The following is a 144,179-nucleotide window of genomic DNA, read 5'->3' on the forward strand; positions in this document are numbered from 1 at the left end:
CACACTGCACTTCTTTATCATAGTTTTCAAGGAAAATGCTTAATGTACAACTTCTTCTGCTTGCCTGTATATAGTATGCATCATCAATAAGTTGTATTCTGAATTTGGTCTTTTATTATTACTGGCTTATTACATTAGCACTTAGTGCAAACCTGGTAAAAAAAAAAAAGGAAAGTGAAGGAAAGACTCAGGTGTGCCGTGCCATAAACTTTAAACATGGCAGAGGAGAGAATGATTGCAGCTGTGAATTGTATTCGTATTCGTTTTTCCACAACAGCTACATCGCCTTGTCTTGGCGTTAAAGTTGTGCATACTTACTGAATAACCATTTGAAGCATATTGTATGTTTTATACACAGTGAAAATATAATAAAATATATTTATTATATAATAGCTAATAATATAATTTAATAAATAATATAACAACCCAGCTGTCAAGGGGTTGTGTGGTGCAAGACAAATGCACAAAGATGAAGCAAAACAGGCTTTAATAATCCACAAGGAAAGTTCCAACACAGCTTGGCAGTCTAACACAACTTACACACTGACGAGATCCGACAAAGAAACTTAAACAGAAGTGAACTTAAGTAGTGGAGATAACCACACACACACACACACACACATACCTGAATATGATGAAATCAAATGAATAACCATGACAACTAAGGCACGGTGCAAAACACAAACAGAGTCCATGCGGTGTGACAGAACTCCCCCTCCCGGAAGCCGCATCCTTGCGCCGTAGAGAGAAGGCCAGGAGGATGAGTAGATGGTGAAGGGGCTGGTGAAGGGTTTTCAAAATAGGTAGAGGATACAGTAGGTGGCTCTGGAGGGGGAAGGCTGATTGGGAGGAGGCGGAACAGAAAAGTCCAGGGTGGTGCTGAAGGTGGTGAGAGCCAGGGAGGAGCCTTGAGCAGAGGCGTGATGGTGGAAACCCAGGCCACAGTCCTGACGTCACCATGGGGACGGCCAGAGGCGATGACGATGGAGTTGGAGCCCACCGCATAGCCGAAGGGCCGAGGCAATGAAGCAACGTCGATGACTCAGGCGGCCGCGACGGTGCCACAGAGATGACCTCCTGCGATGAAAGTATGGATCCTGAGGCCAGAGGGCGAGCTGGAGTGACCGAGGGTGGAGGGGGAGCCTGAGGGTGGGCTGAGCGGGCCATAGTCGAAGGGGTGGAGGGCCGAAGAGCAGTGGAAGGTCCGCAAGTGAAGGCGTGGCAAGGTCTGACCCAGGTGGAGTTGACTGACCGAGGAAGCCCGGCGAGGCCGAATGGCCAATGATCGATGCTGAAATCAAGGGGGGGAGGAGCGTAGGCGCAGGAGCCAGGGCGACAAGTCGACGAGGAGAGAAATCCGCGGAGACAGTAGGAAAAGGCACTGGGTTGGGAGCGGGGCTGGTGACGTCATCCATGGTTAATGCATATCCATATCCTTTTAGGTCTTCAGTCATGTGCAAGATAAACGCACAACGAAGAAGATGAAGTTCAACAAGCTTGGTAACACTTTAGAATACTGTTCCTTCATTAATGAATAATTACACAGGAACAAACGAGTAACGCATTATTAACATTCTAGTAACTACTATTAACTAACAAGAAACTCTGATTAACAAATTAGTAAGTAATAGCGCTCAGATGAATGTAGTAGTTCATTATTAGCTAATCAATAACTACTATTTTTTTCATACCTCCCAGAGAACTACTATCTACAGGTTCATAATTAACATGAATAATGCATAATTTATAATAAAAGGTAATGGTAACCCACTAGTAATGACTCAAGTATTACTACATCATTCAAAAGGAACTACTAATTATTTGGATCATTTTGTAAGCTTTTGAATAGTAATTCCTTCCAGTGGATTTGGTAACACTTTAGTCATTACTAGTGTGTTCCCATGATCTTCACTTTAGAATACTGATCCAAATAATTAGTAGTACCTTTAGAAATATGTAGTAACAATTGAGTCATTACTGTCCAAAACCTTACAAAAGCCTTAAAACTTACAATGACTTCAGTCAATAGGTATTTATCATGTTTTTCACTTTAGAATACTGATCCAAATTATTAGGATGTAGTAACACTTGATTAATTACTAATGAGTTACCATTACATTATTATATATTATGCATTATTAATATCAATTATGAACCTGTATATAGTAGTTCTTAGTAGTCTTCAGTGAGGTATGAAAAATAGTAGTTACTGATTAGCTAATAGTGAACTACCACATTCGACTGAATGCTATGACTTACTAATTCATTAATCAGAGTTTCTTGTTAGTTAATAGTAGTAACTACAATGTTAATAGTGCGTTACTCATTTGTTCCTGTGTAGTTATTCATTAATGAAGGAACAGTATTCTAAAGTGTTACCACAAGCTTTAATAATACACAAGGCAAGTTCCAACACAGCTTGGCAATCCAACACAATGTACACACTGAGGAGACCCCACAAAGAAACTCAAACAGAACTGAACTTTAGTAATGGAGATAACGAGGTGTGACACCAGCGGAAAACATGTATTTGACCAAAATTCTAGATAGTGTGGTGAACGTTTTTATGGTTGTCAACAAATGAGACGCTACATTTTAATCAAAATTAAATATCTTCAATACATTTTGGCTTTAATAAGATTTCCCAAAGAAACAAGTGAGAATGAACCTAGTGTTCTCCATGATTTCTATTCTTTCTGACAACAAAGCACTTGAACTACACTTTGATTTAACCGATTAAGAGATTTCCAGTCTTAACTGAAAAGAATCAATTTAAAATAAATAAACTAAAGAAGTTACTGTCAGAAAAAATGGCTGAAATAATAGCTTAAAATATGAAATATTACATCATATGAGTACCTTCATAATGATTTATTATAATCTCTATTAGTTGTTAATTTTTTTTTTTTTGTACAGTTTTATGCCAAAATAAATTAGCACGTAATAATAAGAGCTTCTGATTAGCAGATTCTATTTTTAAGTATCCCTGAACTGCAGTCTCCATCTCAAATGAGAAATTCATCATTCCCAAATTGTAACTGAACGCCACACTGGGTGGGATCGTTACTGTTCTGTTGTTTCCAATGTGAAAGGTCTCATTTTTCCCCCCATTCTTGCATTGCTGAGTCTGCAGGGGCCTTTTGTTTGGAGCTCCAGTGAGCTTTAATGCCACTGAGTAATTCTCTGCCATTCCAGATAATGGGGTTTTAGTTGCTGCAGCCCTTTCCACAGTGTGTCAGTGGCATGGGGCTGCCCACACAAGAATGCCTTTCACTTAGATAGGCTGCAACAGACCACAGAAGGCTACAAGATGCTGGATAAACATGCAACATATTGTAGTTAGAATTGTATGCAAACCAGTTCACATTTAAACGATTATACAATCCACAAAATTTGTTCTGTATTCATTTACAGTCCGTTCTGAGACTCACACTTTAACACTTCACACTGAACCATAATGAGATCAACACTCATCCGACAAAAGCTTCTGAGTGGAATTTAGTAAGTAATGTCCTCATTAGTATTCTCAAGCAGTGTGTGAGTGCTCCCTTTTTTTGCGTCGGGCTTGTGTAGGTTTTGTGTGGAACAACCCGGCAGAAAACAAGATGAATGCACAGACAGTTCTGACCAATGAGTGACGAGGATAGCATGATGTCATAGCAGAAAACATTCCTCCCGATACAATAAGGGAGAGTATTATCTCTGAGAATGAAGCATTATGTGAGGAGGAAGATGATCCTCAAGATATGAAATTATCTAAATGTGGGATACTTATGGGGCAATGTGAAAACACTTCACTGAAAATACTGAAAATAGTTTCTTGAAGATCATTAAATTAATTATCTGGATTCACACTACCTATTATTGTTGCGTTGAAAAAGAATCGTTAGATCCACACACAAAAGCTCCCTCTCAACAGCCTTCCTGCAGTGATGTGAGTACTGACCTGGAAGTAGAACCTCTCTTTAGTTGCCACAGGGAAAAGGTCATGTTTGTTTAGCTTGCCACCTTCTGGCATGTGAGACTGGCTGCAGTGCAACAATAGCAGGACGGTGGAGAGGAGAACCTGCCTGAAAACAAAAGAAGACATCTGACATTAACCTGTCAACATTAACAGGCTTATTCCGTTCAGTAGTCGTCAATTCAGGGTGAACATACCGAGTCATTCTGATGAGTAGTTTCTTGAAATTACTTTCCTTATTTATCAATGAGTAGGCTACTAGTGTGTTTATTGGCATGAAGTCTAACATTATTTATTGTTATTAATAAAGAGTCGTCAGCAAGCCACCACCAGTCAATTAGGAAGACATTAAATATGTATTGATCGTCAAATGTTTAATTTTATTAACAAAATTGTCATACCCTAGTAAGTTTACAGATAAAAAGTGGATGTGTATGGAAGTAAAATAATGTCAAATGTTTTTGAAATAAAAAAGCCTGTTGAATTGCACTACTTGAAAAAAATAGGCATCACATTAACCATGCTTGCATTTTAATGCATTGTATTTTTAGGGCTTGCATTTTTATGGGCAGAAATTCAACATGGTTTAATATTTAAGCTGTGAATATTTCAATTGAAAACATTTCAAACACATTTTCATTATTAAAAATTCAATAATCCATATTCACCTTTCATATTTCACTTCCAAAATATTCAAACTGTTTAAAAATACAACCTATAATATTCTACAGGCAATTTTCTGTCCATTTTATTTCGCTTTGCAAATTCGCTTCCACAAATTCAGTGGTTCAAATTCGACAGTAAATTCAACATTGACATCCAGGAACTGCAGGAAAAGCAGTAGATTGCCGAGCATACTCTCCATCTGCTGTTAGTCGATCTCACCAGCAGGTGGTGCAAAAGCGCGTGTTGTTGACGAAGACCAGCAACAGTTAGAAGAGCAAGCCATTCATTCATAAAACTCATTTACAGCAATGTAAGTGTATTTGTGATTATTATGACGGCTGTTAAATTCAGTGTCTTCACGGTTACTTTTCTTGTATGCATCTTTCTCTACCGTGAACGAGATTATAATGTTATTCCCCGATGCGGATATACAGATCCAATGTTACATTTTTGAGGTTGACGTATATTTCTCTTGGTTGTTTAGTTGCCTTAACTTTATATTGTGGCGATGTGCTGCATGCAGGCTATAGGGTTTCCCTCAATACTTCAGGATTCCCCTGCTGGACATATAAAACGCTTAACGTAGCTTAATGGACTAATTACATTGATATAAAAGACCAAACTCGCAGGCAAGCAGATGGACTCAGAATAACACGCAAAGCTTAATGCTGAGCGTTTCCCAGTGATAGACTGACATAAAGTTGGCTTGACGTTGGACATTCGCACATTTAGGGACCGTCTCTAAAGTGTATAGCCTACGACTTTAAATTTAAGTTTGCTATTGAAGTTAGAAACGTGTTTGCCAATGTTGTATGCAACTTTAGAGACGGTCCCCAAATGTGCGAATGTCCAATGTCAAGCCAATTTTACATTTAGTCATTTAGCAGACGCTTTTATCCAAAGCGATTTACAGTTAAACTAACAATAGGAGGAGAACAATATGCAAGTGCTATGACTCTTCCCAGTTTAAGCTAATACACGTAGGCATACTATATATATATATAGAGAGAGAGAGAGAGAGAGAGAGAGAGAGAGAGAGAGAATAGAATAGAAGAGAAAGTGTTAGTATTAATTGATCAAGTGTTGATTTTATGCCAGTATATCACGAAACGCTCAGCATGAAACTTTGCGCGTTAAGTTCATATTCTGAGTCCATCTGCTTGCCATAGCCTATATAGTAGCCTACAGCCTACATCCCCAATAAGGTGCGAGTTTGGTCTTATATCACTGTATTAGTCCATTAAGATACGTTAAGCGTTTTGTCCCGACGGAAGGGGAATTCTTGAGTATGATGAGGTATTGAGGGAAACCGATTATAATCCCGTTCATAGAGAAAGCTGATAACATGTAGGCTACACAGGGAAAGTAACAATGAAGTTATTGAATGAAACATAAACACAGCTTTTGTGTGTTTATCATCTTTTCCGCATATATACTGACACAGATAATCATTTTCATTTTATGAATGAATGACTTGTTCTAACTGTTGCTGGTCTTCGTCAACAACACGCGCTTTTGCACCACCTGCTGGTGAGGTCGACTAACAGCAGATGGAGAGTATGCTCGGCAATCTACTGCTTTTCCTGCAGTTCCTGGATGTCAATGTTGAATTTACTGTCGAATTTGAACCACTGAATTTGTGGAAGCGAATTTGCAAAGCGAAATAAAATGGACCGAAAATTGCCTGTTGAATATTATAGGTTGTATTTTTAAACAGTTTGAATATTTTGGAAGTGAAATATGAAAGGTGAATATGGATTATTGAATTTTTAATAATGAAAATGTGTTTGAAATGTTTTTAATTGAAATATTCACAGCTTAAATATTCAACCATGTTGAATTTCATCCCATAAAAATTCAAGCCCTAAAAATACAATGCATTAAAATGCAAGCATGGTTAATGCAATGCTTTTTTTTTTTTCAAGTAGTGCAATTCAACAGGCTTTTTTATTTCAAAAACATTTGACATTATTTTACTTCCATAGATGTGCAAACAAATCAAATCAAGCTACCATACTGTATTAAATAATCGGGGGGACAAAGTGTAAATATGGCGACAACATAGTATTAGCATACAAATGGGGCAGACAAACTGTAGGTTAATGTTATGTCAATTAAACCAGCACAATGTAAGTTTAGTGGGATAAGTTTTAACGTTATTTACAATTATTATTAGGCCTAGTACTTGCAGACAGTGATACAAAAATATAGACCAAGTCTATATCCAGTGTGTCAGGGATCCACCAGATCTGCACACTCCACCCACTCGTTCACTCTCCCCGGAATACTGATTCACCACACCTGCACCTCATCATTCACTCCCTTTATATACTACCCTTCACCTTCTGTTCAGCGTCTGGTCTTGTCTTTACATGGACGCACAAGACTCGCTACCTGTTACTTACCTGATCTACCAACCTGAGATACTCATCTTCAGTCTTCATTCCGATCTGCCATCTGCCTTCTCCGTTGATCATCTTCATCATCCGTTCTCCACTCTGGTTTCCACTCCACCTGCAAAGACATTCATATTACTATTTAGCTAAGTTCTATCTTCATCTCAAGTTTGCATGACCTACTCACCATTACATCTGCTGGTTCTGTGCTTCTGTTCTCAATAAACATTGTTTATATTTACTCACCTGTTTGAGTCTTCTGTAAACCTGACATAGTGTAGTCTCATTATTAGTAACTTACTTTTTGCGCCATCACTCAATCTTGTTGTTCTCATCTAATTTTTGGTCAGTAGTTACCCATTAATAATTGAGTTGTTAACTGGAAAACAAAGTATAGCTGTCAAATTCGCAAATGAATATTTCAGCGTGATTTATGAACCGATTCAACAGGGTCATCGAAAAAGAATCTGTTCAAAAAGTGATTCCATCAAAGCACGTTTTGGAGCAATTTTGTATTCTTCAGTTCAAAATAACGAGGAACGATGTTAAATGTAGTGGATTAAAAAGACATAAAGGGGAAAAAAGTACTTAAATGCTGCTCACAACTGTATCATTTACATTTTGCATAAATTTATTAATTAGGACTGAAGAAACATATGAACATATGAAGAAAAATACATAATAGATAAACTGTAAAAACTGTACAATTTCACTGACAAAATCATACTGAAAATGTATTTTTTGGCTAAATGGATCTCACTCTTTGTAGAGCTTAGAATTCTCAGCTATTTGTATTTATGTAGGCCTTTTTATTCAATTAAAGTTCTGCATTCGTACAAGTACAGTTGCATTGTAGATGAAGGGTTAAATAAACATGAATAATGATAGGTTACTATAATTCAAACGTGTTAAAGGTGCTTAAAGCACAGTGAGTTCCCTTTTGATAACAGTTCACTCAACATTGCTTCATTTAGCTGATGCTATGGGGAAATCCCTATCTCTGAAAATACTGAAACCTGATTGAATTGTGTCTGTGCAACTGTACAGACCAATGGCGTCTCAGCGCACCCAAATGGACTGGCCCATTTGTCTATATAAGCCGCCGCTGAGTGCCATTTTATCAGAATCTTTCTCCTTCAGTGCGAAGATCATTTCTTCGCTGACTTCAGAAGAAGAGCAACGAAAACAAACACAAGCTTACCTGTTCACTTACCTGTTTCATTTGAAGAACCCAGCAGCGGATTTGGCAGCACTTGCAGCGATCTCTCCCCTGTGGCTATCCAGCGAGTTATCAAGCAAGTTAACTCGCACTTCAAAGATCAAGTTCCTGCAATATTTTTTACAAATTGTCACGGCATAAATGTGGTAATTCCAGGGCACCCCTGCACCCCTGGGACAAATACTCTGAGTGCATTGCTTGGCTGCGGCCATACTGAAGCTATGCTCTTTGAGACAGACTGCTCTATGCTCATCCTCGCTTCGCCTTGCTGTGCTCGCTGAATGCTTTCTTTAAAGAAAGCTTTCCCGCCCCTTGCGCTCCCCCATTTTCTTCCCCCTTCTCTCTCAAGAGTAGGAGAACTCGTGTGCTTTGGAGGCCACACCAAAAGGCTGCCCCATTGGATAGCGAATGCAATTGCGCTGGCCTACACATCGTTAGGCCTACAATGTCCTATTGAAGTGAAGCATCAGGGGAATGGCCTCCTCCTGGGACTGGTCGAGTGGGGTGTGTATTAATGACATCTGTGCAGCGGCCGGCTGGTCGTCACCCTCAATGTTTGCCAGGTTCTATAATGTGCTCGGACTTCATGCACGGATCCTGTCTGTTTGAGGGCTAGACTATGGTGTGCTGGACACCACCAAGTCTGTTTATGACCATCACACCCCCCTGATCGGTGGTGCTTATCTATGTCGGTTTTGGCTTCTGTTGGCCTGAGCCAAGATTTCCGGGCTGCTTCCCTTAAGGTTAAATGATGCAATGTTGAGTGAACCATTATCAAATGGGAGCGTTTTTTGTTACTCAAGACATTGCATAAGCTTGCTGTGTTATTATCCTTGCACTGTAAGCAGTCCCTTGCCCGATTCCTCAGTCGAAAGATTATGATAAAATGGCACTCAGCGGCAGCTTATATAGGCAAATGGGCCTGTCCATTTGGACGAGCTGAGACGCCATTGGTCTGTACAGTTGAACATGCACGACTCAGTCAGGCTTCAGTATTTTCGGAGAAAGGGATTTCTAGGGCTGTGCCGATTATGCCGATGAGCGTGACAACTTCTCTTGTTTTTCAGTCTTCATTCGTATTTGATTTTAACGCATTTTGTATTCATTAGGCAAGGTAAGGAACTCGAGTATATTTGTATATCCCCATATTTCACACACTAAATTCAGTTTAATTTTCCCGGGCAATGCATCATCAAATATAAATGCCTTGCTCTTGCAGAAGATAAGATTGCTCTTCCGAATTTGTTCTATCATTGTCAGTTGCTTTGGAATATCGGAAGAAATATGAAGACATTGAAGACAAGAGAGAGGGCTGCTCATTTTCCCAGAAAACAGATTTCGCAATTTGACTGAACAGTGTGGTGTCATGAAACAACCTGATGTGTTATTTTGGCAATTGATCTAACATTCTGCTCGCTTTAAATCAGACACAAAGATTAAGTAGTTTGGAAAAATAACATTTAGCCTACTTAAATGAATTAGCGATGGAAATAGAGAGATTGCGCATAAGTATTATCTGCATATGTGCAACATCTCTCTAATAATAATGAAGCTGCAAAGAAACTTTTTTTCTTTTGAAGCTATTTTATTAATAAATATCAGGTTGATAGCACTGACAAGAAGATTTTGGGAATGTTGTATGTGCGCAGCGTGATCAGTGTTGCCAGATTGGAAATGTCCAAGTATCGTACCAGAAACTCAAAATTATCGGATTTGGAAGGAAATTACGTACAGAATACAACTATTTATCTACACCAAAAAGTTTTTGACATGACCTGCAAATTACTTTATTGCTAAACTATCGACCTCAGCTTGGAAACAACTGTGCCGTGCCACGAACGTACACTTTTTTTTTTTGTCATGTTTATGATATACAACTTTGGATACAATATACAAAAGGAACTTTAACTTGTGCTCGTAAGAGAGTCATTCTCCACGATGATTGGCCGAGAAGACGTAACGTGAGATGAGATGGAAGACATACGTAACACCACGTTCACGTTCCCCTCACAATCATGACGGTAGATGTAGGATCCACAGCTAGATCAGTGAGTATAGAAGCCCTATGATTACAACAACCATCATTTGAAGTGTCACAAAGATCTGAAATTATCGTACATTATGGGATTGTTTTCATTATTGATCGTACATCGTACAGAGGTCAAAATTATCTTACAAATACAATAATTATCATATGTCTGGCTACACTGAGCGTGATATCCGATCTCTTTGTGCGTGTGTGTACTTTGCATGAACGGTATATTAATGAATGGTGCATTAATATTGATATTGAATGATAAGCATATCTGGATTGGTTGATTGACCCTTTACCACCGCATTGGCAATAAATCGGCCTAGGGATTTCCCTATAGTGTCAGCTAAATTACGCAATGTCTCTGACTTGTCTATTTCAGGAAGACAACCAAAGTTAGAAACCAAAACGTTTCACTCCTTTCACATCCACATCAAGCACAGCACCTGAACACAGATGAAAAGTGTGTTCTGATAGGACCATTTGACAAACGCTCAAGAGAAACATTTCAGAAACACCATGAAATGTGATGCACCTGCTGAACATGCTGAAGCTGACAGTCATGCCCTGCATTATATCTCTGGCCCAGTGGTGACTTTGATTTCCAGTCATACATTCCCCATGTCCCCTTTTTATCTTTGTCTGAGAAACTGGCTGGAAAATCCAAGTGAAAAGTCTGGAGCATCAGATTTAATGCTGATCAGAATCATGACTGCAATATATGATGTTTAAGAGCTTTTAAATAAGAGAGGATGGCATGATGGGATGTGGAAATCAGACAGAGACGGCAGATATGGGGGATGTGTACGATAAAACCAGGAAATGAGTCATAGTCGACTGAGAGTATGATGGCGGGGCAGAGTAGGAAAGACAGAGAGAAATAAAAAGTTAGGGAAGGGATGGAAATAAAAAGAGGAATCATTTCAACAATTTTTGAAGATATGAAGCAGCACAACTGTTTTCAACACTGATAATAAAAAGAAATGTTTCTTGAGCAGCAAATCATCCTATTAGAACGATTGTTTTAGGATCATGTGACACTGAACACTGGAGTAATGATGCTGAAAATTCTGCTTTGCCATTACAGGAATAAATAATATTTTAAAATATATTCAGACGGAAAGTATTTATTTAAATTGTAATAATATTTCACAATTACTGTTTTTACTGTATTTTTGATCAAATAAAACCATGAGGGCATGAGAGACTTCTTTCAAAAACAAAAAATCTTACCAACCCGAAACCTTTGAATGGTATATGATAATAATAATATAATATATAAATAGTCACAGGAACATATTATATATTTTTCTGAATGTACTGTGCAGTCTTGACACACACTGTTGATTGACTGACATCAATAACATCAAACGTCACTGGTTCATGTGTATCTCTGTGACTTAGCATCATGACACAGATACCAATGGTGTTACTATGTTACTGACACATTGCCATATTTGAGATTTGAGAGTGAATAACCATTTTGATTTTCCTCTTCTCATCATACAAAGTGATCAAATGTCTTCAGAAGATCACTGGAATTGTATGGATTACTTTTACATTACCGTTATATCCTTTTTTTGTAGCTAGAAACTTTTGGATACCATTGACTTTCATTGAATGGACAAAGCAGCTGAAATATTCTTCACACATATTCTACTCTACTATATCTTCTATTCTTTTAAAGAACTCAAAACAGATTTGTTTTTTACATTTCCATGTCTGTTGTTACCGTAAGTGTCTTTAATTTTGGGAGGAAGCAGTTGTCTGAAGAGGATTATGTTAGCGTTGGTCACTGTGAGTGTGTTAAGTTATTACTGATGTTACATTTATGGAGCGTTAAAATGATTCCTGCTCTCAGCTACGAGTGTGAGAAAGTATGCAGATATCATGGAGAAGATGAGCTCACTTCAGCGTGACATGTGAGGTCAGAAACAAGAGATTTGACCTCAAACACAGAGCCAGCGGCCTCCACCTGTTGAGCATCTATAATCTCACACCCAAAAAACTTACAACCACTGCAGCATTCTGCACCTTGTGTAACAGGAGATTGGATGGATGTGTTATGGTTATGTGTATTTCTTCAGCAACTATTAATCTCCCTCCTTCATGCTTCACATTCACCTTTCATAGAAGAACTATTGTCCACGTCTAGCAGGTCAGTTTACTGTCAGGTTGAATGTTCAATTACACGCAGCATGTCACTGCCTCTAGCAGCAGGGTTACCTGTTCATTCTGAGCTCTCACTTACATTCTTACTGTATGAATACAAAGAAAGTAGGTCAAGAATATTCACTGCCTCGTTGATGGATGCCATGTCTCTGTGGTCAAATAAATCTAAATATCATATGTAAGAAAAGCAAAGAACGTGCATAATTGGATAATTGTGACAATTTGCTGCACATTCTTATCGGGTCATTTATTACAATTCCAATGTCATGTTTTACGTTTCCCCATCATAGTAATATGAGTGTACCATCTTTGTATATCTAAAGATTTTAGGTGTGTTCGAAGCAGCGCTGCACAGGCCGGTTTGTGTATGACATTCAAGTACCTCATACCTAGTGTACATCTCAACATCCAATCAAAATCTGATGCATAGAACCAAGACCTGTCCTACATTTTTGCTTTTTGATAATCCGTTACACACGGATGTACGTCACAATTTGGAAAGATTTGTCACTACTTCCATATCATTGCAAATTTAAAGGTTGATTCCTGTTAATCCGTAAAGTGTGACTACGTGACCCACTATAAAAGTATTGTCTTAATGCCTGTTAAAGGTAGGGTAGGCAATTTTCAGATAGGCTAGCAATAGCGAGCTAGCTTTAAAAGCATAAGATCCCACCCTCCCTTCAGAGGGCCTCCAAAGCTGCGTCTCCTTCAAAACACATGAGTGCGTACAGCAGGGAGCAAACAAAAGCGTTAAGAGAGACGCCAGTAAACTACTTCATGTCTCAAAGCACATAACATTACAATATGCAGGGGTGTGGAGGTATGGAAATACATAAGTTGACAGGCAGGTAGGAATTATATCAATTCGGGTCTGAATTGTTTCATTCAGACCGAATTCAATAATTAGACTAACATTGTATTGTCTTACACCTTCCACAGATGATTTAGACATAAATACATTTAGATCCATTAACTTAGTGATTGCTATGAGGATGTGAAGAAACTTTCAACCTGGATCACAAAAAAAGTCTCTGGGACAAATCACCTACCCCGCTTTTAAATGAACATCTGCATCTTTTCTTTTTTTTAATCTTTTTTTTTGGGCAATAATGATTAAACTGCAATAAACTTAAAGGGATACTTAAAGGGGAAACTCATTATTTCCACAATACTGTAAAAAAAATAATAATAATAATAATAATTCCTACACATGCATTAGATTAAAATGCTTGGCCACTGCATCTTGCAAATATGTTTTTTTGAAGGTGATCATGGTTAGGCTTGTCTGGGTGGTCTCTCCAAGCTTGTCTGCAATGTTCACTTTCACTCCTAAGGGAGTCTGAGATGAGACTAGACAGCCCAACTTCTCTCTGCCTTTTTTTCTATAAATGTGCTGGTCAGTTTGCTCTGGCTCTCCATACTGTGGCTGGGGTGCAGATGCAGCAATCTACAAGTGGAGAAAACGGGAGTTTTTCCTGTGGAAAAGGATGACTGTCAAAGGGTCTTTCATTCAGTGCTGTACACCAGGCCCTGGCCAACAAACTATGAGGCCACTATCCTTTAGTCTGTGGGCCAGACACACTCCAAATGTCACGGCTTTACAGATAAGTTGCTCTGACTGACTGTGATTGACTCTATCACAGTCAGTCAGAGACTCTATCTTTCACTGTGCATCTGTGACTTTCAGTGCATTCTAAATGCAACATATATACGGTAACACCCCTAGTGATGAAGTACACTTTAGCATACTTTTAAAAAGAGTACTTAATATGATTTTTTTTAAAGTGTACTTAAGTGTGTAAACAAGTTAAAGTACACATAAGGGTAACACTTTACACTGTAAAGTGTTACCGATATATTTTTAATATTTGAAGTACACTACAAGTACACATTCAGAAGAATAAATACAAATGCACTTCTTTTTCACAAGGGACTGACAATGCAGATGTAAACTAGTAGCTAGTACTCTATAAGTAGCATTTCTGCAGACACATAATCAGTGCATGAAAATGAACCATAAATTGAGTTTTTAGAAGTTTTTTTCATGTTGTATCTCTGTTCTAAGCAGCCACTCACCTCCGCAGAGAAAGATAAAGGCTGTTATTCTAAGCAGTCTGTGGACACAATACGAGGGTGAAGACCTTTTCACAGAAACGGCACCCCTACGGTGTGTCATAAGACTGGACACATCACGTTCTCCACTGTATCCGCTCTGCTAGAGTGCTCTTTCTGCCCTAATGAGCAGACAAACATGAAAGGCAATCATTAGAACAATTCCTCCTGCACACATTTAGCAAAAGACTAAACCATCCTCTATATGTCTCACTCCCTCTCCTCGAGAGAAGTCAGTTGATGCGGCCGTCCTCTGGCCGATAGTGGCTGCTGGATACCTAGAGGAAAATTACCGGTGAGGTCAGAGTGGTTCAGATGGCCCAGCGCCACGGCTGAGTATAAGGGCGAGTTTTTGTTGGGCCAGTGAATTAAACTCCCCACGGATACATGTGTGTGTGTGTGTGTGTGTGTGTGTGTGTGTGTGTGTGTGTGTGTGTGTGTGTGTAAGCTTGACTCTGTGGAAGAAATTTTGCAGCAGCAAATAGAAAACTGTTGCATACATTAAAATTACATTTTGGTCATGCTGATCATTAGTTTTTCATGTTTGCAAGGCAAGAACCACTACTGATTGTTGTTGCTCATGTAGCCGGTCGATTTAGACAATTGAGTTTAATTTGATTTTTTTTTATATGTATGAGAAATGTTGTATAAACTGTTAACTTAAGCAAAACTTGTTTTCAATGTTCTATTTTCAATGGTTCCAATCGGGAGTTCCTATCAGTTGTTGAATGTGGGGCCTTAATTAGTGGGACACCAAAGGAAAATATATCGCTTCTCCTTTAAGTGTTCGCACTCAGACGCATGGTGTATGCAGACTGGAAGCAGAGGTAGTTTTTCTCTCTCATATTTGTCTTGCATTTACTGTTTGTTTTTGTTTTTGGGGGGGGGGGTTGTAATGTAATCACTATAATTATGATGTTAAAACACTGTTAAGTCATAATGTGTATCAGTGTGATTAGCTTATTTTCCTTGAAAGTGTCTCTTTTAACCGTGTTAAAGTTAGCACCTCATTTTCACGTGCATCTTTCAATGCAGGAATGAGAGAGTAGGCCTTGTGATGTCTATTTACTAATCTTGCGTCACTACTCTGTTTAAGGTATGTTGTTTCAATTTGACTGTTTACTATGTAATTTGTGAATTTAATTAGATAATTGTGTACCTCAGTATATATTAGAGCTATCATCATATTAATTGCCTTGTGGCATACTTCATGCAATGAGACTGTGCAAAAAAATAACTTTATTATACACACAGTAGTCCAACCAGTAGCGTTTTTTGGCACGGGCGAACCGGGCAATCGCCCGGGGCGGCATTTTTGGGGGGGCGGCGCCGCCGGCACGAGCAGAAAAAAATAAAATAAAATCTGCGCCGCGAAGCGGTTTTCTATTATCTATCATTTCACTGTGTGGGGAATTGGCAAATTTGCGCCCCCTGCAGCTGCAGGCGCCCCTGCTTGCTGAGAAAATGCCGTGCACAGAAGCTGTTTGTTTGAGAAGGGGAAAGGGGAGGAGGGGGCGCGGAGGCGCGGGCGCGGATGACAGTTGACCTCTGGGTCTCTCCCAAATGGAACGGACAAGGGGGGGGAACGGGGGATCCATATAGTTATCTAAGTCAGTCACACCTCGACTTTCTTCCAAATAACGCACATTTCATTCATAATATTATAAATACAGGCCTCTATATTTCCTGCACATTTTTGTTTTTCTGAATTGTCTGAATGGCTAATAAAGGGGGTCTCGCCCAGGGTGTAATTCAATGTAGAACCGCCACTGAGTCCAACAATCAGATCAAATCAGATCAATCAGATCAGATGCACTTAAGAGTTTACAGTACATTATATGTGCATCTCTGAATTTACAGCATAATTGTATGTTAAAGGCACACTATGCAAGAATTATACCTTAATTTAACAGCTTCAAAGTCATTTCGGTGGTAAACAAACTCATAGTAGGGCGAATCATCCTGGTAGTAAAGCTTGGGGGGGGACGCCGCTGGAAAAACCAGCAATGCAAGTTTGAGAGGAGCGCCCCCGACAAATCTTGCAAGAATCACGACTTGCTTTACGGCAACGACGTCACACACATCAACAACATATGAAGCACGAAGACACTTGCGCGCATTTCAGACGTGATTCTTGGAAGACTCGACGATGGAAAAAACAAAGAAAGCGCGGTCGGAAGAGTGTAAGAAAAGGAAAAGAGAATCTGACCGCGTGAGGAACAGGACAAGAGTCCCACTCGGTCAGGGTTTCAGTCGTTGGCGTGAGCTAAAAAGCAGCACTGGATGCAACAGCGATGCTGACCTGGCGATCTTGTTGATGGACTAGTAAGTAAATCTCTTATTTGTAAACTTGTTTGCGTTCTATGTTGTATGCTGTTGCGCTTGCTTGTAGTATGTCTTTTTTTTTACGATGCTGTTCATTCATCCATTGCTGATAATTAGACCAGTCCAATAATTTCCACATATGTCTAGCTAGCTTTCGATTATCAGAGCTGTTAGCAGACTTGCTAACAAACACTCGTTTCTCTTACGTGTTTTTGCGTTATGTTTTATTGCCTAGCTTGCCACACAAGCTAGTTTGCCAGCTGAACTCAGGTGTTGTGAGGTGTATTTATCACGTAGTCCTTTGTCTGGTTCCGATTTCTTATGGCGTGTGTACTGTGCTTATACAAACTTTAGCTGACGAACAGTGAACTTCCCGACTGTAACTTTACTTGAAATTGTGTTTTTTTTAGCTGCAATCATGTAAAAACGTTATAAGCCAGCAAACACGGTAGGCTACTTTATTATTATAAAGTAGTCTAACACTTGACATAAACTTATTATTATCCTATTACCATCATCAGTAGTTCAGTAGACTATGCAGTATGCAGTAGCCTAATATTTGTATGAAATCATGAAACATTACCTGGTCAATATCTTCGGAGTCTATCTGTGCCTGTTCCATGCCCGACGCTTCTATCCTACCGAACAGGTACCGGTGTACAGGGTGGGGGGTGGGTATTTACGACAGTGCAAGTATTCCACAGCGACTCTAGGTGTCGCTGTTTGACAAAAACACAATTTCTACATAGTGTGCCTTTAAACTTTACAATTATGTTATGCATTTTCCATTCATGTTTTCTATGTGTGCTATCCTGTTATGTGGGGAAATTCAGCGCCGACATTTACACGTTAAATGCTATATATTGCCTTTGTTAAAGCGGTCGCGCTCAGACGCATGGTGTATGCAGACTGGGAAGCAGAGGAATGAGAGAGTAGGCCTTGTGATGTCTATTTACTAACCTTGCCTCACTACTCTGTTTAAGGTAAATAAATAATACGTGTCCATCATCCCATTCATTGTGTGGTCGTGTTTCCTTGGTGTCGGGAGGGTACCACTTGAAGTCTGCTACACTCATATTATGGTTTGTGATCTAACAAATCCATAAGTAATTAACTTAAAGGGGCTACATGTAGAATTTACAAACATGATTGATAGCGACACCAGTGGCTGTTATGTAAACTCCAGCCAGCAACTTATTGCTCGAGCACACGTAACACACAAGATACTGAAAGTGATTCAATATCCCTTTACACTCATGGCAAAGTTATTTTTTTCGTTCTTTGCTTAGAAGTAATAAAAGTTGGGAATCGATATACTGTTAACAAACATCCAGACGCTGTCCATGCTACTGAGAGAGACGTTTAGAAGATACTGTATGTGCTGCACACTTTCCTCTCAATAACAAAATAAACAGGCTTTCAGACAACCTACTGAATGAAATTGGGAAATCTCATATTTTAAGTTTTGTTACAAGCTGTTCACACATTGGCTATAAAAAAGTGATTAATACATGAAAATTCATACATACAGCCCTTTATAAAAGCATAATTTGAGCAGCTCATCCATACTAAGACATTAATGATACATCAAGGAGATGAGTTTTCAATCAGATTTGACTGACTGACCATAGGTGAAACTTGGGCCAGTAAGGAACCACCTACCAAGAGTCCAGAATTTTTTTATTATTATTTTTTTTCAAACATCCAGCTGTGCCATTGCAACCATTTACACCCAATTTGTTATTCAATCAGATACTCTAGACGGCCGCCCTCTTCGTTGGGAGTCGAGAATATTCTGGAGCTCCTCATTAGCGACATCCAGAGGAGGTGGAGTTACCTCGTCAACACCAGATTCTGGGGAAGAAGAGAACAGTGGGTCAGAGTAGGGTTTGAGGAGTGATTTGTGAAAGGATTGTGAAATATGGTACTGAGAGGGAAGATTGAGCCTGTAAGTGACCTTGTTGATTTGCCCCTGCACCGTGAATGGACCTATGTAGCGGGGACTCAGCTTACGGCAGGGCAGGCAAAGACGGATGTCCTTGGTCGAGAGCCAGACCATCTGTCCTGGATAATACTGAGGAATCGCAGATCGTCGTGAGTCGGCCTGGATCTTGTGTCTTCGCACTGTGGTCCTCTATTTGATACTATGTCCTCAGGGAGTCCAAAGTGACGGAACACGTGGCAAAATAATAGTTCAGTGGCTTCTAGAGCCGTGGGTAAACCTTTCAATGTTATGAGTTTACAGGGTATGATCTACGGCCATGAAGACACAGGTGTTGAATTCTGTCATGAAGTTGATCCCTATGTGGGACCAGGGACACTGAGGTATCGGTAGAGGCACCAATTTTCCTTCTGGGAGCCTTCATATGGGGTGTAGGTGATGGCACAGACGGAGCAGCTCTTCGCGTATCGGGAGACATCCTGGTTCATCCTGGCCAATAGTAGTGATTGCGAAGGAGCGAGAGGGTTCACTGGCTGCCTGGGTGTCCAGAGCCCAGAGAGGTGTGTGCTGAGTCCATGAGGGACAGACGCAAGACATATGGTACATAGATCTGTCCCTCAGGACCTCCCAGTGCAGCTGGTTCAGAGCGTGTGGCTTTCGGTGATGCGATCATCGATGGACCATTGAATGGGACTCACGATCATGGTTGGAGGGAGAACTGGCTCAGGAAGAGATGAATCTGGTTCCAATTGACACAGACGGGAAAGAGCATCGGCTTTGAGGTTCTTATGGCCAGGATGATAGGTAACAATGAAATACAGAGGGTGAGTTGGACAGTCCATACAGCATCACAAGATATTCATAGTGGCCTGAAGGTGTTACGAAGGCAGTCTTCCATTTGTCACCCTCACGTATGCAAATGAGATTGTATGCGCTCCGCAGATCCAGTTTGATGAATATGCAAGCTCCACAGAGTTGCTCCAAAGGCGGCTGGGACCAGAGGAAGAGGATAGCTGTACTTCACCGTTTGAGTGTTGAGGGCTCGATAGTCGATGCATGGCTGCAAGCCTCCGTTCTTTTTTGCCACAAAGAAGAAGCTGGAAGTGGCAGGGGATGTAGATGGTTGGATGAATTGTTGACGAAGTGCTTCCTCGATGTAGTCCTCCATGGCCTTCTGCTCCAGGATGAACAGGGGATATACTCGACCCTTGGGTGGTGTAGCCCCAGGCTGCAGGTCAATAGCACAGTCCCATAGCCGGTGAGGTGGTAACTGGGTTGCCAGTTGTTTACTTAAGACATCCTGCAACACCTGGTAATCAGAAGGGATTTCGGCCTTGCACTCAGTCTCAGGACTTTCGATGGATGTGGAATTCAAAGAGAGACTGGAAGAAGATGCTGAAAGGCTCTGATTGGAGGGGATTGATGGTCGATTGAGAACTCGTGAAATGCAATCGTGGCATGACTCACCCCATAGAAGAATCTCTTCTGAATTCCAGTTGACTCGAGGTGTATGTTGTGACATCCACGGGCATCCCAGGATGATATCCACAATGGAACCTTCCAGCACCATGAACGAGATCTGTTCTTGATGGAGACTTCCAATACGGAGCATGACGGATGCGACCACAGCCCATCGTTTTTTCTAGGATAGTGTTCACCTTTAATTCCTGGAAGCAGAGCTTTCTCCTGAGGTTGAGGTTTGGAGTAGTTGGTGAGATATGAAGTTCCCCACGGAACCCGAGTTGATGAGGGCTTGCGCTGAAACGGAGAGTTTAGGGGATATTACTAGCACTGACATGAGTGAAAGGTGCAATCATGGGTGGAAGTTGAATACTACTTACCAGTGGTACTCACCGCATGAGTCAGGTGGTATGAGGCGACAGGTAGTGAGGTGAACGGAGGAATCGGAGTGGGTTGGTCCAAACAGCATGCAGTGAGGCACTGAGAGATGCGAACGGCTCGTTAAATGAAATTTTCCAGCCCGATGATGTCATCGTAGATGACGCACTTCAGTATTCAATCCTTGACGGAACGATGTGATCAGTGCAGTCTCTTCCAGCCGCTGGAGGCTGCTAGGGTATGAAATATTAATACATAATTGCTGACAGAAGTGTTACCCTGGTGTAATCAAAAGAGTTGATCGTGCACTGAAAGTGCAGATGCAGTTTGTCTGAAGACTTCCTTGAAGTGACTGATGAAAGCTGCTAACGTAGTGGTAGCTGGTCAACTGGTATTCCAAATCGACTGTGCACACTGCAAAGCTCGACCAGAGAGTAATGTGATCATGTAGGCTTTCTAGGCGTGATCTGTGGTGAACAGCTGAGGTTCCATCTCAAAATAGAGTGAGCACTGTAGAAGAAACCCTCTGCAATCCTCCGCCTCACCTGTATATGTTGCTGGATGGGCCATGGGACCGGCAGAGGCAGACGGTGAAGGAGAGGATATTGTGGGAAGCAGTGACTGACAAACAGCCTGAATGAATTTGGCGAACGAATCGGGTTTCCAAGTAGCGGAACACAGGTGTTTTATTTGCAGAAACTGGAAGCATAAGCAGGAGAGTGACAAGGGTGAGTATAACTGCAGTCAGATAGTTTGTAGGTAACTTAGCTGTATGATAACAGGACTCTTGATGTGTTTATAGATGGCTGAACTGGACTCAGATGAGCTGAAGGAGGCCAAAGACAGATGACTGGTACTGGAGACTGAAGACTGGAATTGGACTATAACAAACGCAGTTAAGTATAACAGGTAAGGAATCAGATATATAGTTCAGATCAGATCAGACAATGGGAGTGAGGATGGTGACTGCAGATATAGTGCAAGTTAGGATTGGATGCAGGTGCATCGGGTGATAGTGACTGGATGGGCAGAGCTGGGTGATCTGGTGTTGACGGTGTGGCTGTATGTGTAGCTGATCCTGTGACAGTATATATAAATATGTATGTACTTTTTTACGAAAATCTGCTTGTATGTGCAACCCACTATATGCTATGTATGAAATAAGTATATTTTGAAGGAAATCAGAAAATAGCATACAACAGTTTTTGGGACTCACACAATGTAAAAAAAAAAAAAAAAAATGCACATTATGGTTTTCACTAGGTGCATGTCCTCAGAATGTCTTCTATACTTTTTTTTTTCTCCCTCTGTCAGACTAAAATTATATCCATCCATCATAAAATAACATTGAGTCTTGCCATTATGTATCAGTAACATATACATATAAAACCAACCTGAGAAATATTACCTTACTTCTATAGTGTGATCAGTGTTCCATATATGTATTTGATAAACTTTCTGTTCATTACATTGTTTTTATGACAACCAAGGCATTTTTTCTTCATGTCGGAAAATGCATGCAGCGTAGCATATAGAAAACACACATTATATATGGCCATTGACTGTATATGTAAGAAAAAGGATGCAACCATAGTATTTCACAGCAATCTCAGACTCAAGACACAGATTGTTTACAGCCGGCAGTGGCCATTATTCTACAGGACATGAACAGCGTCAAAAAATCATAGTGTGCTGAGGAAACTTTTGAAACACGAGGAGCAGTTTCAGAACCAAGTGTATTTTTTTTTTCTCTTTTTTATTATGTGAGACAGTGAGATATGGCAAACAAAATGGCTGTAAAGTGTGCTGTCTACATTTGGGAGGTCTTACTGTATAGGAAAATATATTCTGTTTCTGGTTGTGTTATATTGCATGCAGCACCCTGGCATCATGGGAATATAATGATTGTCGTCCACATGCTGTAGTGGCTGAACTAAGTAACTATAAAGTGCCTAATTTCTACAGGATATTAATTAATATCTAGATATCTCTAATATCTATTTGTCTAAAACTATTGTGTAAAAAAAAATGTATCTCTATGTGCCCTAATTATACATTAAGCTGAATGTCAATCAAAAATGAATCCGGTTAAAAACCCAACTTCTATGGACTTTAAATAAACATGCACTAATATGCTTTGATTTCATGAGGAATCAAATTTTCCCTGAGTTCTTGATGTATTATAAAACTATACTGTGTTTTTCAGAACTCAAAACGTCCTAGGCGAAAATGAATAATTTAAGGAAGCATGAAAAATTACAGCAGGGTCAGACTGAGATCAATCAATGCCCAATCATCACCACCATCCACAGAGCATAATCCAGCAGAATACATAAACATATTCTGCACATATGCATATTACACACTTTTGCTCGCATCTTTATCTAAGTGAAATGCTGGATTTTCATTTTACCTTATCTGAAATACTGTAACAGTTTTTACATTGAAATGGCAGCAAAAATAAATAAAAAATTGCTCAATAGATGCTTTCTTTACAGCTGTTTTCACACCACTGTCATTTTTGTTGTTTATTTTTATTAAGGGGAAAGTGTGCAGCATGTATTTATATTCATTTGAACGTCACTCTCAGCAGTGTGGATGGCGACTGCATTTCCACTAACAGTATATCACTGCAAGTATTTCCAAATTCTTCTTACTTCTAAGCGAAGAGCAAAAAAGAACTGCCAAATCACATTTAGGTGCACGAGTGCAAGCATGAGCAATAAGTTGCTGGCTGCAGTTCACTTAATGGCCACCGGTGTCGCTAATAACAAGCGTTTCTGAATTCTACATATAGCCCCTTTAAAGGGATACTTCACCTCTGGGAAGATGAATGTGTATTTAAAATAGGTCATTTATGTAGAAGAAATGTGAAGAAATTTTTTAATTTGGAGCTTTCTAGACTGAGAAAAGCCAGAAAATGTATTTTTGGCTTATGTGGATGAAAGACAACAACTCCCAGAATGCACTTGCTTCACTGCCCTAGGAGGCCACGCCTACCGGTAAGACAGCGCAGTTGAAAACAATAGGTGTGTTCGACATCGGCTGCGGCTGGATGCAACTGATCGGCGAGAGTAGCCGCGTGCAGGCGGGGAGGAGCTGCAAACGGAGACGTGAAGTCGGACACTTTCTGGTTCCCGTAGTGACCGCTCACGTGGTGTTTGCATACTTTACCACAGCTGAAGTGAAATAAATGCAATATTTGCCAAATAATGTGTCAGAGACATTTTCATTAAATACTTTATGTACTGCTTCATACAGCGTCTGTTTGAACAAGAATAAAGTTCAACATAAGCTACTATCAATGAAGTGGAGTCTACGTTTTTTAATCAGTTTTATTTTGATAAACATGACACAATTTAACATCGCAACTACATAAAAAGAGTGTTTACTGTTATAAAAAAAACTGATTTGTGAGCTTTAGAGGAACTAAAGGTGTTTGAATAAACACGCAACACACGTGATCGTTGTCATGCGGTGAATCCGGCCAATGGTGGAACAGCTGTGTCGTCACCCGCCCTCGTGCAGCCCAGTGCAGCCGCTCTTGAGAAGCTGCGCTGGCTGAGTTCTCCGGCTACTCTCGAATCGCTCTCGCGGTACTTTGATGACACATGTCACAGTCACGTGGCGTCGGCGCTGGATCAAGTCGGACAAAATTTCTAACCGGCATGCACTGCTTCAAGTCAGCCGCCGATCGGTCTGCGCAGAGCTGCATGAAGTCGAACAAGCCTTGTGTGTACATTCTGTGAGTGAGATCCCACCCTCTATGGGCGGGCTGAAAACATGCAGAACAACGCCATCTACTGGCTGTAGTCTTTAGCCTCTGGCCAGAAAATCCTCCGATGACGCAAAATGACGATTTTTGCGTCATCGGAGGATTTTTTCCAGACAAAAAATACATAAATCTCTCCTCTCAGAGGGATATGAGGGTGGAAAGCATGGTAATTCGAAAATACTACAGGTTTTCTACTAATACAAAGCTTAATGCTAAATCCTGAAGTAACCCTTTAACATATATGGAACTTTTTTAATGCATAAAAGGCTCTTTATGGTGACTTTTTTTTTTCTTTTTTTTTTTTGATTATTAAAATGTTCTTCACACTAAGGAAAAAAATGGTTTTAAAAATTGTTTACTGAAAGATTCTTTGGGGAACTAAAAATGGTTCTCACTGCCAAAATATGGCATCACTGAAAAAAAAAGAAAGAAACCTTTTGGAATCTTTATTTTTAAGTGCGTAGCCTCTATGTAGCCTGTTTGACTCCATCAGTAATCTTAGAATGATCAAATTAAAATAAAAGGTATACAAATAATAAACATTGGCTCTAGATAATGTATCTGATCATCAGGAAATTGTCAAATGGAAGTTGCGATAGTCTTTTCTTTCCTATTGTGACATATAGCCCTGAAACGGCTTCTGGAACAATATAAAAAATGTAGGATGAGATTTGATTTTGTCCATGGGGAATTGATTGAATGGTTGAATGGTTCTGGTTTGCTATTGGTTGATTTCATGTGAGTGACAGGTTGTCCTGCTCTCATGCCAGTAAACGTGTCATCAGAGAAGAGAATAGATTTTGTTGCAAGTGGGAGGGGGAGATTGGCTTCTTTGGTTAAAGATTGTCAAATAAAAACATGAACTTTTAAATAATAATTATTATGATAATGTGCACGGATAAATCGTAATAAATACTGAAATATTACATTAAAAAAATAAGAATATCCCATTTTGAATTAGTGACTGCAAGCTTTACACCACCTTTCATTTGATTCAAAATGTAGGGCAGAAATTACTTTTAGTGGGTTTACTTTTTTACAGTGTAGATGTTTCGACTCTCCTCTCATCAGGGACCAGGGGCTCTTGCGCACAGGTGCGAGCTGCGATTGGCTGTTTGGAAGCGCGTGTGAATCACACCGGCGTTCGAGTCGCTCCAGACATTCACGCAAAGCGCACTGAGCGGAGAACATCTGCATTAAGAATGGCACACTTATCCTCAATCACACGCCACTAATGCGCAGGAAGAAAATAAACCTCTCCAAAATGCTGTTGGATCTGGAAATACTCTGGCAGGATACTGATCATGGATTCGGGATCGCGTTTGATTCGAAGGAACTTCACTGATGCTGTATGAATAGATTTTAAGTGCACAAGAGCGTGCAGTGTTTCAGCGGAGAGCGCGCATTTGGAGAGGCGCAGAGGCTGTTCGCTGCAGATTTTGGATAAGAGTCTGCAGGAGACATGGCTTGCCTGCGCCCTGTGCCATCAGTGAGGAATTATACCGCATCAATCTGTTCTGTGCTCTTCTTTCTGTTTTTCATACTCGGATGCCACCAGGTGAGCAAACACGCGCCTGTTTCTTCAAAGTGATTGCGTTTAATTGCAATGCAAATGATGCATGTTCACTGTTTATCATCCATGTAGAGAACTTCCTGTGCATCTGCAACCCTTCATGCTGGTTCTCGTGTAAAGCATAAACATCTGCTGGAAACACTGCGTTTACCTCACAACACAGGTGAGAGCAAACCTGTCCGATGTGATTGACAGCTGTCAGTCGCATTATTATTATTGTTTCATTTCATGGAGCGTGTGAACAATTTATCAATATTACATCATTAATTTAGACTTTTATGAGACTTTCGTTTAAAATTAAAAGAAAGAAACATGGTTTTGAAGGAAAATGACTAGATGGGATGTCGTCGCCAGGGGGCGCTAGATATCCTAATTGATCTGAGACAAATGCACTCTATAATAAAAGTAATAAACTGTTGTGTTGAGATGACAAGGCCATGTTAAAAATATAACATAATACAAAAATAATGTACTGTATAGGCGAAGGTTTGAATGTTCTTGTGGTGACATTTGGCGCAGACAGAACCTGACACACATGCACATACATTTAATTCGTTTTGTAATTAAGGATATACTAAAAACAATAGCACAATAGCAGTTTTTATATAAATATATATAATAATCCAAGGGTTTGGATACAGACTTCTCCTAAAAGAAAACCTCTTGAATTGAAAATAAAAACATGTTTATTTCATATATAAATAAATTAAAATTCCAAACAAGGGTGTCCCCGGATGTCCCCGAAAGTGAGTTTTGTGTGTCGATTCTGTGGACAATTTTGTGCGTGCACACACACACAGAGAAAGTGGGGGTGTGTGGCATAAAGATTGGCATGCACTGGGACTTAGTGAACAATGAACAAAGACAGACACTTGAAGAAGCTCTCCATCAATCAGCCAAGCTTTACAAACAGTCTCTGTGTGCACTTACTGCCTTTATCCTGTGAAGAGTCTCTGCACTGTTTGGCATGAGCTTAGAGACTGGAGAAGCCAGATATAATAGCGTGTGTGTGTGTGTGTGTGTGTGTGTGTGTGTGTGTGTGTGTGTGTGTGTGTGTATGTGAGTGTGCGTGCAAGTTTGTGTGAGAGAAACAGAATGAGAGACGATGAGTGCGTGTATCTCCATATCACAGCGGAGCGTTAGGAGTGTGTGTCATCAGTGTGTGTCTCTACGGTCAGAGATCATAAATCTGTCTGCTCATGTCTGTAAAAGCATTTATAACTCGAGCCACCAGACCACCGTGAGGATGAGAGGAGCGTGAGTGTGTGTAGAGGTCAGAATCACACAACATTAAAACACGACTTCTGACCTTCGCCCCATGAGCAGCATCTTGACGTGTTCTTCCTATAAATCACATTCGCTTGCATTTGTATAGATACAATCATTTATTTTTCTTTTTTTTTACAATAATCTTTTTTTCCCTGATGTGAATCATTAAATGATAAATGGCTTTTAAATGTTCTTAGTCCTTTCTAAGATCTGTATTTGGACTATAGAAACTGCAGCCAGACATTTATACTTTATCTGGCAAACCAAAATATTAATCTTAAAATTAGACTTAAAAAAGGTGTTTGTTTTTTTTTGTATTTGTATTATTTTTCATTATTAAATAGTTGTGTCCTTCCCAACTTAAGCAGCATTGAATCGTTTGCACAAAGGATTTACAAGAAAATACTTCAGTCTTTGTTCAATTCAATGCGTTACTTTGTGAAATTTACTAGCAGTTTGTGAACATTGTTTCTACTACACCATTTTTTTTTCAGTGTAATATGCGAATTTGCAGCATTATTGAAAGTTTTTAAAAAGATGAGACGCTACATGGATGTCATTCTTCTAGTTTACTTTTGTTCAGAAAAGTACTTAGCACTTCAAAGTATGTCATTATGCTCTGAAAAAAAATGGTGTAGAAAAAATGTTCACTCAGAAATTGCTAGTGAATTGTAAAATTAATTTCAAAGAAATGGCAAGTAACACATTGAATTAATCATACAATGTATAGTGTGGGTTGTACTCTTTCAAAATAAACATAATGCATAATAAAACTAGCAATGCATTATTCTTATTTGCATTTAACATCACATATAAATATGCTTCTATTCAGGAAAATGTTTTTAATAAATACACATCAAAACAAAAATTAGAACAGAGTGGGTCTGTCTGTTTACTGAACAACGAAAGACAAAAAGTGTTCAGGAAACTAGTGGTGTATAAATGACACTTTTGCAGATATTTCAGATTAATCTTTTTCATACCTGAACAGAAATAATGCATTGAACTCTAGCATGTAATAACCTAACTTCCTTCCTATGTAGAATATGAGATTGTGGCCCCATATGAGGTGGACCATCAAGGACGTTACATTTCCCATGCCGTGGCCCACCAGCTCCGAAGGAAACGCTCCACGGATGGTCAAGGTCACGACCCCACTGTTCACTTTAGGTTCCATGGATTAGGGCAGGACTTCCACCTGGACCTGCAGCCGTCACATGACCTGATGGCACCCAGCTTCACTGTACAAACCCTGGGCAGGAGCGGCACCAAGAGCCTGCAGACTTTTCCACAAGACGACCTCTGCTTCTACCAGGGGGTGCTGAGGTCAAAGGTCAACTCATATGTGGCCCTGTCTACATGCGCGGGGATGGTGAGTGGGTTATCCTGTTTCAGAGCTGAATGATTATGTAATGGTGGAAGGAGTCATTTTCAGACAGCAAATCAAGTCTTAAGAATTTATCTTTGCATAAAAAAAAGACTATATTAGGGTTTCTCTATTCTATTCCCTCTGAAATGTGGAAAATGAATACTAACCCGAACTGATTTATGATATGCCGTTCAAATAGTTGATAATGATGGTGATGAAAATAGACCAGAAAGAATTTATTTTCTCCTTGGAGAGAATAAGACCCACAACCTCAAACATTTTTGGCATGAACAGTACAGCGATGACTGTGTCATCATCAATGCATTGAATCATGTTGGCCTTTGAGTGCAAAACTGCTGTATTCATCAGACTAGTCTACCCATCATCCCATCTGCTTGTTTTCTCTGTGGATTAATGTTTGGTGTGCAGAGAAACCTCAAAGTGCTTTTGTTATTTTGGCTCCCAGGCCGCACAAGATTCGGCTCCCAGTGGACGCCGGAAGAGCAAAGTGACTGTGCCGCAGTTCTCATGACTTTACCCTGACTGGACTGACATAGACTGCCCTGTCCCATCAATAGAGCCCGTCTTAAATCACAGTATTCAAATCCCCTAAAACCAGTGACTCAATAACACATAAATTTGGGTCAGGGGAGGTTTTACTAGAGAACAGAGCCTCCTTTTATTAGTCATTTTGAGGATCTATACTCATCCTCAGTGGAAACAAACACATATTGTTGTCACATAAGCATTAATACATGAGGAAGTTTTGTTTGTACCTAGTTTGTTTTGGCAAGAAGGTCCACAGCAACACTGAAAAATTACAAGGAGCTCTTCAAGATTCCACAAATACTCACTTTTCCATTCAGTTGCATTGATATTTTAACAAAACACACAATACGTCCGTATCTGAATGTCGTTAAATTATTCATTTTTAATTAAATTTGAGAAATTGGATCAGTTGTAGTAACGTTTTTTGGCAACGAGCCACCTCTTGATATTTCAGCCAAACAAATTTTACATATTGCCACTCCTGCATAATATTTGGTCACGGTGAAGTGCATCCACACAGCTGACGTGTTTACCTGTTATCAACGTGTGCATGAAATAGACCCTGAAACAGTCAAAACGTGTCGTCGGAGAAGCCCTCGGTCAATGATTTTGGCCCTCCAAAACTATAATGGCCAAAACCGAAAATTTTAGCCAAATATTTTCAGTTGCCCAAATTTCGGTGTATCACTGCGTTACAGTACATGAACATACATTGTTGTGTTCATATTTCAGTCAAACCACACCAGAGTTTGTTTGAAAGCAAACCAAGACCCATCTTTTCAGTGGGTCTCGGTCCGCTTGTTTGGTGTGTGACAGGGTCCGGATGGCAGCGTTCACACTTATTCAAATTAACCACACTAACAGAGCATTCGGACCAGGGATCGTTTTAATTGAAACAAACATGGCATGACCATTAATCTATATTCATGCAGTTTACTGCATCAATCATTTTCATTGATTTTCACTAAGCGCTGGCTGTCTGGATGGGTTAAAGCCAAGGACGTCTATCAATTTGCTATCTATTTGCCATATTTGCTCACGTTGATCTTTTCACGAATTGCCTGAGCCATTGGTGCCAGCATTATGGTGTGGGACTGATGAAAAAAAAAAAAAAGTCCAAACCTTGATCCCATGGTTCGCACTGGCCCAAGTCACAAAATTATGTCAAATGGAGATTCATAGCATTAACAGAACTACATCATGACTGGTGTGAGTGATTTAAATCTAAGTACAGCAATTATTGTGAAAAAAAGTTTTAACAAGCGGTGAATGATGAAACTACTTGCTCTGAGTATGATCTGTGTCTGATTTTTCACTCTGAGATAATCTCTGTTTGTTCATTTCCTTATGACTTTTAACCTCTGTGTGATCGTCAGTATTTAAATGGAGGCAGATCAAATCTTACTGTCATTGAAAATGTACTAGGTCTACTGTTGAAATATGTTTTGGCAGTGTAATGGTGTAGACTATCACACTGTCCCCAGCTGGATGTGATTAGCAGTGGTGCAGAGTCATTAGTTAACTCTGCCTCTCCTTACTTGTCCTGTAAAGCCCATGTATAAATTCCCTTTGAGTAGCTGAGACCAGGTTGGCAGATCACCACAAGAGGTTGGAAGGGCTTTGATGACAGTCTGAGTTTGTCATAAAATGTCCTAACTGTAAGTTTAAAGGCCTGAGGACTAGGCGAATAGGCCTCAATGATTTCAAGCTGACGGCTTTATACAAAAGGGTACAATAGTTGACTTTAATGGTGGCACATGGGATGCCAATTAGGAGGGTCATTGGAAATGGCAGTCTGGGTTGAGATGAGTGCCGTGCCTTGGAAACTCCACACTGAAAGTCTTTCTGAAGTGTCGCCAGTCTACAATAACAGGCTAATTGTGAATGATGTCAGCCATAAACTGAAGCCATAAATCTTAAATCATTTGGACACCCAACCCCAACGCTGTACTGTGGATAACACAGAATTTAAACTGATTAGCATTATTACTTACTTGAGAGAAATAAAAAAAAAATGCTTAAAGTCACACATTATGTCATAATTTACCCATCCTCATGTTGTTCAATACTCTTTCTGCTTTCTTGTGCAGAACTCAAAACTTTCAAGCACAAAAAAAGACATGAAAGTTGTGTAAAAGTAATCCATACAACTCAACTCAAGCTGGGTATGGAATTTCCACTTTTCCAGTCAGTTTCTAATGCTAAAAATCCCTCCTTACTGTATATTCATTTTATTTTACATTATGTAATTTAAGTCTTCACCCGATGGAATTTTCCAACATTTATGAGACAACACTTCCCTGCCATTGACGGGAATTTACGGCTTTCCGTGTTTCCAGTGTTGTACGGTAGGGGGCGCTATGACACATCTTGTGAAAGAGTACTGAATCTCCCGATCAAAAGGCATGTGACGAAGAAGCAGAAACAAGTGATATAGGTAATATGTATAATAATGTAAAATATGTAAAATAACGTGAACATCAATATTAAATAGCATATAAATCAAAACTGCTTATAACGTTACTGAATGAAATGTCGACCCAGGACGAGGTATAGGATTGTGCAAGCTTTGGGGGTGTTGATGGACTCGATCTAACGTTACTCCATCTATGTTTTGATCATCATTCTGAATCTGATCCAGACCTAGTCTTTGACAAAAAAAACGTGATTTTCTCAGCTTTTTGCTCAAAATGTTCCTTTTTTTTTTTATTAAACTCACCCACATTCAAATGTTAAAAAAGAATGCATAAAGCTCTGTTCTTTCTTTCGATATATTGCATGTTCAGATATTTATACAACAAAATATTCTGCGGCCATGAAACTTTTATGAAAATGATAAAAAATGGCAACCTTTTTCAAAAATGCTGGTGGGGAAAGAGTTAAATATGTTGTGAATGCAGTTTACTTTAAGGCTTTAAAGAGGAAATACTTAAAGATATGAAATCTAAGAGTTGTGTCACAGGCACATTAAAGGTACGTTTACACAACAACCATGTACTAAAAATGGAAAAGATATTCCTTTGCATTATTTGCTTACAGACGACAGCATTTTCGAAACAATACCGGTCCACAGGGATCCGCGAAAACTATTAAAACCGCTGTATTATTCATGCCTGGCCAGTAGTTGGCCACTGCTAGAAAAACTACACGCCTATAGACTAAACGCATAATGCACATGACCTCACAAGCCGCGTTTCCATTACCCTTCAAATTGCGCAAATTGAAATTGCGAAACACGTCAATTTTTGCAAAAACTCCCATTTTACGCTTGCATGAGGTGCTTTTTCAGGCAATTCGAAAAAGAAATATTTCGCAAAACTGCAATGGAAACAGTTTAATGCACATTTACAGGTCACCTAACGTAGACGCGGTATGTTTGGACAGAATACGAGAGTTCTTTATTAAATTCATATAAGACAAAATAATTACAGGAATAATGGATTCTAAACCTCAAATAAATGCCACAATCAAGACCTCGAAGCAGATATGAGGGATAAACACCCAGAAACAGCTCATATGTGCCGCTCACAAGTATAATAAGGGTCGTTCCTTACCATTAATGCTTGGAAAACACACATACATCTCCTTCGATTAATAATAATGGCTAGTGCAGTGGCTGGGATATACATAAACCTACCAACATCCGTTGCCATGGTTTTTGGAATGATTTTACTTATCACGAGAGGAAAAAATAAAGTTTTAGTTGCATTACATCGGTTAATATAAACGCTGTCATTTCGCAATAGTTTTTTTGTTGAAATTTAGAAAAAAAACGCAAAGTTTTGCGCAAATCTGTAATGGAAATGCGCCTACAGTTTTTACAAATTCGCATTTTGTAGTTTACACGTTTTTGTAGTTTGTGCTTTCAGGCCCCCAAAACGCATTTTAAGTTGAAAGCGGTATCGTGTAAACGGCCCCTAAGACACTGACAGTCCGACACTGGTCTAAACTGAGAGTTTGTAGCATGTCACAGCTGCTTTTGTTGGTATGGGTCCTTTTATATCGAACTGATTTTGTTCACTCTTAATTAAAACCAAGAACAAACATTCAATCCCAAAGAAATTGTTTGATTTCTGATCCCAAGCTGTTTCAAAGCAGGACCTGGTGCATAGGTTCTTTCTCTTTCACCTAATTTCCCACAATGCTTATGATTCAGCATTCATCATTTGGCTAAACCAAACCATGCAACCCCCAGCAACTCTTCAGATCTCTTGTCCAAAATATATACATTTTTATCCCTCATAAAACAATCCCAAGTTTCACTCTCCAGGCTTTCAATGTAGCTTTGATGGACTGATAGAATTAAAGACTAACATATTTATTTATAATGAACAGAAATGGAGCGTAGCATAATTTGCCCTGTACAGAGCAGAAAGAGGCGCCATGGATGACTAATTGTTGGCGGGAGGTTGTTGGCAATGTGCAAGGATACATGCGATCCTGCTGGATATGGTGTTTCTGAGGAGCTCAAGTTGATTTAGTCTAGATATATATAGTCAGCATTCATGCAATGAAATGTCAAGGAAGGGGTTAAGACTCTGAATCTGCCTCTTCACAACAAGAACAGCAACAGTTAGTCACTGAGATGATGTAAGAGAATTTAAAAAACGAATCATCGACACCCTTCCCAAATAGTTTCAGCTGGCATATAAACTCTTATAGCAGCTCTGAAGAGGTCCGGTTTCAGCTTCTAAAATCAGCAAGGCAAGTACAAGCCTCTCTCTCATGGAAATAGGAACAGCGTCAGGTGCATCGCTCATATCCGCTCAGCTCCTTTGATTAGAGTTCCTGTAGGGTCGTGCCTGGATCTGCCCATTTCCCTGAGTGCGGGAGTGCAGCTGTTATTTTTCTCCCAGGTAGCGTCTCAGCCCGTCTTCTGGAGCTTTATGACTGCTATTTGCACCTTGTAGCTCTCAGTGTGTAATTTCATGAGAGGTATTTAAGGAGGCAGCGCAGACATTTGTTTTTAGTTAAGCTTGTCTTGGACCAGGGAGACTGAGACTCAGATTTGTGGCAGATGATTCTTACGTGTTACTTATGCAGGAATGTCAGCAGCACCACTCCCGATTGACAGCATGGATTTCCACTGTTTACTTATGCTAAACTGTGTGCTTGAGTGCAGAAATGGAAAGGTACAGATTTCCCTGGATAGATCAACAAATTTATGGTTTCCTTCATGACTCCCCTATTTCCTCTTTGGCAGTTGCTTTAGACCAAATTTGATATAAATTTAACTGAAATTTGATTTGTTTATCCATTACATCACCCAGCATTTCTTGAACAACATAATTCAAGCTCTTACGACAACAGCGATTTTCATTTTTGCAGTGCAAATCTTTGTTGACACATCTTCCAGCTTTCAGAATGGCAGAATTTATTTATTCTCCCAGCAGAGAATGGCAAAAAGAACAGCACCAAAGGGAATTGTATTGCTTATGAGTTGCTCATTTATAGATGTTTCTCTTAAAATTCCTTAAAAAATAAAAATAGAAATAAATCTCATTTGCGATTTTCTCTTCTCTGGATTAAAATTCAATTTCAAAGAAATGTCACTTGCCAGATTTGTTTGCTTTGTCAGATGGCAGACCTCTCTAGGTGATGGTGAAGAATATGTAAATATATGTTGCCTTTATTTAATCTGATCACATGAACTCTGAATACAGGTTAGCAGTTTCTCTGTCAAAGTGGCTCTGGAAACAATTTCCAGTGAGTCTTTAAAGCAAAGGTCATCAGCAAATTAAAGTGCTGCGATAGTCTGAGGTAAATAGGGCTCAGTAACTGGAAGTGATGTCACAGAGGATGAACACTAAGTGTAGTGCATAATATTAGAAAGATACCATGTGCATTTAATCACATGAAAAACACGACACAGGTCACTGCAAGGTCGCTGTCTGTCTGTCTGAATTATGTCAATGAGATCCCGAACTGTCTTCCTCAACTAACCAGAAGCCATAATTGCAATCCTGCGGGATTCTATTGACTAAACTTTGGATGAATAGGAATGACCGACTGGAAGACATGCAGTAAGCGTGTAGACAGCATGAAAGCGCAATCGCCATAAATTGAGTCGACTTTGGGAATTAGTCTTGACAACTGCTAAAACTCCCAACATGAGAACAGCAGGCCGGAGTCATGCGGAGTGACCAGTCATGCCTGAACTTCATCCTACATCTAGCCTGAAAGCTTTGGCACTGGCAGAGGTCGCTTCTGTTGACTAAACCCTGTGATCTGGTGACAGAAGACGAGCGTATCTCATGAGGATTGCTGCCTTGACACCAAAACAACTGGGTAATTTTGCTCTTTGAAGTCCTCAGCGTCCAATAAAGGATCAAATGCTTGACTGTAGGACCTTTGGTCTTGGGGTGAGATTAAGTCCCAGGTGTTGTTCTCCTGATAGAGTCTTGAATCACTGCTCTGGAAGCGCCTGGATTAAGCTGTTTACAGCTGCTAATGATATCAACTATCCTAACGAACTAAAATCTGATCCACAGCCAGTGTTTATTGACATGTGACTTTCTTCCCACACTGAAATCTAGCTGCGTTTCTTCTGATTGGTTATTTTTAGGCATCAACATTAATTTTATTGCTGTACTATAAAATATGGAGTGACATCAATTCTCATTCATGGTCATAAATTATCGGATATTTGGTTTCACTTTATTTTGATGGTCCCTTTAACACATTCTGTTGACTATAAGTAACGTTGCACCTACATGTCTACTAACTCTCATTAGAGTGTTAGTAGAGTATTAGTAAACTGGTAGGGTTAGGGTTAGAATAAGTTGACATGTAGTTGCAAAGTTACTTATAGTCAACAGAATGGTCAAAAGGGACCATCAAAATAAAGTGTTACAGGATATTTTTTTACAATCATCCACACTGTAAAAAGTTTTAACCTGTGTCGTAGATTTTTCCCTAAACCTAACTAAGTCCTATCTCATCTGGCCTAAGTCTACCTGGGCCTATAATATTTATACCCTAGCGCGTCTACACATTGACGTCGGCTGAGTATAACCCTATACCCTAGCGCGTCTACACATCAACGTCGGCCGAGTATAACCCTATACCCTAGCGCGTCTACACATCAACGTCGACTGGGTGCTAATCCTATACTCTAGCGCGTCTACACATCGACGTTGGCTGAGTATAACCCTATACCCTAGCGCGTCTACACATCGACGTCGGCCGAGTATAACCCTATACCCTAGCGCGTCTACACATCAACGTCGACTGGGTGCTAATCCTATACTCTAGCGCGTCTACACATCGACGTTGGCTGAGTATAACCCTATACCCTAGCGCGTCTACACATCGACGTCGACTGGGTGCTAATCCTATACTCTAGCGCGTCTACACATCGACGTCGGCTGAGTCTAATCCTATACCCTAGCGCGTCTACACATCGACATTGGCTGGGTGCTAATACCTGTTCCCCTAACTAGTTTACTTCCTGCGCAGGAATAATCGACAAACAGACTTCAGCAAAAGTCCTCTAAATGCTTTAATCACGGCCGGAGGATCTCTCGAGCAGTTCTCAGAGAATCTCCCCCAAGAAGAAGCAAGGCCGGAGGATCTCAGACAAATTCCATTGAGAATCCCGCCAGCTAACACGAATACAACAGTTTTTATAGAATAGGGAGGTATGGCAAAATGATATGAATTTGATTGGTTCTTCATATGCAAACCCTTCTGTTACTAGGTAAAGCAAACTTTTTTTAATGATTACTTCATTGTTAATCACAACGTTCAAATTTAGTCATCTGTCTAGTTTCATTTCCCATATTTGTTATTTATACACTCACACAACCAAAGTAAAAGGGATATGGCAACACAACATACAGCATTCAAAAACACAGGACAGAACGTTTTAGTACATTGTGTTTCAAAGTGTTAGTTTTGTTAGGCCTAAAAAGGGAAGTAAGGTTAGATGTTAGAGGCATGGTTAGTTTAATATACAGTTTACTATTTTATCTATTAAAAATCCACCACACCTGCAACTGTTCTCTTAAAGAGAGTTGTGTCTTTCATTTTAATACTTCGTTGTAAATACACAGTATGTGTGATGTGGTAATTAAAATGTCTAATTATCATTGCACGTCATGGCCAGTTCCAGAATCACTCAAGTGTTGTTTGAAAAGGCGCGTGTTGAAATCTATCAGCAGTTACCTCCCATACAGGCGTTAATTACGTGATGAGATGTGTATCCTCTACACACACTGTGATCTTGGATCGGGGTTGTTTAGTCTGGCGAGACCTGTATGGCTTTGCTCGTTGATTACTTAAGCGTGGAGTGAGGCAGCGTTCCTTGAGCCAGCGAGACCAGATCTCTGCTCAACTGTGTAGGCTAACAAAAGTGGGGAAAAATTAGCATCAAAACAGCAGTTAGATGTCTTAGTTGGGTAGATCAATTTGAAGCTTTGTAAACAGCACATGCACTCTTCAAAGTTACATTCCCACATTGATGACGATTGTGATCCATGTTTCAAGATCGATACATATGCAGGAAAACGAGTGAATTTTTACACCCCTGCTTCTGCTCAATTCACATGAATGGCTCTCTCAGTTATGGGCCATCATATTTTACCTCACAAACCCATTAGAAACCTCAGTCCTTTAATGTACTTGTGTCCTCCAGACAGTTTCTCTTATGTGCCTTCATGCACAAATCCTGAACTTAAATGCAACCCGCTTTGTCTTCTCTTTCCAGAGTTCAACATGTTTTACAGCCTATTGTCTGTACGATTGCCTTGCAATGAGCTTCAGTGTTTTTGGCAATGACGAATGATAATCAGATGCACATTGGGTTCAAACAGGTTCTCAGAAGGGCTTTTCTGTTTGTTTGGAGAGGAGCTTATCCTCTGAGCCCAATTGAAGGTAATTATCAGACCGCGCTGAAGCGCCTGCACAAATGAGTTCTCGCTCTGACCTGACGTGACATTTGGATGAGGGTTTGAAGAGTCCTTGGGATCTCCAGATTGTGAGGGACGTGAAGCTTGTTAGTGTTAATGACAGCACAGCTTTCCAAAGAAGTGTAATTTGGGCGTTTGTGTCATAAACGAGTCGGCTTGACATGCACGTTCTGCACCTCATCATATGTGATCGGTACTGATTCTTGAACAGTTTGGAAATCAGACTCAAAATACATCTTCAATACAGATGGTTTTTGCTTTTGAGAACATTAGCAAAGGGTCTGTTTTATGTTCCAAAGCACATTAACACATTAACATTATGACAGTGCTTGCAAAACACTGTACTGGTCTTCCTCATTCATTTTATTCATGGTTAATTCATCCTTAATGTATAAACTGCATTCAGACTTTGTAGATCATTTATTATAAATATATATATTTCAAATAGTATTTAATAAAAAATATTTTATTTTATAGTGCAGTGGTAAAATTACAATACAAATATTTACATATTAATGTCTACATTTTCAAATGTTAAACCATCAAGCTTTTGTTTTGGCGGTTTTAGAGTGAAGATTACTGTGTTTGTTTTACACATGTGCAACTCATGATATAATGTTTCAGCGTCTCAGCTGCTCGTTTCACAGTAAATGAACCAAGATGCTGAAACACTGTATCTCTGAAACCTGCAGTGCACATATATGTATTTGATTAAATTGCAGCCTTCGTGATTTGACATTAAGCCATCTAACAATTTTGACTTAATTTGGATATATTGTGCCGCTTTAGATGTAATTTCTCTGGATGAGCTGGCATTCCTGACTTCCTTTTGCTGCCTTGCAAGCACTGTTGTTTCCTTCAGGAAATGGACATCTAGTGTTAAGCAGCTATTGTGCGTTTTACATTTTCAACTTTCTTTAGTGTGTAATGTTGCTGTTTGAGCATGAAACAAGTCTGCAAAGTTAAAAAGCACAAAGTCACTCCAAAGGGAGTTATTCTCTATATCAGTGTCATTGTTTCTGAACTCCCTGAAACGCCTCCATTGTAGTCTTGAGTTTTCTTTACGGAACGTACAAGTCACAATATTCCTGTAATGTGGAGTCGACAGAGTTGGGATCCATGTGCAGCAAAAAAACTAAACAAAATGGTGAGGTCTGGTTGAGTTGCGTAAGTAATGTGATGTCGCGAATTCTGCATAAGTCGTGCTTGCAAAGATGGTTCGGGTTGATTAGCTTGTTCTTCTTGACTGAACCAATATGGCAAAACTGACTCCATAATTAGCGTAGTTACAGTAGTGTTTACAGCTCTGGCGGACCAGAACATAGTCAAAGGATAATTTCAGAAATTAATTGATGAAAAATGCAACTAGAATTGCCTGTGACAGACTGTTACAGTGTATTTTGTAACTGGTAGTGAGCTGTTACTCTGTGTTAAATCCTGTAGTAGGAGAGTCATGAACAAAAAGCCACATTTGTCCGGGTTTTACACTGGATAAATTAATAAAGCAGTAGTGACACGTAACCTGGCAAGTATCTTCATTTACCAACTTGCAACACAGATCGCCTTGCTAAAACACATATATGTGGGAGATGCTGAACTCAAAAAATAAAAGAGGACTTGAATAAGCCCATTAATGGCATTCTTGAGTCATGCTCTTAATGAACTATGTTTTATTTCCTCTTTCCATATTGTGAATAATAAATGTGTATCATTTTAATTTGCTTGTTACATAATGGAGCCTAACTTATTGTAATAATTATTTGACATAGCCTACTTTTACTCTCAGAATTATTCCTTGGCATCCTCACATACTAAACTGCATTTTTTTTATTGTTTGCGTGCTGGAGGTACGCTATTACGTCGTGTGCAGAGTGATGTTAACATTTAAGCTAGCTGGTGAGAGAAAATGGCACTATCAAAGAGCCAAAAGAGGAAAGTTGACAGCGAAAATAGGGCATAGCCTACAAAGAAGAATGGAAAGACAACTGTGTGTTCATCCTACCTAGTTTTGTGAATGCAAAGCTGGTGTGTCTTATCTGCAACGAAGCGATCCACAGACTCTTTTGAATGTCTTTCAGAACTTTTCAAATTAAAAGCTCTCAATTCATCTCAAAATAAAACATTGCTGCAAAAACGTTAACGTACTTTTATTTTGAAGGCAAAATGTGAGTATGACGGCATAATGTTTTGAAGACAAAATGATTGTGAGTAACTGTTGCTGTCATGACAGATCTATTTCAGAACCAACCGCTATCAAAATAATCTGTCTGCGGGCATGGGCCAGGCATTACCGCCTGTTGCCGACCCCTGCTCTTAGCGGTAGAGCAATCGTAACAGAGTGGGGCCAGCTGACCAATCAGAGCAGACTGCTCTTTTTAGAAGGCGAGTTTTAAAGAAACCAAAACTAAAACAGTGTTCAGATAGAGGTTTAAAACAGGTGCTGCAACAATGTAAATTATAAAAAATAAAAGAATAATGAGGGTTTTTTTATTACATGATGTAAACGTATTCTAGTGGACCCTAAACAAAATTATGAACTTGTAAATTAGAATACAGTAATAGAACCCCTTTAATGTTGTGGATATGAAGACTGCGAGGCATTGACCAGTGTGTTTTCCCTCTAGTCAGGTTTGATTAGAACTCAGGATATGGATTACTTCCTGAAGCCACTGCATCCACATCAGGCACTTCTGGAGAACTTCTCAGCACCATCTGACCACCATCCCCACATCCTCTACAAGAGATTCATGCCACCACAGACAAGCAAAGGCAGAACCAGGAGGTCTTCTGAGCTAAAGACGGTCAGCAGAAAAGATTCAGCAGTCCCATATCTGTGGAGAACCAGCAGACAAGATGAGAGAACCACACACACACAGACGGATCCAGAGGAGACCCAGCGTACCCAACACAGTCATGACAACTTCAACTACACTACACGGCAGAGACAGCACTTCTGTGGACGACGGAAGAAATGTATGTAAGGACATTCTCTCTCCAACCACACCTTCAAACAGAGCTGCTTTCCATTACATGGTTCAGGTCTAGTAGCTGGACTGTCAAAGACGTTCATTAGGAGAGGAGGGGGTGTATTTTAGACAACAGTCGTATGTAAAAAGGTCACAGATGTTCAAAGGGTCAGCTTGAACATGTTTTCGTGACATCATCTTGTATTGTGTTTGGTCTGGGATGAATTATCTTCACCTACTCTAAACAAACACCACATCCTCACACCGCATTTGAACCCTGAGTAATATTTTACAAACCGAGTAACCAAATCTTATGTGGGATGTGAGGTAACAGCTAATACATTTTGACACACATGGCGTGCATTAATGTCTCGTATGGGCCTGAGCTTTCCAGACACAGATTCAGCTTTTTTTCTGAACTAGTAATGCATTTTCTTTGGGGAACCAGCATTGACTCTGTGACCCAGTGTTGATATTGTCTTGGTCCTGTGTTTCAGATATGCCTAAACCTCCTGAGGAAGATATCTATATTTTCCCGGATGAATATAAGTTAATGCCCAGAGGGAAGCGAGCCATTACGTTTAAACCTCATCCACGCCAGAGGCTGAATGTGGAGACGCTGGTGGTGGTCGACGGCAACATGATGGACAATCATGGCCATGAGAATATAACAACATATGTCCTTACTGTTCTTAACATGGTAAGATGCATGTAATGAATCCGGGCATCTATTTGTCCATCCGTCCATTTATCCATCCATGCATGCATCCATCTATCCATCTGTCCATCCATCCATGCATCCATCCATCCAGCCATTTATTGCACACATGCAGGCATCCATCCATCATCCATGTATCCATCAGTCCGTCCCTCCATTCATCCATCCCTCCATGCATCCATCCCTCCATGCATCAGTCCCTCCATGCATCCATACCATGCATACATCCATCCCTCCTTCTATGCATCCATTTACCCATACATGTATCCACCCACTCACCCATCCATCCATACATCCATCTATCCATTACATTGATCCATGCATCCATCCATTCAGTTCCCTGTTTTCTGTGTTCATGTATGTTTTGATTGCATGGAAAATTATGTCTAGTTGAGGTCAAAGCATCTGGTTGACCAAACAGACTAGTTAATGATTGCTAAAAGTCAAAGTGAGTCTCTTTGGAGTGAGCACACTGAAAAAAAACTTGAGCACACATGAAAACATTTTTGTTGAGTAATCAAAATAGGATCATGTTACATGCTGTGAACATAACCATCAAACCCAGGCTTTTGAAGGTGTGTTAAAAGTACTGACACATGAAACCAAACTAGAAGCCTCTTGTGTTGGTGTCAACGAAAAGAAAGACAAAATAGCAGAACTAAAAGGCCTTGTATTGGGAACTAAGTGCTTGTATTTATGTTCCCTGAGCACTTTAAACCATCTCAGGGACTTTGTCTTCAGTTCTGTTTCAAAGGCCAGTAAAATGTGGGATTAGGGATTCCCTTAAGTACATGTGGTATGCCTCCAGAGACATGACACTTTGAAGAACAGCCACACGCTTCTCATTTTTCCAAACAGAAGCTTCTTATTGCTCTATTCAAGAAAGTCAAACTGAGTTTAGATACCTCCACATTTATGCACAATCCTGTAGCCTAATGCTGATTTTTCTGCATTGTTTCTCATCTCCAAAAAGGTCTCAACGCTTTTCAAAGATGGCACGATTGGAGGTGACATCAATGTTGTAATTGTTGGACTAATACTGCTGGATGAAGACCAGGTGAGTTTAAGGTGCTATGAATTTTATTGCAGTGGAGATTTTGAAAATAGAGTAAAAGATCTTGGCTCTATGGCATTGATAATGTGTGTTCAAGTGAATATCTTACACCAACACCAAGTGCATATTTGTAAAATGAATGAGAGTTAAAGCCCTCTGGAGGCAATTGACGTCATGGACCATGAGAGGTTTAGATAACACAGAGCTTTGAAGCCGAATGAAACATTGCTTCAAAAGGTGGATTTTATTGTCCTTGAGAGGCTTGTCTCTTTCACTCTTTTTGAGACGCTCCATCTGAACAGGTCTCGTTTTTATGATGACAGTTTAATTGGATACACAGCATTCCATTGGATTCCAGCCAGACGAGGGACATGTCTGTGGGAAAGTGGGCCAGCATACGGCTGAAGGGCTCTGTTACTGATACACCTGTGCTAATGTTAATGAAGTTCACGTTAGCCACCAGTCGAGGAATGCAGAAAATTACCCTCATCCCCCTTTTGATTGGAGTAATTAGCAACAGTCACTCAGGATCAGTGATGAGGGGCTAATTACCTACAGTATAGACTCATTTACTGAGGTGGGGTCAGCAGAGGCAGCCGGTAATTGTTCTGCCCAGAGCTTGATAAGCAGTTTGAGTTAGGCTACATATACACTAATTTGAACATTTGAAAACACATATTTTTCTCTTTATTTTGGCCTTCTGTCCACATTGAGACATTGTTTTTCCAAGTGGCTAAATTTGAAAATGCTGTTTTCGCGTTGTATAGTAGACTGTTGATTTTTTTTTGGGTCACTTTTGGTCAGAAAATTTACAGAAAATGAAGTACAATAGAAGTACAAACTAATATATCACGTAATTTATACTAATATATCACGTAATTTATATCACGCAATCTTTTCAATGATTGGTTGACATGCCAAGGGAGGCTAGACTCCTCTGCCATGTTACTTTTCTCAAAGTGAAATACTCGATAGTGATTGGCTAATTATTTTTACCAACGGAGGCACAATTCTCCGGCTATGGATTTGCCTCCCCGTCTCTATCCGCTTAGAGATTCGGCCCATTCGGGGAAGAGCGTGGTATTTCCACTTACAATAAATACACATTCAGAGACATTTTCACCTCAAAACTTTGGGAAGGCTGTGCCTCCCTTGCCTACACAATGCCTACACAATGCAAGAGTTTAGAAGCTTTAAGTCATTAGAAGCTTATGAACATTTCTGATGCAGCTGGGTGCAACTTACAAACCCACAAACCTGTTAACTGCGAGAGCTCAGTCATACTTGAGGTTTCAGGCGTCATTTATATGGGGAAATAAATCTGATATGAATCGGATGTGCATTTGGACCTGCCGTGTAAGCGGATAGATCATACATTCCCCTGTCAATGCGAGTCGTACGTCATTGAAAAAAGTGTCTTTTTTAAACAGTTTGCGGTACAGATATATCTATAATAAATTAAACAACTCTAGTTGACTAACAGAGTATTAATTTTGTTCATTTGTGTTAAATAAAAAGCGATCATCTGGCGCTGAAATACGTTGCTTTTGAAATCATGCTGAGTGCTCGTTTTTCGCTGCTGTCAGTTTAGTGACAAGCAGTTTCTCTAAATAACGCTGCCTAGCGTTGTTATTTTGTCTCTCTCGATAGAGCCTGTTTCCTTTCACTTCCTCCTTCTCCATATCTTCCCAAGAAATTGCGGCGTATCGCTAAAATGTAAACAAATACTAAGCTGGGCTCTCTCTCTTTCGCTATTTCTCTCAGTCTCACTGTTGAAGTAACCATGGCAACGGATAGCGTTACCACCTAATATGGCGGCGCCTTCCCGGAATGCAACGCTTCGTGAAAAGATTGTGACGTAACTCCTCATTCTCTATAGAGAGCCTAAGTCCCTCCCCTTCCGGTGGACCACCATGGGACCTTACTTCGTAAAAATATTGTATGGTAGTCAATGGCACGAGACAACAAATATTTTGATCTCGTTTGAATTGTGCCCTGAATTACACATATGATGTTTGTCAATTTAAAAGATACATTTTAAAGTCAAGAAAGTCACAGTTTGATGTAAAACTGTTGAGGTATAAGACTGTGAAAATACGTAATTACAGAGACTACAAACCCAAAAGGCGCACGTGTGATGTCATACCTTTTCTCTCAATGAATGAAGCTAACTTTACTGAAGCTAACGTCTGTCTGTTTCTATAGTCTTACGTTATAATCGTAACGTTACGCCGTCATGCCTGAGTGTTTTGTACCAGACTGCACACATACGAGGAACGGATCTTGTGACGTACATAGTGCGAGACGAGAGATGTAGTTCATTGAGCAATTTTCACATAAAACTAAATGTTACTCTTCTGTTTTATGACAAACTGCGACTTTCTTGACTTTCATAATTATCTTTTAAATTGACAAACATCATATGTGTAATTCAGGGCACAGTTCAGACGGAATAAAAAGATAAGTTGTCTCTCGCCATTGACTACCATACATATTTTTTCCGAAGTAAGGTCCCATGAGCCGGAAGCGGAGGGGAGGGACTTAGGCTCTCTATTGACCTTATGCGCCAGAGAAACGAGGGCACCGCCATCTTTAGAATATTGTCTTTGAACTTCCGTTTTTGCAGTCGCACTGTATATTTCTATGGCATTGCTGTCCAGGAGTAATTAGCTTTTGAAGTGGATTTACTTAATGTACAGTTAACGAAAGTTATCATGAGGATTGTAATGTTTAAAGCAGATGTCTTAACAAATGTCAGTAGACCGGGAAGATTTTAAAACGAGCCGTTCATTCATAAATACGCAAGATCGCTGTGAAAATACAGACCGGAAGTCAAAAGACAACGAGCGCAGCGCTGAAAAGGGGCGGGGCTACATAAGGTCTATAAAATTATCATGCCAGAAGAATAGCATGAAAACTTTATTATGTCTAGTCTATCTGTATCATCTCGTGAGCTTGCGCTGTAAGATGATTTTAGATGATTGAGTATGCACTGTAAGATGATTTTAGCGTTTCAGTGTGGAAGAGAAATTTTTGGAAAATACTTGAAACCGTGTGGATGGAGAGCATTTTGAAATGCATCTGGATTAATTTAGATGTAGTCTTAGTCTCCCAACACTAGTCAATTGCAGCTAGAGTTGAGTAAGTTACTAATTACATCTTCAACAGTGTAATTAGATTACTGAACTAATTACTCTCTCTAAAATGTATTGCATTACTATCCTCGAACAGTTCAACAATCCAAGAATAGGCATGAAACTGCTCTTTTAATTATTTTTCTCCCTATTTAAAGGAAGAAGCTTACATTAAAAAATTACATTTTATCAGTAGACGTTATAATTTGATGTTAAATCCACTATTAATTCATATAGAACTGTTCTAGTGTACACAGTATTTAATCCAATTACATCTACTCTTAACTCTTAACTCTTTACTTCCTCAGGATGGACTAGTGATTAACCATCATGCTGACCACACTCTGAACAGTTTCTGCCAGTGGCAGTCAGGTTTGGCCGGGCGAGGAGGTCGCCGTCATGATCATGCCATCCTGCTAACCGGTCTGGATATCTGCTCCTGGAAGAATGAACCATGTGACACTCTGGGTAAGGACAACATCTGCTGATTTGACATGTGCTTGAAGGACATCTTTGACAGCCATATCTTTTGTTTTTAAGACGCCATGTTAAAAGAAGTTCAAGTTTTAAACGCGTCTTAAGATACATATTCTAAGTGTTCACCTTTTTAAAATTTGTCAGTTCCTTCTTAAAGGATTAGTTCACTTCAAAATGATTTTTTTAATCATTTTTCACCCTCAAGTTGTTTCAAACCTGTATGAATTTTCTTTTTTCTGCTGAACACAAAAGAAGATATTTTGAAGAATGTCAGTAACTTCCATAGTTTTTCTTCCCTACAATGGGGTCACCCACATTCTTCAAAATATCTTCCTTTGTGTTCAGCAGAAGAAAGAAATTTCTAAAAGGTTTGAAACAACTTGAGGGTGAGTAAATGATGACAAAATTTTCATTTTGAAGTCAACCATTCCTTTAACGGATTGTAAACAGATAGGACAAAACATAATATGTTAAAACATAGCGTTCCTGTAGTTCAAATGGTAGTGCATGGTACTAGCAACGCCAGGGTCATAGGTTCGATTCCCAGGGTAAGTCACTGCCAAATGCTTAAATGTAAATGTGAAATTTAGGTCTGAAAGTCAGCGTAAATGCAACTCAAAGAGACTTGCACTGTTTATGATGCCATTACTAATAATCAAACTGCATTTATGTTGTGAAATAAAGAAACGCTGCTCACTGCTCATGTCTGACAAACTTTAGTGGCTTTAAAGCCCTCTGCAGTTACATGTTGAAAGCACTCTTTGTTTTATTACTTGTAATGTTTCTTAAGATTAGCTGAAAAATAGTTGACTACACATCATTGTTTTAATGATTTTTTATTTTATTTAATTTTTTATATATATATAATTAATTATTTAAAGTATTTAAACAGACATCAATATATTGGACATTGAGAACCAAAATGTGTAAAATGCTAAATGCATTAAAAAAATACATATTGAATTAGCAGCTAAATATTGTTGTAATATTGAACTGGGAGGTCAATGGCACCTCCCAGCCCTAACCAATACTAGTCTTGAGGGTATCTGGCCTATTATTGGACACTTTTGCCTAGTGTTTAAATTAATAATGGCTGATAGTGAATATCACATATATACATTAGGCATAAGTCACTGAAAGCCTTCACTTATGCTTTATTTACACCACTATGTGACAGTACAAGACAACAACTTTTAAGCTGATGTCAGGTTTTATTGTAAACCTATACAAAAGAGGAAGAAAACATAGGTGTGGTGTGACATTTAAGATTAATGACCTAAAATATACTGTTTGACTGGTGATGACTGCGCTTAGTCATCACTTAAGCTACTGCTAAATTGCCAAATTATTAGAGGTACAGTAACAACCTGTTTCCTATGAGAGCTCGAGCTGTGTTCTCCACCCTGTGCCACATAAAAGAATCTCTCCCTGCTAACCCCTAACCCCATTAGCAAAGCTAGCCATGCCCCTCAAATGCAAGGCCGCAGTTCAAAGGGTGCTGAGAACATAACATTTGTGGAGTGTCAATGATTAACACTTGAGCGCAGACTGCAGCTCGCACAGCTCACACTTGGAGGTGAAGGGGTCAGGGGGTCATGGGAGATTTCACGTCCCTCACAGGTCATGGACTGGATGATTAAAGAGCTACGCCGAACCTTTGATACAACCGTACACTCTTTACCGTACCGCTAGTCTGAGAAAACCACAGAATACAACATGAATTACCCTCATGCATCATTTCTGCATTATGACAGTTTCTTGAGAGCAAGAAATATTGAAAGATATAACATTACTTATGATGATTTTTTTTTTTTGTTGACCTTTTAAAAATAAATCAATTGTAATGGGCCCTGAAAGACATTTTTAGTAAAGTATGTGATTTTTTTTTTTTTTTTTTTCAAATACGATTTTCAATAAGGCTGGAAGACAAATAAATCACAACATAATCTGGTACAACACATTTGTGCAATACATGCAAGTATTTTATCACTTGGTGCGTATGTGTCAAAAAACAGCACATATTTTAAGCGATTAAATCTAAGGAAAATAAATCAGACTCCTTTGGTCCTTTTGGGGTTTGACTTTGTTCCAACGTACAGCCCAGCTTCATCTCCATAGGTTTTGTATTAAAGAGTTAGAAAGTCAGAATTTGTCATAAAATACAGTTCTCTTAGATCTCAGACCAGTATTGCAACACATATAGAATTGTTCAAAGCATTTTGTGAGGTTGCCTTTCTATTATTTTTTATGCCTTCTACAGTTAATATACTACTCCTAGTAGTAGAAGGCATAGCATATAATGTGTTTCAGATTCATAATGGTTGAAGTAACTCATATATCTGTTCAGATTTCCTGCGACTGACTCAAAACAACTGGATTTGATCTTTATCTTGAACTAGCAGTTGTGAAACAAATACTCTCGAAATCTTGATCTTATTACATCAGTCCATCACTTGCCATCTCACACTCTTATGTTTATTGCCGTCTCACTTTATTAGATGATGGACACTACTGTTCAAAAGTTTGCAGTTAGCAATCTTATGAAAGTCACATTAAAGACATTTATAACGTTTAAAAAGATTTCTATTTCAGATAAGTGCTGTTCTTTTCAAATTAATATTCATCAAAGAATGTTGATATAATAATAATAAGCAAATCAGCATATTAGAGTGATTTCTGAAGGATCATGTGACACTGAAGACTGGAGTAATTATGCTGAAAATTCAGTTTTGCCATCACAGGGATAAATTACATTTTAAAATATATTCACATAGAAACCAGTTCTTTTAAATTGTAATAATATTTCAGAATATTACTGTTTTACTGTATTTTTTGTCAAATAAATGCAGCCTTGGTGAGCATAAGAGACTTAAGAAACATTAAACTATCTTACCGACCCCAAACTTTTGAACTGCGGTGCACAGTTAGACGATATGAGATGATCAGGTATATATTTATTTTTGCAGGCTCTTTGGCCCCTTGTACAAGTTGTTGGCTTGACTTATATAGCCATCATCATTCATTCACTCATAAATTCATTCATCCTTCCATTTATTGTTTCAATTTCAGGTTTTGCTCCAATCAGTGGAATGTGCAGTAAGTACCGCAGCTGCACGATCAATGAAGACACGGGTCTTGGTCTGGCCTTCACAATTGCCCATGAATCTGGCCACAAGTAAGAGTCAAATTTATAATTAACCTCTATTAGATTCCCTCATATCCAGTTGCCTGCATTGGATCAATGAAAGCCTTGTTTTCCACAGCTTTGGAATGGTCCACGATGGCGAAGGCAATGTGTGTAAGAAGTCGGTTGGAAACATTATGTCTCCCACCTTGGCTGGACATAATGGTTTATTCTCATGGTCATCCTGTAGTCGACAATATCTAAACAGATTTCTAAGGTGAGTAAAGACTTGTTTTGACATCTAGGATCTGTTTCCCAAATAACACTTTCGAAAAGGCAGTATCATGAACTCTATTTTTATTTTCAATGCATCAATACAATTACAGTGTTGTGGAAACTGTAATAAACTTTCAGTCACGTGGAGAGACTATGCCAAAATCAAATGCTTTACCCATTGGCAGCACAAAGTGGCATTAGAAAAACAGCGCAAAGATTAACAACATGCCCTTTACTAAGCATCTCCTGTCCATTAGTCATCCATGCAGAATCACCCAGCGTGAGCCCAGTGAGAGTCTAGACACCAACCTCATCTTTTAAAAGTAATATTTGTAGAGCTGTTTTGGTTGTGATATGGAAAAACAAGCAGCTCCAGCAGGTTTTAAATGTCACTTTCTGTCTGAGAGCCGCGTCTGTGCTCGTGAAAGTGGATCAGCTTGACCTTTTGCCCTTAAATTAACCAAGGTGTCAAATGAACCGGCCTCGTGCTCCGTTATCGTGATGAGCTCATCTGGGTGAAGATCCTTGGCAGCGAGCTGGAATCAGTAGTTGTAGGCCTCAGCAGGAGAGAGTAGGGGTTTCCTTGCCAGGCATTGTGATTGTAGGTAAACCGCTTATAACAGCTGGTCTGATGTTGTATGCACCAGTACACTTGTTGCTTCCCTATGTTGTATGGACCAATATATCCGTTTCATTATTAACACTTCCTGTGATATATTATTCCCGCGTCGGCTCGACCATGTTTAGGGCGGTGCTGAAGGCGCCGGCGAAGTTTTGGCACTCTGCCAGCTAGATGCATGAGTGTTTCAACCAGGTCCGGTACCCGAACTGGGTGAGGTGGGGCTTTAGTTCTTTTCTGTCAACTCTGCATATATCCTTCGCGATCGATTTCGCACATTTGCCGATGGAGCGTGTTCAGATCATAATGTTCTGACCGCGTTTGTGCAGGACAAAGCTCTGGGGACATCAAGTTACAGGGACTGATGGAAGCTGTACAAAGTACACAGGCTACACCGTAGCCTAATTTCAATGAATTTTAATGGACAGTGAAACAAAGGCAGAACACCGTACAATTTGATAGGTATCATTATTTGATAAACACCGGCACAGTAACTTCATATTGATGCGCGGCTAAACAAAGGCAGAGTACCGTAACTCAATGTGAGCGTTCCAAAACAAAGCCAAAGAGCGGTAACTGGTGTTACAGTGTTCTGCCTTGGTTTCTCATGGGCTTTTGGAAGTTACTGTTAAGACAAGCCATTATTTTCTCGAAAAAACAACGGAATTGACTCAAGATACTTATCCACATTATAAAGGAGGTCTTGAATGTGCCTAATTTTCGACCAAAAGCAAAGTTACGGTCTTTTGCCTTTGCACGGCAGAGTTGCAGTTGGATTCCTGTCAGTCTTGAGATTTAGTAAATGTAAACATATAAAGTTCCATAAAGTATGCTTTCTGTAGCTCAAACCATAGAACATGGTGCTAGCAATGTCAACATTGTGGGTTAGATTCCTAGGGAATTTAACCACTGATCAAATGTATACCTTGAATGCAAAGCGTCTGACAAATGCATAAATGTAAATGTAAAGTGCTTAAGTTCAGTAGAGCATTCTCGGATGTCATTGCATGTTCTGAGTTCATGGAACTCGCAAACTCAGTAAAGGCCGCTAGCTTGTGCGGGAGCTGCAGTTGGACAAGGTCCATTTTCAGCTGAACTTTCGGAGAGAACTCCATTAGATTGCAAAGGCAAAAAATAAGCACTCTGCCATAGAGTGCTGCAGGGATGACACATTTTTATAGGCCAAACCCCGTAAATGAGTTTTAGCACTCACAGTTCCATTATCCATTATCCAAATGCCTAAAAAAGGTCTGTGGTTAAAAGAAGCTCAAGATATTTTCAAATTCCAAAACAAAATCAAATAACTAGCGACGATGAAAGACAGCTGTGTTGTTAAAAGTTATGCCTGAGCAAACCTCAAAGACTACATCCTTAAGAATCATGCACTTAATAGTGTGTGTCAATGGGGGGAAAACTTCCGGGTTGGCCTACAAAAATACAACATCACTGCAGCACTCTATTTCCCCAATAACATACGCTGACTGATACTCTGACTCTCTTGACGACACATTACCTGGCAGGAAACTAATCATATGAGCTCCACTTACTTCACTCGCATTGGTAGTTGCCCTTTATTTGCATAATATTAAAACTTTTCTCAACTTTCTCAAATTGGACATGCCTACATCTGGTCGATAATGGTCACTGTCTCTCATGTCACCAGAATGGAAGACTGCTCATAGAGCAGTCGTGGCCTAATGGATAGAGAGTCAGACTAATAACCCAAAGATCACAGGTTTGATTCTCAATACTGGCAGGAAATGCGGTTGCTCCAGGTGTGTGTGTCCACGCTTTGCAGTGTGTGTGTTCGCTACTCACTGCTCCTAATGTCTGTGCACTAATTTGGTTGGGTTAAAGGACAAGGACAAATTCTGAGTATGGGTTACCATACTTGGCCTTTACGTCGTGTCAGTTCAGTTCTCCATTTAAAAGTGATTGGGATCATGATGCTTTATTGCTGACTCCCCAAAGTTTGTGGTTTGAGTATCTCCATCTCATTTAGTTCCTCATTTAGCATCCTGAAGCCGTAAGTGTTGCAAATTGACGTAAGGAACCAACCAGTCAATCCAATCAGACTGCATGGTTAATCAAATTCATATGTACCAAAACCTGGAGTGTGACAGTGGCGTTAGTGTTACCAGAGTCTGCCTGTGAGCCACAGCTTTTCCACAGCTTTTTGTCGCCTTTTTGAAGGCGACAAACTGCAGAATGATCCTCCCTCATTTCTCTTTCCAATCCCACGACACCCCAGTGTGCTGCCGATAAATACGGCAATGCTCTCTCCGTCAGCTGTCCTCCCATCTGTTTCTCATTCCTCATGAGCAGCCTCACCTACGTCACCATGTGCCTATCGACATTCAGCCAGCAGATCACAAGACCTTCAAGTAGCTAAAGTCTGATCTGCTTTCAGACCCTCTCTCGTTCCTCTTCACAGCCTTCCGCTTTTATCACTCCCCTCACTAATAAAACAGAGCTTGAAAGGGAGTCTGGCCGGGTCTGGTTTGAGCAGGTCTGTCTTATAGCTGCCGGTCGCCTTAATCTGGGGGGAAACTTAAAGAGGTGACACTGGGAAAACTGAGTGGTGATGAGGAACTGAATCAGATTCATCTGACTCTGACATTCCTGCCTCTGTGGGCCAGATGCTGCTTCATTGATCCTTCTCCAGATAATTGGAAGCAGGAGCGGAAAAGGACAGGGTTTCCCTTTACAGGGTCCACTGAAACACAGAGGGATTCTGGGATAGCTGGATGTAGTAGACTTCAACTTTATATTGCAGTGTTCTGCAACAACTGCATCTGTATGTACAGATACAAACTGTTCAGTTGACTACTCATCTTTACTAGTCAACTAGTCATTCAGAAAAGTAAAAACTTCCCCCAAATCATGCATCCCTAAACTCAAGTATTGTATGGGAGCAGCAGTGTGCCGACTTTCGTCCAATCAGTCTGCTTTAAAGCAATCAGTATTGTAAAAAGCGCTATATTAATAAAGGTGACTTGACTTTACTTGACTTGACTTTGACTTTCATTATTTTGGTTGATCACCTCTATTAGTATGTTTTTACTGGATATGCTTGTTATATAGTATAGAACTAATAGACCAGTTGATGTGACCCCCATTACAAGTATACATCCCACACACACTCACATACTGACACACTCTCGTCATTGCACGGGCGAGCGGCCCGGAGCGTCTGCTAAACTACTCAGAGCTCATTCAGGGTTTCACTGTATGTCTGATTGTGTAAAACACAGTATTAAACAATGTAAAATACTTTCTCATGATCCTTGATATCATTTACAAGCGGAGCCTCTCTGTCGGCCTGTACAATAACGGCAGCATTGAATAACATACGTCATGATAAAGTCTAAATGTAGAAATCTCTAAATGTAGCCAGGGGAACTACTGTTGTTATGTTGTCATGGTGTCCATCTCTACTGTACTAGAGTCAAGCTGTTTTACAGTTGTGTTTCTGTCTCAGTACCGCCCAGGCCACCTGTCTGTCTGATGAGCCCAACGCCATACAGGAGTACAAATACCCCGAGAAACTTCCTGGAGAGCTGTACGACGCCGACACGCAGTGCAAGTGGCAGTTTGGAGAGAAAGCCAAACTGTGCACTCTGGACTTCAAGAAGGCAAGGCCATTAATATCAATATTTCATATTGTTTTATCAATGAAATCACTTCTGAAAAAAGTTCTAGTCATGTCAGAAATTTCATATTCATGAGTTGAGTGCACATGAATGGCACCACATGACACATTCTTGCTAAATTTTGTGTAAATACCATTGTGTAAATATTGTAAAATAAGCTATTTAATCTTGACAGGAAACACTGCTCATTTAGCCTGTTAATAATGTGAATATTTATGCTACGAAACTACTACACGTGAATGACAAAATATGAATGAAATTGCCCTGCATATGAATTTTACTTTGACCAAAATCAGAGAAACAGCCTTAGTTATTACTTCCAATTTGGACGTTTCTATGAGCACTTGAGTTTCCATGCTGATAAATGCTTAGTGCTGGTTTAGTGTTGGTCTGCTTAGACATACTGTTCTCCAACAAAACTTTCTGCTCAAGCAAGCTTGCTCTTGTGAAGCTAGTTGGTCAAGGAAGTCTTGTTGATTAAGCTAGTTAAGAACACTGGTTGTAACTAGTGCACCAACTTCCAAACATACACTACTGTTCAAAAGTTTGGAGTCTGTAAGATTTTTTGATGGTTTTGAAAGAAGCCCCTTATGCTTACCAAAACCAAAGTTATTTGATCAAAAATAATAATAATAATTCAAATAACTGTGTTCAATGTGAATATATTCTAAAATGTAATTTATTCATGTGATCAAAGCTGAATTTTCAGCATCATTACTCCAGTCTTCAGTGTCACATGATCCTTCAGAAATCATTCTAGTATGCTGGTTTGCTGCTTAAGAAACATTTCTGATTATGATACATTTTTAAAATAGTTGTGGGAACATTTTTGTGGGAAACAAGATTTTTCAGGATTCTTTGATGAATAGAACGTTTGAAAGAATGATATTTATTATTATTTGTAATGTTGAAATATAAATATTTTTTTCAACATTATAAGTCCCTTTAGTGCCACTTTTGATCAATTTAAAGGGATACTCCACCTCTGGAAAGATGAATGTGTATTTAAATTGGGTCATTTATGTAGAAGAAATGTGAAATTATTTTTGAATTTGGAGCTTTCTAGACTGAGAAAAGCCAGAAAATGTATTTTTGGCTCATGTGGATGAAAGACAACAACTCCCAGAATGCACTTGCTTCGCTGCTCTACGAGGCCACTCCCAAGCCACGCCTACCGGTTAGAGAGCAGTTGTAAACAATAAAGCTAACTAGTCTCCGTGAGTCTGCCCGGAATGGTATCGCACAAAATGTCCGGGATTCGGCTTTTGCATTCTACAGTCGCCATTCATTGTGTTTACTGTGGCGAGCAGGACGAGACTAGGGCCGCGGGAGAACGACGTGAGGCCGGTGGCGTGATTACTGATGACCGACACCTGTGAGGCACTGGTCTCGTATCTCTCACAGAGGAGCGGGTATTCTCTTAGCAATGGTAAAACGCACATCAACCGATCACGCCACCGGCCTCGCGTCTTTCTCCCGCGGCCCTAACCTCGTCCTGCTCGCCACAGTAAACATGATGAATGGCGACTGTAGAACACAAAAGCGGTGGCGTGATTACTGATGAGCGGCGCCTGTGAGACGCGCCGGTCTCGCATCTCTCACGGAGGAGCGGGTATTTTCTTAGCAATGGTAAAACGCACATCAACCGATCACTTGTTTAGTGTTCATGTAAACACTACATTCAGATTCACCAATCGGAATGAATTCAGTTAGATTGAAACAAAAGGTGTGCATGTAAACAATGAATGGCGACCGTAGAAAGCAAAGCCGAATCCTGGACATTTTGGACGATCTCGACGGCCGGACATGCAGGTTTCTGCCAGTGAAATCAAACGCACTGGCACTGATCTGTGATAGGTCTGTTAGCGCATTAGGTCCAACCCCCTAAGGGTGGGAACTAGTGCTTGTAGTCTTAACAGAAATCCCCCCCTCTTACACTTCCTCCGACAATGACGCAAAATGACGATTTTTGCGTCATTGTAGGAGGAAGTGTAAAGAGGTAAATACAGATTTCTCTCGTCTCAGGGGAAAATGAGAAAATGTTGCACGACCATTCAAGAGTATGACTGGGTTTCTAACATTGCAAAGCTTAATGCAAATGGGTGGAGTGTTCCTTTAATACATCCTTGTTGAATAAAAATATTAATTTATTTAAAAAGAAAAAAATCTTACTGACCCCAATTTTTTTATCTGGTAGCTCTAGTGAAAAAATAACTATGGAAAAAAATTATTTAAAATACATTTATTTTATACTAAGTATACTATACATATGTACATGTACATTTACATTCATATCGCTTTAGACTTACTGATATAAATTTTATTTATTTATTATTAAACGTATTTGTATACTTAGCCTAAAATAAATGTATTTCAAATACATTTTGGTATTTATTTTCACTAGGGCTAAGTCTTGTTTTCCGAAATCTGTATCAAAATTAAGTGAGTTTGAGCTCAAAACAACAATTTTAGTATATTTATTTTTCACTAGGGTACGTATGCACCTTCAAATGTCTTCTCAACGGGAACATGAGACTGATAAATTTGATCCAGCCTGAGCTGCGTTACGGTTAAAGTTATTTCAAACTGATAAGAATCCATTTGTGTGGTTCTTATCATGGAGTTTATGGTCATCATTTGGAAAGAGGAAGCTGATCCAGGTTCACAAGGAGAGCAGGGATCAAGCGTGACAGTGTGATTGAGAGGAATGCCTCACCTGAGACAGAAACTAGCGCTCGCGGTCACTTCACTGAGGCCTGGAGAGATCTGTCACGCTGCACCACAGCACACATGTGCCACATTTTCTATATAATCATGTTTTTTTTTTAGGATATGGCCCTGACAACACACACGCATGGCTGTTCAGCAAGCTCCACTGTTCATGATTTAGAATGTACAATGGCTAAAAAGTCTACAAAAATATATATTTGTTTGTTACATTCATTTTGTTGGTTTCAACATCACATTAAATTTGGAAAAATATCTGACATGATTTGTCTTGGATTCATATCTCAAACCTGCCATTTTTATAGACTTTTTATAGTCATTGTATGCAGGGTTTGAAATTAACACCCGTCAATCGGCCAAATAGGGGTGAAAATCCACAGTGGCAGGTAACGCATATCAACACGCTAGCCAATTTGGCGGGTTATGGCATCTTTATCAAAGCCCTTCCCTTAAAAAGATCCTCAAACATTATCAAAACAAAGAATAAAGAGGGTCGCGCACTGAGAAAAACGCCGCCCAGTGCCACGTCTTTAAAATTTGAACACCTTGTTTTCTACAATACATATACTGTATATATTTGGTACCATACCATACGTATAGCGGTGGCACCACTCGGCGTCTATCGAGATGTCCGAGGCACAGTGCTTCCAGTCTGGTGTGCTCCGCTGGAGCCTTAGGAGACAATTAAGAGGCCACTTTTCCCAACCTGTTCTAATAAATGCCACATGTACAAGACTTTTGGGGAAAAAGCTACCTAGCGTCTTTATTGCTACGTGCAGGTAAAATCAAGACAGTTCAATCAAGAATCACAGAGAATTTTGTTTTTATTTCTATTTTATTTTATTTGAATGGTACCCTTAAACAGTGATTGACTGTCGTAAAGCTGAAAGCAATACAATGATTCAGATTCAGAATCAGATTTAAATCTAAGCATGTGACATTGATACTCTGATCATTTTGTTTTGGCTAGTAGAAGTTTTGAATGGCCGATAACTTCAAAATTTAGCAGCCAAATTTGCTGGTGAGTGAAAAAGTTAATTTCAAACCCTGACTGTATGTGAATAAATAAGTATATCAGATGTTTGGACACAAATGTGATGCTTAAAATGAAATGCATCTTTTTCTTCTTCTTCTTTTTTTAATAACACATTTACAACACACGACATAACAACTGACATACACCAAAAATTAGCAAGATTAAAGGTGCTGTATGTAATTTTATTAATTTTATTGTACTAAAGCATAAAAATACCATAATATGTTTGCAGATATTTAGGAAACATGCTAAGTTCACACATTTTCTCCGAAAAACAATGTTACAGCCAGTTATTTTACTTTAAAATGTGCGTTCTGTGTTGGAATGTCTGTTTTTGTTTTGGTCTATGCGATACCGCACGTTGCCAATTTACCCAACAGTATTTCGACACCCCGGGTTGCCAGTTTTGCAGAAAACACAGAGTATTGCAGTCATGGAAGCCAGCAAACGAACTGGGTCAGAGATCAAAGAGTCTACCCGACCTAAAAAGCTTCAGCATCCATCTAAAAATCTCTATGAACAGGAGCATATTAAAATGCGGATAAATCAACTCATCAGCTTATAGTGTAAGGCTCGTCACCTACCTATGTCAATTGCGCTCACTCCTGTTGTGAGTCCTCAATCTGGCAACCCGCGTGACTCTTCAATATTTTGAATTGGGATTGCAGTAACCATTTAAACCGCTAGTTGTCAATACTACATTCTGCACCTATAAAATGGATCAGACTGGAAAAGGTACTGGTGTAAAGTTTTCCCTAACCCTAACAAAAGACAGTAAATTACTGTAATCCCGGTAAATTACTGTAAAATTACGACTTTTGCGGTAAATACACAACTTTTTACCAGTAAGATACCATTCCCACACCAGTACCAAAATACCGTACCAGTACCATAAACTCTGATGCCAGTCATCAGAAATTACCTAAGAAATACTGAGCTGTTTGTTCATCCACCTGGATAAGAAGAAGCACTTTACTTTCACAATCTGTCCAATTTGACTACATTTACTTCTGAGAGATAGGCATAGGAGGATGATCTCACAGAGTGTGGCTTTGGTCTTTAAAACACAAGACGCATAATAGTTACTATAGTATTACAGTTAGTACACAACCACTGCAGACCCGCAATGCTGATAAATGGAAAAGAAGGCGAACACGAGATGCAACACTAAGTTTAGATGTCTGTCTAACACATGTTTACAGCAGAAACAGTTCCAACAGAGCTTTATGATTGTCCCAAAGCAGACTTCTTCCATCAGCACGTTCTGACCTTCTACAGTACGTACTCGTACCGGTAATCCTGTTCTTTGTTCACACACAGCATCATACCAGTAATTTACTGGTAACAACTTCTCATACTAGGAAATTGCCAAAACTGATTTACCTATATTTTTGAAAAGGTCTTGTTCACACATAATCTCTTAACAGTAATTTCCTGGTAATTTACCAGTAAAGACTGGATGTGTGAAAGGAGTTAAAGCAGACTTGTGTGCTTTCTGTGAACATTTGACTTGTGATCACATTTGACCTGTATTCTTTAGTCCAGGGATTCTGATGCCCGGATAGCTCAGACGGTTCGATTATTCAAAACATCACTGCATGTTCAAAACTGAGAGGAGAGCACTTTCTCTATTTTTCTATTGCTGAAATCTGTAAATCTGTTGTAACGCCAGGAATTCAGGTCGTCTGAACTCAATAGAGATTTGTTAAAATAATTTTTCCACTGTAGTCTAGTCTATACATCTAAAATTGGACCTCCCCGTAGAGAAATCTGATAGAGTGCAGCTCCGGCAGACCTCGCTCCAGGCCTGCACGGTCTCGTGAAGCAAAGGCAGAGCTAAATATACTTTGGAGGGACGCCAGTGGGAAGCTCTGTTTGCTGGGCTCCTATTGTCCTGATTTCACCTAACATTTTTATTTTATTTTTTTACCTACTGTGGGAGTCAATGACTGCCGTCAACTGTCTGGTTACCAACATTCTTCAAAATATCTTTTTTTTTATTTTTTATTTTTTTGTTCAACAGAAGAAAAACTCATACAAGTTTCTTATTTTGTGTCAATAAATAATGTAAATATAGCCATACCAACAAAAAAAATAAATGTATTGTTGGATAGTAAAGTGTACCAACAACCCAGAATCTGAAGCTTCAAATGGAAATGGAACATGAATTTACATTGGACTATAAAAACAAAGCACAAAGAGGGGCCTGCTCATTTCATGTCACTGAACGGGATAGAAATTGTTCTGTAGATGTTCTTCAGGCAAAGCTGTTCTGTCATCCTGAGCTCTCACTGCTTTCACCATGAATTAGCATCTTCATATTCTCTGGCAGTCAGAGCTTTGATAGGACTGAGATGTTCAAGCTCAGCAGAAACAACAGGGACGGATTTGAGGAGGTCTCGCTTTAACACACAGCTGCAGAACTTGTGCTGGGATTTCTGTGATCACTCTGGCAAACTGCCTTCTATTCCTCCCATCTGTGCTCCCATTGTCAAAATATGATTCAATAATCCAGATGTGAATAATATACGGACATATAAAACGTGCAGCCGTTTCTTGCTCTTCTTGCTCTTGTTTCATAGAGAGAAAGTGAATGAGAGGAAGACGTAGATATCTGGGACAATAAAAAAAAAAACATTTAGGTCCTGATTACACCTGGTATTAAGGTGTGTTTTGGTCAATCGGATCACAAGACGAGGGAGACACATACCCATTTACACCTGGTGTTTTAATGCGTCTCTTTTGTCCACTTTCAACCACTTCTGTCCTAATTTTTTCAAGGGGAGGGTCTATGGTTGGGTAAATGTATGTGTTATTTAGATCTTTCGATCTAATGGACGAAATAAAGTCGTGCAATTTACATATGAACGCGCCCGGAGACGACGGAAAAACATACGGAGAGCAGCAGCTTTCGTTTCTGCTCTGACAGCCGCAAGATCACACCGAACTAAGTACACACTGAGTGTGTGTTAGAAATCAGAATGGTGAGAAAACATTGTGCTTGGTAAGTTTTCTTCTTCAAACCAAACGTGGGTCTTAATGACAATCATGTCTGGCTACATCTCTTCTCATAATGTTTACGCATCAGGTCAGTAGACGGAGAGTAGACGGTCTTTTGTGACTGTTCGAACACATTCTACCACATGAGTGTTTACACTACGAAAGCAATCCGGTCGAATGCGTTTTCTACCTCTGGAAGTGGTCGAAAGTGGACAAACTCAAAACGTTTTAGACCTCGTTTACACCTGTATTTAGTGTCGTCCACTTGTGATCCGATCGACCAAAATGCATCTTAATATAAGGTGTAAACAGGGCCTTAGGGTGTCTGATGATTTCATACATTTTTCTTCAGTGAGGGACATTTTTGATTACTTGAAATATTGTTCATACAATTCTGCATTTATTTTTTAAACATTTGAAATTTGCTTGAATAAATGTCTGATAATGAGCTTGATCATCCTTCAAGTTTGGTGTGAATGTTTGTAGGTAATTGGACATGCAAAAATAATTCTATATATTTTTCAGTTGGTAAAAAAAAACAAAAAAAACAGTTGTTTCTGAATCATCATTTTCTAATTCTCCCCCATTTTATTAAACATACTCTCATATCATGGTGTAAAATAAAAACATTTCTGTTTGAAGAGTTCTGTTCAACATCTGGCAGAAATGTGATCGCCTGTCACTTCTCATCTCTATGATAATAACCAAGTATAAACTCAATTGTTCTCTAAAGGTTTGGTGTGTTGGTAATAACAGCAGGATTGAGAACAGCGATATTTGTATTAAAAACATTACAAATTTTACAAAAATATATATATATTTTTTTTTTTAAATGTAGCCTATTAAATATTATTATGTTAAAAGTTAATGGGAAGTAAAAACTTTGTAAGTCAACTTATTCTACTAACCCTAACCAAACAGTCTACTAATACTCTAACATGTAGTTTCAAAGTTACTACAAAGTTGCAATGTCAAAAGTGGGCTATCGAAATAAAGTGTAACCTAAAAAAAAGTTCAGTTAGTTGCAGAATCACCAACATACAGAGTGTTTGGCATATGCTGAAGCTAAAACAAACCAGATAGGTCATTATTATATCCAGAGACCATAAACAGTGTGTCGTTATTCTGTACAACTGCCTTTTGGACTCATACAGCTTGTGAAGAACATCTATCCATTGCGTAATGTGTTATAATACTTAATTTGTTCAGTATAAATATCGCTCAGACTTCTGTCAAAATGGCAGGTTCTTTAATGCATTCATATCAACACGTCTGTCTGATGTGTGTCACACAGGACATCTGCAAAGCCCTGTGGTGCCATCGGGTCGGAAGAAAATGTGAGACCAAGTTCATGCCAGCCGCCGAGGGCTCTTCCTGCGGTCCAGAGATGGTGAGTCACAACCACAGATGTGTTCAGAAGCGTCTCACCTTAAAAAGAAGTCAAGTTATACCCGTCCTTTTCAGCTCAAGTGGCACAAAGGAAAAAGCCAAATGGTCTGTTTCTTGTCATTGAAAGAGTTTAATCATTTACATCCTCTCATGGTTATTCAGCCTGTGACATTAACCCGGCAGGGAGAAAGCATTCTGGGGGGTTTTGTTGTTCTTTCAGATGGGTTTTTAACAGATGTTTAGTGTCTTAAATGAGTGTCTCCAGGGAGGCCGAGCAGAGAGAGGCTGGTGTAAATGCCAGCGGATATAATGAGTGAACAATTCGTGTTGAGAGTCACGAAAACAGAATAGTGACAGTGATGTTCACAAGACAAGCTGAGAACTCAGTGTACTAGAAAAGGTTCAGTTCGACAGGGGAAATCCTTGTGAAAAAGAAGTGCGCTTCATTGTATTGTCGAAAAGTCGGACAAAACGAAAGTTCCGATAGTCTTTTCTTCCCTATTGTGATGTATATCCAAGTGAAATGGCTTCTGGAAGAAGAAAAGAAATGTAGGACGGGACTTGATTTTGTCCAGTTTGCAGTCAGTTGTGGAGGATATTTAGTCCCACCCTCTGCGAAGACATACGTCAGGAAGAGAACAGACGTCGTTTCGAGGGCGAGAGGAGTTTAATGTTTTTGATTTAACCGGTAGTTCACACACAAATTAAAATGTTGTCATCATTTACTCACCATCATATTGTTATAAACCTGTCTGAGTTTATTTTTTCTGTTGAACACAAAAGAAGATATTTGAAAGAATGTTGGTAACCAGACAGTTGACAGTAGACATTGACTTCCATGGTATGTCCTATTATGGAAGTCAATGGCTACCGTCAACTGTTTGATTACCAACATTCTTTCAAATAACTTCTTCTTTTTTTTCAACAGAGGTTTTTTTTTTTTTTTTGTGTATGAGGGTAAATCATTTATAAGCACTGCAACATTCTGTAATAAAATGTAAGTGCACTTAAAGAGAGTACACTTTCATGACTATGTTTACTTAAAAGGTTACTTTAAAGTGTATTCTAAATTCTTGTTATAATAATTTTATTCATGCTTTAAAGAAGTACACTTATGTGTTGATTAACATACTAAAACAGTACTTGATTATAATTTGACAGCAATAAATATTACGCTAATATACAGTGAGGAAAATAAGTATTTGAACACCCTGCTATTTTGCAAGTTCTCCCACTTGGAAATCATGGAGGGGTCTGAAATTGTCATCGTAGGTGCATGTCCACTGTGAGAGACATAATCTAAATAAAAAAAATCCAGAAATCACAATGTATGATTTTTTAACTATTTATTTGTATGATACAGCTGCAAATAAGTATTTGAACACCTGTCTATCAGCTAGAATTCTGACCCTCAAAGACCTGTTAGTCTGCCTTTAAAATGTCTACCTACACTCCATTTATTATCCTAAATTAGATGCACCTGTTTGAGGTCGTTAGCTGCATAAAGACACCTGTCCACCCCATACAATCAGTAAGAATCCAACTACTAACATGGCCAAGACCAAAGAGCTGTCCAAAGACACTAGAGACAAAATTGTACACCTCCACAAGGCTGGAAAGGGCTACGGGGAAATTGCCAAGCAGCTTGGTGAAAAAAGGTCCACTGTTGGAGCAATCATTAGAAAATGGAAGAAGCTAAACATGACTGTCAATCTCCCTCGGACTGGGGCTCCATGCAAGATCTCACCTCGTGGGGTCTCAATGATCCTAAGAAAGGTGAGAAATCAGCCCAGAACTACACGGGAGGAGCTGGTCAATGACCTGAAAAGAGCTGGGACCACTGTTTCCAAGGTTACTGTTGGTAATACACTAAGACGTCATGGTTTGAAATCATGCATGGCACGGAAGGTTCCCCTGCTTAAACCAGCACATGTCAAGGCCCGTCTTAAGTTTGCCAATGACCATTTGGATGATCCAGAGGAGTCATGGGAGAAAGTCATGTGGTCAGATGAGACCAAAATATAACTTTTTGGTCATAATTCCACTAAACGTGTTTGGAGGAAGAAGAATGATGAGTACCATCCCATGAACACCATCCCTACTGTGAAGCATGGGGGTGGTAGCATCATGCTTTGGGGGTGTTTTTCTGCACATGGGACAGGGCGACTGCACTGTATTAAGGAGAGGATGACCGGGGCCATGTATTGCGAGATTTTGGGGAACAACCTCCTTCCCTCAGTTAGAGCATTGAAGATGGGTCGAGGCTGGGTCTTCCAACATGACAATGACCCGAAGCACACAGCCAGGATAACCAAGGATTGGCTCTGTAAGAAGCATATCAAGGTTCTGGCGTGGCCTAGCCAGTCTCCAGACCTAAACCCAATAGAGAATCTTTGGAGGGAGCTCAAACTCCGTGTTTCTCAGCGACAGCCCAGAAACCTGACTGATCTAGAGAAGATCTGTGTGGAGAAGTGGGCCAAAATCCCTCCTGCAGTGTGTGCAAACCTGGTGAAAAACTACAGGAAACGTTTGACCTCTGTAATTGCAAACAAAGGCTACTGTACCAAATATTAACATTGATTTTCTCAGGTGTTCAAATACTTATTTGCAGCTGTATCATACAAATAAATAGTTAAAAAATCATACATTGTGATTTCTGGATTTTTTTTTTTAGATTATGTCTCTCACAGTGGACATGCACCTACGATGACAATTTCAAACCCCTCCATGATTTCTAAGTGGGAGAACTTGCAAAATAGCAGGGTGTTCAAATACTTATTTTCCTCACTGTATTTTAAATGTACTAAATTATAACCATCATAAGTGTGTCATTAGTATAGTATAGTATAGTATAGTATATGTTTATTACAAATATGTTCACATACATGACAGACAAGTTTCAATAGAAATAACATTAAAGTATATTTTAGTTTACCATAAATGCTTGTCAGTACACTTTAACCATATTTCAAAGACAATAGATTTTAAACTTTAAGTCAGAAAGCACTCTAAAGCTCATCTAATTGCATTTTATATACATTTTTAACTATTATACATGTTCGATTGATTTCAGTTACATGCAATTAAGTGCCCGAAAACATTACATGTAGTTCCCACTTAAGTATATTCTTTGAAGGTGTATTATTTCCGTAGTGAGTACTCTTTTATATGCTAATGTGCACTTCTTTTTTTTACATGAAACATGAGCTCAAATGAATGAATGTATGCAGTTGCAGGCAGTTTGACACCGCATCAGCATAGGTGTTTTTTATTCCTTAGGGTCTGTCCGTCATCTCAGGTCATCTTAACTCATCAAAACGCTATAATCGGATTTCAAGCTAAAGACGTGTCTGGTGTGGATCAGATTTTACAATGGAACTTTTGCTGTTCAGGCTACAAAAACGTATCAGATACACTAACCACACAAATAGACAGACAGACAGATCACTGCTGTGTTCATCAGTGTTAGCTGTTACAGTACGCGTCATTGCTCTCCTCCCTTTCTCTTCGTCCCTTAGGATGCCTTTCCACTGATTCAGGCCCTTCACAGCAGATTGGGTTTAATGAGCTCATGCTGGCCGGGGCTGACCTCCCTGGGCCGTTTCTTTACTAACTCACGTTACTGAAGTATGTTTGGGGCATTAGGGTAATTGCAGACCCATCCTGAGGTGCAGGAACAAGAGCACTTCTCTTACAAACACACTCTCCTGTTCCAGCGCGTGTCATCTCGAGCGCTGGTGGTCTGAGATGTCTTTCACATGTGTTCTTCGAGGCACTTGGAGGTGTTCGGTTTGTGATATATTAAACACGACAGTTTAATCTGAGAGAGAACCAGTGACGATACGCAGCACTAATGATGACAGTCTCCTGTAGGAATCTTGACAGTCCACTTTCAGGAAATATCAGCCCCATCCCATGAGTTTCAGTTACACAGAGGGTGTGAAAAGCACTGGACTGGGACTATCATTCATTCTGTCCTTAACCTCTCATACAGAGTTGAATTGGATGGAATGGTGCCTGATGGGAATTAAAAATGAAAAACAATAATTTGCAGTTTTTCTGATAAAAATGTGATTTTACAATGCAATAAAACAAATCCAGGCTTGCTGTTCTTGTTTGCAAGGATGCACAATTTGTTCAAAAATATTATGATTATTTATCAGTATTGCAACCAATGAATGAATTAATTAATTAATGCATGCATGAATGAATGAAATTATTAAATTACTAATAAAAATTAAAATTAATTTTTAAAATTAATTCAATTAATTAAAATTAATAAAAAAACAAAATAAGAAATATTACTTTTGTAATATTTCACTGTAAAATAAAAAATATGTATAATAATTAATTTCTTAATTCTGTTTTGTTGATAATCGCTACTCGTTATAAGTATGTGAAGATGATTGATGCATGTTGCATTACCCAATATATATTAAATCAGCCAAGAGACATGTGACACCAATAGGATCTAATGTAGTTGTAGTCAATTATCAGTTATTATTGATTTAAATTTTAGACCATTCCTCATAATACTGTTAAATATACCGTATGCGTCATATGAACCATTTTTATGATAGTTTTATCATGCATGTTTTGTCATTTTGAAGGTTTAAATTTATTATATGGAAAAGAGCAGAAATTATATTTTTTAATAAATCCCCTTTTGGGTTCATACTGTCAGAATCATGTTTAGTTTTAGTGTCTTCTGTTTATGTTCAAGTCATGGTTTTCTTTGTATCTGTCTTGTGTGTAAGCTGTGATTGTTGCTGTCAGTCCCATATGGATTAATAGACTCACCAGTCCAAGTCGATTCCCTAACCTTCCCGGCCCCAATGGTTCCTTCCAACCTCCAATATCCTTCGTCGCAGCTGGTCCCGCCTAGCTCAAAGTCCTCTTCGCCGTTCAGCTCCAAGTCTCCTTTGTTGGCCAGCTCCAGGTCTCCTTAGTCGCGGATAGGCGCACCCAGTCTCCCTCTTCCGCCTCATCTGCTTAATCCTTCCAGTCCCTCAGCCCCGCCTCTGCTTGCTCCATTCGGTTCCTCAGCTCTTCCTCTGTTGGCTCCACTCTGCTGCTCTGATCAGCCTTGGGTTTTCCGATCACCATATCCGCCTTGGCAAGTGTATTCCCTGGCTCCACCTTGGGCAGCCGAGCCCGTAACTCCACCTCAGCCTGTTGACCAGTTGGCTCCACCTTTGCTCATTGCCCCTTTGGCTCCACCTGAGACCACAGTCCTCTCAGCTCCACCGGGCTCCCTCGTCCCTCTGGCTCTGCCTTGGTCAGTCGTCGCTCTGTCTACTCCACGGACTTCCGGGCCTTTGGCTGTGCCTCGTCCCTTCATCCCTCCGGCTCCACCTCAGTCCTCAGTCACTCCGCCTCAGTAATCCGGCACCCTAGCTCCACCTCAGCTGCTCGTCCCTGTGGATCCACCTTGGTCTCCAGTCTCTGCAGCTTTTTGTCTCTGCATGGCTCTCCTCCTCCACTGGCTCCGCCTCTGTCAGTTGTCTCCCTGGTTCTGCCTGGCCTCTACACCAAGGCTCCACCATGGCTCCTCCCTCCATCAGCTCCACCATGGGACTTCAGCCTGCTAGAACTGTTTTGGGTCACTCCCTGGCTCCTCCCATCATCATCTCCTCCCTGGCTCCTCCCTCATCCTTGGTTGTCCCGTCTGCAGCTCTGCACCCTCCTCCAGAGCCCCAACCCTCCCTCCTCTGTTGGATATTGTTTCTTGTTATGGCGTGAGGACACACTTTCCGGGAGGGGGGTATAACGTCAGGATTATGTTTAGTTTCATTGTCTTCTGTTTAAGTTTTAGTCATGGTTTTCTTTGTCTCTGTTTTACGATATGTGTGTAAGCTGTTGCATTGCTGTTTGGATTTTCTCTTGTTTGGATTACCCTTTTTATTTATTGAGTTAAATAAAGTATCTTGAAGAAGCAAGCAATCTATTTCCTCACCTACTTCATCTTCCTCTGCAACTCTACGTGACACACACATGTTTGGAACAGCATAAGTGTGAGAAATGATGACGGAATCTTTCTTTTTGGGTGAACTATCCCTCTAAATTTAAAGACCATTATCGCACAGACTGATGTGTGTGTTTCTGTGTGTTGTTTGCAGTGGTGCCGTCGTGGTCAGTGTGTAAAGCAAGGCGATGAAGGTCCCAAGCCAGTGAACGGTCAGTGGTCATCCTGGTCTGGGTGGTCCAGCTGCTCGAGAACCTGTGAGAGTGGAGTGACCTACAGAGAGAGACACTGCAGCAGCCCCAGGTACAGTCAGACCTGCAGATGTGTGAAGGATCAGCCAATAAATGAGGGTCTCCACTAAAGGCTTGTTCATAACAATTTTGGCATGAAAAACATGCACAAGGATTTTAAACTAAACAAAACAATGCACAATTCATTATTTCACAGTAGCTTTGTTTCCTTCCACCTATTTGTATGCACATTTTGGCATAACGTATAAAAATCTGCTTGATGGAAACCCCAAGATAGGCATAAATTCTAAAAATATGCATTCAATTGTATGCACTTTTTTGATCTGATAAGAAAACATATGCATAAATTACAATGGAAACACAATTATCTAATAAATTCCTAGATTCGCATTAAGAAAAAATATGTGACTGCGTGAATGGGTCAGCATAACTGGACTAACCAGTGGACCGATCTTTTTGCACAGCATCTGAAATGCTGTTTTGGTTGTTCTGAAATGCTTGATCAAAGTCTTTTATCAAAGTGGTTCGGTAAACCTTTTTTTAAAGCTGTCTCACACGACTGCGTTCCCAAACATTGTTCATCTGCTCGCTCTAAGACACAAGCAATGTATTATATACGAAAAGTATTGTACACAGTGGCGTCTCCTACTTTTATTTGTGAAATTTAGCACCAGTTTATCAGGAAGTGACAATTTGTTCCTTTCAACTCACTGGATGGAAACGCTGCTTTATTCGCAAATGTTTTATGCAATATTCCAATTTTAAAATAGGTTAAATTCACAACTTTGGATGGAAACATAGCTAGTGAGTCTGATGTATCTTATTGCAATGAATCAAATATCAACACTTCTATTCAAAATTCTTAGGTCAGTAAGATTTTTTTAAATAATTAATGTGTTTATTCAACAAGGATGCATTAAATTTATCCAAAGTGACAGTGAAGGATGTTACAAAACATAAATGCTGTTCTTCTAAATATATTATATTCATCAAAGAATTGTGAAAAAATGTGACACTGAAGACTGGAAGAATGATGCTGAAAATTCAGTTTTGCCATCACAGGAAAAAATAACATTTTAAAATATATTCAAATGGAAAACAGCTATTTTAAATTGTAATGATATTTCACAATATTGCTGTTTTACTGTATTTTTTATCAAATAAATGCAGCCTCTGTGAGTATAAAAACTTATTTCGAAAACATTTACAAATCTTACAGATTTGAGATTTCTGAACAGTAGTGTATATTTTTAATCTAGGCTGATTTAAAAAATTTAATTGATTAGATGTAGCAAATTTAATTTATGTATCCAGTATTTATTTATTTAAGTTTTGTAGCAAGAGTTTTGCAACCAAAAAAATGTGTATTTTCAGACCTCAAACTAGGAGCTCTGTAATTCACATGGCAATCGCAGAACTCTTCAGGAGTACCAGCTTTAATTTATCTCATCTTTCACCTGAGCCTTAGATTTCATGAAACTCAGAAACAGGGTTTCAACAGAATCAGAGACAGTGGGATACATTGGATCCATCTCTTGTGAAATAAGTTCTACATGATTTTTCATTTCCCACAAGCAGGAACATAATAAGCACTGCTGCATGGAAAATTGCTTGCACTGATAATTGTTCATCTTGTTTGTAATATGTTGCTTTATGCACTGCTGCACTTTATATACAAAAACTTTCCTCCGCAGAAATGTAATTTTAAGCGTCAAGAAAACTGATTCCTTGTCAATGTAGAATGACATCTTAATTTTATTGGCAATGCATCGCATTACTACAACAAACATTACAGCCACTTGGCATGAGTGATGAAGTTGCTGTCAGCTCTAACAACCCATCACGTAAATCATGATGTGTCTCATCCTAGTTCTGTCTCATGATCAGTTTTCTTCCCTGTCTTTTCTTCTCTCTCAGGCCAATGTATGGCGGCAGGTTTTGCGAGGGCTCGTCTCGCTCTTATAAACTGTGTAACACTGCTGACTGTCCTCAGAACGCCATCGACTTCAGAGCTGCTCAGTGTGCCGAGTTCAATAGCAAGCCCTTCCGCGGATGGTACTACAAGTGGAAACCCTACACACGTGTGGACGGTTGGTCTAAACATGTATTTTTATTTTTGGTTGAGGGGATACTAGTACAAAATAAATATTCTGAAATGTATTTGAAATACATGTATTTTATACTTTAGGTACACTTTAAATATCTTGCACTTAAAGAAGGATATTATACAGAGATCATACTGTAACGAGGTTAGATGTTGTGGGAAGGAGGAGAGGGGAACCGGCAAACATTCAACAAACTTTAATACCAAAAATAAAACGAATACAAAACGAGAATAAAAGACAGCAGCCCCTCACGGACGACTGCGGTCACATAAAATAAAACATAAACATCAAATAAAATAGTCCAGGCCTGGCCTCTCTCGTTCTTCACTGTCCTTCCTTTTATGGATTCCTTCCGCTCCTCCGTGAGAGATACGTGAGAGATACGAGACTGTGTCGCTCATTAGTAATCACGCCACCGGCCTCGTGCCGCTCTCTCACGGCCCTTGGCCTCGTCCTGCTCACCACACATACTATCCTTATTAGTAGTGACATTAAAACACAATTTAGGCTTAATATTAAGAAATGTGCACTGTGCAATAAAGAAGTACTCCAAATAAAGTTTAATTATAATAAGTCTCAAGCGATATGTAATGGATTTGTAGTATACTTAGTATGAAATAAATGCATTTTAAATACATTTTGGTATAGGTTTTATTCACTAGGCCATGTATAAAAGAAATGAGCCGGTGCATTTGACACAATTCTGGATAAAAACATTATTTATGAAGTTAGACTGAAGTAAAGTATGTTCAGATATTCACATGATATTCTTTCACATTTTGTTTCTGTTACTCCTCCAACATGTAACTAGATGTGTCTTCCTTCCACCACACAATAAATTCTACACATTTACGCACCAAAAAGAACATTGATGTCTCTGGAGTGAAAGATGTTTTCACCCCCCAAAGTCATGACGTTCTACATGGTCCTTTAGAAATTATTACAGTCATGCATCTTCTTGCAAGAATGACTGGAATCTCTATTCTAATCTTTAGCACAAAGTATCTTGAGATGGAGAAAGTTGGTTCAGATTCTACCACCGATCAGATGTATTTCAAGCCATTTCATGTGTGCTTTGGGTCATTGTTGTGCTGAAAAGATTTTCACACTTATTGCAGATTGTTGGGTGAATGAGCAAGTTCTCATTAAGGGTCTTTCTGTATTTGGCTCCATCCATGTTTTCCTTAATGGCAACAAGCTTTTCAGTTCCTCCTGAAAAGCAACCCCAATCAAGGTCAAGGTCAAGGTCAAGGTAGCATTTATTGTCTCCCTTAGGAGAAATTTGTTTTAGATTAGGGAAACTGCTGCCACATCAAGACATAACACATATAACATACAACATATAAAATGAAAATAAAAGTAAAACACATTTCAATCCCAAAATCCTACATCATAAAAACAGTACATATATCATGTATCATAACACAACACAGCCCTCAGTTCCTGCCTCTTGTACCCTCTATTACCATTATTTATCCTCCTGCAGTTGCTCATTAATTAATTTAATAGACAACGGTAAAAATGAATATTTATATCGGTTATACTTGCATAATGTAACCCTGTATCTCCGACCAGAGTTCATCAGCGTATACTCAGGATACAACACATGCGAAGAGTCTAATAAAATCTTGTTGGCCTGCTGGATGGTGCAAAGCTCAAAAATATCCTGTAAAGAGCTAATTGTCTGTGTCCCCATGATTTTTCCTGCCACTCTCAACACGTTATTTATTTGGGCTCTTAGTTTTACTGTTAAACTTCCGAACCAAACAATAATTCCATACCTTAAAACAGACTCAATCGTTGCTTTATAAAAAATTAACATGATATTACTGCTCACTCCAAACAATCGCAATCTCCGTAAAAAAATGTAAACGCTGGTGGACCCTTGTGCACACCCATGATACATGTGTGTGCCACTTAAACTCACTATCAATGTAAACCCCCAAATATTTATACGAAGTAACCTGCTCAATAGCTTCACCATGAACCACAACAGAACTCCTATCCCCCACTGATCTGGGGACCTCTTCAGTTTTTTTAACATTGATCTGTAGATAATGGTCGTCACACCAGCCCACAAATGCTTCTATAGCAGCTTTGTAGTCGTCAATATTGCAGTCTCTTGTCAAAAATTGCAATACTACTGTGTCATCCGAAAATTTTATAATAAATTGATTTGATTGCTGACTATTGCAGTCGTTTGTATACAAAGTAAACAGAAGTGGCAAACTTATGGCGCTTTTCCACTGCATGGTACGGCTCGGTTCGGCTCGGTACGGTTCGACTCGGCGCGGAACGGTTCGGCTCGCTTCGCTTTTCCACTGCGTGGTACGACTCGACTCGGTACGGCACGGTTCGGTTCGCTTTAGCTCGGTTGCTTTTCCACTGCAGTTAGTACCGCTTCAAAGTGGGTGGGACTGATCGTTATAGTTGCCGCCTCTACTGCCATGATATCATCATATTAAATGCGAATTTTTCATTCCGTGTTTCCCCATCCACTCCTCGGCAACCAACGAGAGGAACGTCTGCACCTCGTCCACTGACCACGATTCAGCCATTTCTTTTTTTGAAGTTTATACTCTTTTCTTTTTTTTTTAAAGCAAATACTTTTAAAACAGGCGCTACAGCGTGGCTGTTGTCTACTGGCTATTTAAATCTAGCGGGTTTAGTGTCTCGTGTCGTAAATACAATGACGCTGGTAGTGATGATTCTGTCTGACCAATCAGTGATCTGCAGTGTTTTCACGTCACATTTTAGTATCGGTACGGTACGCTTGGAACCTCAACAGAGGTGGTACCATTTAAAGCGAGCCGTACCGTACCGTACCATGCAGTGGAAATGCGCCATAAGTGAGCCGTACCGAACCGAGCCGTACCGTACCATGCAGTGGAAAAGCGCCATTACGCACCCTTGCGGGGCCCCTGTACTATTTACTGCAACATCCGACAACACTGAGTTAAATTTCACCTGTTGTGTCCTATTTGTTAAAAAGGAATAATACCAATTAATTATAAAAGGATTAACTTGTAGATTAATTAATTTACATTAAAAATAACAGTTTGTGTGGTTGAATGGAGTTGAACGCAGAACTAAAATCAATAAAAAGTAGCCTAGCATAAGCAGCTGGATTCTCCAGATGCTTTAAAACAAGGTGCGTTAATGTAGAAATCGCATCATTAGTACCACGATTGCTTTTATATGCAAATTGATACTGATCTAAGGATGACTCCACTTCCTTACGCAGCTCTCCTATTATAATCTTCTCAAATGATTTCATAACATTGGATGTTAAGGCCACTGGCCTATAATCATTATTGTTCTGAGGGCATGAATTTTTTGGAATTGGGATTACAATAGATGTTCTCCAAAGCTCTGGTACTGTATGCATATCAATTGAGAGCTGGGAAAGGCGATGCCAGGCTGATGTGAGCTCCTCAGCAAATGTCTTTAAAAGAAAACATGACATCCCATCTGGTCCCGTTGCTTTACTAGAGCATACATTTTTAAAAACCCTTGTAACATCCCCTGAATATATTAATATTCTATCATCACTGATATTACAGTTTACATTACCTAAAATATCATGACATTCCTTAAAAGTGTCTGTCTCAAATCTCATATAAAAATTATTCAGTTCGTTTGCTTTATCAATTTCATTGATGGTGAACAATGGCTTATTTTTTGGGGTCATGTTGGTCATTCCTCGAATTGAATTCCACAGTTCATTAGTATTACATTTTGCCAACTGTTGTTCAGCCTATTCCTTATATTGTATTTGTGCTACCCTTAGTTGCTGGTTTAGGTCCTTTTGTGCTGGTTTAAGTCCCATTGTATCCCCCAACCTGTAGGCCATTTTTTTCTTTTTAATGCAATCTTTAATTCCCCCTGTAACATATGTTTTTTTATTCGGATACCTCTTAATAGCTCTTTGAGGGATAACTAGATCCACACAAAAGGAGATATATGCCGTAATTGTTTCAGTGACCATATCTATATTTGCATCTTGATAAAAAATGTCCCAGTCCGTACAGAGAAAACATCCCTTCAGCTCCTCTATACTATCACTTGACCACACCTTAACCACCTTTGTAACTGGTTTACTTGTTTTAAAAACTGACCGATAGGTGGGGAGCAAATGAATAACATTGTGGTCAGAATTACCGAGGGGGGGGTCTGGCTTTAGCTACATAAGCATCCTTAATGTTGCCATAACACTTGTCAAGGATATTATTTTTCCTCGTTCCACACTTCACATATTGAAAAAACCCTGGTAAGTATCTCTCCAAACCACATTGATTAAAATCACCAAGAATCAATACAGGTGCATCAGGCTTAATTTGTAAGTGCTTATGAACACAATCAGCAATTTGACTAGCTGCCCTATGAACGTTCCCACTAGGTGGAATGTACACTGCACAGACAAATATATTGGTGTATATTATACAAATATATTGGCCCTTGGCAAATAATACGGCCGCAAAGTAATACACAATAGTTCAAGATCAGGATTGCAAATGCTTTCCCTGACCGCAAAATTACGGCACCAGCTTTCATTAATATAAATACAAATACCCCCTCCTCTTCTCTTTCCAGAGTTCGCATCTCTGTCCAAGCGTAAGTGGGAAAACCCGTCAATTTGTATTAAACTGTCTGGTACATTATCACACAGCCACGTTTCTGTAAGGACCATCAGTCCAGACTCACGGTTCTCATAGCAGACTCCAGCTTGTGTGCGCAGCTCGTTCAACTTGTTCCGCAAGGAGCGAGGATTACAGAGTAACACTGGCGGCAAAGGTAGTTTGGAAGCTCTCCGGACACGTTGCCTGACGCCGCCTCTCTTGCCCCGCTTCCTAACCCAAGGAACAGGCCTTGGTTGCCGTAATAGCTCCTCAGGTACATCCGCCGTTGTATTACTCAAAAGTAGTCCGCCACGACTCCGCAAATCCAAAAGCTCCGATCTGCTGTATATCGGCTGTCCGGTATCCACAATCCTGTTTGTAATTCCTTGCACCACGCAGCTAGTCAAAATTAGCCACATTACGGTGAACAGTTTCATATTTATCAGTCTTCGCGGCCCCCTGTTCCGGCCAGCGCTCGCATATAGTAATTTAGATGGCCATTGTACGATCAGAAAACTAAGGGCAAACAAACCCGACAGAAACAAACTCCACAAAAACAAACAGGTAACTCGCAGCAAGAACCCTTCTCCATGTCGCCTGCAGAGCTGCGCCATCTTTAACCAATGCATGATGCTGCCGTCTAATTCCATTCTTGATGACTTTGCCGCTTAGAAAATGTTGCTGGTTAAACATATTTATTGGTTCTAGATTTTAGATAGAGAGTTATGATTAATGTTAGAGTTTAGACTGGGAATGGGGCTTCTTATTGACCAGGTATTTCCCTCTGATTTTAAAGTAAGTTAATGGTGGGGATTGGGTTATTATGACAGCATTCATAGCATTCAGATTCAGAGTTTTGTCAGTCTTTCTATGATCATCTCCAGATGTTTTCCAACTTAATCTCAAAGTTCCTTGGGCTTCATTAGTTGTGAGACTCTCCCGAGTCAGTGATATTTGGTGTGCTATCAGACAACTGAACACAGATGGATTTGAAACCAACTCAGTTGTAGCTGGTCAATGTACTTTGTGTGATTTTAGAGTTAACTTTCTAGTGTGATTGAATAGTTAGGCTTTTCAAACCAAGCAGGGTGAAATATACATTTTGATAGATATTCTATGGGGGGGTGCGGGGGGGGTGCGGGGGGGTGCGGGGGGGGGGGGGGGGGGTTGTGGACTGGTGTGTGTGGTTGTGGACTGGTAAACCCTACATTATGGGGAAAAAATGTTTTTTAGCTTATTAAACATTCTAAGTGATGTTTTTTTTAAATGTAAAATGCATAAAGCTTACTGTGATGGGTAGGTTTAGGGGTAGGGTTAGTGTAAGGCGATAAAATATACAGTTTGTAAAGTATAAAAACCATTATTTCTATGAAAATTCTCCATTAAGATTGTAAAAAACAAGTGTGTGTGTGTGTGTGTGTGTGTGTGTGTGTGTTGTTCCAGATCAAGACGTGTGTAAGCTGTACTGCTTCGCTGAAGGTTACGACTTCTTCTTCGCCCTCTCCAGTAAAGTCAGGGATGGGACGCTCTGCACAAAGGACAGCGCCGATGTCTGCATTGACGGCATTTGTGAGGTAATATACAATATTCACAATTTTGAATTTCTGACACTGTATAACCTGAGGTCTTTAGTAATTGTCTTTGTTGATATTATAACTATAGATACGGTCTGGCCTTAATCTAGTTACTTGCAAATAACTGAGTCATGTACTGTAATAGTTGAGTAACTCTCAGATGTATTGAATGGAAAACATTCTTCACTCAGGCTTGTTCTATTCTCTATCCAGTGGTTTGTTCTGAGTTGTAACACATGGCTACTATAATAAAAGCATCCCTCAGTTGTGCTTTAGCTGGGGGGTTTTCTCTGGTAATGGACTACTGACACAGTTGTGCATTACCATCAGAGCCAGAGTTTTTTAAGAGGGATCATCTGTAGTGAATTCTCACAGTGCTTAGTTTTATGTTTTCTTCTGCTGTGGAAATCCCTGTTGAGGCAGATCGACCAAATGCATTTCATTCCACTTTAGTTCAGAGAACTGAAGAAAACAAAGGTCTTTCTGGAGAGTCTCTGCTCATGAACACACATCAGTTTCATATTTCGTGTTTGGATGTTTGCAGCGAGAGAGCCAGCTACAATTCTGTTCCATTACATTTGACTTCAGCGTCTGCATTTCACTGACAACATTTCAGATCCGCTGTTATATTAAAAGGGCAATTTTGGTATAAGCAGTGGACCAGAACAATTGTAGTTCAGTGGATTTAGTTTAAACAAGCAATAATGATGAATAATCTGAGTCATTTGTCATTTCATGTTTTAGATTATACATGAGTCGATGACATAAGTAGTTTGCACTGAAAACATCACAGAAAGAATATTTGTACACATGAACACACAAAAGAACTATTTAGCTGAGAGCATTTGATCTCTGTATATTTCATACATGATGAACTCATCACCCTTTTGTGATTCTTTATATTATCTTTGCAGTTTGAAGCATCTTGTACTTCTTTCTTAATACAACATGTTTACATTTGAGCATATGTCTGATAAACCTGTATTTACCTGATGGTCGCATGCACAGGTGAAGGTTTATTCTCACCCACTGTGTAATTATTATAAGTTCGATTTGATTTGGACATGACAGAGAGGGCTGATATCTGAGTTGTTTTTTTATAATTAATCCACACTTTTCCACCAGTTTGACCCATTCAAGGGTGTGTTTCCCGATCAACGAACTTGCTGATAAAATACCATAGTACAATGCATCAACGAACTTGCTTATAAAATACCATAGTACAATGCATCCTCTGGAAACTAACCAACTAGTCCGAAGCCGTAGTAACATGATCGCACCTATGTCATTCAACAATAAAGGACTGTCGAAAATGACATCATGCGACAGATAGAGGAAACGTAGGCCAGTAAGAGCTGTGCATGTAAACCTCACTCCCCTGGGCTCAAGAGGCGTGCTAGCAACTGACACTAGCGGCTGTGGTCTTTAGCGTCCTTGTTAGCATGCCTGAGAACCCGGTTCGAAATCCCACTCGGAGCGGGTCAAGTAGGGTCGAGTTACATTTGGTGCCATGACCCGGATGGGAGAGAGGTGTAGGGGAGTGAGTGTAACGGATGTATACCAGTAAGAGCTGTGTGTGTAAACCTCACTCACCTGGCCTCAAGAGGCGTGCTAGCGGCTGCGGTCTTATTAGCGCACGCGCCTATCACGCTGGAGACATAATACCTTATGTCAGTGTTGTTGTCGAGTCACCAACTGTCGAGTCCGAGTCGAGTCTCGAGTCCCCAGTGTTCGAGTCCAAGTCCGAGTCACCAAAGAAGAGTCCGAGTCGAGTCTGAGTCGAGTCACCATTACCTGAGTTCAAGTCCGAGTCGAGTCTCGGGTCCCCAGTGTTCGAGTCCGAGTCACCAAAGAGTCTGAGTCGAGTCACCATTAATGGTAATTACCTGAGTTCGAGTCCGAATTGAGTCTCGAGCCCCCAGTATTCGAGTCCAAGTCGAGTCATCAAGGTTGAGTCTGTGTTATATTTCAAGACTGCCTACATTTCTCCACTCTGGCACCTTTAAAGAACATTAAACAAAAATGACACCACTGTCACGATTGGAAAGGGAGTTTTTTTATTGATTTTTTTTCTGCCACACAGCTTATTTTTTGCATTGATTACATATAACTTTGCAACACAGTAATACAGCAGCGACCTAATATATTGATATATTTCAATATCAATCCATCCAGCTTAATACTACAATGTGCCATGTTGACAAGTAGTTAATGCTTGTTGGGTAACATTAATGGTATATTACATTACTACAATTACAACATCGTTCAACACGCAAAAACGATTAACGTTAGGAAGGTTGAGGTAAGTAAGTAACGTTATAAAGTAAACAAATAAACGTTACTACATGTTACTAAACGTTTGAAGTTGTCCCAGTCTTTTCCTCAATTGTGCGATTACACACATAACATTTAGCGCTGCAACTGAGGTTGTTGAGACCATTCTCCACTCCAGAGCTCCATCCACAAGGAAACTGTATGCCTTGAAGTGGAGACTTTTCACTTCCTGGTGTGGAGAGCACCAGTTGGACCCGGTTAACTGCCCAGTCGGTGCAGTGCTGGAGGTCCTGCAGGAGCGCTTCTCCGCAGGGTTATCCTCCTTCACACTGAAGGTGTACGTGGCGGCACTAGCTGCTTACCACGCCCCTTTGAGTGGAGTATCTTTGGGGAGACACCCACTAATAATTTTTTTCCTTTGTGGCACTTTGAGGCTGAGGCCAGCAGTCTACATGAGGGTGCCGACATTGGACTTGGCTGTTGTACTAGAAGACCTCTCCCTAGCTTCATTTGAGCCCATTGAGGACGTTTCTGAGAATATCTCTCTAAAGATTGTCTTTCTCCTCGCTATTTCGTCTCTCAAGAGAATTGGAGACATTCAAACACTTTCGGTATCTCACTCGTGCATGGAATTTACTCCTGGTATGGGAAAGGGTTTTCTTCACCCTAAGACCAGGTTACGTTCCTAAGGTTCCTACTAAAACTGTAAGACCTAGAGTACTGCAGGCCTTCTGTCTTCCTCTGGACGTCAGACCTAGAGAAACTTTATATGCTCTCCCCAGTTAGGGTCTTAAATGCTTACGTCCACAGAACTGTGGAGAAAGTCTAAACACTGTTCGCTTGCTTTGGGGTAGCCATAAAGGGGTGCCCGGTATCGAAGCAGAGGATGAGCAAGTGGGTGGTCGAGGCAATCTCACTTGCTTATGAGTCGGCCAGTCAGCCTTCACCTTTGGCTGTACGGGCCCACTCCTCTAGGAGTATGTCTGCACCAATCCAGGTGCTTTCGCCTAGATGTGCGCATTGATTTCACACAGACCGGCACTTGCTCTTATGGTGGCGCGGGTATTAGAGCTAATATATTAGTATTAGCGTCTCGTTCCCTCTTCAGGGAACTAGGGTTACATATGTAACCAAGATGTTCTGGGAAACACAGATTCATGAGTTCACACTTACATATAACTAAATAGAGTAAAGGTATGCTGTCTGGCATGCTGTCTGAGAGGAGGGCTCTGAGCTCGGAGTTTGGCCCGAACCCAGAGTATTCCTTTCATCCCAGGTTGGGATAGGAATAGTTAGAAGTGAGGAGATGGGGTGGTGGAGGGATGCTGGAAAACTGTCATGGAACAGATGTAAGTCTGTTGTATATATACCTCTTATCTCGTTAATTTAGTTGATTAACTGAATGTGCTCCTCCCGTGTTAATTATCTGAACGTGCTCCTCCCAAAGTTTGTTAATAAAACATCATATTGTTGAACTATGTTGGCAACAACTAAACTTTCCACTATAACTGGCTAACAATACTTTTGGGAAATGCACCCCAGGCTGATTTTTGGACTATTTGTGGAAATTATCATACAGTGTAAACAGCCAATCACATTGTCATGGAGGCACTTCCTCCTCTCCCGTGACTTTTCACCTGGTTACACTAAAATTTTGTAACTTAAGTGCTATATTTCATTTTATGTGCTTGCTGAGAGGTCATGATTTGTGTTTTCTAGAGAGTGGGCTGTGACAGGGTGCTGGGATCCAATGCCGTGCCGGATTTGTGTGGCATCTGTAAGGGCAACAACTCCACCTGCAAGATCTACAAAGGACAATACACCAAACAACATTTTATGAGCCGTACGTGTCTTTATTCTCTGAACGTATGTACAATCTATTGTCTGAACAGCATTCTAAATAGGGCTGGGAAAAATAACGTCAATTTATGTGATTAATAATTGCTGTGTAATGCATTTAAAGCTTTTTTTTTTACATTTTCAACTTTCTTTAGTGTGTAATGTTGCTGTTTGAGCATGAAAAAGGTCTGCAAAATTACAAAGCACAAAGTCCACTCCAGCGGGAGTTATTCTCAATATCAGTGTCACTGTTTCTGAACTCCCTGAAACGCCTCCATTAGTCTTGAGTTTTCTTCCGGGAACGAACACATCACAACATTCCTCATTTAAATAATTCCTCCTGGTTGAGTTAGTTAGTAGTGTGTGAAACTCTCTGTTATGGTAAGGGGCGTGACATTTGTCGACCAATCAGAGCAATAAATATTTATATTATATATTTATTTATATTTAAACATTTATATTTAAATAGTTTCTTGTTATTTTCACAATAATTTAGATATTCATTGTGAAATAATAGCATGTATGTCATTCAAAATATAGCAATAAGTAAAACATTAATTACATTTAAAAATACTGTTATAATCTAATATAATGTTATGATTTCTGCAATGTCTCTTGTGTAGAGTACTCTCGTGTGGTGACCATACCGGCTGGAGCGCGCAGTATCCGTGTGACGGAGCTCAACTCCTCCAGCTCTTATCTGGCCCTGAGGAACCTGCAGAGGAAGTATTACCTGAATGGACGCTGGACAGTGGACTGGCCCGGACAACACTCCATTGCTGGGGCTGTGTTTGACTACAAGAGACCCTACAATCGTCCAGAGAGCCTCACCTCCACCGGACCCACTAATGAGACGCTAGTGGTTGAGGTAGTAGTACTTTTCTATCTTCCATTATTTTGAAACTGGCCAATTACATTCTTTACATTACACAACACATGTTTCTTTGTGTTCAGTTTTATTGTTTTCTCTGTAATAAATCTGCTTCATTGGCACTCACTGTATCTAATAAGAGTGCTGGTCTGCTGTGTCATACTGCTGCTTACCAAAGTCTGTGTTAAAGTGTAAAGCATGTATCTCATCTGCACTGAAATATCTAACATTTATGTTTAGACTTGATGTACCACATGACATTGTTAGAATTGCTAAATTCTAACTTAAAGGGGTACTTCACCAAAATGGGCTTTCAAGAAAACTTGGCTGCCTATATAGTAGAAAGGTGTTTTTTTTTTTTTTTTTTTTTTTTATGGGTGCTACCTGACTAGAGAAAACAGAGAAAAAAGGCTGTTGTCTTCAAAACTTCAACACCTATAATGATTTTATGAATCTTTTATTGTGGCCCAGCCTTAACAGAGTCAAATACCGCCTTGCTTTAGTAGGAATGACTTCTTAGCAAACTTATAGTCATGATGGTTTCAACTTGTATTGCTCCTGGGTGCAAGAATTCAAGAGTAAATGTTTTGCGGGAGTTACTTTCGGTTTCCTTGAGGGATCCAGTGCATTGCTAAAGTGAGCAAGATAAACCTACCCTTGGTACAACTGTTCTGTTAATAACTCTATGATGATCTGACTGTCCATGGATGGGGATACAAATATGCGGAAATGCAATCTGTAGTTTTCACAAAAGACCAGGAGCTGTCAAAAGATTTGCTGACAAATAAAGAGGAATAGGTAGCAGGAATAGGTCCAGAGAGTAACACAGAGAACGAGTAAACATTGTTCATTTACATATACTACCGACATTGTAACAATACAAAGCGGGTTTTAAATCGGCGAAGTTACACTTTAAACGTTTGTTTTTTTCCTCAGAATTCCATAAAATCAACATGAACTATACCAACATAAAAACAATACATTTCTTATGTTTTTTTTTACTTACATTTTTTAAATATATTTTTATTTTTTTTATTTTGTGGATTTTGTTTGATTTATTTTGTTTTATATGTAATTGACTCCTAAATCATGCAGATGTCCTTGTTACTATACAAAATGGAATTATTTTTGCATTTAACACATTTGACTGTGAAATGTTCTGATAGCAGGAGACATTGTTCGGCGACACAGCATGTGGGAGGCGTTTTGTCGTAAAACAAAGGAGTCAGTGTACTCATTGTCCTCAAGAAATTAAAAAATAATGCTTGTGTGATTTCCTATTGTGTTCATTAGGTCTTGTATGTTTCTCCTTGCACAGGTTCTCTTGCAGGGCTGGAACCCAGGCATTCAGTGGGAGTACACACTGACCAAAGACCATACAGAGAGACGGAGCCAGCCGAAACACAACTACACATGGGCCATCATTCGCACGCAGTGCTCTGCCACCTGTGCAGGAGGTACTGGATCAGCCTGAACAGAACATGATCCTAGTAGATACTAATGGCCAGATGTTTAGGCCAGACCTTATACTACAGCCACATGTTAATCTGTGAAACACTTAAACCACATCAATCTTTTAGAGCTTCTGTGAGTCTGTAATTCTGGTCCAGCTCAAGCTCATGATAATGCCTTGGCTATTGCAATAAACCAAACATCATTCATATGTGCTGATTAAATTTGCATGTTCATTATAAAATGAATATGCACAGAAAACAAATCTGATTTGAATCTTTATATTTATTGAAACATGAGGAATTACATTTACATTTATGCATTTTGCAGATACATTTAACTTAGTAGTGCATTTTGTAGGTTCATGCATTCCCTGAAAATCAAACCCATGACCTGGGCGTTGCAAACGTCTGCTCTACTATTTTAAATCATTATTCACTGAAAATCTAGACATCCGTCCTAGCTCTACTTGGCACATTCATAAGAGTTTATGACAGAAGCATGAATCCATTGATTTAGTTCACAAAAGCAATTATATTTTTTTCATGAAACAGATCATTTCTAAATAATGAATAAAATCCAGCCTGTAAGAAGTACACTTTATTGTGTTTAATGTGCACTTGTAGTGTACTTCAAATCATAAAAGTATTTTTTTAAATCTGTGCTTGCAGATAAAATTATAATAATCTTAATATAATCATAATATAATGAAATAAAATGCCACTTACAGGTACTTAAAGGGACTTTCATGTTTCCTAACACACTGAAGTACACTTTTAAAAAGTGTGCTTTATAATAATGTCAAATTAAGAGATTGTTATGGAATACAGACTCGGAAACAGAGTATGTTCTTTAAAAATATATAATTTTCATAATAAAGGTGGTTGTAATGATTGCACGAAGACGAGGAATAAAACAAAATCTGTCTTTAATAAATCCAAACTGGAACACTCAGGAGATCACACGGAGTAATAGAAAACAACCACATTACTAAAGAGAGCACGGAACAATGAACAGACAGAACTCAGGGTTTAAATACACAGTTATAATTAACAGAACAAGAAAAAGGTTTGGGGTTAATTGGGGTTAACTAACTAACTAGAAACACAGAGCACAGGCAAATATGGAAAACCAAATGTCAATGATAATAAAACAGAACATAACCATTACAGTGTGCTACAGTGTACTTCTTTTTAAGGGGTTCTGCAAAACCTGTAGCACTTTTTCATTAAATACATATGTGAATGCATTCATAATCAGTCCAAATGATCTTGGTGAAATCTTCTGTTTCCTTTATTGAACACTTGCTCAGTCTGTCCTCAAGCACATCTGATGGCCTGTGGCAGGTGTAACTCTATAGTTCCCATTATTAGTGCTGACACGGGCCGTACCCTCCTGCTCTTCCACACCAGACCTGACATTAGCCTCTGGGATGGTGTGTAGAGAGCCTGAGGTGAGGGCAGCTGAAGGGTCAATAACTGCTTTAGGACGTCCTTTAACCCAGAGGTCAAACTCCCTCCGGACGACCTCTGGAAAGCTGTGTCTTCAGCTCAAATACCTTCAACTTTCCTTGAGTTCATGAATGATGTCAGAGGACAAGGTTTTATGACCATTATGTTCATATCAGCTGTGGATTCATGTTTTGGTATACTGTATATATATGCACTCACCTAAAGGATTATTAGGAACACCATACTAATACTGTGTTTGACCCCCTTTCGCCTTCAGAACTGCCTTAATTCTACGTGGCATTGATTCAACAAGGTGCTGAAAGCATTCTTTAGAAATGTTTGCATATTGCATATTGATAGGATAGCATCTTGCAGTTGATGGAGATTTGTGGGATGCACATCCAGGGCACGAAGCTCCCATTCCACCACATCCCAAAGATGCTCTATTGGGTTGAGATCTGGTGACTGTGGGGGCCATTTTAGTACAGTGAACTCATTGTCATGTTCAAGAAACCAATTTGAAATGATTCGAGCTTTGTGACATGGTGCATTATCCTGCTGGAAGTAGCCATCAGAGGATGGGTACATGGTGGTCATAAAGGGATGGACATGGTCAGAAACAATGCTCAGGTAGGCCGTGGCATTTAAACGATGCCCAATTGGCACTAAGGGGCCTAAAGTGTGCCAAGAAAACATCCCCCACACCATTACACCACCACCACCAGACTGCACAGTGGTAACAAGGCATGATGGATCCATGTTCTTATTCTGTTTACGCCAAATTCTGACTCTACCGTCTGAATGTCTCAACAGAAATCGAGACTCATCAGACCAGGCAACATTTTTCCAGTCTTCAACTGTCCAATTTTGGTGAGCTCGTGCAAATTGTAGCCTCTTTTTCCTATTTGTAGTGGAGATGAGTGGTACCCGGTGGGGTCTTCTGCTGTTGTAGCCCATCCGCCTCAAGGTTGTGCGTGTTGTGGCTTCACAAATGCTTTGCTGCATACCTCGGTTGTAACGAGTGGTTATTTCAGTCAAAGTTGCTCTTCTATCAGCTTGAATCAGTCGGCCCATTCTCCTCTGACCTCCAGCATCAACAAGGCATTTTCGCCCACAGGACTGCCGCATACGGGATGTTTTTCCCTTTTCACACCATTCTTTGTAAACCCTAGAAATGGTTGTGCGTGAAAATCCCAGTAACTGAGCAGATTGTGAAATACTCAGACCGGCCCGTCTGGCACCAACAACCATGCCACGCTCAAAATTGCTTAAATCACCTTTCTTTCCCATTCTGACATTCAGTTTGGAGTTCAGGAGATTGTCTTGATCAGGACCACACCCCTAAATGCATTGAAGCAACTGCCATGTGATTGGTTGATTAGATAATTGCATTAATGAGAAATTGAACAGGTGTTCCTAATAATCCTTTAGGTGAGTGTATATATATATATATATACATATATATATATGTATGTATAAGTCTTGTCTGTTGTATATGTTAGCACAGATTACATTTACGTGATGAATTGACGTGTCGTTTGTGTTCATTCCTCAGGTCAGATGGTCACTAAATCAGCCTGCTACAAGGATCTGAGAGTTCAGGTGAACACGTCTTACTGTAGCTCTCGAACTCGGCCATCCACTGGTGTGGTGTCCTGTAACACACACCCCTGCCCCGCAAGGTAACTTCACCACTGATCTCCTCTCGTCTCTTTACACACTGAGGGCTGTGATTTGAAGATGCTTCTAGAGAAAGGAACCAGTGTTATTTTAGTTTTATTTAAATACTACTGTATTTTGAGTTGGGTTTTGATTTTAATGTTAGTTCAAGTTGTTGTACACTCTAAAAATGATAAGTTGGCTCAACAACAAAAAAGATTTACACAATTGTTTGCATACATTTTTTTGAGATATGACAACTTCAAATTAAATTGTTCAACCAACAAACTATATATAAACTATATGCTTGTGTTATCCCAGCTAAGAGGGAACGTTCTGGCAAGGTTCTTTCAAAGTTGTGAACAAACGTTCTTATTTTTTATAAAGTAACGTTAATAGAACATTCGTTCAAAGTTATCTGGTATTTAATAATGTATTCAAATTGTTAATATGAAAACATTTATACATTGTTCATAAAACATTTTTTCCTGAAACATTTTAGTTGGACATTTGTCTAACATTTTTGTTACTAATGTTACTAATAGTCTAAGAATGTTCAAAGAACAAAAAATACAAAAAATTGAATGTTCCCTTACAGTTTTTTTCGATTGCTAAACGACAGTGGGCACAACTGGAATCACATGTGCAAAACTCTAACTACAGTCTGCACAGCAACAGTTCATGTGGGCCAAACTCTAGTTCGTTTTTCATAGCTTGAACACAGTTTTCAAAACTCTACACACTTATCCCATGACTTTAACCACAACCTGCACAACACTGTGGATTTACAGCACTTTGTTCAAATGCTAACACACTGCTGTCAAAACTGTGAACCACACATTCAAAACAGAATAGATTTCAGCCTTGTGCCTGATGCTAGAGAGAGGCAGGATTAGCCCCTCAATTATTTGTTCGAATTACAGTATGTACTTTTACAGTTTTTCTCGATTGTTTACACACATTTTCTGAAAGCATGCCTCATATTCTCAGAACTCTACACACAAAAAAAAAACACACACACAATGGGCAAAACCCCTCAATTCTCCTGCAAAATGAAACTTTACATTCAAAACAATGTTATTTCTTCTCAAAATGGTATTTTGTTTTCAAATGACACACACAAACCATCATATGAATAGACATTTATAAGAACCAGTTGAACACTGATGTGCTCAATGTAAAACACTATGATGAATGGAAAACACTTCTTCTCCATTCATCATAATGACTTAGGCCTTTTTTTTGTTCAGTGTTACACTTACTACAGACAGTACATATATAAGTGTGTTGAAAAATATTTGAGAATATTGTTTTTATACTCAGAACACACAAATACACGGTAACAAATACATTTTATTTTTCCCACAAAAACAATGTACACAGTGTACATCCCAACCAACACAAAGTTGGACATACAGTGGTCTACATACAAAACAATAGAAGAATTGACTGTATACAGTTAAGGTGATGATACACAGGGCAACTTTTTGAGCAATGTTGCTGGGCAATCTTGCCGAGTGATTGTTGCTTGGGCACTTTCCCATTGAAAATGGGCATTACATTTCTATCTGGATAATTTAGATCGGTCGTGGGCTCTGTGTCTCATCTGGTTGCCCGTTGACGGCAACATTGCCCAGCAACATTGCTCAAAAAGTTGCCCTGTGTATCATCACCTTTACAGTAAAAAAAAAAAAAAAAAAAAAATTGGCATCCATTGCTCCATTGAAGAGCTCACCTGTTGCCCTTTTATGCTAAAGCTCTGATTGCTAATTGTAAAACTGTGTGATGGGTGTCTGCCCATGTGATGAGTCAGTGTGCATATTTGAATGGCAGTGTGTTCCTTGTGAAAACAAGAGATTTTCTGCATGAAAATTGTGCCAAAAGCAGAGAATTGTGTGTAGTGTTTTGAAAAAAGTGTGTTTTAGAACTGCAATCTGAGTGTAAAGCAGGAATTGTGCTTGTAGTTTAGCAGAATTGGTTCAGGGGGTTGGTGAATGAGTTACATGTTGTGGTCATTGTGTCTCAAGTACCAGTATTTGTGTGTAAACAATTGAGAAAAACTGTAGTTTCTATCTTTTTTTTCTCATTACTGTAATTCCGTAAATTACTACAGACTATTGAAGCAAACCTGTTTAATACTGAGCTGTTTTTTTTTTTTTTTTTTTTTTTCAAGTCTAGCAGTGTTTTCTTTGGCAGTGAGATCCGGGTCTTACTCCCCCGTCTCTTATTATTGCTCATCTTCTCAGTTTCTCTCCCATTCTCCCGTATCTTCAGTGTAAGAAGCAGATCACGTACTATAATCCTGCTAAGCATCTACAGCTGTTTAAACTGATGGAAAAACACTGGTTTGCTTCTCCCGTTTATCCCATCTTATGTCCTGTGCATCTGTAAGTAAAATAAAATAATAATAATAATAATAATAATACATTTTATTTATACAGCATTTAATACATAAAAACAAGGATTTAAATTTACACTAAGGAAAAAAATATATAATTTATGTATACTATTCAAAAATAAGTTAATAAGATCTGTACATGTCTCTTATGGCTGCATTTATTTGATCAAAAAATACAGTAAAATACAGTAAAAATTATTTTTAATGGATAGTTCACCTAAAAATTTGAATTCTGTCCCAAACCTTTATAAATGTGTTTCTTCAGTTGAACACAAAGGAAGATATTTATCTCTTTAAGAACATAATTATCCTGCACTTTTGACAGTTGACAGTAGCCATAGACTACCATAGTATTCAGAAGTCAATGGCTACTGTCAACTGTCTGGTTCCCAACATTCTTCAAAATATCTTCTTTTGTGTTTAGCAGAAGAAAGAAACTCATAGAGGTTTGGAACAACTTGAGGGTGAGTAAATGATGACACAATTTTCATGTTTGGGTGAACTATCCCTTTAAATTAACAGTTTTTAAAGTCCCCCTGTTGTCAATAATTGTATCCCCTAAACAATTCTTCATGCCTTAAAATAGCTTGAATGTAACTCTACAACCTTGCCTCATTTAGTATGCAGCTCTATGAATATGCAAATTAGCCCCGCCTCCAATCACTCACGTCAGCTCAGAGATCCACTCGTTGATGATCATATGTTGTCGAAACACTAGCGAATTCAAACCGTGTTTTTGAGACTGTCTTCGGTTCACTGCAGTTTTAAGGAGAAAATACTCTGCAATGGTGTTGACTTATGAATTTGCACATGGTTTGTCTTAAAGCATATTAAAAGCACCACATAGACATATAAACAACATTCAAAGCTTGATTTTCACAACAGGGGGACTTTAAATGTAATTTATTCCTGTAATGAAAAGCTACATTTTCAGCATTGATGCACCGATTGCAATTTTCTTGGCCGATTCCCATTTCCGATTTTTTTGTAAGTGTGACCTGCCAATACCGATTTTTGCCAAGTAAAAAGTCAGTAATAAAATAAGAAAAAATAAACAAATTGCAAAGAAGAGCACAAATTAATGCAGTAGAATAGAAATAAGCATGGCTTTTCAGGTGGGTTCAACAGTATATTCAGAAATATTACAAATATATTACAGAAATATTACAGAAATGAAAGTAATCAAATGTGAAATAACACTAGATAATCTTCTTTGAAAAATTTTAATACAGATTAATGCATACAATTAAAGTTACAAATGTTATTTAGTCAAAAGCAGATAGTAATTTTCTTTGTCTGTTGTTCTTTGATTGACTGCTTGATTGACATGACAGACTGCAGCAGGAATATTAGACTGCTGTCACTTTAAGAGTTTATGTACGGATCCAATATACTGTCACACAACATGCGTTATCTTTCTCAACTATTTATGTTCCAAAACTGACTGTGTTTAACTGAATACTCACCAAGACAGGCATTTTGACATAATTCTGTGTATTTGACTGTTTAAGCACAGTAAGCCACGATTTACAAACTGTGTGAGAGGTGACTTTATGTGCGCGCTTTTTTGGTATGAACGCGAAACTTGCAGGAATTATTAAAATTATGTGCGAGACGAGTGAGTGAGAGGAAGTGAGTGTGTCTCAATTCGCCGTCGGAGAGAAGAGAGAGTGAGAACAAGCAGCTGGTATCGGTGTGGCGATATTACAGTAAAGGTGTATTGGAACCATTTCAGATATTTCAGTATCGATACATATCAAAATATCAATATTTTTGACAATTAGGTTTGTTGTTCGGAACTTTTTCATGGTGGTTCCCCCACGGTTTACTTTGGCCTTACAAGTATTACAAATTGCGAACTTTGTGTGTTCACTCACAGTGAAGAACTTCCTAGCCAACGATATGTTTACATGCGGCTGTGAGTGTGAGCGCGACTGTGAGTGTGAGCGCGACTGTGACATTATTGCCTGCGCCGCTGGCTTGGAATCGGACATGAGACTGACCGACCGGTCACCGGTCTGGGTTGAGCATGCAGAAAATCGAAAGTCGATCGGCACACCTCTAATTAATTCAAAGACAAAGAATTATTATGGAAGATAAAAGCATTGAATAGACAGATACTAAATCAGAAGTTAACATGTAAAGTTATCTTGAGATGCCTTTGAAGGAGCTTTTCTGATTTCCATTGGTAAAAGGTTCCAGCTTTTTCAGTAATAAAGAGGGAAAACATTAGACATAAAGCTGCACTTTAACACATTCACCTAGAGCAGACCCTGCATCCCATGAACCTACGTGTCTCTCCAGCTCTAGACTTGAGTTTAGTGATTGAAACAAACAGTTCATTTCCCCAGTTCCGTGTGAGAACACACTTCATCCATCATTTGCATGAACTCAAAGCTGATTTGATGCCTGACAAAGAAAGGCATTGCCTAGTAAACATTGTTCAGATGAATTGGTCCACTGATGGGTGTCTGGCAGCTTGGTCTGGGTGCGGTAGGACGTTTGAGCCACGGGGTGAAGGGTCACATTGAACAACTGGCATGTCTGGGTTCCTGTCCAGGGTGTACCATACATTACTCAGATTTTGGCATCACCGTTCATCTATTCCTGGGACAGTGACAAAGCTGACCTCATAACCCTGACCCCAATCAGGACCAAATCTGGTCAATCATAGTCTAACACAAGAAGGTCATTGGATATGACAATTCGTGACAGGCAGATCCAAGAAACAGCTCTGAAACAAGACTGTGATGCTGATCACCAGAGACACATGAGAGACTGTGTTGCATTCTGTAGGTTTGTTTATGTTTGTTGTTGTTGCTTCTATGGCTTTTCGTGATGTTTGATATTCAGATGTCAGAACTGTTATTATTTATTCCACATGATTGCGCAACAACTTGTTCTGACACAATTTGAGCTGACACAATGCAAATTAGAAATATCCATCTCTGTCTCGACATGTACAGTAATATGGCTAATGCAGTGATTTATGATGGAGGATATTGAATATGCAGTGAGCTCATAGGTCTTCAGGAGACGCTGGAGAAACACTCTCATGCTGAGGGTGACGTTCATGCTTAACCTGCTGAAAAACGAGGGGTTTCGAAGGATGAGAGCGCTTTCTGCAGGATTACTGTGAGGGTTTTGGTCTCCTGGGAATGATGAGAACCAGACTGGACCAGCTTTAAGCCTGTGGAAGAGTGACACGTTAAAGCTCAGAGGAAACGGGCTAATGCAGGACGTGTAATCACATGTCATCCTGCGTGTTTTGAGCCCATTACATGAATAGGTGTTTTTCATCAAATAGTCAGCGAACCTTCGGAAAATGTTGATAATCAAACATTTATTTTTTACATTTTTATGAGGTTTGCCATTTTTACAACTTGTTATGAACCTTTTGAGCATAAAAATACTAGGGCTACAACCAAAAAACTGATATTTTGACTCAACAATAAATTAACATTTAGTTTGCATCAATCTTTTTTGATGACTTAAATGAGTCACTGGGTTACAAAAGTTGTGTTTCAAAAAGGTATCCTAAGTTTAATTGTACTATGCAGTCGAGAAGGTCAAGACCTCTGAGTTTGGATCGTCTTAGATATTGAATGTGTTTAGACTAGCGACCTGTCTTGCTACGTTACACACACACAGATTACAGATCTATATGGACTTGTCTACGACAGCTGGAGAACGGATCTGTCCTGCCCGTGTTTTCAGTAACTCGTTGGTGATGATGGACGCACTGCTCTACTGTCAGCAAAAGTATCGAACAACATATCAGCAAGTGTTGATGGCTTTAGAGACAGACCTCGCTCTCAGACAGCTTCTCCAATTTATGAAATCATTGACAAAGGATGAAAAGTGCAAGCTCCAGTTGGCAACCACCCTAGAATCTTCATAGCAATGCTCTGAAAACCTTAGCAACTGGCAACACCCATAATACCCTATAGCAGGGGTAATCAACAGCCAGCCTGTCGCCATTCATTTTGTGGCCAGCGTCATGCTAAATATGAATGTATTTGTATTATTATTTTCACTCAAAAGTATTTAGAGTGACTTTATGTTTGCATCATTTAAATGCAGTTGACACTCCTGACACTTTGAGGCAGAGTCCTGCACCTGGGCGAACCGTTAATATTGAATCAATTGACATGGGTTGACTGCTGGGAAAATAGCTAAGACTATTTCGACTCAATTCGGTACACACTGATAGGCAGCTGCTTGCAACGGTCCTGTGCATATTTGTGTTCACGCTCTGAAGATGTCAAAGCTTTCTATTTACAGCATTTTGCAGCAATATATATAGTCACGCTGAATTTAAGTAATTGAAAGCTTCAGTGATTACTGATTTTTTTTATAGGGATCGCTCTTTGCTCAGCGTCTGTATATAATCTATTCACAATTTGAATAAAAGTTTTATTTTTTGCACTGCTAAGAGGACCAGCAGTCACCTATAGACTGCAGAGTTTCAGGAGAGAGAGATCTGCATTTTAATGCGGGTGTAGTTTGGGTCGCGTACAGAAATAAATTTGTTTTAATGTCGGATAATGGGTCGGATGTTCTGTTAAGTACTGCGGGTGAGGGTTTTCCAAACAGGGCCCATGCAGGACTCTGCTTTGCAGTGTTTAAGTGGCCCATGGTCCCCTTAGCAGCATGAAAAACAAAACTTATTTAAATTGTGAAGAGATATATTCAATAGCATAGCCGGAGGGACTAGGGAGCCAAGTGGAGCCGTAAGGACGATAGTCCCAGGTGGAGCCAAAGGGAGGGAGGAGCGAATGTGAAGCTGACAGGTCGACAAGCCGAGGTGGAGTGATGTGCTCGGAGGCTGGAGGCAGAGTCAGGGGATCCTCTTGACTAGGAGGAGCTGGTGACCGGAAGACCCGAGGCGTATCCACGCAGCATAGTGGAGCAAACCAGGGAGGAGCTGAGGACCTGATGGGAACCAGCGGAGGCAGGGCCGATGGACTGGCTGGCTTTGGAAGAGTAGGCGGGAGAGGGAGGCTAGGTGGGATTTCTGGAAAGACAGCAGGAACGGGAGAACCAAGGATATTTGCTGAGGCCAGCTGCAGCTCACTCTCAATGGCGGGAATGTGGACAGGGAATGTGTGACGTCCTTCTCGATACAGATGGTGAATGCAGACCCGCAGTTTACCAGCACCCAATCCACAAACTCAGCAAATGCCTCTCGAGGACCAACACCAGGCAGGCATGCCTTCGATTGCTCGCTGAGTCTGGTGTAAAGTTCGTAAGGCATGCCAAATGTAAGTCTCTTGGGTGGTCCTTGTGTGTGTGCTGATTTTGTTCTAAATAGACCAGCTGGATGGCCGGTAAGTCCATTTCTGTAAGGTCGGTTCTTCTGTCACATTTATGCTGGTCGTGCACAATGTAGGAGAAATACTCAAATAGTCTTTATTAGACGATCAAAAATCACTCCGAATACAAGGAATTCATAGGAGATAACACAAACCAGACTTAACACGTTAACGAGAACTGACAACAGGAACAAACAAAGGCAACTAGATGAACACAGGTGAACAGAATCTAATAATCAATGATTAACCATAGAAACAAGCTAGAGAGTGAATGAGTAACCAAGTGAACTAATTATGATCACAGGCAAACTGGAACAGAGCAAACAGAGTGAAAACAAAACCAAAACAGAACATAACAGTATATATGTTATACCAAGTTGTAATTTGTGGCCCTTTGCATTTTATGGCCTCTGAACTTGAGTACCCCTACCCTATAGCATCCTGGCAGTGCATAATCAAGCATCTTTCACATTTCTTCAGTGGTTGTTCATCAGAGAGCTACGGAAAGCCTAAGGGACCATGCATTTTTTTCTTTTTTTTCTCGTGATATCAGCTTATTTTCTTGTGATCTTGACACAAGTGTTTATTTTCTCGTGATCTCAACGTAACAAAATAGTTTTCTCATGATCAATTATAATTTTTATATAATAATAAAATAATGAATAATAATAATAACAATTTATTTTTTTATTTTTTCGTTCTGTTTTCAGAGTTAATATTTTATTTACCCATTATGTTTTTTTCTATATGATTTGATGACATCAATTACTGCTTTATTTATTCTCTGTTTTTGTATTTTACTTTTCATTAAATCGTTATTAATCTATAGCCAAAGTACAGTGCTCCTAATTGTCACCATTATGTTCAGTGTATTCAGTTCAAGGACTTTTCGTTTGTATTTCTTCAGTTCATGCCTTCCTTTGTTTGATTTCCCACCACTCTTTAGTTGCTATGGTCACGCCATTATTAGTTCATTTGTTCCAGCTGTGTTCTATTAATTACCTTGTTTAGTTCGCTATAGTTGTACCCCTGTGTACAGTTTTTGTCTAGTCATGTTCACATTTAGTGGTGTTTGTTGGCTTCTGTTGCTGAGTATATGTGCTATTAAACTTTGTTGAGTACTTTATTCAGCTGTCAACGGGGTCAGGTGTTTATGTCTATACTCAAGATCATGATAAAACAGCAGTTTATTATGTTGAGATCACAAGAAAAAAGCTTTTGTTATGTCAAGATCACAAGAAAACGAGAAAGAAAACAATGATAATGCTTGGCTTCTTAGTGCTTCCAAAGAAAGCAGTGTTGGGTGTTTGTATAGTGCTTGAGCCAATTAAGTCGACTGGTCTATCTCTGGATGCATCTGATAAAATCGGCTGCCCTGCACAGAGGTGTTCTTCTAGTCAGAGCTCTAGTGTCCTCTTATGTCCTCTTATGTCAGTTTTCCCAGAAAGTGCTGACTTGGTCCTGTAAATCAATCCGTCCAAACATTGAGTCTTCCTGGGCGTTTTGCCCTGAGTGAGAGAACATGAAGTGAAGACATCCAAAACCAGTATGACTGTCTAATACATTTGAATTGAAACCTGCAAATGTCACCATAAAGAGCCATTTCTACCTGATTTAACCAATTAAAATGAATTTTGTTGGTACATATTAATGTATTTAGGTTTATACAGTGATGTTAAATCATTTTTACTTGAATAAAACTAGTTAATTTAGATGTTATCATTTTTAGGTTACTATTTCAGTGTACAGTGACTGGCTGCTGTTGTATGTAAACAATTTCTGTTGAAACGTATGTATTTAAAATATATATACTTTAAATGTATATATATTTGGGGGGGGGGGGTTGTGTAGCTTAAACATTTGCTCTCACAGAGTAGGTTCTGGGGGTTGGGAGACACTTGGCTGTCCAAGAACACAGCACTGCCAATATTTGCTGTCTATTCCATCATGATGTCACTCTAACAGGTGTTTCAGGCAAGATTGAGCAGTACTGTTAAAATTATGTTTTACTGGGGGTCTTCTCTGTGTGTCAGTGTTTTTCTACCTCATTAACTGGCCTCTGTAAACACCATTTATTGCCTCACGTTTATCTGATGTCCTGTTTGTTTGGCTTGAACTCTTTGGGTTTACAAGAGGCCAAGGTTAAAAACCTTGCAGACTCAGCACATAATCGCACTGTTGACATGAAGGACACGTATACAGGCTACACATTAAACACAACCTGGGGCTAGAACTGAGGCTGTCGATTTAGCCAGAGATGTAGATTACTATGCATTTAATTTATGGTGTAAAGAACAAAACACGAGGAACAGGTAAAATGCTCAAAACAGGGAAAACTATAAACCCAAAACAGAACTGGAACCAGGCGGGAAGGAAGTCGACCGGAAGTTGAAGCCGGCCGCGTGCCACCATCTTGTAGCAGAACTTCACCTGCAGTTAGCATCCCATTGACTCCCATTCATTTTGGCGTCACTTTGACAGCGAATAACTTTACATTTGAGGCGTTTGAAGACTCCATTTGTCCATTATTTATTTCTAAAGAAACACGACAATGTATAAAATGCTCCATTACCTTGTAGCTTATGTTATGGCCCCGTAGAAGCAGTTTTTGTAAAAGTAGGCTAACGATTGCGTCATAACCACGCGTCTCTCTGTCGCACAGTAGAGAGATTACCGTATGGACGGGAGGAGAAGCTCGCGGGAAATCGGGGGGACGTGGAGGCAAAATGACAATATAATTAATCAGAATACCTAGCAAAAGTTGCTTATGCTCAAAGCTCATGGACAATTCCTACTCACACTCTCCGTGTCTGCAAGATTCGGAAGGGAATGATTCAGATTTCTCTTGGCACAGCTACTAGAAGACAGACGGGTTGCTCACGTGGTCCGTGTAACGCTTTGCTCGGTTTGAGTCTGCGCGTCAGGAAAGGAAGTGCTAAGAAATCGCTAAAAATGGGCTTCACTTGTCTCAATTGAGATCCAATGAGATGGCTCTGTCCACTTCTTATACTGTCTATGACTGGAACACACCAATAAACTGCCTAAACGGGATGACACTAGACCCTGAACAAGGGAAACACATGGACTTAAATACAGACAGGGATAAAAGGGCAAACAACCGTGACAAGATACACCTGGGATACAATCAATGAAGCTAATAAACAGAGAAAACTACAAACTAACTACAAGCTAAACAGGAACAAAACAGAAACATGAAACAGTCTTGAGCAGGGGTTGTGACAACTTGTAAGTTTAAAACTTGATGTAAACTCATTTAGTACTGTTTTCTATTGTTAAAATTATTTCTTTTTTTTTGTACAGTAGTACAAACTTTTTTTGTTTTTTATATGGCAAATTTAGTCCCAATAATATTTAAATAGTATGCATACAAGTATAGACTACTAGAACTTTGATTTTAGTATACTGTACATAACACATAAAGTATACTTGGAACATTTATTTGAACTTCACTTAAAGGGGTGGTATAATTCCCTTTTCACAAGATGTAAAATAAGTATCTGATGTCCCCAGAGTCTGTATGTAAAGTTTTGGCTCAAAATACCCCTCAGATATTTTTATATAGCATGTTAAAATTGTCACTTCTTTAGGGTGAGCAAAAGCGCGCCGTTTTTGTGTCTGTCCCTTTAAATGCAAATGAGCTGCTGCTCCCGGCACAGGGGGCGGAGCTACAATAGCTTGTGTCCTTTTACCTCACACAGATGCGCACTGAAAATTTCTAAAACTTTTAGCCTTTTATGTTCAAAACAGAGTCAGACAATGATGGAGAGACTCAAGAAGAAGTGACAACATGTAGAAAGCAACAGGACATTTCTGTATGGTTAGTTGAAGAATTTACGCAGCTAATGTGGAGTTAACTATCTTCTTGTCATTGATTAGCATATTCTGTCATGATAATCTATAAATCGGGGCGGGGTTTATGTAAATTCTAGGGTTGGTGATGTCACTAACCCGGGAGGAAGCTTGTGGAGTCCCTACCAGCCGTTTGTTGTAGTCCTTAAAAAACTATTTCTTTAAAAGCAAATATCTTCCTTTGATTTGAACTTTGAGCGTTGGAACTTTGCAGGTGTTGTTTATGCTCAAACAGCAACATTACACACTAACTAAAGTTAGGAACCACCCCTTTAAGTTTAATGAACTTTTTTATCTAATAAATGACATTCCCTGATTTAAAGGGATAGTTCTGTCATCATCAAACCTGTATGAATTTCTTAATTTTTTCCATACTATGGAAGTCAATTGGGCCCATCAACTGTTTGCCTACCCATATTCTTCAAAATCTTCCTTTGTGTTCAACAGAGGAGAAAAAAAAATCATACAGGTTTGGAACAACTTGAGGGTGAATAAATGATGACCGAAATTTCATTTTTGGGTGAACTATCCCTTTAAGCGTCCAAAAATCGATATGGTCACATAATCAACCAAAAATTTAAGAATATTGTGATATAAATGTTTGTCTCACTGACTTCAGATACTTACACTGCTATTACATAAGTAGTCAGTTGTATGTCATCACCTTTATGTAGACAGCATGCACAGACACACTTATGAAGTATTTTAGGGTGCTACATTATTTGATCTTATGTCCTCAGTGCCAGAAGTGTCATGGAGAAGCCATTACATCATGGAAATAGGTGGAGGTTCACATTTAGAGCCTGACATCACTCGAGGTAGAAGGTTAATGTTGTCTTCTTCCACACAGAGCATCTGTTCTTCTGTGATGTTTTGAAATAACGTTGTTCATTTTTAACATTTGTATTTACATGGAATAAAACTGATAGATATATAATGCCATAATATAATATAATGTCCCTGTTCGGTCATATTTATGGTACAAATAACTAAAGTCTCCTTTGCCAGACGACTTCCCCCAAAGAGTGCCAACTGTACCGTGTGCATTACGGCTCAAATCGCAAACGGTGAAAGCTGAACCCTGGTGAAATCATAGCTGTGTGAATGTTTAATCCAGCTCATAATTAATAAATTCACACAAGTAGGTTTATGGCAACAGAGGCACAAGACCACATATTCCCTATGATTTATTATTAAGTTCCTTTAATTACTACAACCGTCCAGCCAAGGCATTGCCAAATTTACCTTTTAAAGTAGGTCAAATGTCTGATTCCACCATATAAATATCATATGTATTTTAAAGAGCAGAAACTGAGGATGTCATACCGTGTTGAACATCTCCAGTGCTCTTTTAAGATGAAAGCAGATCGGGTCACTGCAGCAATTACATTCATCAGAGCTGTTGCAGCATTCCAGTCAGATGATGTGCTCTGCTATGAGAAATAACATTTAGGACGGGGGATTTGAGGTTGTTTGGGGAATTCGGGGACAACTGATGAGCTGATGTTTTGACTGGTTGGTTTTGCTGAAAGTCAACAAACCATCTGCTCTTGATAATCAAGGTGTCTCAGTGATACAACTCGCCTAACCAGAGCTGAGGCTTGTGGGAAAGGACACTGTAGCCACATTCAATGGGTACGTTCAGAATAGCATACTACCAATCTATATTTCTCTATGTACAGAATACTGTATCCCACAACGCAATGCACTCAACCTTTTATTTTCAATGTGACGAATGAACCACAGTTTTTATCATCTCCTTTTTGGCTAGTTTGTTATTGTGAATTAAACCTAAACTATAATTAACTATAATATAACTAGGGATAAAAACTATAATTTGGGATGTGCTGGAGCAGACTTTACAGAGTGCTTGACTCTTGCATTATCACCTCTTGATGAAAATAAATGTTGTGATGTTATTTCCATCAAGAGGTGCATTCATTTTTGGTCAAGATTTTGTATTGGCAATGCAAGAGTCCAGCACTCTGTGAAGTCTCCTCCAAGCACATCCCAAAGACTTTCAGTGAATATAAGGTCTGGACTCAGAGGTGCCGATTCATATGTAAAAATGATTCCTCATGCTCCCTCACAACCATTCTTTCACAATCTGAGCCTGATGAATCTTGACATTGTCATCCTGGAATATGGCCATGATGTGTCTTCCTACATGGTTGTTTAAGAAATGAAAAGCTATACACACTCCATCAATTAGGGTTAGAAAAACTGTTGAAAGCCTCTAAGTGCCATCTGAAAATTTCTTCTAGAATGGTCATTTTTATCAAGCTCGTATATTTAAGTTCAGTAATTTCACTTAAATGGCAATTAATAGGTCATTTTCATTGCCATTTAAGTGAAATTACTGAACTTAAATATACGAGCTTGATAAAAAATGATCATTCTAGAAGAAAATTTCAGATGGCACTTAGAGGCTTTTGCATCTGAACTCTTCATATATATTGTTTGTATGATGGGGACAGTTTGTATGATGGGGACATAAAAATGTATTGAATAGCAAATATGACCCAGAATACTGTTTAAATGCTTATCATAATGTGTTTGATTTGCCATTTTATTTTATTTTAAATAGTAAGCCATATACAATATTCAGTATAACTGAGCAGCATGTAGTATGCAGTACACTAGTACTTCATTGCCTTTGCCTCAGTGGAAAAGGAATGCTCTGGGAAAGCTTGGGTTGAACTCAGCACATATGATAAATATTAGTGATTCTTTGTATCGACAAATAACTCTTTCTAGATGTAAAGAACTTATAAAAATATCTTGTGCGTGCTGTTGTGTACCACAGCTGGAGTGTGGAGGACTGGGGTGTGTGCAGTCGCAGCTGTGGATCTGGAGAGCAGATCAGACAGGTGCGCTGTCTTCAGAAAACAGGCCCTGATCTGGTGGACACAGTGACTGATGATCAGTGTGCACAACCACCGCCGTCTCGCAGACAGACCTGCAACACACACACCTGCCCACCGGTCTGGAGCACTGGACCCTGGTCTCAGGTTAGTGATCACTCACACAACTCTGTGGCAATCAGCAATGCATCATATGTCTACATAGGCAACAACCTTCCTATGTAAAGTGACAAATGCTCTACATAACAAAAAATTGCTAAGCTAATGGTAAATATTGTGTGAAATATTAAAGAATTTTCTTCAAATAAAAGCTATTATTTTCAGGGTCAGTTTGACCCGAAGACATTTTTGAGTTGTCAGAAAAACTGGTTAACCTAGGATTTTTTCTTGTAGTTGTGTGACTATTTCTCATTTAGGGTCATGAGCATGCCTGCAAAGTTTCAATGCTCTGTGATGTGGAATGTGTGTACGGAGTATACAAATACGGTGTATTTATTGCAGTCTTGTATTATCATTCTCGATAATCTCGATCTGCATCACGCATCATATTTGTATTTTACTTTACACTCAAAAAGACAAGATTTATTGGCGAATATTAACATGGATATCCCCGCTGTCCACCTCCTCCTGCTGGAACAGAGGGATCACTCCCTCAAGGATTGAGGAGGACTGAGTATGTTGAGTAGGTGCTGGTGCAGTGTGACTCACCTTTTCCCATCAGCCTCGCTGACAAGGAAAATGCTAGACCCATTTGCAATGGAGACAGAGCCAGAGCCCACCGCTGAATTGAAGCTGAGCCCGCCACGAAGATCGAGCCAGCTGTTTTCGTCCCAGAACCCAAGCCCAACACAAAGTCTGTACAGGTGTGCAAGCCGACAACAACATGCATCACGGAGGGCATTTTAATGGAGTTTGAAGGGAATGAATTGGAGCCTCACCCACACTCCCAAGGCTTTGGTGCATACACAATGCTGGGTCTCAACGGAACTGTTATTTTGTGAGCTAGATGAGGTAATCTCTGGTCTTCGGTCACAACTGTTCCCATCCAGTTCCAAGTCGTCTCACTCATCGCTGGATATGGCCAGTTCCAAGTTGCCAATGGTTGAGCCCAGCTCCAAGTAATTGCTGGTTGGGCCCAGCTCCAAGTTGTCTTCTTTGTCCAACACCTAGTCTTCGTGATCCAGGGCTTCTCTGTCATCAGCTCCACCTTGGCCTGTGGATCCCTCATCTCCACCTCTAGCCTCTGGGCCCCAGACTCCACCTCTGCCCTCCGGCCTGTCGGCTTTGCCTTGGTTTCGACGCTCCCCCGGCGCCATCGTCTACTGCCTTCCCTCAGGCACCGCCGGGCTCCCTCGTCCCTCTGGCTCCACGTTGGTCCATTGTCACTCTGGCTCCGCCTCAGACTTTCAAGTCAGCAGTAGCACCTCGTCCCTCCACCTCTCTGGCTTCGGCGGGCTCCTCCTTCCCTCCAGTTCCACCATTGTCATCACTCCCACTGTTTCTACCCTGGTCTGCCAAGCCCACGCCTCCACATCGGTCACGCCCGCCTGCAGCTCCACCGTGGCCCTGTGTCGTCCTGGGTCTTCGGCTCTGCCTGGGTCTCCACCTTCACAGTCTCCACCTCAGTCAGTCATCTCCCTGGTTCCGCCCAGCCTGTCTATCAAGGCTCGACTATGGCTCCTCCCTCCATCGGCCCCTCCATGGGTCTTCATCCTGTCATGGCTCTGGGTCATCCTCCTGCTCCTCCTGTCTCTGCTCTTGTTTCTTCTGCCTTCGCCCTGGCTCCTCCCACCACCGTCTCCTCTCTGGCCGTCGTCTCCTTGGTGTCTTCCTCTGCCTGCTACTCATCCTCCTACAGAGCCCCCTCTCTCCCTCTTAGGCTGGACTATGGTTACAGTGCAAGGATGCGCTTTCTTGGGGACTCTTCTTGGTTTTATTAGTCTCTTAATAAAGTCTTATATTATCATTTATTCTTTGGATTTTTCTATACACACAACCCCTGACACTCAGAAGGTATAAACATTTATGCATTTTGCAGATGCTTTTATTAGAAGAAATGTTTTTTTAAGATCATGCATGTGAATTTTGCTTAGAATCGGACCCATGATCTTGGCATTGCCATGCTCTACTATTTGAGCTTCAAGAAGTTGTTGTTTTTCCCTCATTTAAATTTTTTTAAATGAATAATTTAACACCTTTTTCAGAGTTTTAAATGAAAGACTCGAGTTCCTATCAGTAGCCTAATTAAAAACATAAAAGTGGGTTACCTCAGAAGGGTCAACATGGCTTGCTGTGAATAGTGCATTTTGACAATTGCATCCGTAACTGAGCACTTTAACTTTGTGCAATGCTGCATCACCAGCCAGCAGAACATAAAACAACACCTTTAATTCTACAGTTAAATCTTCACTGAGGAACATTGTCTTACATTATGGATGAATCTTTTTCCCAGTGTTCTCGTAAATGTGGCAAGGGAGTGATGAAGAGAGCGGTGGCGTGTGTGAGCAGTGACTCCAGTTCTTACACCCGCGTGCTGCCGGACGCTTCATGTGCCGCTCTGCCCAAACCCAGCAGCCAAGAGACCTGCATGATCAAACGCTGCCACAAACAACGCAAGGCCCAGTGGTTCGTCTCCACCTGGCAAACGGTAAAACCCTCAGCAGGAGACTTGCACTGCATTGTGATAGAGTGGGGTGATGTGGAGCAGTGATAAAGCCTATATTTAATGTGTTAACCAAATGGTTTTGAGTTCAAGCCCCAGGGGTGATGCCTGAACTTTTACACTTATGAGGCAGACATTTAAAGGAATAGTTCACTCAGAGTGACATTTTCATTATTTGCTCACCCTCATGTCTGGTTTTCTGATATATTAATTAATTATGACATAATACAATTTTGGGGTGAACTGTTCCTTTAACCCTGCTCTGCTCCAAATATATTGTCCTTGTAATATGAGTACTTTAAGTCCCTTTGGGTAAAAGCATCTGATAACCCTTGTGAAAAAAAAAAACACTTTATCAAACTTTATAAAAAAATAAATACAGGTACTTATACGAAACAATATACTTCAAAGGATTATACTTAAGTGTTAACTGAATGTTTTCGGACACTTAAATGAATATTTACTGCAATCAAATTAATGCTTATTGTTGTACTAACCTTAAACAAAACCCTAACCCTACAATCAGTATATTTTTTTGATTTTACTAAACTAAAATGTATTTACTGTGTTTATCAAATTGATTAGTCCAATGTATATGAAATGACAAAAAATAAAACTCAAAAAGCCTGTGAAAGAAATAAACTAAATATTGATTTGAGATTTTTAACAGTGTACCTGTTAATTGATATTACTCAGTACATAAATGTATAATCACACTTTAACTAAGGCACCTTTAAATAATGTGTTACACTTAATTATAATGTGTCTCTGCTACAGTGTAATTATACATTTAAGTACTGAGTAATATTAATTAACTGCATGTACTTACTACCGGGTTAGGGTAGGATTAGGGTTTGGTTTAGGTTTAGTAGCATTTATAGTTATTACTATAGTAAATAAATTTAACGTGTAGTAACAAGGACACATTCAAATAAAGTGTTACCAAAAGATAATTTAAACATGATTTAAAATGTAATTTAAAGTAAAACGTTTAATTTTAAGTTTGTGTTAAGATTTTTTTTTTATAAAAGTATACACTCTTTAAGTTAATTTAAGTGGCCTTTTATTTTTCATTAATATTATATTATAGTTTTTTTTAAATATATATATTTGTAAGATTTTAAGTACACTACAAGTGCACATGCAGTACAATTAAGCACAGTTCTTTTACACAAGGAAAAGGACAGGTTACTGCTTCAGTCTCTTTTATAATGCACAGACGTGTGTTTGGGTTGAATGAGGTCTGTGATATTCTCTCTTTCTCTCTGCAGTGTTCGGTGTCATGTGGAAAGGGGCTTCAGCTGCGTGTCGTGAAGTGCACAGAGAAGGATGTGGCAGGAAAATATAGAGAACTGTCACCCAAAAAGTGTCAGAATGTGCCCAAACCCTCCATGGAGCTCCAGAGAACCTGCGTCCTGCCAGACTGTCCCGTCCTCTCTCCTCACAGCAGACCAGACTGGTACTCCTCACCGTGGTCTCAGGCAGGTCTTCAGCCACATATCATGAGCTCAGCAGGAAGAGTAGGATGCTTGATTTTGACATTCCGTGTTTTGTGTTTGTCTGCAGTGCACGGTGTCGTGTGGTGGAGGGGTTCAGGTGCGCTCAGTGCAGTGTCTTGTTCATGGGCGTCCCTCCTCTGGGTGTGTCCTGCAGATGAAGCCAGTGATGTCCCAGGCCTGTAACACTGCATTCTGCCCCCAGCCAGAGAAGAAAGGTCTGTCATGAGCTATTATTTGAGTTATGCAATACAAATTATTTTGAGGAAAAAGTTGTTTAAAAAAATCAAATATTTTTATTATTATGCATAATATTATTATGCATGTCAGTAAATTATAATAATAATTTATTAATATCAGGATATTTTTTGTAGTTAATGTGATTAAAATGTTTAATTTACTGATGGAAATTTGGAAAGAAAGAACGTGAAAGAAAAAGACAACCTGTAGTAACTTTATTTTAAGGTGACGTAGTAACTAATGGAACTAATCCATATGAATTGAGCGGTTCAGTCCAAATCTTCTGAAGAGACCCGATCACTTTATATGATGAACAGATTTAATTTAGGCTTTTATTCACATATAAACATTCATCAATGCACAGATCAGATATGATAAACTAAGGCTCAAGCATGTTCACTTGACGTTTGAGAACCAATGAGGTTCATTCTCACGCGTTACGCATCACGTCTGAGCTTCCGCAAGAACGTTTATGGTCACTTATTAATGTTTATATGTGAATAAAAGCCTAAATTAAATCTTATCATATAAAGCGAACGAGTGTCTTCAGAAAATGTGGACTAAACTGCTCTGGACTAAAGTCTTAAGGGTTTGAAACAACATGAGGGTGGGTAATTGATGACAATTTTTGGGTGAACTCACCCTTTAACAAAGTTTGGCTCGATATCTCCTTTTTACACATGTGGCCGGCCCCTTTCACCCGATTGGCCGAACGTCTTTTCCTTTCTCGTTATTCCTTTTCAAATGGAAAATGAAATAGTCAAAATGTACACAAACCTTGTTGGAATTGGCTATTCTGTTTTTTTTATTTTTTATTATTCATTATTAGGCTGAATCAGACATTTATCTTGCTACATTGTAACATCAGTGTCTCCCTGTGCAGATGTGATCTGTAAAGATCATTTCAACTGGTGTTATCTGGTGCCTCAGCACGGCGTTTGCAACCACAAGTTCTATGGGAAGCAATGCTGCAAGTCCTGCTCACACACAAAGCCGTGAGAACTTCTGCTCTAGATGTTTGACGTGACCTTCTGAGCCCTCACAGGAGCAGAGTGATGCCCGCTCTAGTGCTGTGTTGAACATGTACTGAACAAAGACATTATTAAGGACTCAAAGTGGCTTGTTTGTCTGGAACTTCAGTGGAGAATGACACGGCCTGCTGATGACGGCGAGACTGCAAGTGTGTCTGCAGGAAATGACATCATCGACTGAGGGTGTGAGGACCCCTTTCACACAACTTCAAATGATCAGGAACAAAAAATATCAGAATGCTTTGCGTCCAGATACAGACTAGACTGATTCCGTGTTGCAAAATACATGGACGTGTTATGTTTTTTTCATGAACATGCTTCATAATCTCATGTGAAACACATAAACTGGCTTAATGCGTTTTATGGTGGCAGCAGAAAGAATATGGCGTCATGTAGTAGAGCTACATTCATTTTTGGTGCTATATGTTGATATTAATGGCAGCCGAGCAGCTGATACATAACAGAGGTATTAAATTAACATGAAAATGAATTAGTGCTTTTGTATGATTGATATTAATTTTCTTATTTATTAACAATACTGAAATATACCAGAATGATATTCTGCTGTAATATTGTCTTATATTGCTTTTATTTTCCTGTTTAACTTTGGGTATAGTTGCACAATTGGTATTTTTGTATGTTTTATCTTGCTTTCACAGTACTGTTTCGTATTTGGGGTTTATTATTTTCGAGGAAAACAAAATGCAAATTAAACTAATGGGCATGAATTTAATGAACTGTAAGAAGTGTCGCATTTAACGAAGTCAGCTCTCTTCGTGGGATGTTTTTAGCAATCACACGACTGCCAAGAACTCTAAATCTGTCCTTGGTCTGATGAAGAGAAATGCACATGAAAGGCTCCGGCATTTCACATATGGGTTTTTGCATCGCACAAATTACTTCCATCATTTACAATATTTGCATTTGTTGTACAACAGCAGTAGATGAATGTAATCACTCATCCACAATGAATGTTATTCTGAAGAGTGGACGGAGGATTTGTTATAAATGGCAGTCCTTATTAAACGTGGCACGTGTCATATTGCCATCACATTAGAGGCTGTGTTGTCTTTCTCTCTTGGGCGTAGGAAGCAGATATGTAGATCGCTCGTGACCCGGCTTCGCTAACGCTGAGTCAGAGCTTTTTCTTGTTCTTCATATGCGCTATTGTTTCCAGATGGAGTCAGACGAGGCCACTGGAGCGCGTTCAGGAACTAATATGACTTGTGAGCTTTTCACCGACTTATAACGCACAGCTCTGTGAAGACTTTAGCAGAAAACACATACATCACTTCATGTTATTAATGTCTCAAGACATTCGGTAAGACTTAAGCCATGTTTTAGTCTTTTGAAAGTTTAGATGAATGTTCAGAATATGGAGCTGCTGGGGCAAGAGCAACTGCTGCTATCACTCAAGAGCAGGGTTAGTGATCGGCACAAACCATTAACACTACCTATCGGACCTATAAAACCACACCGTTTGTGCTACAGACATGAGGTGTGCTGTTACTTTTTTTTTTTTTTTTTTAAGTTTATTTGAATAGTCTGCAAAAAACATCTCAGTTTACTTAAAGTGTTGTTAAATAAGTACAATTTAACCACAAGGAACAACTTTCATGATTCTGGAAATGCTCATTTCCAGAAATCAAGCACTCAAAACCCCATATCTCAGTGGTTAGGGGGTCTTAATTCTTGACAGGATCATTGAAAAAAAAAAAATCTGTTCTTAAAACTTGATTATAATTGTTTTTCCATTTACAGAAACTGGGAGTGTCATACCACGTAGCAACATGTTAAACACACTATAGCAACAGCATAGCAACACCCTATCATTGTGGTGGCAGGTTCTGCATGCGCAATCATGTTCACAGTTTCTTCTGTGAATTTAAAATGTAGTTATTGTTTATTATTATCACAAAGAAGAAAAGAACACATCAAAACACATTTCAGTGGAGTATGGGGTCACCCGGTGGCTATTTTTGGTACAGTACTTATCTGACCGTCATCAATTTGTAGCAGTAAATGAGTAAAAGAGGTATATCGATCACAAGTTCAGTATGGAGTAACACAAGGCTCAGAGCTAGGACTGTTGCATGCTACCCTTGGGAGATATCATTAGGAAGCATGGCATTAGTTTTCACTGTTATGCTGATGATACTCAGCTCTAGATTTCTTTGCGGTCTGATGAAACATACCAATTCACAAAACTAACGGAATGCATAGTTGATATAAAAATTCTGACAAACAAGGTTTTAATTATTGGAACAAAAACCTCTGCATGTAATAACCTAGTATACTGTCCTTAACTCTTGATGGCTGCTCTTTCAAGTCTTCGTCGTCAGTTAGGAGGGTGTGATCTTTTATAGCAGTCTTTCATTTGAAATCTACATTTCTAACATTTGGAAAATCACATTTTTCCATCTTACAAATATATCTAAATTATGACGTGCTTTCATTGACAAATGCGAAACAGTTAGATAATGCGTTCAATGCTAGATTATTTAAATGCTCTACTGGGTGGTTGCCCTGCACACTTAATAAACAAACTCCAGCTGGTCCAAAACGCAGCAGCTCGAGTTCTTACTAGAACCAGGAAGTATGACCATATTAGCCCGGTTCTGTCAACACTGCATTGGCTCCTATTGAACATTTTACATGCATACATTTTAAAATCTTGCTAATTACTTATAAAGCCCTGAATGGTTTAGCTCCTCAGCACTTATAGCATTATAGTCCTTCACGCCCACTGTGATTTAAAAAAATCTGTCCGGTTGATAATACCTACAATTTCAAAATCGACTGTGGGCATTAGATCCTCTTCCTATTTAGACCACAAACTCTGGAACAGTCTTCCTAGTGTTGTATGGGAGGCAGACACACTCTGTCAGTTTAATCTAGATTTACAACCCATCTCCTTTACCTGGCATACACAACACACTTTTACATTTCAATAATTTCAAATCCCTTATGCTGCATAAATTAGGTCAATAGGAACCAGGAACACTTCCCATTACATTTGATGTACTTGTTACTTCGGAAGAGGAATGACATCTACGCTAACATTAGTCTATCTGTGTCATTCTTATCCTGAGGTTACCGCAGTCAGATGGATCCGGTCCGTATCCAGAACAGATGGTGAATGTGCACCCAGAGACAACCACAACAGCCCTGAATGTCAGCGGAGACCATGACAACTAGATGACCCTTAGAGACAAACCGTCTGTGAAGACCTTGTCAGCTAGAAATCATGAGAAGTCCTCTGATGCTATGGCTAGCTTCAACTTCTCCTCCCTCCATATGCCTGTGTGATGTATCACAGTCCTCAACCATAAGGAACTGGATGAAATATTCTGAATGATATCAATACACAATCTGACTTGTGATGCAGCCTGGAATTAAACCACACCATGCTCGTTCGTCTGGCCAGAGAAGTGGTCCACCGACTATAGCCTGATTTCTCCCAAGGTTTTTGTCTCCTTTTTTTGTTATACGATGGAGTTTGGGTTACTTGCCACTATACCTTTTGGCTTTCTTAGTTGTGGACACTTAATATTCAGCAATATTATTGACTTAAACGCACTGACACTATTGGATGAGAACTGGAATGAGCTGGATGATGACATCACTGTTTTCTCCAGAGCTGCTTTATAGATTAATTTAAAGGAGCTGTATGTAAGAAATGTATTTCAATTAATCATAAAATGGCCCTGATATGTCACTAGACATTAAGAAATCATGTTCATTTCAAATACTTATATCACTGACAACAGTAGTACGGCCAGGATATTGTCATTTAAAAAGTGAAGTTGCAGCCCTCAACTGATGTTGATGTTGTCATGTTGTGTTTTGGCCTGATGCTCCACCCTCCACCTATCTACCAATCACGAAGTCAGTAGTGTTTCAGCATCCGGGTTGCCAGCTCTGCTCTAGTTTCCACAGCTGCATAGCAGCCTACGTTCCTGCTGGATCCTGCAGCCTATCTGGCAACCTCGAGTCAGGGGGGGGGGGGGAGGGGATACACCGCTCTACAGTAATTTGAAAGTGATTGCAGTACCAGTTTTGGCCACAATCTTACATACGTCTCCTTTAATTCATTACATAATTGATGAACTTTACACAGTTATTGAACTGAACTAAATTGAATTAAACAGAATTGAATTCTGTTTGTATCAATGTATCAATGTTTGAAATGTTGAGAAAGTAAAACCAGCAGGAGGTGGGGGCAAGTCACTTGCTGCGTCCCAATTCACCTTCTTATACCTAAAAGTATGTACTGTTTTTGTGAAGAAAAAGTACATACTTTGAGTGTGTAGCAGAAAAGTAGGCAAGCTTTGGGACATACTTCGTCATAATTGCGTCTTTAACAAACTGCTTTGTTGCTTAGTTATGTGCATCCTGTCACTATTTAAACTCTTCAATCATCTCTTTCTGCTCTTTCAATCATCTGTCACAGTTAAAATCCTCCCATTCAATTTAATTTAATTTCCTACTGTTTCGAAGAGAAATGTAGTCGCACGTTGATCTGCCAGTCGTGGGTCTTTCATGCAGAGACTCTCCTCATGTGTTTGCAATTAGCATAATGATGCATTTAAAAGTTAATGACCAAACGTACCTTTACAAAAGTTCACAATGCTGTTGTGGATGTGGATAACACTTAATAAATATATTTTCATCAGGTTAGATACGAATTATTAATCACTCATCCCCTTTCTCTAAACCTACTTAACCATTGGACTTGCACATCCGCTATGTTTGTAGTTTTTTCGATTTAATCGAATCCTCGTCCAGCGTGCAATGGATTGTGGGCAATATTAGCTGTTAGAGTGCGCTCGGATCTGCACTTCGGATTCTAACCAGAAAAAGAAGACCATCCGGGTATCTTTGGAATACTCATTTCAACACACTATGATTTGGGACACACTAATTCTAATTTTGAATACTATTTAGGACGGATAGTATGCTAATTGGGACGCACCAATGAGTGAGACATTGAGTCATTAATTTAAATGATTCATTCAAACGTCAGATTTAGTCAGGAAGGAATCAAGCAACAGTCTTTATGGATCAGTCATTGAATCATTGACTCACCCAGTTCGTTAAAAAACGTAGTGTTGATCAGAAATACAACGGTTCTGCTGTTTTCTGCTCTATTTTCGGTGGTGGAATAGAGCAAAAACAGTCGATACTGACAATATTGTGTCTAAAATATATTAGCCTATTTTTTTTAATTAATTTATCTATTAATTATGTTCCGATTGTAGCAGGCATAGTTGCCTAGTTAATTTTAGTAACAACCTGACTACTAACTGAATGGTAATCACCTCATTAGAACCAGGTGCGCTATAGGCGCGTGAGTGTGTATAAGGAAGGTTTCTGCGTTGTTGGAAAGCGTGTTAACTGCTGCAAACTTTGACGCCGTCTTTCCGAGCTGTTCCCGAGTTGGGGATCTTTGAGCTGAGCCGCACAGCATTTGGGTATGTTACCATAGATAAAGAAATATTTAATTTGGGGCGAGCTGTTGGCTGTATGCGTTCTGTTTGTTTTAGTATGCATCCTGGGCTGTGTTTATCCATCGTGGTCTGACGTTGGAAGGGCTGATTTGCTAATAAATCAAACTATTGATTTAATGGGGGAATATCCGCGAAAGACGTTGTTTATATCGTGTTCCCCCTCTGTTTTAGTTGAAGAGGCCAAGAGCTGGTAATGTCGGCATGATTACAGCGAGCTGATTGGGACTGTGACCTGGCTTCCCCTTCCTTTTTGGTCTTTGTCTTCGTTGTCTTGAGTACTTCTATTGTGCGTTGCCGCGACGTTCCATCTTGCCTCGTCTCATTTGCGCCTGCTTGACCAGCCCACATCAAGTGAACGCCAAAGGAGGTGGATCTTAAAACATAACTCTATCTTTAGCAAAGATCAAAATTCAGGAATATTAAATGATCCCTAGTTTATATATCATTCAAATATATTAAAAAAGACAGACTGGAGAAAGTCAGACATTGACAATCTTTCAATAAGAGGGAAGAAATTCAAAATGAGGAAATTCCAAATAAAGCATTTTATTAGATTTAAAGTGCCTACCAAATCTGAATGTATGTACCAACTAAACACATACACACAATCATATAAAGTAAATAATGCATTAACACAGACACTTTTAGTGTAAAATGAAACAAACAACATCTATTAACAAACATATGATGATGGAAGCAAAAACATACACACATAAGCAAAGCAGTTAAATCAGAGAAAAAGGACACGGTGCACAGATTATACAGATTCTGTTAAGATGAATGATGAGCCAAACTGATATGATAAAGGTGAGTTAAACATTTTTCTCCTGTTGTAAGGAGAAGATGGGGCAGTTGACTGTAATACTTTAGTAGCCAGCATCAAAAAGTGACACAATTTGATGACAAATTGAACATTTAGATATTGTCTAGATGGTCTCTTGGATTTCAAAACTGTTTCCATTAATTGTGGAGATCCCATAGGTCACCTTGTCTGTCAAGTCGTCAAAGGGTAGAACTGTGTGTGGAATTAGAAAGTGAGTTTGCCAGCGCACACAGTGTCTTAGCACAGTAACATTTAGTGGAAACTGGCAACTAAATGTAATGGTCAGATTAACACACACATAAGTTATGTAGACAGATAGCAAAGCCTGAATACTCCTGGTCTGTCCTCTTGACTCATGAAAAGGATGTGTGTGTTTCACCGAACAGAATCTGCTCTGAAACAATGAAGTTGCTCTTTAACAGGAAGAAAGGGGGAGGGCACTCTAAGTGTGTGGACAGTTTAACAAAGAGTCAACTTAAATCTCTTCCACACAGTAGCATCAGTTTTCCACCAATGACTTGAGATGAGACCCACACTCATAAATAAAAGTTATTTGGTTCCATGAAGAACCATTAACTTCCATGGAACCTTTCCATTACAAAAGGTTAAAAATGACTTTATAGTGGAAAAAAGGTTCTTTAGATTTTAAAATGTTCTTTACAGTAAGAAAACGGGTTATTTAAAGAACTGTTCACTGAAAGTTTCTTTGGAGAACTAAAAAAAAGTGTTCTTCTATGGCATCGGTGAAAGAAAAAACCCTTTTGGAAACAGTTTGGCATGCCCCAAAACTATTGAAAGAACTTCCATCCAAATGACCCACAGTTTGGTGTCTAATCATAAAAGGAGTCAATATAAAGTACTATATTTCAAGGAAAAATTTGTCAGTGTTGCAAGAGTTTTGGTCTGAAAAGGTGAATGACCACAACATAGACTAATAGTGAAAAAGAGTGAAAGAATAAATGGAGTGGATGATGATGACTGAGAAACAAATAAAAAATATAAAGAGACTACCTGTGTGGGCATTATGTGGGGGTCATGGGTGAGACTCAGGGTTAGAGAGTCATCTGATTTAGGACTTGCAGGCTTTCTGAGGATTGGTGAGAGAAAAATCAAAAGTATGATATTCGCCGCTACCTAACTTTCTTGGTTGTCTATGGATAAAATAAACTGGGATTCCTTTTAAAACAGATTTGTCTGTTTGGGACCAAATGACTTGTACAGGCATGGTCAGTAACTATGGTGTAACAACTATCTAATAAAACAAAAACCCCTAATCTTGTCCCTCTAATGCCGTTAACTCAAGACCAACTTATACATAAGCCAGTCAACTCACACTGAAAGTTTGGCAGCCATCTGTCTTTTACCTGTGACAGAGAGAAAAGTTCAAAAGGGAGTTTTGTTCACAGATCAGACATGTGGGTAGCTTGTAATGCAGGGGGGCTGTAGGTCTCTCTACCTCGCTTGGCCTTGTAGCGCATCACGATGAAAAGGACCAGCAGCGCCAATAACAGCATGCAGAACACAGCAATCAAAGCCTTTTTCCACATTGCCAGGCTCACTACAGGGAGGACAGGTATAAAGAGACATATCAGAAAATGACTAGTCAGCAAATAATGTGGACATTCTTTATTACCTTTAAGATTTTAAAGAAATATTTGGTGACTTTGAAGGAACAGATCATCCATAAGTTAAAACTGTGTCACCATCTACATGTCTTTCGTAACCTGTATGACTTTCTTCCGTGGAGCGCAGAAGGGGTTTTTAGTAGCAAAATGTCCAAGATGCATTTTTTTTTTCATACAATAAAATTTATAGTTGTCCATGGCTGTCAAGCAATATTTTTATTGTATAATGATTTTTAATGTCAGTCTGTTCTTCACAAAAAAAATAAAAAACATATTGCATGGCTTCAGAAGACTTGGAAAATAACCCATGACATATAAGGTGCTTTCGCACCGGGATGTTCTAGGAACTTAGTTCTAGGAACTAGCCACCAGGGTGGTTCCCAGAAAACGAATGAATCCCTTAGGAACATTTTCCTGGTTGCATTCGCACCGCCAGTACGAACTCTGAAGTGACGTAAGCCGCGCTTGTTGTTGTGACTTTTATTTTGACGGCGCTGAGAATGCCAGCCAGAGCCTGAGCACATAGTGCTCGCATTCTCTGTGTTCATTAGTTTACGATCTGTCTAATATGTTATTAGATGGAACTGTTATACATAGAAAAACAGTATATGAAAAGGCATTAGCAGATGGAACTGGATAATATTCTGATTGTACCAAACCAATCTGACTTCTGACCTGTATTGCTGCCTGAATCATAATCATACACTGTTCGTTCATTAGCCAGAGGAGAACTGCCCCCCCGACTGAGCCTGGTTTCTCCCAAAGTTTTTTTCTCCATTCTGCCACCTGATGGAGTTTTGGTTCCTTGACACTGTCACATTTTTCCACCTTTGTTGCCATTGGCTTGGCTTGCTTAGTTGGGGACATTAAATGTAACATTTAATTTAATATTCAACAATAATATTGATCTGCCTGCATTGACACTATTATACAAGAACTGAACTGAGCTGGATGATGACATCACGGTTTACTCCAGAGCAGCTATATATATATATATATACTATGTACTATATACTTTCCTGTTATCTCTGTAAAGCTGCTTTGAAACAATCTGTATTGTAAAAAGCGCTATATAAATAAATGTGACTTGACTTGACTTGAACTCCTCCTCAAGTGGAGGAGTTCAAGTATCTTGGGGTCTTGTTCACGAGTGAGGGAAGGATGGAACGGGAGATTGACAGGCGGATCGGTGCAGCTTCTGCAGTAATGCGGTCCCTGTACCGGTCTGTCGTGGTGAAGAAGGAGCTGAGCCGCAAGGCGAAGCTCTCGATTTACCAGTCAATCTACGTTCCTACTCTCACCTATGGTCATGAGCTGTGGGTCATGACCGAAAGGACAAGATCCCGGATACAAGCGGCCGAAATGAGCTTTCTCCGCAGGGTGGCTGGGCGATCCCTTAGAGATAGGGTGAGAAGCTCGGTCACTCGGGAGGAGCTCAGAGTAGAGCCGCTGCTCCTCCACATCGAGAGGGGTCAGTTGAGGTGGCTCGGGCATCTTTTCCGGATGCCTCCTGGACGCCTTCCCGGGAAGAGACTATGTCTCCCGGCTGGCCTGGGAACGCCTCGGTGTCCCCCCGGAAGAGCTGGAGGAAGTGTCTAGGGAGAGGGAAGTTTGGGCATCCCTGCTTAGACTGCTGCCCCCGCGACCCGGCCCCGGATAAGCGGTAGAAGATGGATGGATGGATGGACTTGACTTGACTTGCTAGCAGAGCAGAAATACATAATCATGTTTGGCTTGGTCCCCTCAAAGTTGCGTTGAATTTTCTCTTAACCATAAAGGTTAAGAGGCCCATCTATCACTGTTTCCCATGTTCGTAGAGTTAGTTTCTGGAGTAAATATGCTATAATCTATATGATAACGTAGCTTCTTTTTTTCTTTTTTTTTGGCGGGTGCTGGTGTGTCGCGTGCATTCGGCCAATCAGCGTACACTAACATCACTGGTAGTTCCTATAGTGCTGGTTTAGACCTGACTCTGAAGTAGGAGCTAATTTAGTTCCTCCAAAAGGAGTTCCTAGAACTAAAATCGTTCCTAGTTCCTGCGGTGCGAAGTTCACGAACACGTCAATGGTTCTACCTCCGGTGCGAAAGCCCCTATACTTTGTTCTTAAAGGGGAACAGAGTGGCTGTGTTGCTTTAGGAGAGGTAGGAGAAAAAACACAGGTATTGCACACAGAACATTTTGTTCAAAACAATTGGTGCGATTTAACTTTATACTCTCTGCAAAAAAAAAAAAAAAAAATCACATTTTTAAATGTTTTTAAGAATGAACCAATGTAATGCAATCTAATTTAAAAAACTGCATACGCAAATAATATTATTTAGGAAAGAACTAATAATATTGTATTCATTTATGTAGTAGTCTTGATGTCATTTCATAGAATTGACTATTGATTTGATGAAAATCCTAAAGAAGCAAATGTTTAGGACTTTATTGGAAACTTTGAAACAGAAAGAACAAATGAAACTCAGTATTCTGAAGAAAGATAACGCTCACCTTTGACCTTGACAATGTCACTCCTGCTTGACATGTCTGCCGCGTTAAATGCCTCGCAGTAGTAATTTCCACTGTTTTTTCTTTTCACTGTACTCAGGACAAATGAGGATAAATTACTCTGGACTGTTGTGGTGTGAATTGCTTTGTGATTTCTGCCATAAAACCTAAAACTGATTGGTGGAGAGCCTTTTGGAATGCCACATATCAGGGTAACATCATTGCCCTCTTCAATGGTTTCAGGAACTGGAAGGACTGTCAGTAAGGGCTTCCCTACTGGAACTAAAGACAAGAGAAAAATTAACTCAAAGATGTCTGCAAAACAAAACTCTAGGCCATTGCTTTTACTAAGTGACAAAACATGAAATCAGGGGTTCTTAACCAGGGGCCTGGGGCCAACAAGGGGGACCACACACTGGACCAAACCTTTTCTTATAGAATCCTGAAAAACTGTTAAAATTAAAAAAATAAAAACAATACTATCACATATAAATAACACAAAACTATAGTCAGTTACATTTGAATGTGCACACGCAGAACTAAAAAAAAAGTTCAAATTTCTACAGGATTACAATGGCCATCATTTATAAAGTTATTTCTCTAATTATTGGGTAAAAAGGATTTTTGAAAGTTTTCAGAGTCAAATTAGGTTCAAAATTAAAACAAATATCTTTACAATGAATTTACCTATTACAGTCACGTGTAGCCTTTCACTCATCTTGATTGAGACTTGACCATTATTCTCTGCTTCACACAAGTAACTACTAATGTCTGAAGGAGTTGATATCAAGGTTAAGAAACGAGCCTCCTCTTGAAAGTGAGACACCTCGGTCCAGTTCAGAATGAAATTGTTTCTCTTCAGAGAGTAGATAATTGGCAGACTTCCATTCTCAGAGTGGCAACGGATCCAAAATGGCTTATCCACGATAACAGGACCATCAACTGTGATCTCAGGCTTTGAAACAAACACTTGAGAGAAACAATGGTTAATTAATACTTTTATATCTTTTTTTTTTTTTTTTGGTTAGTTTTCAAGACAGAGTTGATAGGCACTGTATACCTTTTGCTCCTAACAGCAGCATCGAGCTCTCTTTGATAATCCTATTGGCTTCAGCCTTACACACGTATTTCCCATTAGTTGCTTTGCCTGCAATGCCATTGTATCTGTTATCATTTATTACAAGTGTTTTGTCTCTAAATATTGAATACTTTATATCTTCCCTTTGAATTCTTGAGGTGAAGCTTCTGATTTGGCATATAATGGCGAAATGTTCTCCTTCAAATACCTTAGCAGGAAGAATGCTCAGAAAAGGTATAGAGAAAATCTCTGAGGCAAAAATATACAAGTCATTATTAAAAGAGAATATATTTTAGTTTTTGACCAAACAAGAAGCAAAGTGTGGACGCAAACAAGGTCTAAAATGTATAATCTAAGATGTGATTGTGCAGATTCACACACAAAAAAAAATATTTTGAAGACTTGTAATATACAGTAACATACAAAGTCGCATTGACCAATAGTTCTTTTATGGTGCTATTTTTGTCCTTTCTGCATACTGACAGCTCATGGTCACTGCATGTTTCTAAACAAATGTACTAATCAAAAATTCTCTGTTAATACATTATTTAGGAGAAATTTCAAAAGAAATACATTATGAAATAACATTGAAAAACATTCAATATTTCTCACCTTTTACAGTGATGTTCAAAGAGGAGGATTTACGAACACCACTGAGGCTTGAAATGCACTCATATTCTCCAGAGTCATTAGCCTTAGCAAGCATAGCATAATCTTCATGTATCATGTTCAAACTAAGCCTAGTGCTCCCACGGCTCAAAATGAGTTCTGTATTTCTCTGCGGAGTCATATTCACACTGCAGCTGAAGGTTATGTTATCTCCTTCTGTGACATATGTTGATGGAATGACTGTAATATTGGGTTTGATCATCAGCTCTAAATTGGAACAGAATGTATACATATTTAAACTTACTTCCAGGATGAACAAATCCATTAAACCTATTAATAATCCATAAAAAATAAAATAAAATAAAACCTACCTTCAATGTCAATACTAATCACATTACTGTTGTTAGATGTTTCTACTGTGCTACCCAGATTAATGGAATAGTAGCAAAACATATTCACAGTTCCCTTATAAAGGGTCAGCTTCTTCTCAACTTTTTGACTATTGGTGTACTTCCGGTAGAGTTCCTCAGGTCCATCTCTAAAGAAAAACATCAAAAAACCTGTTTCTCCCTCTGCTGTACAGACAGCAGTAACATCATCTCCTTCTGTCAATCTCAGTTTATCCACTGTTAGGACTGGTGCCAGAAGACCTGCAGACACATCAGCTGATATTAGGATTCAAGAACAAGAATCTTCTAGACATTGAACTGATGTGTTACTCTACCTTTCACTGTCAGGTATTTGACATGGCTCTCCCTCTTTTTCTCCTCAATGATAATAGCACATTTGTATTTCCCAGAGTGGTCCACTCTGGCATCAGGTATAGAGTAGAGGGAGTCCGTAGCATTGGTCTGGTCAGTATTTAACGGTTGATCGTATTTGTAGAATATGTATTTATAGTTGAGATGAGACCCTGCGGTGTGGGTGACTTCTGCCTGGCATATCAGTGACACATTTGTACTTCTTTGAACTTCATTCCTGGGCTGGATAATAAGTATTATGCTTTTTATGAAGAACTCTGAGGAGAAAAAAAGCTACTCAGATAGGAATGGAGGTTTCAAGGAATAAGATACAACTTGTGTAACAAGATACTTGTAGATCCTACACCGCAATAAATCAATTCTACTCAAACGGCTACAGTTAGAACTGCAGTAGAAGACCGATGGACTAATCAAATTACCTTCAATAACCTATTGAAACCTTGGACTCATCTCATGAGTCTGTTCGTAGCATATTTGTGGTTCATTCAGCACAGTGTTTGATACCCTTATGAGGGAAACAAACATGGAGGATGACAGAACAGTCTTATTATCTATCTCCCTTTTGATAGCGGTGTCCAGGGGGTCTCAACATTAGGGCAGGAAGGAAAATAGTTAAACATATTTCGAGGGTTCCATCTCTGGGGATTAGAACTATTTTAGAAACCTCTGTCCACACCCATTTTATTCTAATTATTCAGTCCCACATAGACTGTTACAAATGCAATGTTTTCTAAAGATCCAGTTAATAAAAAAGTAATATAACTTACTAAAAAGTTATACTAATAAAGGCATATTAAAAGTTATATCAATATAAAATTTTAGATTTTTGTGTTATAGGATTTTGTTTTTCATTAGCTATGTCATACTTATTCAAACCTTTTTCCAATATTGCTGTTTTTAAATCCCTCACTAGTATGGTAAGGTAAAAAATTGTGTTAAAACAATTTCAAGCTTTTGGGAACTCTATAACAACACTTAATTAGCTTTAGCTGTGATTGCACGCATAAATATAGCTCATGCATATGCTGAAATTCAGTAGCAGATATGGCCAAGACAAAAGAGCTCTCACAAAAGCTATGAGAAGTTGTTTGATTACTTTCAATAGGCTATGGCTGTAAGAACATTTCCAAGACACTAAAAGTTTCTAGAGACAGAGCATCGTTTTAAAACGCATGGTACCATTACCACAGCAAACCTTCCAGCACATGGAAGAAAAAGCTCAATTTAATCAAGGGAAATAAAATCAAAGGCATCAAGATCAGAGCAGATGAGAAAAAAAACCTCAATTTCCTACCAAAGGCTTGCAAGATGACCTGTTGAATGGATGAAAAAAAAATAATCAGTGCAGACTATGAAAAGAACCCTAAACAAACATTGACTTCATGCCTGGACACATCGACGAAAACCACTCTTGAACAAGAGAACATACAAGGCTGACTTGAACATGCTAAAAGGAATTTGGATAGGACTGTGTAGTTCTTGGAAGATTGTTTGGAGTGATGAGACCCATGGATCAGCAGTATGTCTGGTACAAAAAAAGGCATGGCTTAAAAGAACACCATTCGCAGGGTCAAACATGAATGTGGGTCAGTCTTTTTATGGGGATGCTTTGCTACTGCAGGAAGTGAAAATCTGGACCATGTGACCGGCGTTATGGATTCTTTGAAGTATCAAACTATTTTTGCAAAGATTATGATGCCTTTAATTAATTTATGTTTCGTTTACATTTATGCGTTTACGCTTACATTTTATCCAAAGCGACATACATCGCATTACAAGGTACACATTTACATTCTTATCAGTTCTTGCTTTCTCTGGGAATCGAACCCATGACCTTAGCGTTGCAAAAGCCAACGTTCTACTGTTTGAGCTACAGGAAAGCTATGAAATTCATAAACTGAAGCTTCACTGGATCATTAGACTTTCCAGGACAAGGATCCCAAGTATACATTCAAATCTACCAAAGCTTGGTTTAGGGATCTGTGAGATTTGAAGAAAGGAGTGGCAGCACGGAAACCAAAGAATATCAGTGAGAAGGAAGCTTTTGCACACAAATAATGGCCTAAGATTCTAGTAGAGAGGTGACAAAAGCTTTTAAGCACTTACAGGGAATGCATATTTGAGGTTATAAAGAGTAAAGGATTCTCGAAAAATTTTGGGGGTTGAATAATTTTGTACATTTACATTTATTCATTTAGCAGACGCTTTTATCCAAAGCGACTTACAAATGAGAACGATATTATAGAACAGAATAGAATAGAGTAGTAGAGAAAGTGTTAGTATTACTGGATCAAGTGCTGTCGAAAAAGAAGCGTCTTCAGCCGTTTGCTGAAAGTGGCTATGGACTCAGCAGCTCTGGTCGAGTTAGGTAGATCATTCCACCAGCAGGGAACAGTCCAGGTGAAGGTCCGAGAAAGAGATTTTGTGCCTCTTTGAGATAGCACCACAAGACGTTGTTCGCTTGCAGAGCACAAGTTTCTGGATGGCACGTAAGTCTGAAGTAAAGAGTTTAAGTAAAAGGGAGCAGAACCAGTGGTTGTTCTGTAGGCAAACGTCAGTGACTTGAATTTGATGCGAGCGGCAACTGGCAACCAGTGCAATTTTGTGAGGAGAGGAGTGACCTGTGCCCTTTTCGGCTCGTTAAAGACCACTCTAGCTGCGGCGTTCTGGATCAGTTGCAGAGGTTTGACTGTGCAAGCTGGAAGACCAGCCAGGAGAGCATTACAATAGTCAAGTCTGGATAAAACAAGCGCTTGGACAAGGCGCTATACAATTTTGTATATGGATATTAATAAACTTTTTATTATGATCACACCCATTTATAATAATACCATCAAACCTGTATGTATAATAATTATATTGATGTCCTCAATAATAGAGAGACATTAAATATTTGGCTACTTCACAAATGGAAATGGACATTCAACATCTATATTTTAGTTTTAAATTTGATATTCTTTATAAGGGAAAGAATATGTAAGTGATTCATTTGGTCACCATTTATTTTTGTTCTTTACTACTTTAATAGTTTTTTTTTTTTATCTAGTTCAGTTTATTGGTCCTTTGGTGTGATGAATGAAATTTTAAAAGTCAATATTTCATGTTGTTCTCTATGAAGCCATAAAAATATACATACATAATTGCTATTTCAAAAGGTTATCGTCAGACAAATTAGTTAAGTTTAAACTTATTTGGGGAAAATCTCTATTTCTAATAAGTGCATTGCACAGCAGGACTAAATAAACGATCATGGTTGTTCTACATAAGCTGGCAAAGCATAGTTAAAAGGAGATAATGCTTCTACAGTATATATAGCTCCATCAACTAGTGACATTATGTGATTTGGATTCAAGCTTATAATATTTGGCTGTAAGAGCATCATGCCGAAAGTCTGTTAGAACCTTGTGATAATCACAAGATCAAAGTTTGCTTTACCTAGTAACAGAGGGGTTTGCATATGAAGAACCAATCAAATAGTGGGGAAATTATGTAATGCAGCCTGACATTTATGCCATACCTCTATACTATGAAAACTGTTGTATATGTATTTTTCGGTGGGATTCTCAATGGAATTTGTCTGAGATCCTCCGGCCTCGTTTCTTGGGAGAGATTCCCTGAGAACTGCTCGGGAAGATCTCCTGGCCGTGATTAAAGCATTTAAGGACATTTGCAGGTCTGTTTGTCGATTTATTCCTGCGCAGGAAGCTAGTTTAGGGAAGCAAGTTAGTTAGAAACTCGGCCAGTTGTGGACTGAAGATGCAAGAGCTAGAGTATAAAGGTATTGGGTGTCGAGTGCAGACGCCCCAGTTTAAGGTATTGGTGTCGAGTGAAGACGCCAGAGATATTAACATCAGGTGGGTGTCGAGTGCAGACGACCCAGATAGTTAGGTTTAGGGGAAAAATCTACCACAACATGTTTTCAAAAACAGTAGCCCAGTACCACAAAGCGTAACAAAAATCCTTAGTCCAAATAATAAGGATTTTATTGGTATTAATCAATGTGGTCAAAATATTCAAAATCCTTATTACAATTAAATTTAACAAACCGAAAACAACTACTTTCCACAGTTTAACATTCTGAAAATGAACAACAAGGCAGAGAAATTAGCAGCTTACAGACCTGCACAGGCTCCTTCTGCTGATTTCAGATGTCATTGAAGAAGATTTAAAAAAAAAAGAAAAAACAAATCAAGACAAATTCCTATCCAAGCAACTTCAGTATCCATTTAAAGCAGAACTGAGAGGCTAGACATAAAAGGTGTCCTTACAGGTGAGGAGAAAGAGGAGGAGAATGGTGCCCATCCTTAGAGAGGGCTGGATCTTCACCTGCATGGCTGAGCACTTCTAACCAGTGTGTGTGTATGTGTGTTATGGGACAAAGTGAATTGGGACTGAAGGAGGAGCTGTGTATGTAGTGTTTCACTTCTGCCGGGTTATCACTTCATACAGCCTCTGTTAATTTCACACGAAGTGAGTGTTGCTTCCTGAGAAAGTGATGCCAGGAGCTGGAATGTTCACTGGCTAGATTTGCATCTCTCTGATGAGGCAGGAGGCTGGTGCAGTGGACAAGAGGTGGAAGTGAACCTGTGTCAGTACTCTTTAAGTAAACACAGAGACTTCCATATCCAATTGTGAACCAGCAGAGCCTCCCAGAGAGGCGAAAACAGGGAAATTATAAAAAACAAAACAAAACAAAACAAAACAAAACTGATCTGCTAGATGATTACTCCTGTTTTAAGTATGAAACCATGTCTGGCTTTTAGTCTTCCTGTAATGATCAGAACAAACAGGGCAAACAGTTATACTTTTGTGGACACAAAGCAGTGGCACATTTAAGATATAAAAGTATCTGCATCACAATAATGACAATTGCTTTTGTTCTAGTAAACAAATGTTTTGCAAGAATGCAATAATTGTTTTTTCTAGTATTTATAGTAAATATAGTATATTTTGTTATACAGTTATAACAATTAATATAACATATAAATGGTTAACACACACACACACACATATATATATATAAATTAAGGCATTTTGCTGAATGACTTGAAAAGCAATCTTGTGAAAAGGTACAATTTAAAAAAAATGAAAGAAAAAAAGTTGACCTGTTAAATGGAAAGATATCAAAATGTGCCTCCTGTAACCTAAAATCTTGATTAAAAAAATAAAATAAATAAATAAATAAATAATGTATGGACATTTGTCAACTAACACAAATAAAAACTGCCAACATTAAGCATTAAGAGGACCTGGATAAAAGTATGACAGAAACTGTCACATCCACCGTCTGTCTTCCTCATCTGTCTCTGCACTACACTCCCCAGAATCCTCCTTGGCGCACACCTGCACTCACTCTCCTCTAAGTAGTAATCACCGTCACCTGGATCCCATCACCAGCTCACCTTTATATTCAGCACTCAGTCACTCACTCTTTGTCTGGTCTTGTCAATACATGTCTATTCATGACACACAGACTCTCTACTTCACCTACCTGCATACTTACCGTCAATCCCAATCTTCTTCAGCCTGTCTTCAGTCCATCTTCAGAGAATCTTCATCATCTGCATCTGCAAGAGAAAGAGAGACTTTGTTATCATTCAGTTAAGCTTCATCCAATTATCTACTTCCTGTTTACTCACCTTTCACGCTGTGTCCGATCCATTCTGCTATTAAAATATCAAACTTACCATCTTGCCTGCTTTGTTTGTACGAAACCTGACAGAAGACCAGACCATAATGCAGAGCCCCACGGAAACCCCTAACCTTTTCCAGAATGGTCGATCTCTTGAGGAATATGCAGAGTTTTATTTGGATCTCTATCAGGATGTTAGCTGGGAGGAGGAGGATCTTAAATTGCACTTTTGGAGTGGACTAGAGGATCCTCTCGCCCAGATACTACTGCTTGACGATACCCACCGGACATTCATGGAATTCGTTGATCGCACGCTATGGGTGTGCGGTTCCTCCCTCTCCGTGAGAATCGTCCAGCCAGATCTCCACATCCAAGCCAAACCAGAGTCAGCCGTCTGCCCAGCCAAGCCTATGTCCGAGGTTGATGACTTCAGCGATCTTCCTCCTCTCATCGGCCCAGTTGAACCACAGCCACCAGTCATCTTCACTTCCTCACCCATCCTCATCCAGAACCATATCGAGCCTTCAAGTGTCTGTCCAGCTGAACCAGAGTCTGCAAGCGTCTGCCCAGTTGAGCCAGAGCCAGCAAGGGTCTGCCCAGTCGATACTGCTCACAGCGACTACCCAGCCGAGACTGCTCACAGCGACAACACGAAGCCCTCTTCACCGCTGGTCCCGTCCAGCACAGAGCCTTCACCGCTGGTCCCGTCCAGCACAAAGCCCTCTTCGCCGCTGTTCCCGCCCAGCTCAAAGCCCTCTTCGCCGCTGTTCCCGCCCAGCTCAGAGCCCTCTTCGCCGCTGGTCCCGCCCAGCTCAGAGCCCTCTTCGCCGCTGTTCCCGCCCAGCTCAGAGCCCTCTTCGCCGCTGGTCCCGCCCAGCTCAGAGCCCTCTTCGCCGCTGTTCCCGCCCAGCTCAGAGCCCTCTTCGCCGCTGTTCCCGCCCAGCTCAGAGCCCTCTTCGCCGCTGTTCCCGCCCAGCTCAGAGCCCTCTTCGCCGCTGGTCCCGCCCAGCTCAGAGCCCGAGGGGTCGTCTCCGCCATGGCCGCCCGAGGGGTCGTCTCCGCCATGGCCGCCCGAGGGGTGGTCTCCTACTCCGCCATGCCCCCCTGACCAGTCTGCTCCGCCATGGCCGTCTGGACCATCCTGGAGTCCGTCCATCTACACCCGGTCCACCTCCCCATCACGGACTCCAGGATGCCCACCCCCCCTCCCGTGTTCTGCTGCCTTCGGCGCGGGTCGCGCCTTGCGGGAGGGGGGAGTAATGTCACATCCACCGTCTGTCTTCCTCATCTGTCTCTGCACTACACTCCCCAGAATCCTCCTTGGCGCACACCTGCACTCACTCCCCTCTTAGTAATCACCGTCACCTGGATCCCATCACCAGCTCACCTTTATATTCAGCACTCAGTCACTCACTCTTTGTCTGGTCTTGTCAATACATGTCTATTCATGACACACAGACTCTCTACTTCACCTACCTGCATACTTACCGTCGATCCCAATCTTCTTCAGCCTGTCTTCAGTCCATCTTCAGAGAATCCTCATCATCTGCATCTGCAAGAGAAAGAGACTTTATCATTCAGTTAAGCTTCATCCAATTATCTACTTCCTGTTTACTCACCTTTCACGCTGTGTCCGATCCATTCTGCTATTAAAATATCAAACTTACCATCTTGCCTGCTTCGTTTGTACGAAACCTGACAGAAACAAGCAAAGCAAAGAGACAAATAAATCAAAATGTACATTTATGTAACTGGTTTATTCGAATGCTTTCTTGTCATTTAAACCATGGTGAAAAAGCAGTCTACAGTCATGGAAAACCCCTGATTGTTTCAATTCATTTCAATTCTTTTACTTTAAAACTTTAAAACCCAAAGCAGGATTAGTAGAGCAGTAATTTCCAGTTTGATGAAGCCAGAGTACATCCCCAACTCCCCACAGCGAACTGAAAACAGTATATTCTGATGGGAATAAAAAAATGAAACGAAGAGGAGATTAAAAGATGTAAAAATAAAACCTTATCTGGTTAATTTAAATACAGAAATTACATAAACCGGTTACAAAATGAATAACATCAATTCAAACACATTCCAAGAGCTGGATTTTGGGAAGGTAAGAATTAAACATATCTGTCAGTCATAATTTTGCATCATCAGTGACGTGTCTGAAAATCAGGGTGCTAGAGTTGGACACTACACACAAGGATGTTTTACCTTCATCATCTCACTAAACAGAACAACAGATTCAGGACTAGTGTTAATTCAACTAATCAAGGAGCTAAGCTTCAAAATGTCTTTCGTTTATCTATAATTTGATTTGAAGACATGAATTAAATTTCCCAAACGAAGTGTAATTTGATAGTGACATGATTGCCTCAAAGGAAAATGTCTAAGAGCTATGTAAGTATTTCTCAATATTTGAGCCAGGCCTGTTTCCATCAGTCACCTCACAATAAAAGTTCAGATTTGCTCACAGACATTTTTACTAGGATGTGAAAGGGAAAAAAAACGAAACACTTTGATCAGATCTTTTACAAAAATACATTTCCACCCTGATCCTCAACCCTTCTAGTTTTATTGATTGGCTAAATGTATCAGCAACTCAAAGTTCCTTACAAATCTTACTTTAGCACTGTTTAAAGCTTTTATTCACATTGTGTACTCTAAAAATGTCAAACACTTAATATTAAAAAAGCTCCACCTGATTGTTCTGCTGTGATAGTTCACCCCCCAAAAAAATGTTATACAGAATAATTTACCCAAACATTTAAACAAACCTGTGTGACTTTTTAATTTTAAAATTACTAGTCCCCATCCACTTTCACTGAATGAGAAAAAAAAAGCAGTTTGGACACTTTGATCGACATCTCCTTTGTGTCCCACAAAAGAAAGGTCATGCAGGTGAGTAAATGATAACATTTGGGTGAACTACCCATATATGCTTTTAGCAAACACTTTCATTTACATTCTTGTGCAAACTGATAAATGCTGTGGGACTAAAGCTATCAGCAGCACAGGACAAATTTTTTTTTGAGTTTATGAGACTTTATGAGTACATATAAGTGCTACTATGAGAAAGACATGATACTTGTATTTGATTCCACATAATGCTGTGCCACTATGCCAGTGATTTTCAGTCTTGGTCCTGGTGACCCACCACTCTGCACATTTTGTATGTCTCTCTAATCTTATATTCAGTTCATAGATCTCGCACCCTAATGAGCTGATGATCTGAATCAAGTGTGATATATAAGGGAGACATAAAATGTGCAGAGCACTGAGTCCTCAGCACCAGGATTGAAAACAACTGCTCTTTATTTAACTAAGAGATTAGACATTCATGGAGTGACAGGGAAAGTGAAAGTGGAAACAGTTCAGGTCAAACAAACTGCAACATCATGATAGGCAAAAAATATGAAATAGTCTGTTTTCTGTTCTGTCAACTGCACTAATTTTTCATTGAGGAAAAATAACAATGGAGATCATATTCGATTTTTATGACCAAATGAGTTTCCAGAAGAACCTCTGGAAAGAGCAGTCTGCTCAGAAGATGGGGAGGGGTGAATGATGAAGACGATAATGACCAAGAGAACAAAAGGTTTGGCGCTGCAAAAGTAGGTAGTGTGGCATTTCCAGCATGAAGGACAAGCAAATTAAAACTGAAGCTCTGGCATAATTCCCACATTTTCAAATAGGGTGCTGTGTGTGTACAGAGATAACAAAACTGTTACATTTGACTCTTGAATGCAAGCTTGATGTTATTGTAATGCCCAGGTTCCAAAAACTTACTTTCTCTTCTTATCTTTACATTTCTGTCTACAAATCTACATCCTGATTATTTGAGCTTATTTTTAAGAACCTTTGCTTAGTGTGGATGCAAATGAAGGGTAGTCCCCATTGTCTGTGTCCAGTGCTTTAAGATCAGTCATGTGTGTTGTTGAGGTGTAATGCAGCATCTGTGTACACACAGTCCAAAAAAGTGTTTTGATGTGGAGGGGGTTTGGCACCGTGTGTGAATATGTTAAGCAGGGATGTGCAGGGAAGGTTGTGACTGGCGAGCAGGAGCGCTGCATCAGTTTGCTATTTCTTCACACAAGAAGAAGAGCAGATCCAACTGTACTTCAGCAGAGATATGATGAGGCATGTGGTTTCAGAGAGAACCCACTGAGCAACAGGCCTTCAACAGTCAGCCTGGAACACCTAGCTTCTGGAAGTTTGTCATCTTCATAGTCTCTTGTCTTCAGGTCGGTCTATCAGATTCTAAGGCTTTGCATGAGGTTAACAGTTCCAAGACAGTCAAACCCGGCCAGCATCAGCCGAACCATAAAGTTTTAAGATCTTTATATGCAATTTTAATAATATACACTCCTCTGCACAGCCAAGTGTACAATCAATAAATCCATAATGATAATTATCTTGAGAATAATAATAATAATGATACTAATATAGTCATCATGTGTGGGTTCAGCAGCCTTCTTTAGACATTCATCATGGTTGTTGCATATGTACAGGAAGTAATTTACATCCGATTGGGTTTGGGCAGCAAGGATCAAAGGAAGGTGAGAGGTCATGATGTTATCTGAGTCTCTTCTCTGCAGAGTAGATGGACATGTAGTACTCATTACTGCCCACGGCCAGATGAGGCTGAGGAGGTCAAAGAAAAGGAGGAGGATTATATATGTAAAGTTTTTTTTATTTTCTATTACAGTGTTACCATAGAAATTATTTTTGTTTTGTTGGCCAATACTACAGTGGTCTTATTTTATATTGACATCTGTCAATATATCATGAGAATAAATGGAAAACTAAAAAAAGCTTGCATTGATTCCATTGTATATAAATAATAATGGGAGGCATTACTGATAAGTAGAAAATAAGTAGTATTTGGCTGGTCTTCCATATCTTCCATAAAGCCTTAAATGTATTATTTGACTGACTCATTTATAATCTACTACAACATGTGTGCTATTTGCTTATCAAGATGCTGTTATACCTATTTGTACATTCTCCTCTATTAATACTCTTAAGTTTATCTCATTATTTGTTTTGCTATGATTGATATATTTCAAAATTGCCTTTATGTGCTCATTGTTCAAAATGTAGCAATAAAAACGTAACAGCTTTTTTTTTTTATCTTGAGCAAGAACATTATTTTGAACACTGGTCAAAAGTACTATATATTTCTTGAGAGGTAAAACATTGGGGGAAAAAAACCCTCAATGATGTACAGATGTGGATCAACTGTGGCTTGTCTTTAAGCTCCTCAGTATCGGTAGTGATGGTTAAATTTCGATACAGAGAATAATATTGTAGGCCTATATGCAAGGGTGTTTCTAGGTTTTAAAAACATCAGGGGCGGAGCCCGAAACGTCAGGGGCTGGGGTTATAAGATAACATGATTCGATACAGAGAATGATATTGTAGGCCTATATGCAAGGGCGTTTCTAGGTTTTAAAAACATCAGGGGCGGAGCCCGAAACGTCAGGGGCTGGGGTTATAAGATAACATGATTAATTCAGCCCTGGCACTGTAGCCACACCAGCCCACGAAGTTGGTTTCAGCAACTTTTTTTTTTCTTGAGGTAATCAATATTTTTGGCACTAATCAAAGAAGAAAACCAAATTTTTCTAACTTCTAACTTTTTTTTAAAAAAAGTTGCTGAAACCAATCTTTAATGCTAATATATAAATTGCTCATTTGCCTCTGGACACAAAAATATTGCACTGGTGTTTGATTGAAATGTATCTAGGCCTATGCAAAATAATCCTTGAAAGATTTCTTATTTAAGGCCATTCCTGTTTGGAATATGTGATTGTGTATTGTCAACAATAAGCAGAAACATTTTGCATTTCCATTTTGTAGTGTGGATCATTCATTTCAACATTTATCCTCATTCTCATGTTTAAAGGGACACTCCACCCATTAGCATTAAGCTTTGCATTGTTAGAAACCCAGTCATACTATTGAATGGTCGTGCAACACTCTCTCATTTTCCCCTGAGACGGGAGAAATCCGTTATTTACCTCTTACACTTCCTCCTACAATGACGCAAAAATCGTCATTTTGCGTCATTGTAGGAGGAAGTGTAAGAGGGGGGGATTTCTGTTGAGACTACAGACACTCGTTCCTCATCTTTCCCAGGGGGCGGGACCCGCTCATGCTACAGACCTATTACAGATCAGTGGGTGGGACTTTACTCTCTGAAACTGAAAGCAATATCCTCCATCTTGTTTGAAGCTAAGCTAACAGGCGCTGTGGAGACAGATGTAAAGTTATGACAATAGCGGAGGAGAGTACTCAATATGATATAGAAGAAGAGGATTTCGGAAGTCTGATGCTTGAATCAGGTGTTTGTGGCTACATTTACAAGCCGCATTATAGCGAAGAGCAGCCGAGGCAGAAGACCTGCCTGCCGCGGATGAGGAGCCCAGACTGGCTCGAGTTAGGGCGGACTGGTGGCGCCGGTGATCTCACTATGCAACTACGAACCGCTACGAACACAGAGATAGAGAATTTCAACGATGACAATTTCGCCTGGACGAAATCTCTTAATCAGACGAGGACACGGACGTTTGTGTTGTGAACTATCCTAGTTTCGCACCGCATATGTTCTGACTGAACATCCAGGTACCATGCAATAATTCACCTTTTCGAAAGAAATACAAACGAGGAGTAATGCACTAATGAGTTCGCCAACTAACTAGACATTTTGTGTGAAATGAATTTCAAGCTCTGGTGGTAGCTAGCCTTGTAGACGGAAGAGTGATTTCTCTTATAGGCAGATATGCGCTTTCTGGATTAGTGGGAGTGGCTTGCGGAGCTGTGCAATGTGGTGCATTGTGGGAGTTGTTGTCTTTCATACAAATGCGTCCTGAAGTTATTTTTTGTCTTTCCTCGGTCACGAAGGCACCAAATTCAAAATTTATTTTACATTTCGACTACATATATGACCCACTTTAAATAAAAAACAATGTTCAAATGGGTGGAATGCCCCTTTAAGAATCTGTTGCTTGACAAATAATTTATGCTACCGCCCACTGACATGCTTTTAAAGCTATTGTTATCCATTTTTTTGGCCTTCAAACACCTTAAAATGCTCATATGTAGGTCCGAGAAATCCACATTTTAGAACCCCCCTAATACCTCACATTTCAATGCGCGTGTTTGTGTGGTAATGTGGGCTGGTGTGGCTACAGTGCCAGGGCTGAATTAATCATGTTATCTTATAACCCCAGCCCCTGACGTTTCGGGCTCAGCCCCTGATGTTTTTAAAACCTAGAAATGTCCCTGCTTTTGATATGAAACATAGTCTCAGCTTTCAAATTATGTCAATTCTATTATGAAATTCAAACAATAAATACGTTTTGGCGCTCTTTAATATGACGTGACATCGCTGTAGCACCTCGGTTCAAGCGGCACATGAACTGATCTAAAGCTCTTCTTTAGTTAGTAAATAAATTCGAATGAACTATGATGGAAGATACAGTAGCCTACAACTTTCTGAAATGTATCATGTCTCATGTAATCACTCAATCAGTGCTTCAACCGCGGAAATATAAATAATAAAACAACTGGAGACCCAGCTAACAAAAATATGTTCTAAGAACGTTGTGGGAACGTTGATTTGGAATGTTCTAAAAATGTTGAAATGTCCAGTTTGCTTAACGTTGCTGGAATGGTATTTTAATGTTAGAAAAACATTGCTGGAACGTTAGCATAATGTTGCTGGAACGTTATCTTAAGGTTAGCATAACGTTGCTGGAACGTTAGCATAACGTTGCTGGAACGTTAGCATAATGTTGCTGGAACGTTATCTTAAGGTTAGCATAACGTTGCTGTAACGTTAGCATAACGTTACTGTAACGTTAGCATAATGTTGCTGGAACGTTATCTTAAGGTTAGCATAACGTTGCTGGAACGTTAGCATAACGTTGCTGGAACATTGTCTTAACGTTTGCATAACGTTATCTTAAGGTTAGCATAACATTGCTGGAACATTATCTTAAGGTTTGCATAACGTTACTGGAACATTATCTTAAGGTTAGCGTAACGTTGCTAGAACGTTAGCACAACATTGCTGGAACATTATCTTAAGGTTAGCATAACGTTCATGGAATATTATCTTAAGGTTAGCATAATGTTTATGGAATGTTATCTTAAGGTTTGCATAACGTTGCTGGAACATTATCTTAAGGTTAGCATAACGTTGCTGGAACGTTAGAACAACATTGCTGGAACATTTTTAAGGTTAGCATAACGTTCATGGAATGTTATCTTAAGGTTAGCATAATGTTTATGGAACGTTATATTAAGGTTTGCATAACGTTGCTGGAACGTTATCTTAAGGTTAGCATAATGTTCATGGAACATTATCTTAAGGTTTGCATAACGTTGCTGGAACGTTATATTAAGGTTAGCATAACGTTGCCGGAACGTTAGCACAACATTGCTGGAACATTCATAAAGGTTAGCATAACGTTCATGGAATGTTATCTTAAGGTTAGCATAACATTGCCATAATGTTGCTGGAACATTAGCATAACGTTGCTGGAACATTATCTTAAGGTTAGCATAACGTTGCCAGAACATTAGCACAACATTGCTGGAACATTCTTAAGGTTAGTATAACGTTCATGGAATGTTATCTTAAGGTTAGCATAACATTCATGCAACATTATCTTAAGGTTAGCATAACATTGCAAGAACATTGGCATAACATTGCTGGAACATTAGCATAACATTGCTAGAACATCATCTTAAGGTAAGCATAACGTTCCTGCAACGTTCTTTCCCCCAAAATGTTATTAACAATACAACATTCAAAGAACATTAAAATGTCCACTTTCTTTCAAGTTAAAATGTTATTTTAAGGTATAAAAAAATTCTGCACCATTCGTCCAACTTAATTTTTTTATTAACACAACCATGTGAATTATAAGCACACACTTTTACAGCACATCAAAAAGTAGAAAATTTCATGATTATCATACATTTTAAACGCTACATTATAGCTTAAAAAACAACAACAAATATTTTCATATAAACATTTAAATGAAATGAAAACGGTGTTTAAGAGTTAGTTCACCAAAAAAAAAATTGTCAGTAATCACTCTCCCTCATGTTATTCTAACCCCGTAAGACTGCTGTTCATTTTCAGAACACAAATGAAGATATTTTTGATGAAATCTGAGAGCTGGCTCACTCCTCTACTAAAAGCGACCTGAGATTGAATGCATTGAAAAGCCCTCACACTACTCGTATACTGGGAGAGAGATAAGACAAAAGAGCTGCACGATTCATCTTTAAAAAAATGTGATCTCGATTCAAACGCCCACACGATCTGCTACCATTTCGTCTGTCTATTAAACCTTTGACAAAATCATATCGCAACATTTAAAGCTGTGCTGACTAGGGCTGAAACGATTAGTCGACATTGTCGACAACGTCGACAATAAAAAATTGTCGACAAATATCTTTGTTGTTGAGTAGTCGTTTGATCCCACGTGACCTAATGTAAGGGCCTGCAATATCGTGATTTGACCGCTACGGCGCTGTAGCGCTAGAGTGTAATGCAGCCGTTACAAATGCGGTAGAAGAAAACACAGCGCGAATTATGACGGAGTGCAAACGAATCCGAACCTGATCCGAACTAGCAAGGTGTGTGAAAGTTTCACAAAACTTCAAACCAAGAATATACTGTCGTGTGTAATACATGCAAGGCAAAACTTGCTTTTCACGGGAGCGCAACATGCATGTTAAAGCACTTAAAGAGGAAACACCCCGGCACGAGACGAGCCGGTGAGAGCTGAATGTTCTCCAGCTGGAGTTAAATAACTAGCAGTAAATCTCTTTTTAGAGAATGCAATACTACTAATACTAGCAATAATATTAACAATAATAATAGAATTACAGTAATGTGATGATTTATTTTTGCATAGAATAAAGCTTGATCGAGCTTAGGAGTCAGAGCTGTTTTTATTATTGTAACACTATTAGGTATTACAGTCTTATCACTTGCCTGTATTTTGTTCTATATTCATGAAGACTTACACAAGGAGATGTTATGAAGAATATCATGTCAGTTACTTTTTTATTCTGTAAATTAAAAGGTGAATGAGTGTCTCTGTCAGCTCAGCTCAATTGTCATGTCATTTTTTATTCTTATAATAATAATAATTGTTTGCAGTTTAAGTTTTTCTGTAATGCAGCTTATTATTTTTTTTTGTTTAGTTTTTCTATTGAAAGAGAACAGAATATTTAACCAATGCTTAGAGAGCATTTGTGTGTGATTTGAGTTGGACAGAAATCTGAAAACTTAAAGAGAATGACCTGTTTAGTTGCTCAAAGTTCATTAAAACAACCATTTCAAAAGCTGAAGTGATTTTCTTTTTTTATATTAGTTAGAATATGTATAACTCAGTGTTTTAACTAATTGAAAAAGCTGAATAATCGTTCCAAACTTAATGATTAGTCGGCGAAATAATCGACGATTAGTCGATTAATCGTTCTAATAATCGTTAGATTAATCGATTATCAAAATAATCGTTTGTTGCAGCCCTAGTGCTGACCCAGAGTCGTCATGAAACAGCTTCACAAACAATCTTTTCAACCTCATAGTATCATTATTTCTGTGATACAATAGTTCAAATTATCATAGAAGTACTTGGATAAAAGTTTAAATTTCAAATATAAACACTGATGTTTATGATAACGATCAAAATAGAGTAAAGCCCCAATCACACCTAACGCGTTTTTCCGGTTTGAAAAAGCGAGGAGCACAGCACTGCCTCAATCACACAGAACGAGCAGTGAACTGCGTTTTTTTGTTGCTAGGCAAACACTGAAACAGCTGTCCTGTCAGTCAAGTAAACGTCAAATCAGCCTTTTATAAACTCCGTTTATTTTCTGTTAACATTGTGGTAGTTACGATTCGTGAAGTTGTTAAGCTCCTGGTAACCCGCGAGAGCACCACAAGTTTATCCTCCATCATCACATTCTCTGGTGTTCACTACAACGGAAGACCCGCCTCTCCATTCATTCGATTCGAGTTGATTTTATTTTCAACTCCAAAAACATGAGGCGCAGCCGGCGGTTAAACGCGAGGCGCCTGGGGCGCATAAACAGCGCGCAGAACGTGCACTGCCATAGGAAATCAATTGAAAAAAGGCGCCTCTCACTTCCAAAAATGCGTTAGGTGTGATTGGCCCCTTAAAATAACGCATTTATCGATCATATTGTTTCGCCACAAGATGGGGACAAGTGCCTGTTACAAAATGTATTTGTTATCGAATCATTTATTAAAGAGAATGTAGTACTAACTGTATGATGCTTCTGAAATAAGTCAGAAAGATGTGATGAATTGTTTTTGTAAATATGACTTATCTTATACATCATTTAGCCTATACAGTCTGTATTTAAGTGTATGATTTAACATTTTCTGATGGTCTAGTGTTAAAAAATAAAATAAAAAATCGCAATATCGAATTGCAATTCTTAAAAAAAATCGTAATACCAGCAGTATCAGCACCCAAGTATCGTGATAGTATCGAATCGGGAGATAGTTGTATCGTCCCGGCCCTAGAGTTCACTAGAGCAGCGAGAAGATGACGCATATGGGTCTCGATGTAGTGCGGAACTTTTGTGAACTCACTCAGAGGCCCACACATAAGAAAATTAATACATTTTTGCACACAAAAATTATTGTCATCACTTGATGAACTTGAGGTTGAGCCAGTCACTTGGACTATTTTAACAATGTCTTTACTAACTTTCTGGGCAGAAAAGGCAGAATGAAATTGCCTAGAAGACTATGGAGGAGTGAGCCAGCTCTCATATTTCATCAAAAATATCTTAATTTGTGTTCTGAAGATTAACGGAAGTCTTAAAGGATAATTCCGGTATTTAGCACTTTAAGACTCTTTTCTGGTTTGTTTTGGATGAACTAGAGCGGTGGACGATGGGTCCTGTCTCGACTCTTGACTCGTTTAGAGTCGCCTTTGACGGCTTCAGAGTCGCTGGCTACCGGCATGCACAAACATGTCCTTAAAACAACCCTTAACGTTCGTTGTCAAAACTGTGCAACTCACCGAGTGGTTAGTGGTGTTCATTGATGTTCCAAAACAAGTAGCGTAGCGAAATACATTTTCTGTCGTGTTTTATTTGGCATTTTGTAAAATCCCATTGATTTCTGTTGGAGGACTCATTGCTCGTTGATATTACTGCGCTTCAGACTCAAATATCGAGCGGTTGTGAGGTATCTGAAAAAATAGTTCCACTATAGCAAATAACACGGATTGAAATCATACATTGTGCTAATATATTTGTTTTTAATCATCAACGAACACCACTAACCAGTCGGTGAGTTGCAGTTTTGAAAACGAACGTTAAGGGTTGTTTTAAGGACATGTTAGTGTATGCCTGTAGCCAGCCACTCTGAAGCGGTCAAAGGCGACTCTAAACGAGTCAAGAGTCGAGACAGGACCCATCGTCCACCACTCTAGTTCATCCAAAACAAACCAGAAAATAGACTCAAAGTGCTAAATACCGGAATTATCCTTTAAAGGATTAGTTCACCCTAAAATGAAAATTTCCTACTAATTTACTCACCCCAATGCCATCCAAGATATCCATGTTTTTCTTTCCTCAGTGGGTGAGAAATTATGTTTTTTGAGGAAAACATTTCTGGATTTTTCTTCTAACAATGTACTTCATTGGTTACCATCGTTTTTAAGTCCAAATTAATGCAGTTTCAAAAGTCTTTGAAGTGTTTAAACGGGCTGTACGCGATCACAGCTAAAGAAGAGGTTGTTATCTAGCGAAAAGATAGGTATTTTTTTTAAAAATATATAATTTAAAGACTTTTTACCTTCAATAGTTCAGATTGAGCTGATCAACAAATGGACAGGGAACTACGTCATCACGTTGAAAGGTCACAACGGCACCGGCAGAAGTACCGCCCCACTGTTTACAATGCGACCGTACGTAGGAGGATAGTTCAAATAGTATTGTTTGCTATTATATATATAGTAATAGTATTCAGTGAATATGAATAGTAAATGAATAACATTCTGATGAATATGAATAGTAGCTCAAATAGTATTGCCGGCGCGACCTTTCAACGTGATGACGTAGTTCCCTGTCCGTTTGATGATCAGCTCAATCCGAACTATTGAAGGTAAAAAGTCTATTAATTATTAAAAAAATTTAAAATGACCTATCGTTTCGCTAGATAACAACCTCTTCTTCAGCTGTGATCGCGTACAGCCCGTTTAAACACTTCAAAGACTTTTGAAACTGCATTGATTTTTTGCTTAAAAACGATGGTCACCAATGAAGTCTGTTGTTAGAAGAAAAATCCAGAAATGTTTTCCTCAAAAAACATAATTTCTCTCCCACTGAGGAAAGAAAGACATGGATATCTTGGATGGCATTGGGGTGAGTAAATTATTCGGAAATTTTCATTTTGGGGTGAACTAATCCTTTAAGGGGTTGGAACAACATTAGGGTGTATAAATTACTGACAGAATATACATTTTTGGGTGAACTAACCCTTAAATATAAGTAGTGTGGGGGTGCCAAACTAGCACTGTGGTCCAGTCTCTTCGTGCTGTGATCCAGTCTCTTCATGCCCCATCTGGAAAGTGAACAGATTGACTGATGTTACTAATGGTGATTTATTATTTCATAAACATTTAATAATAACAGTGTGACTACTCCATAAATGTTAACCCTTAAGTTATTTAGGCTGTGCTTTGAGTACTATAAATATTAAACCACACAAGATTAAAATGTAGTTTACAAATGTTATACAATGGAAAGGTTCAATAACACATTGTAAAGGATTAGCTACACCTGAAAATGAAAACTTCTATCAATGAGGGGAAAAGTAAGATAATGTGCATCAAAATTCTTTACCTGCTAAACTTTTCTAATTTGTACTAATTTGCCATACTATGGAAGTAGGAATATAATACTTTCAATTGTATGACAATAGCAGCATTGAGAAATGTCTTCTGAAGCTATTATAATAAAATTATAAAAATCTATAAACCAGGGCTTGGCATTAACCCTGGTCTTGTAAGTTATTTGTCCTTTGGACAAATAAATCGTTCATTCACTTGTAAAAAAAAGAAAAAGAAAAAAAAGCAGCTTGTCCAGGAATATATATTTTTTTAAGTAACTTAAGGTTATTAATCGGTGTGTAACGTTAACAGTCAAGTTAACGTTACGTTACCTGCGAATTAAGCGGTTGCGTGACATTCATGTTAATACTAATGTTAGGCATAAATGGCATTATAAAACCCCAATTTGCCCTCCAGGTGGGCATTCCGTCACGTGAAAACTATGAATTAACCGTCCAGTGAATATTTTTAAGTTAATTACTTTTAAGATAATTTATAGTTTACTTCCATTCACATTGAAAAATTGCCAGCAAAACCTTTACAAAACCTCTAATCAACACATAAGATTAAAAGCCTAAACTTTACAGCTAAAGTCTAATCAACCTAACCTTACCTAAAGTAACGTTAACTTAAGTTAGTTAACGTTAGCCTAAAAGTTGAGATGCTAACTGACTTTTCCCGAAGACGCACTATACCATTTCTATAAAGTAAATATTCAACGGAAGCGTGTCATTTACATGAAAGAATGTGTCAGAAACATTTGTATGTACTATTTGTGTAATTTTGGTGACTAAACTTACCTGAAATTAGCGAAGACAACAGTGAGAGACGGAGCTGCTGCTTGTCGTCACTTGAGCTTCTCGTCAGTTGAGCTTCCCGCCCGTTTCTATAGCAACTCCAGTTCAAATCTGGTTCAAATGCAACTCGAGTGCGCGCGCCAATTAAAAGACGTAGAAGTCTCGCGTCATTTACATAAAAGAAGAATTGATGGAGGGAATTATTTGATAATCAGATAAAATATCCTGAAATGTGAGGTTAACATTTAAGTGTATAGGCTAGTGGCCATCACCAAACTGTAAACGGAATGAGTATATGAAGCATGAGTGTAAAACAATGTACAATTTTTATAATAGGTTATAATAGGCTATAATATAATGTAAAATATAATAGCCTATTATATTACATAGCTTTATAAATGGTAAACGTGGTGTTGAAATAAAATTGCAAAAACATTTATTGAAAACTAAACATGATATAAGGCATGAATATATTTTGTGAAATACCGGTATACACAATATGTAGGCTAGACATTTACAGATGTAACATGAGGAACAATTTAAAAGATTTATGTTCAATGTATTTTGAAATAATATATTTTCAAAATGTATTTCAATATATTTAACAGTGCTTCACATATGTGAATAGCATATCTATCTATACATCTATAAATTATGGGAAGGTCTGTCTGTCTGTCTGTTAACAACATTTTCAAACTTGACAGGTTTTTTGCTACGGGCACAAGTAAGTGCAGTGTAAAGTTTGACATAGTTTGGATTAGAAATGTAAAAGATATTGTTAAATATATGGGTAAAAGAAGGTAATTGTTTAAAAATAAACATTCTGGCATAAACACTCTGTCAGCTACACTGTTTACTTCTGAATATTGTTTTTTATTCACAGCTTTTCTCAGAGTTCACTGTGTAGCCTGCCTGAATCGTGTAGTTAAATTTTCCTTGGTGCTTTCTTCCATGCATAAATAAAAATGTCACTGAACCTTTGCTGTGTAATTGTAACAATCAGCACTCAAACACACCTAAACAACAATTATTAAAAACACACACAAAAACTGATTTTGCACGGGCACTTTGCCATCATTTGTAGTAGCTATTCACACACTGTTTGCTCAAGCGTAGCGTTTTCTCTGAGTTCACTGTGTAGCCTGCTCCCTGAATCATCACGCTTACTCATTAGTGGATGTTCTGAATCTGTAAGTCAGCTATGCTGTTTACTTATGAATATTATATTTCATTCTGGTGTGCTTAACGTTATCACTACTGTGTAATAGTAGCTTATGCTATTCACCAACTAAACATATCCTATTCAATGCGTTCACAATTCTCTTTCACGGGCATCATTTGTAGTAGCCTTTTCACAAACTGTTTTTACTCAAGCGTAGCGTTTTCTCAGACTTCACTGTGTAGTCTGCTCCCTGCATTGTGTAGTTCAATTTTCCACATGTTTTATGTCATTATTTCAGGATCAGTATTTGCTTTCTACCATACACAAATAAAAATGTCACTGAACTTTTGCTGTGTAATTGTAACAAGGAGCACTCAAACACACCAAAACAACAATTACTAAAAAAACTGATTTTGCACAGGCATTTTGCACTAGTTAATATTAATTTATTAATAGGCTATATAGTGCTGGTTTATTGGGGTGATGTTATAAACTACTGTGATGTTTAAAATGATTATATGGATATAGTCATTATACAAATCTAGTGATTGTAAACTAATGTTAAGAAGCGCACATTTGTTAACGAGTGTACTTAACATTGAGAATGTTCAGCAAACAACATGTTCCCAGAACGTTTTATGATAGCCTAAATATAACATTCAGAAAATCAACGTTATGAGAACTTTCATCCATCACAACATAACGTCATAAAGACGTTTCAAGAACCTTGTTCTAAGAACATTTTCTATCAACGTTATGAGAACGTTCATCCATCACAACATAACGTCATAAAGACGTTCCAAGAACCTTGTTCTAAGAACGTTTTCTATCAACGTTATGAGAACGTTCATCCATCACAACATAACGTCATAAAGACGTTCCAAGAACCTTGTTCTAAGAACGTTTTCTATCAACTTTATGAGAACGTTCATCAATCACAACATAACATCATAAAGACGTTCCAAGAACCTTGTTCTAAGAACATTTTCTATCAACGTTATGAGAACTTTCATTAATCACAACATAATGTCATAAAGACGTTCCAAGAACCTTGTTCTAAGAACGTTTTCTATCAACGTTATGAGAACTTTCATCAATCACAAATAATATCATAAAGACGTTCCAAGAACCTTGTTCTAAGAACATTTTCTATCAACGTTATGAGAACTTTCATTAATCACAACATAATGTCATAAAGACGTTCCAAGAACCTTGTTCTAAGAACATTTTCTATCAACGTTATGAGAACTTTCATTAATCACAACATAATGTCATAAAGACGTTCCAAGAACCTTGTTCTAAGAACATTTTCTATCAACGTTATGAGAACTTTCATTAATCACAACATAATGTCATAAAGACGTTCCAAGAACCTTGTTCTAAGAACATTTTCTATCAACGTTATGAGAACTTTCATCAATCACAACATAATGTCATAAAGACGTTCCAAGAACCTTGTTCTAAGAACGTTTTCTATCAACGTTATGAGAACTTTCATCAATCACAAATAATATCATAAAGACGTTCCAAGAACCTTGTTCTAAGAACGTTTTCTATCAACGTTATGAGAACTTTCATCAATCACAAATAATATCATAAAGACGTTCCAAGAACCTTGTTCTAAGAACGTTTTCTATCAATGTTATGAGAACGTTCATCCATCACAACATAACATCATAAAGACGTTCCAAGAACCTTGTTCTAAGAACGTTTTCAATCAACGTTATGAGAACTTTCATCAATCACAAATAACGTCATAAAGACGTTCCAAGAACCTTGTTCTAAGAACGTTTCAATCAACGTTATGAGAACTTTCATCAATCACAAATAATATCATAAAGACGTTCCAAAAACCTTGTTCTAAGAACATTTTCTATCAACGTTATGAGAACTTTCATCCATCACAACATAACGTCATAAAGACGTTCCAATAACCTTGTTCTAAGAACATTTTCTATCAACGTTATGAGAACTTTCATCCAGCACAAATAACGTCATAAAGACGTTCCAAGAACCTTGTTCTAAGAATGTTTTCTATCAACTTTATGAGAACGTTCATCAATCACAACATAACATCATAAAGACGTTCCAAGAACCTTGTTCTAAGAACATTTTCTATCAACGTTATGAGAACTTTCATTAATCACAACATAACATCATAAAGACGTTCCAAGAACCTTGTTCTAAGAACGTTTTCTATCAACGTTATGAGAACTTTCATCAATCACAAATTAATAATATAAAGACGTTCCAAGTACCTTGTTCTAAGAACGTTTTCTATCAACGTTATGAGAACTTTCATCAATCACAAATTAATAATATAAAGACGTTCCAAGTACCTTGTTCTAAGAACGTTTTCTATCAACGTTATGAGAACTTTCATCAATCACAAATAATATCATAAAGACGTTCCAAGAACCTTGTTCTAAGAACGTTTTCTATCAATGTTATGAGAACGTTCATCCATCACAAATAATATCATAAAGACGTTCCAAGAACCTTGTTCTAAGAACGTTTTCTATCAATGTTATGAGAACGTTCATCCATCACAACATAACGTCATAAAGACGTTCCAAGAACCTTGTTCTAAGAACGTTTTCTATCAACGTTATGAGAACTTTCATCAATCACAAATAACGTCATAAAGACGTTCCAAGAACATTGTTCTAAGAACGTTTTCTATCAACGTTATGAGAACGTTCATCCATCACAAATAATATCATAAAGACGTTCCAAAAACCTTGTTCTAAGAACGTTTTCTATCAACGTTATGAGAACGTTCATCAATCACAAATAACGTCATAAAGACGTTCCAAGAACCTTGTTCTAAGAACGTTTTCTATCAACGTTATGAGAACTTTCATCCATCACAACATAACGTCATAAAGACATTCCAAGAACCTTGTTCTAAGAACATTTTCTATCAACGTTATGAGAACGTTCATCCATCACAACATAACGTCATAAAGACGTTCCAAGAACCTTGTTCTAAGAACATTTTCTATCAACGTTATGAGAACATTCATCCATCACAACATAACGTCATAAAGACGTTCCAATAACCTTGTTCTAAGAACGTTTTCTATCAACGTTATGAGAACTTTCATCCAGCACAAATAACGTCATAAAGACGTTCCAAGAACCTTGTTCTAAGAACGTTTTCTATCAAATTTATGAGAACGTTCATCAATCACAACATAACATCATAAAGACGTTCCAAGAACCTTGTTCTAAGAACGTTTTCTATCAACGTTATGAGAACTTTCATCAATCACAAATAATATCATAAAGACGTTCCAAGAACCTTGTTCTAAGAACGTTTTCTATCAATGTTATGAGAACGTTCATCCATCACAACATAACATCATAAAGACGTTCCAAGAACCTTGTTCTAAGAACGTTTTCTATCAACGTTATGAGAACCTTCATCCATCACAACATAACGTCATAAATATGTTCCAAGAAACTTGTTCTAAGAACGTTTTCAATCAACGTTATGAGAACTTTCATCCATCACAACCTAACGTCATAAAGACGTTCCAAGAACCTTGTTCTAAGAATATTTTGTATCAA

At 39.1% G+C, this 144,179-nt stretch overlaps 2 protein-coding genes across 7 annotated transcripts; one reads left to right on the forward strand and one right to left on the reverse strand.

The window, feature by feature from the left end:
- The first annotated feature begins 25,602 nt into the window (after positions 1 to 25,602).
- adamts16 (ADAM metallopeptidase with thrombospondin type 1 motif, 16) lies at positions 25,603 to 107,275 on the forward strand. Its single transcript, XM_084088600.1, has 23 exons — positions 25,603 to 26,000; positions 26,088 to 26,178; positions 28,328 to 28,656; positions 40,736 to 41,084; positions 41,575 to 41,777; positions 42,769 to 42,852; positions 46,292 to 46,451; positions 49,530 to 49,635; positions 49,724 to 49,861; positions 53,961 to 54,114; positions 62,190 to 62,285; positions 68,404 to 68,552; positions 70,418 to 70,590; positions 76,668 to 76,798; positions 80,792 to 80,915; positions 81,535 to 81,779; positions 83,101 to 83,239; positions 86,241 to 86,367; positions 100,734 to 100,938; positions 103,244 to 103,438; positions 104,725 to 104,934; positions 105,020 to 105,167; positions 106,073 to 107,275. Exons 1-23 carry the CDS (start codon positions 25,905 to 25,907, stop codon positions 106,186 to 106,188), a joined length of 3,768 nt encoding a protein of 1,255 aa, XP_083944726.1. The 5' UTR covers positions 25,603 to 25,904; the 3' UTR covers positions 106,189 to 107,275.
- Positions 107,276 to 112,260: 4,985 nt separating this feature from the next.
- Positions 112,261 to 123,529, reverse strand: LOC311067112 (platelet endothelial cell adhesion molecule-like). 6 transcript variants are annotated; one of them, XM_084088723.1, is made up of 12 exons: positions 123,386 to 123,527; positions 123,238 to 123,255; positions 119,081 to 119,374; positions 118,728 to 119,006; positions 118,360 to 118,623; positions 117,730 to 117,996; positions 117,357 to 117,638; positions 116,673 to 116,951; positions 114,010 to 114,111; positions 113,887 to 113,917; positions 113,565 to 113,640; positions 112,261 to 112,745 (listed from the first exon to the last, which is right to left on the reverse strand). In XM_084088723.1, the coding sequence occupies exons 1-12, from the start codon at positions 123,447 to 123,449 to the stop codon at positions 112,725 to 112,727; spliced, it is 1,977 nt and encodes a 658-aa protein (XP_083944849.1). In that variant the 5' UTR covers positions 123,450 to 123,527; the 3' UTR covers positions 112,261 to 112,724. The 6 variants fall into 6 exon arrangements, 5 of the variants coding, with proteins under 5 accessions (XP_083944849.1, XP_083944851.1, XP_083944848.1 ...); XM_084088725.1 differs by lacking the exon at positions 113,565 to 113,640; XM_084088722.1 differs by having other exon boundaries at positions 112,261 to 113,640.
- Between the last annotated feature and the right edge of the window lie 20,650 nt (positions 123,530 to 144,179).

Source organism: Abramis brama (assembly GCF_963993115.1).
Source record: "Abramis brama genome assembly, chromosome: 17".
Taxonomy (NCBI): domain Eukaryota; kingdom Metazoa; phylum Chordata; class Actinopteri; order Cypriniformes; family Leuciscidae; genus Abramis; species Abramis brama.

Coding starts and splice junctions, on each gene's coding strand:
- LOC311067112 (XM_084088722.1), bottom strand. CDS start 123,449: ATGCAGGTGAAGATCCAGCCCTCTCTAAGGATGGGCACCATTCTCCTC. Junction 118,624..118,727: donor GATTAGTATTGACATTGAAG/GTAGGTTTTATT, acceptor GTTCCAATTTAG/AGCTGATGATCAAACCCAAT. Junction 113,918..114,009: donor GCGCTACAAGGCCAAGCGAG/GTAGAGAGACCT, acceptor TCTCTGTCACAG/GTAAAAGACAGATGGCTGCC.
- adamts16 (XM_084088600.1), top strand. CDS start 25,905: ATGGCTTGCCTGCGCCCTGTGCCATCAGTGAGGAATTATACCGCATCA. Junction 26,179..28,327: donor GCGTTTACCTCACAACACAG/GTGAGAGCAAAC, acceptor CTTCCTATGTAG/AATATGAGATTGTGGCCCCA. Junction 42,853..46,291: donor TACTGCTGGATGAAGACCAG/GTGAGTTTAAGG, acceptor TTACTTCCTCAG/GATGGACTAGTGATTAACCA.